General features: G+C 30.4%; 5 protein-coding genes and 1 pseudogene across 31 annotated transcripts; 3 read left to right on the forward strand and 3 right to left on the reverse strand.

Moving 5' to 3' along the window:
• The first annotated feature begins 48,973 nt into the window (after positions 1–48,973).
• On the forward strand, positions 48,974–62,661 carry LOC145314820 (uncharacterized). Its single transcript, XM_080154900.1, has 14 exons — positions 48,974–49,130; positions 49,560–49,642; positions 52,961–53,006; positions 55,974–56,033; positions 56,361–56,453; positions 56,868–56,949; positions 57,365–57,491; positions 58,199–58,305; positions 58,543–58,618; positions 59,057–59,153; positions 59,789–59,935; positions 60,206–60,342; positions 60,574–60,691; positions 62,548–62,661. The coding sequence occupies exons 1-14, from the start codon at positions 49,005–49,007 to the stop codon at positions 62,659–62,661; spliced, it is 1,413 nt and encodes a 470-aa protein (XP_080011026.1). The 5' UTR covers positions 48,974–49,004.
• A 7,623-nt stretch (positions 62,662–70,284) lies between these two features.
• On the forward strand, positions 70,285–76,843 carry LOC145314821 (uncharacterized). The gene is made up of 10 exons (XM_080154901.1): positions 70,285–70,336; positions 70,579–70,682; positions 71,154–71,236; positions 71,653–71,733; positions 72,160–72,219; positions 74,367–74,461; positions 74,734–74,839; positions 75,104–75,169; positions 75,840–75,905; positions 76,795–76,843. Exons 1-10 carry the CDS (start codon positions 70,300–70,302, stop codon positions 76,841–76,843), a joined length of 747 nt encoding a protein of 248 aa, XP_080011027.1. The 5' UTR covers positions 70,285–70,299.
• Positions 76,844–79,730: 2,887 nt separating this feature from the next.
• LOC145315183 (WD repeat-containing protein 27-like) lies at positions 79,731–109,294 on the forward strand. Its single transcript, XM_080155224.1, has 8 exons — positions 79,731–79,807; positions 83,478–83,520; positions 102,503–102,564; positions 106,446–106,524; positions 106,869–106,949; positions 107,580–107,630; positions 108,012–108,077; positions 109,053–109,294. The coding sequence occupies exons 1-8, from the start codon at positions 79,753–79,755 to the stop codon at positions 109,123–109,125; spliced, it is 510 nt and encodes a 169-aa protein (XP_080011350.1). The 5' UTR covers positions 79,731–79,752; the 3' UTR covers positions 109,126–109,294.
• On the reverse strand, positions 85,366–85,778 carry LOC145313817 (uncharacterized; annotated as a pseudogene).
• LOC145315182 (uncharacterized) lies at positions 86,714–95,110 on the reverse strand. Its single transcript, XM_080155223.1, has 12 exons — positions 95,077–95,110; positions 92,471–92,527; positions 92,312–92,389; positions 91,344–91,991; positions 90,844–90,914; positions 90,494–90,631; positions 89,205–89,270; positions 88,999–89,041; positions 88,595–88,775; positions 88,406–88,468; positions 87,393–87,468; positions 86,714–86,768 (listed from the first exon to the last, which is right to left on the reverse strand). Exons 5-12 carry the CDS (start codon positions 90,864–90,866, stop codon positions 86,762–86,764), a joined length of 597 nt encoding a protein of 198 aa, XP_080011349.1. The 5' UTR covers positions 90,867–90,914; positions 91,344–91,991; positions 92,312–92,389; positions 92,471–92,527; positions 95,077–95,110; the 3' UTR covers positions 86,714–86,761.
• Positions 109,295–110,186: 892 nt separating the features above from the next.
• Positions 110,187–118,174, reverse strand: 14-3-3epsilon (tyrosine 3-monooxygenase/tryptophan 5-monooxygenase activation protein epsilon). Of its 27 annotated transcripts, none has more exons than XM_080153453.1 (12): positions 117,799–118,174; positions 115,908–116,003; positions 115,539–115,642; positions 114,510–114,634; positions 113,841–113,960; positions 113,509–113,587; positions 113,036–113,186; positions 112,335–112,467; positions 111,888–111,979; positions 111,632–111,750; positions 111,292–111,342; positions 110,187–110,713 (listed from the first exon to the last, which is right to left on the reverse strand). In XM_080153453.1, the coding sequence occupies exons 1-8, from the start codon at positions 117,860–117,862 to the stop codon at positions 112,415–112,417; spliced, it is 792 nt and encodes a 263-aa protein (XP_080009579.1). In that variant the 5' UTR covers positions 117,863–118,174; the 3' UTR covers positions 110,187–110,713; positions 111,292–111,342; positions 111,632–111,750; positions 111,888–111,979; positions 112,335–112,414. The 27 variants fall into 27 exon arrangements, with proteins under 27 accessions (XP_080009579.1, XP_080009582.1, XP_080009581.1 ...); XM_080153456.1 differs by having other exon boundaries at positions 110,187–110,493; positions 111,233–111,342; XM_080153455.1 differs by having other exon boundaries at positions 110,187–110,514; positions 111,233–111,342.
• Positions 118,175–120,655: the final 2,481 nt, after the last annotated feature.

Consider the following 120,655-nt stretch of genomic DNA (forward strand, 5'->3'; position numbering starts at 1 on the left):
AGGTAGAATATTTGAGCATAAGAAAAATGCGCTAAAACCATTTTTTGATGTTGACACCTAAGTTTTGAATTTTAGATTTTACTGTACTTTTCAAAAAAAACTGAAATATTTTTTTGGTGTTCTATTAATTGCATTAAAAAACGAAGAAAATAAGCCTTTAATCATTAAATTCTGATAACTATAAGTGGGGTAAAATTGCTTTCAAAAAAGTTCTCATAAAAAAAATACACTGTAGTAAGAATTCAGAATGTATGGACTTAAATTATCAAAATAATCCACTGTAATACAGAAAAAAAAGAATTCAGACTTTCTTTCCTTCTGAAGTTTAAGATCTTAGTAACTGTTGAACTAAATGGGCTCCACTCCTCATGGAAATATAGCTACTAGTCTTTCAGTGATTGTAAGCTATTTTCTTTAAGGTGATACATTAAAAAAATGTTTTATTCATTCATCTTTGCGTATCCCTATTCCCTTCCTAAAATAATTTGAATAAAATGTTTTTCCTGATAGCTGTATTCAATATGAATTTCATGTTATCATGAAATCTATTCAATGTCTAGGAGTGTAGCTCCTCTCTGATAAGTACTTCATAACATCACATTTAGCAAATTTTCAGGAACTTTCTCACTGCGTAATAATTCACTGTTCTTTTATAATGCAATATTTTTTAATTGTGCTTTAGTTTGCTGGGAAACTCATTTTGCCATCCACATAACATTTTGACACCCATCTTACACCAAAATCAACTAACAAGATTGGACCAACTGTAACACTAACCAACCCCCATAATTTTGCCAACAGGGTAGATACACTGAAAGTCTCCTTGTTTTATCAAAACGGAGAGGAACTTTGATTATAATAAACTAATAATTTTGTACAGAGATTGATTTTAGTGTTACAAACTGAGTGACTTTCTTGAAAAATTTTCCAAATATAAAAAAAAATAACTTTGTTTAGTTTATTTGTCAGATTACACTTCCCTTTCTCTGGTGTTGTATAAAAATTTAAGACCTAAAATGTTTAGACATATGTTCCATTTCCAGAAAAAAAACAAGATATTGTGAAATGGGATACTAGATTTTTACTAAAAATATCTCAAATCTTTGCTAATAAATTGGGATTGTGCTTAAAAGATGCCTTTCATCCAACAGAACACCAAAATTATATGTTGTTTTATCACAAGACATGCCACAAAAAGAGTTACTAATCTAAAATATTAGTAAAAACAACATAACCATTTATGGACTGATAGACTGACAGATTTTAGACTTTACTTGCAATCATACAAGATATCTGAAAATAATGTGGATTTAAGATTGTTAATTTTATGTTAGAAATAAGGATGTTATAGTTGAAACTCCTCAACTACTCTATTCTGTAATCCGATTATTTAAAGAAGTAAGGTTTTTTAATGTCCATAAGTTATTATAAAAGTTGAACAGTTAATTAATTTGAGTTCCTAATTTTTTTCTTATTTTGTAAGGCAAGGGACCTACACCTACTTCTTAAAAATGGTTCATCAAAAGATAATAGAAGGTCATGTATGAGATATCTATGGAAGCGATTGCAGAGTTAACTGACACCACACAATTTTCATGTATGCTGGATTGAGGGCATGTTTCATGATAGGCGCAGATTGTTTATGTTGTTTATGACAGAAACATCAGTTATTATTTGATATTATTTATATGTTAAAGGAAGCACCCAAGAAATACACAGCTCTTACTGCTGATGGTTTGCCACAAGTATTTGGTCTACTTTTGGAAGAGTAGTTAAAGCAGTGTATTTTATGCATGCTTCCTTTAATATTACCTATTTAATACTATTTGTTATTTTTTAATTGTTTTGTCAACTTTGCTCAATTAATATGTTAGTATATTATTTATTTTAAAAATATGCACTTTTTAGTTATGTATTTTTTTTAGCATAATTTGCAATAAAATGTGACATTGTGACAGGCTTTAAAAATCTTATTACACCATATTAAGTGGGTGGCAAGTGCAAATTAAGTTGTTCTATGATCCCAAAGTATTAATCAGCACTGAACCATTTATGGTAATGACATTATAATGAGTCTGTCAGTAATTTGTCATTTAGTTATTTTTGTCTACGAGAGTGTTTTTACTAAACACATATTTATGATCAGAGCTGGATCTTTAAATCATTTAGTTGTGAGCCAGATCGAGGTGAGCCACAACAAAACGCCTCTTAAGGGGCATTTCGTCGTATTTTCAAAGTAGCTTTTGATATGTTATTTTAGGTTAGGTTAGGTAAATGTTAATGACTGCCCCGCAGTGTTAGAGACCTCTGCAGGGACTAGAAAACGAAACGGCTCTTAAGAGGCGATGTCACGAAAACGACAGTACTTATAATTACAACTAAAATTTGGGAAACTTGTAAGCTATAACGTAAATTTGGCTGTTTTACAAGTTAACTAATAAATTGGTTTTAACCTTAACAACTGTCTTTGCAATATATGGACATGACTTTTGTAATTGATCAATTAGAAATAAGAGATGGATTATTAAAAGTATCTTAGAAATTTTGAGTACTAGATCGTGTTGTAGGGGCGTGTTAACACCCTTTTGATGCAATTCTGCAAACCAATCCCTTGTTAAAACCAAAACAAAATCCTTTTAGGGTATTCTTACATTTTTATCAGATATGTCGTAAAATTTGCCCCCAGAGCGAGTCGACCCTACCACACTTTTACTTTGGTAGCAGTGTCCAAACATCCATCCAACAATTTAATTCTACACAAGGGATAATTTTGTTTATCATCACTGGTTAAATACATCCATGTATAGTCCATTGTCTTATCCCTAAATATCCTTAACATTCCATCATGCTACATAATAATTCATTAATCTTATGAAAGTTATAATTTCCGTTTTTGTTGTCGTAAGTAATTTCACATGGTCAATTCATGTTTTTTCAGGAATAAAGATTTTCTAAAATGTCAGCATAACATTTTTTACTTTCTTTTCTTATTTTAATTTTGAAAAAGGGCAAGTACTTTATACAGAGAGTAAGGGAGGGGACAATGGGCAATTAATTCAATTTAAGAGTTTTCAAAGAAAGACTATGAAATCCAGATTAATCCAGAAAATTTGAAGGAAATTGTAACATTCCTTTGAAAATTAGATTACCAGCACATCAGACCGACATAACCATTCTGTAATTAATTACTAGAAAAATCGTCCCTGGAACCCGTTAAACCCCATAGCCACATAACCCTAAATTTAAGGGTTCTTAGATAGTTTATTACACAAATATAACAATAAAGTTTTTATCTATGAAATGATATTTTCTGGATAAAAAAATTGTTAAAACCAGCCATCTCATAACAAATTAAGTTTATTGATACTCATCTGCTATTTAAAACTAACTCAGCGAGTTAGCAGCATTTGATGTGCTAGTACCCAAAGTGAGTTAGAACCTGCTAAATTCTTGCACTTTTTTCTTTAAGCCAGTACCCAAAGTCTGAGACTCCTAAAAATTTAATATTCGATCTATTGTCCCCTCCCTTACTCCCTGTCTTTTTAGCAAATAAGCCAAATAATTTTCTACAGATTTATTAGTGAAAAGAACATAAATAGAGCTGCTTCGTTTTTGTAATGTTTTCTGTTACTGTGGATTCTTATATCTCTGTTTGGTAATATCCTCTTAGAAATTTTTTTTTCAATTTTGAAAATATGAGTATCCCCCGCTCGGATCCCTAGCCTGTCTAGCAGCAACGTTCGGCCACCTTGCCTGCCTAGCCGAAGCGCTCTGGGGGGGGGGGGGGTACTCAAATTTTCAAAATTGAAAAAAAAATTATAAGAGGATCACGCCCTCTGTTTCTTTTTTTCATAAATTAGGAGACATTGAAGACCTAACCACGTTATCTTAATTCTTGGTTTAAATACTTTGGCTATCTTTGTTAAATTTTGTTTGATTGGTTCTGAATTTTGTATCCAAACCTATCAACCAATAATTCTAATCTACAGAAAGGGGTAATTTTTATTATCATAACTGAGATGTACATTAATTTATCGTCCATTCTCTTATCCCTGTTTATTTTTACATTATGAGAGTTTAACAATGCATCCCGCCAGCCATTAAGAGAATTGATGGATGTTAAGTTACTTGTAAAGAAAGGAATATTACATTATATTTTGTTCTTTTTTTTATAATGATGCTATGCGATGATATTTTTATTAATGTATAGAAAAAAATAATCAAATCGCTGATTTGATGCTACAATTAGTTGCTAAAAGTTAAGTACATCAACATAAATTTTCTAGAAGAAAATTAACAACAAAACTTAACGTAAAGCTTGTAAATCGGTCAGACAAACATCAACATGAGTTTCAGCACTAAAAAATCCAAATATTTTAAGGATATGTACAAAATTTATGATGAAACTTCAATCAATATGTTGCAAAATTTGAATCTCCTTCGTTTATAATATTCTATCTTATCCTAACCAGGAATCACCATTTAAAAATAAAGTTAGTAAGTTGACTTGATATAATTGTTATAGTCGTCGCATTGTCCATGAATATTAAAACTAGTGATGGGAATCCGAATCCGGAATCCGAATCCGGAATCCGCCCAATTTTCGGCCAATTTTGGAATCCGAATCCGGATCCGGAATCCGTTTTTTATAGCGGATTCCGGATTCTAAATTGGTAGGCTAAAATTACCGTCTTTTTTCTTACAACTCCCTCTGTTTGAAGGCAAAGATCCAAAAAAATTTCTACATAACAAATTTTAATAATTACTAATGTGATGTAAATGTTTTAGTTATGCTGGAAGTCAACACTTTAAACAAATCAAGGCTTCAACCAAGTAACATAGTGATAAATTAACGAAAAAAGCTATCCCTCTGTGACGGACGGCCTTTTAAAGTACTGCTAGAATCCGGAATCCGAATCCGGAATCCGCCAAAAATAAGAATCCGGAATCCGCAAGAATCCGTCACTTTTTTTGACGGATTCCTTCAGAATCCGGAATCCGAATCCGGCCCAAAAATTCGACGGATTCCCATCCCTAATTAAAACACTAGAAAAAATCTTTCGCTTGTTTATTAAAATTAAACCTATCTGTAACCACCTCTATAGAGAAAAAGATATGATCTTCTAAAGTTATTAGCATAAAAAGTGAATTATTATTGGTCAATCTTTTATTTCAACAAGAAAGAATTTGTTGCAAAAAAGTCATTCTCTTATACCATTTTCATTTTTTTGGAACAAAAGGTTTTGTTTTTAAATGATTGTTTAAAGTATAACATAAAAGTTTATATCATGTATGTATCTCATATTTAATGTATTATTTTCTTGTTTATTACTATTTAATATAGGATATGCTTAATGGATATATTATATCTTGAATCTTACACCAAATTAACATGTTCTCTTATTAAAGTGAAACTCACAGCGGGCTGGAATAACGAACTAACAATATAGATGAGTTCCAAGTTAGCAACCTAAATTGACGGCAATTCTTCCCCTGTTATAATATCCTCGTAAATTCTACATCCATTATATGCTTAAAATTGTGTACCATATTTTCTTGTACATGGTATATGATGATTTTGAATAAAATTGAGTTGTAGAGTAGCTTTGCTAATCTGAACATTATTGGCAATCAGTTAAGTACATGTATAAATCATCTTTATGATGAGTATGGGTCGCAAAAACTCTTCCCATTTTTAAAATTGAAAGTTGGGAACATTTCTCTTCTCTTAAAATGTAGCTGAAAAAAGTGTCTCAAAAATAAGCCATGTGACGTCAAAAAAATGAGGGAGATGAGAAGAGAAGTGGGAAAGAAAACCCCTAAAAAGAGATGGATAATCCCTTTTTTTTATGACGTCACAAGGCTGATTTTTTAAGGCACTTTGTCCAGCTACCTAAAAATGATGAATATATTATCACACAATCATCATTTACAAATAATAGATTGCTTGAGATGACAGAAATTTTATAATTAGTAATGTATTATACTTACCATACCTAAAAAAAACTGTAATTATTGTATTATGTCTTTCTTGAAAATATTAAGTTATCAATTGGATAAAAGAAACAATTATATACCGAAATAATGAATTTATCTTACAAATGATCCCTGGGACAGTTGATAATATGATAGGTCCTAATTATTTAGACAATGAACCCCTTGATAACACGACCTTTGTCTGAGAATTCTAACTGTTTATGGTAATGATTTGCTCTTGTTTTGTGGCAAGGCATTTTATTCTGCAATTATTATCAATGGCGAGTTGCAGTAAGTTCAATTTATGTCGTTTTTGTTTATGACGTGTTTTTGGGCCAATAATCGAACCACTCATCTGTTTTTCTGTTTTATCCATTGGTAGCGCAGCAATAATTCAACATATACAGCATGACCCTCGAAAAAGTATTTTTAAGCATCTGCAGCCCTTATTTCTCAATGAATTATTAAAAAATGCATATGTCCTTGTTCTCCATAGTATTCCACGTAAGTAGATATAAAAATATTTTTTTTACCTCCATTAACACCGGAGATTTTTAGAGCTAAAGTTTTGAAAAAGTGACTGAGAAAAAGTATTTTTTTTTTGTTTCTCTTATTTTTTGGATGGTTATATTATGTTTTTTCTGGCAACTGATAATGAGACACAAAGAAAAACAAGTTAACTAAATATTTCTTTTTTATTCCACCAAAAAATATAAATTTTTAATGGCAAAAAATACTACTGAATGAATTGATTATTTGCAAATTTTAGGTTATTTATTAACCCTTATTTATAGAAAAGGATTAATTATGACAGTTGCTCCGCCTACTTTTCTGACATCTCAATTATTTAATAGGGGGTAAATTAAGCTTTTTAGACTAAAAAATCATTATGTTTATTTTTATTTTCTTTATAACTTTTTTGTTATTAAAGTTAGGATTGTGAAACAAAAACAATTTTCCTGCTATATTCATAAAGATTTATTTGTTTTTTTAATCTTAAACAATTTTGCCTAATAAGTAAGTTTTTCAAAATATCATTAAACTAAAAAGACTCAAAAAATATGTGTAAAAAAATGCTTTTTACTCAAAAACTAAATTTTTTATTTCATTTTTGTATAAAGTTTCTGCTAGTAACAAAAATAAAAGGATTTCTAGCTTAATTTTGCTAAAAAAGTCGTTTCATGTTAAAAGTTACTTTTTCCTCAGTCACTTTTTCAAAACTTTAGCACTAAAAATCTCCGGTGTTAATGGAGGTAAAAAAAATATTTTTATATCTACTTACGTGAAATACTATAGAGATCAAGGACATATGCATTTTTTAATAATTCATTGAGAAATAAGGGCTGCAGATGCTTAAAAATACTTTTTCGAGGGTCATGCTGTATGTACATATTTTATCTTCGTGTCAGTGAATTCAGCAACTAAGAAGTAATGTAAATTATGTATTAAAATCTCTTCTACTGTCAGGGATCGTAAGGGATAAGACAATTTATGAGAAATTGATATACATATATTTACAATCCTTATGTAAAAATAAAATTATTGGTTAAAGATTGTGGATAATTCCAGTTTGAAACTAACTAACCAAAGTATGATAAAAGTAACCAAACTTTTCGAGCCAAAGAATAAGATAACGTCTTAGCAAAACTTTGGGTACCAGTATTATTTACAGACCAATGTCCCTTTCATTCCTGGCTACTGAATAATGTATTATGTATTGCCCCTGTCTTAATCACTCAATCTGTTTTTAAATAGAATACATTAAGTTTTAAGCTTACTGAAATATTCATTTATTTATACAGGGTATCTCATAACTTTTGATGGTTGAATGCTTAAAAATTCTAACTTTAATTAAGTGTTTAAAAAGCAAACACTTACAAGAAAACAATTTTATTTGAGTAGCGCTCTACGCTTCTGGGACCTCATTATATTAACACCCTGTAAATATTTATAAATCTGTTGAAATTCTAATAGACACATAACGCAATCGATATATTATTTCTTGAATGTTGCACCAGATTTTCATGTACTCTGTTAAAGTGATACTCACAGCTGGCTAAAATAACGATACACCCATCCACCCCCTTTACCCCATCCCCTCCTACTGGATGATCAAATTGACCAATAAACGATGTCCTTATAAGCACGCTAAATTGACGACGACAAATTTTCCCCTGGCAAAATATCCACGTAAATATATTATAGACACATAACGCGTGCTGGATTATTCTTGTGTGATTAGCCGATTTGCCCTCATTCAAAGATTAAGATTAAACTTGCAGTTTTGATTTTATAATGTCCCGGGATATTGAGAGGTAAGACAATGGACGATAAATTCAAAATTGATATAATATTATACACCCCTATTGAAGATAAACTTATTAAGATTAGTGGTTAAAACGTTTAGGCACTTCTAGTTTTGAATGAACCAACAAAATTCAGTAATTGTACCCAAAGTTTTAAGCCAATCAATAAGATATCGTGGTTATTCAACTATAGGTACAAGTGTAATATACGGCCCATTATCCTCTCCCTCCCTGGTAATGATCAAACTGTCTGAAAGTTGGCCAAATTATGTTTAGATTGTTGACATTGGGGAGATTCCTGTGCTAATAAAATAGCATAAATTGATACCCTTATGAGAAAGGTCCTGTAATCAAAGAGTTGTTCGAGTTTTTTTTTCACGGGATAACAAAAGTTCTGAAAATTTCTTGTTCAAGATACATGCACCTATACATGCACCTATAGTTTATAAAAATTGTCCAAGTAAAATAAAATAAAACATAATCTTTGTAGTTTTTCATATAAGAATAGTCCAAATTTGCGTTGGTAACATACAATAATCGTTATATTATTACTTGGCTGTTACTTCAACTTTTCATGTACTCTGTTAAAGTAATACTAGCGGCTTACTAAAATAACCCCTTATCCACCTCTTTACCCCTTCCCCTCCTCTCCCACTGGATAAACGATCTGACCAATAAATGAAGTCTATGTTAGCAAGCTACATTGACTACGATTTTCCCCCTGTCAATACATCCACGTATATCCTATTTCCATTAATACAAATGATCTATTTCTGAGAAACGTATTACGCCCTGACGATGAAATCATCGCCTTTTTCAGATTTAGTTGGCGCTCAAATTCTGTTTATTTGGTTCCTAGAATTATATTTTACAAATATTACAATTTGGAAGCAGGGAAGTGTAGGATTATAAAACTCAATTGTGATATTGCTGAAAACAAAGGTTTTTAAAATCGCTCGAAGATTAGACTACAACATAACATAAGAACGTGTCGTCTGGAGCTCGCTTTCAAGAGGATCCATACATTTTAACAGCTAGTCATTGATGCATGGTCACTTTGAATTTTTTTGATTTTCCAATAAATTAAATAAATATGGCTTAGATCAAAGCATCGACATCTAAATAAGTGCCTAGTTTAGCACAGAAACCATTACAATCCCATTCGTTTGAAATAGATTTAAAAAAAGGAGTGGGGGGTAGTTTTTAGTTTGTTACTTTATTACTTTAGCTCAGATCAGTTAAGGTTATATTTGGTACTGGGTAGTCCTGTATGGTTAAAGCAGGGGTTAGATATACGAAAAAACTCGCCCCTTTCCATAATTTCAAATTATTTTAAGAATAAGTAGAGGAGGAAAGGTTTCAGAGCTTGATATACACTTTGAGAGAAAGTCCCAAATATTCAATTTATAAAAGTTTTTTTCATGGTTTTAGGCTATAGGCGAAGCAAACATTATTTTATAAAAGAAGACGAAGAAAGTCCCACAAAAAAATCAGCATGTTACGTCATTCTTTCCCACTCCTCCTCTCCTTGTCCCTCATTTTTATGACGTCATTGAGGGACTTTCTTCGGCTTCTTATTTAATCAATACACAAACCAAATTTAATTTACTCTCCTGACATCAAACTAATTAATATCTTCTGCTATTTTGTATAAACACCGTTACTTCAAAGGCCGGATAAAAACGCTTGAAACGGACGCCTGTAGTCTATGGGCCCTAAATTGCTTTACTTTTAGGGAATACTCAAACGTATAAAACCACATATTTTGCGTTTATGGGGAGGTATGGCTTCAGATTTTCAGATGGGGAAATATTTATGTATGTTTATGTAAAACAAAACATTTATTTAATTTATAAGATTAAATGATTAATTTTTGGGAAATTATTATACTTGTAAACAATTGAAAAACCCATAATTTAAGTGATTTTCCTTCTTTAAACCTACAACATAAATATAATCAAAAGTTCATAATTTCGATTTTAATTCCTGCAATTTTAAAATAAGTTTTTTGACATTACAAATTTGAACAAAATTTCCCCTTTGGAATTTAGAAAACAGGCAAAATTAGCGTTATTGTAAGAACTCCGTAACCAACACTTGAAACAATTTTCTTATGGACATACGTCCGTCTGTTGATAGATAGATAAACAACTTCTGTAGATAGATAGATACCCATACTTCTGTGGATATATATGTGTTGGTCAAAATTATTGGGTAGTTTTTGGAGAGGTGTGGTGAGATTAAGTGGCTCAATAAAGGAAAAAATAAGATTAAATTTGACGAAATTCAAATTTCCCTCAAAAAAAGTTCTTTGAAGAAAATCAAACAACTCTGCTTTCATGGCTTACTAAAATTACTTCAAAAGTTAAAAATGTATTAACAATAAAAATCTTTCATTTTTTATTGGCAGATTTTAAACATTTAAATAAAAAAAACGAATTTTTATGAATCCAGATAATTCGTGATTTATTGACATACCTTAAAATTGAATCTGTCTCAGGGGTAAAATACTTTTTAGATACCCTCCTGTAAAAAGGTTAAAACCCTGCCCACAAGCAGTGGAGTGACCAGGGTTTTACCAGGGGGGGGGGGGAGGAGGGCGTGAGCGAAGCACACCCCAAAACTTATTTATCCCCATTTAAACAAAAATTTAATGGGTCGTAGGGGGTGTTAACCTTAAGTGTGAAGTCAATCCTTCTTAATTTTGCCAGGGTGGTGAAAAGGAGATTTGGAAGATCTTTACGGAGAGTCAAAATTCTAAATTCATTCAATATAAAAAACCTTGTTTGTTTGGATTTAGTGAATAACATTATTAATGACCCCTAAAATCTTATTTACAATTGGGAACTAGGTTCCGGGAGTCTAACTAGTTACTGTTGAAACAATTGTTAACCAAATAAAATGAACTGGAGTCCACTGGTAATTATCATTCTTGTACAGCAGCTACGCTATAATTAACCTTTGAATTATGTTAGTCTTGTCATAATGGAAATATAGTGATGTTTTACAATTTTAATGGATTTAATTAACTATTACATTCCACAAATATAATCATTACAGACATATCTATAATACAAAGTAGAACGATGTCTGTCTGTCTGTTTGTCTGTCTGTTTGTTTGTATGTCTGTTTGTAGCGAAGGATCTCGCTAACCGCTGAACCGATCGGGTTCTCCTTTACAGCGCAGCTTCTCATAAGTCCCGGGAAGGTTTATAACTATTTTCTAGAGGCTAGGGGCGAAGCCGCTAGTTTTCTAATATTCTGTTAAATACTAGAAACCTAATTCTACCCAGCAACGGTATTCTAATAATTAAATGTCTTACATTTATATTATATCAGTTAAGATAAAGAGGAAATGACAATTAGGAGAAAAACTTGATTTCTTTTTAAAAATCAGTGTCTTATTTGTTTAATCTTTTATTTATATTTTTTTGCTTTTCAAAAAAAAATTGCAGTCTTGCAATTCGTTTGAAATATTTCTTCCCAACAAGTAGGTTAAATCCCTTATTAGTCAAATGGAATAACCAGTAATTTTCCCCCATTCATCTTTTTATTTTGCTTTTTGATAGGTTTACCAATGTTATTGAGAATTCACCAAGGATTGAGTCCCTTAAAGGGCTAGAACCATAATTTTTAAATAAAGGAGGGAAAAGGGAAATGTAGACCCACAATTGACAAATATATCCAACTATTGCAAAAGTGCTTCAACTATTCAAACTTTTTCTTCGTGTGATGACTTTTTTATTTCACTTTTTTCCAAAGTAAACTGTAATTTTGGGACAAGTTTTTACAAAAAAAAATATTCAACATATATAGAATTATACAAGATGCCAAGAAATTTTATGGGCATTAACATGGTAAAAATTTCTAACAAAAATGTGATTAATAAATGTGGTGTAATAAGTATACTAAGTTTTTGGTTTGTTTTTTTAAAGTAATTTTGAGAGCAAAAAAGACTAAAGCCTTTGATAAAAACAGTGTATGATAAAAGATATAAGTGAAAAGTTGTTAAAATATTTAAACATGTGAAGAAAGAAACTATTTCAGTTTATGCTTACATAATGTGAAAACATATGTCATGAAATTCTTTAAAAGTTTTGATATTATTATTCGAAAATTTGAAGGAAGGTTAAAAACTGTAAATTAAAATCAAACCAATAATAGATTTATAACTCTATTTTTATTATATTAATAGTAAAAATGCATAAAATACTATTATCAATAAATATAATATTTCATTTTAAAACAACCAGATGGAGTTGCCCTATATTTGTTAAATTCCATAAAAACGCCTCTGTCAAAGGTTATCATTTTATCCGAAAACTTTTTACTGCATTTCAAACTATTGTCAATAAATAGTAAAAGGTTTTATACAAATTGTTTAATGCTTACATGGATTTTCAAATATTTTTCTGTTACATAAAATAAAAAAAGAACAATATACACATAGGTAGTGATAAAATGTCAATTTCAGCAATTAAATGTTTTCTTTAGATGGTTCGTTCAAATATAAGTTTTGATAACATTTAAATAGCTAAATAGTAAATATTTTATTTAACCTGACTTAAAACCAAAGTTCATTAAACAAAAATGTTCAAATATTAAAAATCAAAATTCCTTACCATAAAAAAACTTTGTTTTTAAAGTATTAATTGTTTAAAAATGTTAAAGTACATCATCAAACTTATTTTTGCAATAAAATATGCATTCAAGAATTTTTTTACTTTTTTTTATAAATGTTAAGAAGAGGTAACATACTATTAGGAGCACAGCTGATATATAACTAGATTATTTCCGTACAACATAATAACTATCAACTTGACCAAGACTAACTTTTATATTGGACGATTTACCTTTTATCTTTTAATAACTTTATTTTCCACCTGATTTCATATGATTACAAAGGATAGAAAGATAGAATACAGAGGAAAAGTTAATAATAACACTTAATAAGAATTACACTTTGAACAGAAGGACACACAAACAAACACTTATAAAGTGGCTTTGCTACTTGAAAAACCAATTGGTTAAATCATAATGGATAATGATATATTGCTAAAGATCTTAATATTTTCTAATAAAATGAAATACGCAGCGGGCTAAAAATTATTTCCCACTTCCATTCCCTTTATCCCACCATTTTCCCTCCCACTGAATAAACGAACTGAATAAATGAGTTCCATGTTAGCAATCTAAATTGGCGACAGTTTGTCATCCTTAGACAAAATTTATAAAATTTCTTTGATGTGTAAAATCCTTTTATGATCTTTGTACAAAAGTATATAATAAATAGACATTATTGTCTATTGAATAACTCAATTAAGCATCCCAGGCTACGCATTTATTGGTTAATAAACTTCAAATTTTACTTTGATATTTGCACAGAAAAAAATATCAATAATAGTTATTTCTTTCATCGTATCATAAACGGCTTTCCGCGGATATAGAATGTACAATTATAATATTAAAACTATTTTTTTAGCCCCGTGGTGCCGAAGGCACGGGCTAAAAATTTTTTTTTCAATTTTGATTTTTTTTATACAATCCCCCCCCTCCCTCGGTCCCATTATTTTTTTTAGTTAGGTTAGGTTATAGGCCAGGGGGCCGAGCGCTGCGGCTAGGCAGGCTAGGGAGCCGAGCGCTGCGGCCATAACCATTATTTTGTAGACAGGGGTATAAAAAAATTTCAAAATTGTCATATTATTAAAATAGCAGACACTCCTGCGTTTTACTTAAGCAATGTCCACTCCGACGTTTTTCCCACTCCTATGTTTGTCCACTCCGACGTTTGGGACTCCTGCGTTTGGGACTCTTGCGTTTGTCCACTCCGACGTTTGGGACTCCTACGTTTGGGGTAGGACCGCTTTAATCTTATGATTGTACATTTCTATATTCGTAGAAAGCTGGATATAATACGATGATAGACATAGTTTTTTCGTATGGATGAAAACCAGTTCCTATCCACCGGATTAGAATGAATACGAGAAAATAAATTAATTAATGTTTTTTATTGTCCGCAGCTTGATTGTAATATCTCTGTAGCAATGTCATCAAGAAGGAATAGGATCTTTAATGCTTTTATTTCAATATATAGCTTTTACGCCCCTAGAGGTAATTCGGAGAAGGAGTGGGGGGGGGGGCTTTAAAAGGGGGGGGGGGCGATTTATCTTGTTAATGTGAGGTACTGGACACTGGTACCCTCCAACAAGATAAATATAGGAGCTATAAGTGACACTTTAACCATATCGGTCCTACAGTTAAAGATGACAGAGAGATTACAAAAAACACAGACACCTATTACTTTTGTTATATGATTTATGTTGCATTTTATATATTTAAAAGGAACTGAAAAATGAAAAAGCCATACAACAGAAACTATAAAGCCATAATACTTTACTTTAGAACTTTCTCTACTTCTTCACTTTTATTCACAAAAAAGTATAAAAATCTACATATATAAAAAGCTTTTTGCGCTCTAGTAACAATCTGCTTTGAAATCTTGTAAGGAGATAAAAACTAGGCGTGAAAAATTTCCCATCAATGTATAAGAATATAAGACTAAATCAGGAACCTATTGTCTACTTGTAAAGTCGAATACTCAAAAGTAAACTTTTATTTTATAGAGTTGATATCAAAATATATTATATATTTGTTAGATAAGGAAAAAGCTTTCAACCCCCTCTAATCGTTAATTAGGGCATGTCTTATCGATTTCAAATTGCATGGGGATTCCTAAAACCGTTAGGTAATTTTTAAAAAGAAAAGCAACTTTAAAACCTTTACCAAAAAGTCCGTACGTTTATTTGAAATATGCTTAATTTAAATCTTTTTTGACATTATTTTTGTATGGTATGATATTATATAGGAATATAGTATATTCATCTTTTTTCGAAATAATGATTCCTAGTACAACAAGATATAATGCATATATGATTTTATTCAGCCTTAAAAATTACTATTCTGCTTATCAATTTCTGACACTCTACAAGTGTTAAGGTTCGTTTATCCTACTGTCTGATTTTAAAGCTTAGCTTTTATAGATGTTGTATTTTTGTTAAAACAGTAAATGATATTCATATAATTAACCTTCTTTCAATGTTTAATAAGAAAACAAAATATGAAACAATTTAAGTATTGGTCTTTGATTAGTTGTCTATATTTTGATTATTGACACACACGACAGAAATGTATATACAACTTAAAAGGGCATTTGTCGCTTTCTACCTTCTTTTCAAGTACATATAGAGAAAATTCTAAAATTATGGTTTAATTTTTTAATTAAGGATGTTAGATTTTTTCAAAACTACACCAAAAGATAATTACAAATTAAAAGAATTCAATTTTTAAACATTACAATTTTAGCTGGATTTTCAGTATTTTAGGGTATGAAGTATCAGGTTTCCATGAGTCTGTCTGTGTGCTTGACCGATATGGTTCTTCTTTACAATAAAGCTTCTTATAGGTCCAGGAATGTTTATAACTACTTTTGGGGAGGGTACTTCCACCCTCCTAACAGATATCCTCCTGGAAAAAATAAACCATTAAAATATTTTTTTTTTACTTTTTCTTTATAAAACCACTTGCGGCTTCGCCTCTAGCCTCTAGGGGCTGTGCCCCAAGAGGTGATAAAAAAAACTTTGCCGAAATACGTAAAAGGACCAAGGAAATCTTCTACAAAAAAAAAATTGGGGGATTTTTTATTTTTTGGGGGGTTGGGTAGATATACCACACTTTTCTGGGATCTTGCTGTGTCAAGTATCAACTGTTGGGAATATCAAAGGATGACTCCATGCAAAATTTGAGCCGGATCCGGCCAAAACCGGCCGTGAATTTTATAAAAAACCGTTTTTTTCCGGTTTTTAGAGGTTATCTGTAAATCGATTCAGCTGAAGCAAAACCGGTTCACAGTGCAAATGAAGGTGCTTTGACTTTTGTGTCAGAACCTAAATTGGGACATAGTGCATTTCATTACCCTAGGCTAGGTAACTTTATTTCACTTTTCAATAAAATCTAAAATGCAGCGGTTTTTCAGAAAATTAAATTTGAAAATTTCAAGTTCAATTTTCACCCACTAGGAGTTACCGCATAATCATGACAAGAAAAGCAAAGATTATTTATTTAAAAGAAGGTGTATCAACTTTTTTTTTATAGCTAGCCAGTTCTTTTAGTAAGTAGTAGATGTAAAATTTTTCATAGAATTCAGATATGCAATCGGTTTTTTTGTAGACCTCTTATTTTTAAAGTAATTTAAGTTTTTTAAAAAAATAATTGGATCATATGAAGGAAATGAAGTCATTCCTAAAAAGGACAGAAATTCCCTTCCTTGGGTATAGGAAGGCTATTTCCTTTCCTTTTTCTTACAAATTCTCAGTAAGGAAGGTGATTTCTGTCCACTATCTTACAAATTCTCACTAAAGGAAGGTGACCTCTGTCCACCATCTTACAAATTCTTCCTAGTTCTTAGAAATTCTTCCTTTTCCTCACTATTATAACCATGTTTAATCAATCTACCTTATTTTACCAAATTCTTCCTTATTCTCAGAAATTCTACCTTAATTACACAAATTCTCCCTTATTCTCAGATAACTTACCTTATTCTAAGAAATTCTTCCCTATTCCAAGAAAACCTACCTTATTCCCCCAAATTCTTCCTTATTCTAAGAAAATCTACCTTATTCCCTCAAATTCTTCCTTGTTCTAAGAAATTCTACCTTATTCTAAGAAAATCTACCTTATTCTAAGAAATTCTTCCTTATTCTAAGAAAATCTACCTTATTCTCCCATATTCTTCCTTATTCCAAGAAATTCTTCCTTGTTCTAAGAAAATCTATCTTCTTCTAAGAAATTCTTTCTCATTCTAAGAAAATCAACCTTATTCTCCCTAATTATTCCTTATTCCCTCAAATTCTACCTTATTCTAAGAAAATCTTACTTGTTCTAAGAAAATCTACCTTATTCTAAGAAATTCTTCCTTATTCTAAGAAAATCTACCTAAGTCTCCCAAATTCTTCCTTATTCTAAGAAAATCTACCATATCCTTCTTAATTCTTTCTTATTCCCCCAAATTCTACCTTATTCTAAGAAAATCTTACTTGTTCTAAGAAAATCTACCTTATTCTAAGAAATTCTTCCTTATTCTAAGAAAATCTACCTTATTCTAAGAAATTCTTACTTATTCTAAGAAATTCTACCTTATTCTAAGAAAATCTACCTTATTCTAAGAAATTCTTCCTTATTCTAAGAAAATCTTCCTAATTCTCCCAAATTTTTCCTTATTCTAAGAAAATTTACCTTATTCTAAGAAATTCTTCCTTATTCTAAGAAAATCTACCTTATTCTAAGAAATTCTTCCTTATTCTAAGAAATTCTACCTTATTCTAAGAAAATCTACCTTATTCTAAGAAATTCTTCCTTATTCTAAGAAAATCTACCTAATTCTCCCAAATTCTTCCTTATTCTAAGAAAATCTACCTTATTCTAAGAAATTCTTCCTTATTCTAAGAAAATCTACCTTATTGTAAGAAATTCTTCCTAATTCTAAGAAAATCTACCTTATTCTAAGAAATTCTTGTTTATTCTAAGAAAAACTACCTAATTCTCGCAAATTCTTCCTTATTCTAAGAAAATCTACCTTATTCTAAGAAATTCTTCCTTATTCTAAGAAAATCTACCTTATTCCAAGAAATTCTTCCTTATTCTAAGAAATTCTACCTTATTCTAAGAAAATCTACCTTATTCTAAGAAATTCTTCCTTATTCTAAGAAAATCTACCTTATTCCCCAAAATTCTTCCTTATTCTAAGAAATTCTTCCTTATTCTAAGAAATTCTTCCTTATTCTAAGAAATTCTTCCTTATTCTAAGAAATTCTTCCTTATTCTAACAAATTCTTCCTTATTCTAAGAAAATCTACCTAATTCTCCCAAATATATTCTCTTGCAATATATAGGGGTCCCAAAGTCAAAAACAAAGTTTCAGCGCTATCCGACCACCTGTTCTTGAGATATGGTGACCTGGTGTCCTTGGTACCTACAGTAAGATTTGGGAAATGGTTCGAATCCTTAGTAAATTTGGTTAAAGTCCAAAAATATTTTGACACTTAAAATAATTTTCAAATATTTGATCAAAATTATTTGTCCACCTGGGTATTTTTTCTTCAAAATTTTGACTAAGTGCCAAAATATTTTATTAAGGATTCGAACCATTTCCCAAATCACAACGTCAGTGTCAAGGACACCAGGTCACTGTATCTCAAGAACGGGTGGTTGGATCGCGCTGAAACTTCGTTTTTGAGTTTGGGACCCCTGTATATTGAAAGAATTTGGGAGAATTAGGTAGATTTTCTTAGAATAAGGAAGAATTTCTTAGAATAAGGTAGATTTTCTAAGAATAAGGAAGAATTTCTTAGAATAACGTAGATTTTCTTAGAATAAGGTAGAATTTTTTAGAATAAGAAAGAATTTCTTAGAATAAGGTAGATTTTCTTAGAATAAGGAAGAATTTGTTAGAATAAGAAAGAATTTCTTAGAATAAGGAAGAATTTCTTAGAATAAGGTAGATTTTCTTAGAATAAGGAAGAATTTCTTAGAATAAGGTAGATTTTCTTAGTATAAGGTAGAATTTCTTAGAATAAGGAAGAATTTCTTAGAATAAGGTAGATTTTCTTAGAATAAGGTAGATTTTCTTAGAATAAGGAAGAATTTCTTAGAATAAGGAAGAATTTCTTAGAATAAGGAAGAATTTCTTAGAATAAGGAAGAATTTCTTAGAAGAAGGTAGATTTTCTTAGAAAAAGGAAGAATTTGGGAGAATTAGGTAGATTTTCTTAGAATAAGGAAGAATTTCTCAAAATAAGGTAGATTTTCTTGAACAAGTAAGATTTTCTTAGAATAAGGTAGAATGTGGGGGAATAAGAAAGAATTAGGAAGAATAAGGTAGAATTTCTTAGAATAAGGTAGATTTTCTTAGAATAAGGAAGAATTTGTTAGAATAAGGTAGATTTTCTTAGAATAAGGAAGAATTTGTTAGAATAAGGTAGATTTTCTTAGAATAAGGTAGAATTTCTTAGAATAAGGAAGAATTTCTTAAAATAAGGTAGATTTTCTTAGAATAAGGTAGAATTTCTTAGAATAAGGAAGAATTTCTTAGAATAAGGTAGATTTTCTTAGAAAAAGGAAGAATTTTGGAGAATTAGGTAGAATTTCTTAGAATAAGGTAGATTTTCTTAGAATAAGGAAGAATTTGTTAGAATAAGGTAGATTTTCTTAGAATAAGGAAGAATTTCTTAAAATAAGGTAGATTTTCTTAGAATAAGGTAGAATTTCTTAGAATAAGGAAGAATTTCTTAGAATAAGGTAGATTTTCTTAGAAAAAGGAAGAATTTTGGAGAATTAGGTAGAATTTCTTAGAATAAGGTAGATTTTCTTAGAATAAGGAAGAATTTGTTAGAATAAGGTAGATTTTCTTAGAATAAGGAAGAATTTGGGAGAATTAGGAAGATTTTCTTAGAATAAGGAAGAATTTCTTAGAATAACATAGAATTTCCAAGAATAAGGAAGAATTTGGGGGAATAAGGTAGATTTTCTTGGAATAAGGAAGAATTTTTTAGAATAAGGTAGAATTTCCTAGAATAAGGAAGAATTTGGAAAACCAAGGAAGAATTTGGGGGAGTAAGGTAGATTTTCTTAGATTTAGGAAGAATTTCTTAGAATAAGGTAGGTTATCTGAGAATAAGTGAGAATGTGTAAGGGAAAGGTAGACTTTGTTATGAAAAGGTAGAATTTGGAAGAACTAGGTTAATTTTCTTAGGATTAGGAAGATTAAGTGAGATTTAGGAAGTTGATTTTTATTATCTTTTTCAGATATGTGAGAAAAAGGAGAGTGGTTTTTGTCTATATTTCACTTATCTGAGAAAAAGGAAGATGATTTCTGTCCTTTTTGCAATGAAATTTCTGTCCTTTTAAGGAATGACTTCATTTCCTTCATATGATCCAAATAATTAAGTCGGTTTTAAGGTACTAAAACGCAACAAAATAAAAGAAGAAAATGGCCAGTAAGAACAAAAATAGTAAGATCTTTAATTTGACACCTTACTTTTAAAATTATGTTGAGTAATTATTGAAAAAATCTATTTTTTTAACCTCGGTTTAATAAAAACTTTAGACCTAAATATTTTCTCAAACAGACATAAAAAACATGGGTTCATATATACCTTTAGAATCAGAAAAATATTACGAATCCATTGTAAGCAAAATTGAAAAAAAGTAAAAAAATAAAAAAATAATCAAATGGCCAATTATATTTTTTGTTCAGGCAACACTATCGTCTTCCCTTTTTTACCCCCTCTTTACCCCCTTCCCATTTTTATACTCAATTCAAGAATTAAGACGTTGCCTGTACAATATAATATGATATTTTCATATAATTCCTGTTATTGTAGTTTATATACTATATTGTAAACTTTTTTTTTCAATTTTGCTTACAATGGATTCGTAATATTTTTCTGATTCTAAAGGTATATATGAACCCATATTTTTTTACCTGTGAAATAATAAAATTTAAGTTCAAATTTTTTATTCTCGTGGGTTTAAAAAAATCGATTTTTTCAATAATTACCTGACAGAATTGAAAGTAAGGTGTCAAATTAAAGATCTTACTATTTTTGTTCATAATGACCATTTTCTTTCTTTTTTTTGTTGCATTTTAGTACCTTAAAATCGACTTAATTTTTTTTTTTTAAACTTAAATTACTTAAAAAATAAGAGGTCTACAAAAAAACCGATTGCATATCTGAATTCTATGAAAAATTTTACATCTACTACTTACTAAAAGAACCGGCTAGCTATAAAAAAAATTGTTGATACACCTTCTTTTGAACAACTTTGCTTTTATAAAGTTATTCATTAAACCACTCCTGAAGTGAGTTAATTAATGGCCATTTATATCAATTGCTTTGCTAAGGTCACGGAAATTCAGCCTTAAATAAATCATATATAGAGGGGTTTTATGACTAACTTTATAAAAGCAAAGTTGTTCAAAATTTTAAATAAATAATCTTTGCTTTTCTTGTCATGATTATGCGGTAACTCCTAGTGGGTGAAAATTGAACTCGAAATTTTTAAATCTAATTTTCTCAAAAACCGCTGCATTTTAGATTTTATTGAAAAGTGAAATGAAGTTACCTAACCTAGGGTAATGAAATGCACTATGTCCCAATTTAGGTTCTGACACTAAAGTCAAAGCACCTTCGAAGGCACTGTGGGTTAAAGGTACAAAAAATTTTACTTCACATGAAATTTAGCCAATGCAATTGCCTACAAAAATATACTTCATCATCAACTTGATTGGACAACTCTTTCACCTCCTAAATGTCCATTAAAACCTCGGAAACGGCTAAAATCGGCAAAAATCACGCCTTCGGCGGCGAATAACGGCTAAACGGTCACCCGGAGGCGAATGAAACATAAATAAAGAATTGTCCGCCTCAAAAAGTTGTTCAACATCAAAGAGATGCTTGAAGTCTCTGAAACGACTCCTTCCCCTCCTTAAAGGGGAAAACCTGAAAAAACGTGATTTTCAAAAGTATGCCCACTTCGTGGGTGTGGGGGGCATTGAACCCGTCACCCCAGGGTCACCAAATATAAAGTCTAGGCGGCCCACAATGCTGAATTTTTACCAAGTGAAAGTCTTGTGTCATTATCTCTTATGAGAAAAAAGTTATTAATTAATTAAAATTTCAAATTGTGATTTTTTGATGGATTTCTTTGATGAAATGACAGGCCGGTCATTTTTTAGGCCATTCTTTGCGGTTTTTGGGCCATCACGCCCAAACTGTTTGAGATAATCTCACGGGACCTTTTGCCCGACCTAAGTCTGGTTATTTGTGAGGTCTAAGAAAAAAAAATCCCGGATTGGATGAAGCACGACGTCGCTGCGCACCGTCAAAAATCGCTGGTCGGCTCATTTTGCCCCCTCAAACTCTCACCTCGTGCCATTTTTCTGTGTAAAGATTATAATTATAATCTTTTGTGTAAGTCTGATTTTTTTCCTAGACCTCACAAATGAAAACTCCAAACATGAAACCTTGTTTTATTTTGTATGATGGAGATGGTTAAAATAAATTACAAACTAGATGCACATAACAATGGAAAAAATATTTTGAAACTGTTAATGCAAAAAAAGTTTTAAAATTGGACCAAAAATGCCAAAGATATGGAGAAATATATCAACATATAAAAATAGCCAAAAACCTTATATTTTAAAAATTTATGAAAATTGGACCATAAACACCAAAGATATGGGTAAAAATGTGAAAAATATAAAAAAAGCCAAAAACCTGCAAAAACGCAGTCTGACTGTCATTGTTCTTTTCTTCAAACGACAGGAAATTTAATTTTGATATCTTTATCTGAAAAAATTTCGAAAATCGGACCATAAACACCAAAGATATGGGGAAAAATGTGAAAAACATAAAAATAGCCAAAAACCTGAAAAAAGGCAGTCTGACCGTCATTGTTGTTTTCTTCAAATGACGGGAAATTTAATTTTGATATGTTTAACTGAAAAAATTTTGAAAATCGGACCATAAACACCAAAGATATGGGGAAAATTTGGAAAATATAAAAAATAGCCTAAAACCTGCTAAAATGCAGTCCGACCGCCATTGATATTTTATAGTTAATTGTGCTCCTGAATGTTGTCAAAAAATTTCAGCTCTCTATCTTTTATAGGAGCCGAGAAAATTACGTTTCCCCCAATTCATTAATTACGGACGAACGGACGGACGGACGGACAGACGGACAGACGGACGGACGGACAGATGGACAGACGGACAGACGGACGGACATTGTGAATTATAGAGTAGCTTCGCTACTAAAAAATTTGAAACATCAAGATTAGATGAAAAATCAATTTGCCTGATTTTTAAGTGTGCATGCAATACAACTAAATCTTTTAGGTTTATATAAGAATGCTACACCATATATAGTTTCTATTCCAAGCAAATAATATGAAAGATGGAGGGTTTATTTGTCTGTTGGTAAATATTGTGCCAACTGATTTTGATACTTTAAATTGAAGCTTCATATAGGTCAACCTTTCCTATAAAACGCCATGTTTAAAGATGGGTGTTTGGAGAAGGGGGTTATGAAGATCAACCCTTAACAGAAATAAAATTAGTATTAGTTTATTAATTCTTTCTTGCATTAAACAAAATTTAAATTGATGGTTGGTTGTCCTAAAGGAGAGGCTTTGAAGAATATATGGTTTATTTCTCCTTTTTAATATAACTATCGGCTTCGCCTTTGCTTCTAGGGATCTGTATTCGAAGAGAGAAGTATAAAAAATAGCTCAAAAAATTTCTAGACTTTTAAACAACAAAATAGCCTAAAACCAATGATCTATAAACGTCTACTGTTGAAAAATTTATATAGTAAAATTTCTTATGATTAGCTTAAACATATTCACACTATCTGACTGATATTCTGATTAATAAGCAGTTCCTAAACAATATATCTAGTTTTACTACACCAGTGCAATCTTGTACAGATGATCTGCTTCAGTACTGTGATTATATTAAGACTATACTTGGTAACCGCTAGGCTAAGCTCTAATCTAAAACTTGATCATCCAAAATTAAAATCCTCAGATTACATACAGATTTTTAATGTTACTGACGTTTACATTTTTAGAAGTGAAGTTTTTCTATAAATTTTGATGTGTCTGTACGAATCTAGTAATAGTGGCTAACTTTTTATCTTTGTGACGTAACAAAAAACGAAGGATGAGAGGGGAGGTGGGAAAGGAAACCCCTAAAAAAGAGATGGATTTTTGTTACGTCACAAAGATAAAAAGTTAGACACTATTACTAGGTTCGTCTGTACAATAACACACTAACAACAACTCATTAAGATCAACACAGTCTGACCGACAAAGATATTTCATACTTAATTTCATGAATTTGAATTTTGACATGACATTTCAGCCGTCTAGTTTATAGAAGCCTAGAAAATCACGTTTCCTCTTTATCATTTCAGACGGAAATTTTGAATTATAGAGTAGCTTTGCTACTAACAAAAAAAAATGTCGTAACATCTAAATATCCTAAGAAATTTGTCAATAAGAATGTTGATATCCAGAAATATGTAGAACATATTATAAGTATGATATTTGATATTGATTTATTGAATTCCTCAATATAACAGATAGTTATTAGTAGCGAAGCCACTCTATAAGTTACTTTGTCTCTCTGTCCAGTATACCGTGAATAACATTTTTACAGCTGCTATTTAAGATACTAGCGGCTTCACCCGCGGCTTCGCCCCTAGCCTCTAGGGGCGTCGCCCTATAGGGTAAGGGGAAGTCAACCCCCCTATATAGAATTTTTTTTAAAAAATAGGCTCTGCTACAGGCTGACGCCTTGATGCCTTTGAATTTAAAAAATAGGCTCTGCTACTGGCTGACGCCTTGATGCCTAGTAAAAAAAAGGGGGTTAAAGGATTTTTTTTGTTTTTTGGGGGTTGGGGGTGTCCCACCCCCCAAGAAAATAGCTTAAAACCACCACAGGACCAATAGGTATATACCCTAAAGAGTAGAATCTGATCGGTTCAGTGGTTACCGAGATCTTAAGCTTCAGACGGACGGACGGACAGACATCAAGCTACTTTGTATTATAGATAATGCTCATGATTTGGATTATTTATTATCATTTTGTATAAATCATAATCAGTTTACAACAAACCAGGGGGTGAAAAAAATCTTAGAGTTATTGACTTTGCAGCACGCCCCTATAAATGTTTTTAAATGTCTTTTTTTATTATGTACAAGAGGCTTTTGAGTCTTTTTGTGTATTTTCTCAAATTAAACAACTTATTTTACTCGAATTTGTAAAAGCTATTGTAAAAATCTTGAATTATAACCTAGGTGGTCCTTTTAAATGCCATCTAGATTTAATATAAAATTAACAAACTATGATTTGTGCCTATATATGACTTTTAAGTCTCATGGATTCTATTGTGATTTTAAGATCTAAGAAACCATATTGGTTTTAACCAAGGAGGGAGGGATATTGACTTGTTTATTAGACTAGTCCCCAAACTTTTACAATAACGTTTTCGTATTCGAAGGCTCAACACCTTTGTGTACTTTTATTGAATTTAGATTGATTGGTTCATTAAGTTGAGTGTCTGTCCAAACGTTTTAACCCCTAATTGTAATCTTCGGAATGGGTACTTTTGTGTATCACCATTGGGGATGGGCATAAAATTATCGGCCACTGTCTTATTCCTTTAGATCCCTGGTTTGAACTGGAAGGTGTCAAGTATGTTTTGCCACACCAATACCTCACACAGCTAGGGACCATCCTGGAGATATAACTGTCTATCTAGCAATCTAGTTATCTGCAGGGATATAAGGGGATAAGACAATGGATGGTAAATTGATGTACATCCAAAATGATGAAACATAAAACTACATATTTTGTGGATTAAAACTATTAGCTGAAATGTTTGGACAACTCAATGAACCAACCAATCAAAATTTGATAAAATTATCCAGAGTTTAAAGTCAAAGAATAAGAGAACGGTGTAACAAAACTTTGGGTACTAGTGTAGAATCAATCAAATATCTTTTCTCCTTCATGAATTACCTGTTTATCTTTTAATGTAGTTAACTGTCTAAATATCAATATAAATTTATAGATTAATCTGACAATTAAGTAAAAACAGCATTAAAGACAATTCATTTTTTGTACCAAAATATAGTTAAACTATATTTGCCACTTACGGACGGCTGAAAGGACATTTATAAAGTAGCCATGCTATGCTACTAGAAATACACAAATCTAGAATAGTTATTTCTCGTATCGTATTATAAACGGCTTTCCGCGGATATAGAATGTACAATTATAAGATTAAAACTAGTTTTTTTAGCCCCGAGGTGCCGGAGGCACCGGCTAAAAAAACTGGTTTTAATCTTATGATTGTACATTTCTATATTCGTAGAAAACTGGATATAATACGATGCTAGACATAGTTTTATCGTATGGATGAGAACCGGTTCCTATCCACCGGATTCGAATGAATACGAGAAAAGTAATTATAATATCTAATCTCTTATTTTTCTTTACAAAAAGTGGAAAAACAATATTTACAAAAAAGCTGTTCATAAAAAGGTTGTAATATTAAAATGTTGACTTTGTCGGACAAAAGATTTTTATCTTTCCCTTTCTTTACATTATTAGGTTAGAAGAAGTTTTTGTAAAACATCAACTTTTAAACAAAATATATTTAAAACAAGGATAACTACATCCATACGGATTAAAGATGATTTAAAAAGCAGATGTTTAAATCAAGAATAAATATTTTGTAGCCGGACTGACAGACCAACGGACAAAGTAAATTATATATTGGATGCTCATTATTGATTTCTAAAAAAATTTGTGAGTTTATTTTGTGTAGAAGTCGAGAAAATTACATTTTCTTCATAGTGTTACGGACTGACTGACAGAGTTGTTTCACTGTTTAAAAATTATTTGAGCTACCAAAGTTTTACGTGATTGGTAAACAACAAAAACACCTTTTTTTAACATGTATTGTCAATATTCCATAACAATTTTATGTACTATTTTTTACAAAAGCAAAAAGACTCATTTTAATCAGCTAATTAGATTTCCCGCTGTATTCTATAAACACTTTTTAAACATGGTTTAAATTCCTAGGTTTAAGATTACATTTTGTGGGGCAAAAAGACAAGCCATATAGCCACCTCACTTTATTATACTCATAGTATATAGAATATAATATCCAATAAGATTATTATGACCCTCCCCCCCACCCCACCTAAAAAGACAAGCCATATAGCCACCTCACTTTATTATACTCATAGTATAAGAATATAATATCCAATAAGATTATTATGACCCTCCCCCCACCCTACCTAAAAAAAGCCATATAGCCACCTCACTTTATTGAACGCATATAAAAAGTAAAAAGAAATTTGAATGTGTATTTTTTAGGGAGGGTGAAGGTACACTCCCCAGATAGTCATAAACCTCCCATAGCTGCTTCACTGTGAAAGAGAACCAAAATGGTCCAGTGATTAGTGAGATCTTAAGCTACATCAACACACACTCATATATAATGTTCCTTTTATATATGGAAATCAACTCATTAAAGTCATCCAGTCAAATAAATATATTATAAATAATACAAGAGGTCGTTTCCAATTTAAATGGATACTTCAAAAGGGTGTCTTATAGATGTATATCTTATTTGAAAAACGGCCTAATCTTAATAGATAAAAAGTTGACTGTTTTGTGGCATTTTTTCATTTCTGATAATAGACTATTAATTATGGAATGGTTGGCAGCATGTTTTTCTTTGATTTGATTGGTTGGTTTATGATATTGAGTGTCCAATTGTTTCAACCAGTAATTGTAATTTACTGAGTGGGTAATATTATGTATCATCATTTGTAATGTTCATCAATTTATCAGCCATTGTCTTATCCCTTTTTAAGCATGGTAGAGTGATTTGAGGCGACTTTTAATATGTCAAAGAATCTCCAAAAATCTACTGTATACTGTTCAATATTCATTTGTCTATTATATGTATAGGGAATGTAAACTTGAAAAGAAACACTCACAAAAACTCAAAACATAAGAAAGAACTCAGAACATTGATTTGGGATTAGATAAAGGTTTTAAATGAGACTTTTTGTTTAATAATTAAGATATATTGTGTACTTTTTAACAACATTTCAAATTTTTGATTAAATTGTCAGAAAATTTGATATTAAATGAATCAGGTATACAGGAATAAGTCAATAAGATTAAAAACAAGATAAACATTTTTTAAGGAAGCATTTAATAATGTTAACATTTTTTGGGGCAATTTAACTTATCCTATTTTATAAAGTAGTATTCTTTTGTCATTACGATGTTGATAAACGGCTAAACCGTTTGAGTTCCCAATTTTGAGGAATCTTTATATAGGACCCGGGATGATGTTAAGCTAGTTTATTTTAGATTTAAGTCTTTGCTTGGTTTTCTGCTATTTTGTGTCATTTCCTACTTCTTCTAATACAGACAACCTAAATTGTAGATAATATTGACAAATATTAAGTTTGCAAACGGTTTATCATTTATTTCTATTTTTAGATAATTTTGTGGGCTAGCTGTTCCCTCCAAGGAGCCTTGAGTCACCACTATTCACCTGGATGGAGTAGTAAACCTTCTGGCAGCTACAAACCTGGATGGGGTAGTAAACCTGGATGGAGTAACAAACCTGGATGGGCCAGCAAACCTTCTGGAGGATTTTATCCTTCATCGGGCAGCAGGAATGTCAGCATTTTTACACAACAAAATTATATTTTCTTTAAAATAAGTGTATTACAGTTTAGTGTTCTTTTTTATCTTCGAATATCGGTACGAAAGTAGCCAGGCTTTTACGTACACTATTGTATCTTTAACTTTATGCACTATTGTAAAAAATGTTGTACCTTCAATAGCAGCGGCAGCTATAGACCATCCCAGAATTTCTTCAACTATGGTCCGCTGGGCGAGACAGGTGGCTCTCAGAGTTTCCCGCCAACCAAACCAAACATGTTGTCAGAGTACAGTTATAAGGGACACTCTACATTATTTTACACTTATTAGCATGCAAAGATTAGCTCCCTTTGCTGGGAGTGATGTTTTTCTGTCTGTCTATATATTTGTGTTTGTATATTTTTTTGTATAGTTAAATGCCTATATAAAATATAAATATGTTTGTTTGATTGTCTGTCTACTCATATATATTTTTGTCTGTCTGTTTATTTGACTGTCTGTTCATTTGTATATTTCTATCTGCTTCTAATTTTGTTTGTCTATTATCATGTTTACAAGGATGTAAATTAAATAAAATTTTTAAAATGAAGAGTGCCTTTTTTGAAGAACACTAATGGATATTCAAGCAGTTACCAGCATGTTAAGATTCAGCATAACATGAACTATAAACCACAAAAGCCTTGGCCAACATATCCACCCATGACAACACCAAAACCATGGCCAACTTATCCACCAATGACAACACCTAGTCCTACAACTACTACTACAACAACGTTAAGTACAACAATGCCAACTACCACAACAACAACTACAACCACAACTACAACCACCACTACAACTACTACCACAACAACTACAGCTACTACGACCACACCAGCTACTACCACAACACCAACCCAACCTGCCACCCCAGACTCTATTGACATTGAGTTACCTGAAACCTTCCCCTTCCCTAACCCATTAGAAGACATTGACATAGGCGTTGGTCCTGGCGCCATTTTTAGGCCAGATGTTGTACGTAAGTCTGGCAACAGTTTTCAAATTTTCCCGCAATTTTTCTTGAGGAGCCCAGCTGATGGACGATTTTCTCCTTATAATTTTATACCAAGTTATAACTATCCTTATCTGACAAATAATTTATAGGAAATTTTTGTGTTTAGTTTAGTTGTGTTGTAAACAAAGTTACCATTAAAGCCAAATGTACAAGATTAATAAAGTATTAATGGAATTTATTTAAGCATATTATGGTAGTACTGCTACTCCATAAATAGTTTTTGTCCGTCCGTTCAAATTAGACAAACTTCTCTTATGATGCATTTGTAAGAAATAAACATATTTCCTTTTAAAATATCATTTTTGATGATTTATAGACAAGATTGTTCTGGAATTAAAATCAATAAAATGCTATACGAAATGTTATTGTGTTAAAAGTTGTTATTGACAGAAAGAAAACTTTTATGGGCGAATAAGTTTTTCTTAAATTTAGAAAGCTTTACAATTATCGATGGTTTATCTGATTTTAAAGATTAGATTTAGACTAATGTAAATAAATTGCTAAACATGGATTAAGATAATGTGGTTTTTAAAAAGCAAAATACTCTACTTATAACTTTGTCCCTAGGTTAGATTCACAATTTTACAGGATGGGAGGGGACAACAGCAAAAAAGAGGCGCCAACAATTCTTCCTCCGAATTTCAGGGTTTCAGAAGTGTTTACAGAAATTTAGGGGAGAAAATCAATTTGTCGTCAATTGTTCAATTAGAATAACCCCATTTTTTGCACATTATAGTATTCTTTGTATTAAATTCATTGTTCAAAATAATTCTTTCTCTATTTCCCTGATATTTGTAGATCTATTTTGCAGATAGCTGGGCGCCCATTATGGTTATCTGTAAGTAAAACTTGTAGTAATACAGATTATCATTAGATCCTAAATATGTCCAAACCAGCAAAAAAAATTAATAGCGATAAAGAAGAAAACATATGAGAAAGAGAAAGACATTGACTGTTTTTTACACTAGTCTCCAAAGTTTAGAAAGAAAATAACTTTGTGGACTTAAATTTTGATTGGTTAGTTCAAGAAGTTGAGTGTCCAAACATTTCAATAATTAATTGTAGCCTTCTTAGGGGATGTACATCAATTTATCGGACATTGTCTCATTCCTTTAGATCTCTGAATTATAATACTAATAATTTGCCAAAAAAAAACCTAATACCATAAGAATTTATAGAAGATTTATTTGGCTGTTTTGTTTCAACATTATGAACTAATTTGAAATAGTAATTTTGAAATATTGCATGTTTGCACATTACATTTACATTTCAGGCTAGAGACAGTGATAAGGATTCCTAGATTTTATTTTGTATAATGTATAAGGTATAGTCATATGAAATGATATGGTAATTTTTAATAGCGAAGCTACTATAAAATGTGAAATCTCTGACTTTCCGTCAAAATTTCTAGGCTGAAGGATGGACGGCAGATTTTTATTTGTCAATATTCACTATACCAATTGGCATCAAGTATAAAATCCACTTGGTCCGTCGATCTGTCGGTCAAACGAAAGGATCTGAAGATTTGGTGAAGATTCCCCTGATCGTTATGCTTCTATTGAATAACTTACTTGGTTAATTTTATAGAATAAATATGTTTTCACTACTGCTATACAAGAAACTTTTCAAACTTGAAATTATTTGAATTTTTCAAAGGATTTATTTTGTTCGTAAATAGAATAAAGGTACTAAGAAAGAGAGGTAATGTCTGATTGAGCCAATAGGAGAATCGCATCGGTACATACATTTAATTTCATTGGTTCAAATTGTGTACACATTTTGTTACAAACGCATGTTTTTTTTTTCATTTCATACATAGATAAAAGTCAGCTGTAAACAGTATATTTTCTTAGTAGAAAGCTTTGTGGAATCAGAATTAATTACCCAAAAATTTCGTCTTAAATTTGAAAGCTTCAAACAGAGGTGGGTTCTTTAAAAAAGTGAGGCTGGCTAATCACTGAAGAGGCAAAATTATTTTTGTGAAAAATCCTACAAAATCGAATAAAAAAATTTTTACAAAAATTAAATAAAATCTTAAATGGGTTATTAACATATGATTTTGTTTAATTTTTGTAGATTTTTAATGTGCTTTTGGATGATTTTTCACAAAAATAATTTGCCTCACTATCGAGTAGCAAGTCTATCATTTTTTAAGAATCCACATCAGCTTGAGTCAAAAGTAAACAATACTTTTGTCTGCTAGAAATGTTCCTTCTTAGATTTGACGAAAAAAGGGTTCAGAATATGCTTCTATTCTTATATTTCTATTGTCAATAGGTACAATTTTGATAAGTGCTTTCAGAAAAAAAATCTTGAAAAACTTCTGTTTCTAGTTTTAAAACTTTGAAAACTCCAAATTTTGTGCAGACAAACCAAATTGGTGTATATGGTAAATTGTTACTTTGCTATCATATACAATGTATGTTTTTGGTAAATTGCCTAAAACTCAAATAAATAATTTTAAAAGATCAGAAATCAAACATTAGATGTTTGATTTAAATTTATATCATTGATCATTGAATTTAATTTTAAGTTTTCTATTACAAGTAAGGATTTGATAGGGATCATAGATAGCTATAAACTACAATTATGTTAATTCAAATATTTTGTTGTCCCTTTAATTCTTAACTTGTGGGCATATTAACATGTTCGTGTCTTGTTTCATGCAAGAATGTTCATTTAATCTAAAAAAATATTATCTCCAAGAAGAGGGTTGGGCTTGCATAAAACCCATTAACAATATTAAGGAAACACCCTATCGACCCCCTAACAAGGTTTTAAACACATTAAGCTACAAGATTCATTATCGTTAATATTATGTTTCTTGTCGTAAAAGAATCTAAAAATTTTCTACTTTTGATTTAAAAGAACTAAATCTATTTTCCTTTAAAACTTTTAAATGATAACTTTGACTGTTAAATATTTTTGAAATTTTTATTGTCAGTTACGATAAAGCTTTTTTAGGCGGGTAAAATTTTATGGGTTCAGGGGGTTAATCTAATTTTTTTTCAAGTTGATGAAATGAGGGATTTCAAAGTTTATGGGGGATAAACACCAATTTATCCCCTCACCCCCCATTGGACGCCTATAGTTATATTCTAAATTATTTTTTTTAGGCGAGTATTCTCTTTTATTAAGGTTAGTTCTTAAGTTTATCGTTCATGAATGGGTTATATCGTTAATAATTCCCAAAATCTATTTATTTAGTATTTTGTTGGCTTGTTATTGTTGCGCTACTTGTTGACAATTTGGGCTTCTAAATATTTTGTATGGCCACTAAAGATTAACAAGTTTGCTATAGGCAAATAATTAATTCTTATGCTTGTCTCCATTTCATATACATACACACAATTTACTAATTTTTACCTCTTCAAAAATATAATTTTTATTTCTTGTGGGGGATAGCAAATTGTGGGGAAAGGAGGACCTAAATAAAACATATCTAAAAAATTATTGAACGGTTGATCTAGAGATCTTATCGCACATGCAGTAAGAATAAACGAATAAGTAAATTTATCTGATGTCAATTTTCATTTAATTGCTTGTCTAATTTTTAAAGGTTAGAAGATAATTTATTTTGGTAGTAGCCATTACCAGGGATAAAACAAAATGTAAAAGTTCCCCCATCCCTGATTTGAAATAAATTGAAAATAATGACAGGGGTAGTTATTCACTTGTTTTTTTATTACTATAGGTCATTGGTTATATTGGGTACTGGGTACAAATAAACAGGGTTAAAATAAAATGAAAAAGTGACCAGAGCTGGATCTTTAAATCATTTCAATGGTGCGCACCCCGATTTAGCGCACCATTGAAATGATTTAAAGATCCAGCTCTGTATAAGAATCCCTTATTTAAAATAAATTGAAAATAATGAGGATGGTGGGAGTTTTTCGCTTTTTAATACTTTAAGTCATGTGTGGGACGTGGGTACTTGGTAGCTCGGGCATTCTTGATTTGTATTGTTTGTATGGATGTTTTCATTCTTGTTTTTTTATATATATAAATGAATGAATAAGAATGAAAGTGATTGATTTAAAATTGATTGACAATTTTTTACTTAAAAACAATTTAGGTTTCTGGGTTTCTTGGTCAATTGTTGACGTCAAACCTAAATTCTTAAAATAAAATGTATTTGTTATCTATTCTTAAAGTGTTAAAAGCGAAGCTTTTCTACAATAAGTGTCCGTCCGTAACGGTTAGCTTTGTTTCCTAATTTAGAATTTAGAATGATTCCTTGGACAACAAGGTCCTTCAATTGTATCCTGTATTTACGCGCAATTTTGCAACATATTTATGTACAATTTCGTTTAGACTTACAAATTGGCATAATTGTAAATAGTACCTAGGCTCATTTACGTTCAGGAGGGAGGGGGAGGGGGGGGGGGTAAAGAGGTATTAAACCTTCATTTTACCCTATTCAAAAAAAACTTGGACGTCATTTTGTCAATTTTTCAGTGTCGTGCAGAGAAAAAATTAGGCCTTCCCAATTTTAAACTTAAAAGAGGTTTTGACCACCCCCTTCGCACACCCATGGAACATTTCTTTTATTTATAGATTATTTATTCCGAATACATTAGTTTAATTGATAAAAAAACTTTACTTTTACTTTCAGGAAATATATAGGTATAAATGTTTAATTTGATTGACTTTATCATTTTTTAAAATTGCGTTTAAATTTGATGTATTTGAGGTTGAGTTTAACTTAAACTAAAAGCAGTACATACAATTTTATAGTCTTCAATTTTTTAAAATTTTCAAAGGGTCCGTCCATTAAACTAATTAATTATTAAATATCAGTTCATGAAATGGCATTATATGCGCTATGCTATGTAAAAGATGCTTATTGGTCAGGGGAATACAAATAAACAAGTTACATGTCTGGAAATATCTATTTATAAACAGTGAAGATTAATTGTAGATGTTCTCGCTCACTAGAGGAAAGTCGACTCACCTATATGAATGAATAGTATAAATCTTTCTAGGACCTATATGAAGCTACGCTGTAAAGGAGAACCATATCGGTCCAGTGGTTAGCGAGATCCTTTGGTACATCCAGAAAGACACAAAGACATCATGTTACTTTTATGTAAGGATTAATGCAGGGACGTCGATAAATGAAAATAAATGGAGCATAAAGTACGTGATACCATGTTGCAAATAAAGGTGCAGGGACAAACAAAATAAAGAAAAAAAAATAATTTTTAACTTTAGCTTTTCTAACTCCATCTGTTTGTAGCCGACCTATTTAGGGTGGCTCCGCATTGTCTTCAGCTAAAATTATATGTCCACTCTATCATCATAATGGGGTAAGGTATGTAGAGCCGCGTAAGCTCCGCATGGCTGCCAATAGCTCTTCCTAACCCTATGAGGCGATTTTGAATCTCGTATAAACGGAATGTCCAAATTGATGCAAAGTTTTTGGTACAAGGCATTTGTTATGTGTAAGGTTAGGTCAACTACAAGGAAAGATTGTCCCTGTTTTAAAAGGAGGAAGTTTTACAAATCAGGATATTATAACAATGGATCCAACATTATTCTATGAGTCCAAATGTAATAGTTTTTCCTTTATGTAATGTGAAAAATTAATTGCTCCGTTAGTCTGTAGGCCTTGCTCCAAAATCTCCAAATACACATTAATATGTTTTGTGAATTACTTATCTGTAAATTTATTTTTATGAGAACAGAACATTCACTCTAATAAACCTAATTTCTCCGTCAATTCATTATTTTTGTGCTTAGCTACTTATGGAAGATATCGCCCTTGTATATTTGCATATTTTAAGATATTAAAATACTATTGATCCACACATATTAAATCCAAACAATCTTAGTTGATACACTTTAATGACATAAATTTAAAATATTTCTAGGTCAAGTTTGGACCTATTTTGGTTGTAGCACAAATACTCAATAATATACAGGACGGGAGGTAGGGGACATTGGATTATATTGGTACTCAACGTTGTTCTCATTTAATGTATCATCTTAATAACAACTAATTAAAAATAAATTAAAGTATACCTTCTCCAACTATTATACACAAATAGCCAACTAATGAGAGATGATGTAACTTGGAGGGTTTAATGCCCCATCCCTCCCTCCCTGTGTAATGTGAATTATACGATTTGAAACCATTGAAAATTTTGCGCACTCAAACACAATTTGCATTAATTTTTCATACTTTGCGATTCAAGGAAAATCTAAGTTTAGAAAATAAAAGATGTTTGTAGTGTAGCTACTCTAGAATTTTCAATCTACGACATGAAAATATATTGTGGGAAGTATGATTTGACTTAAGAATAATAATTTGACTATTTTTGAAGATTTCTCAAATTGTTGAGTATCTATTCCTGCCTTCTAAAAACGTTCTAGACACCTGATTTTTTAAATTGATTTATATCTTTTGTTATTTTGTAACTTTTAGGTAAAAATATTAATTATGACATATATGGGTGAAGAGAAAGCTTTGTCGTTACTTCCCGTTCCCGTAAATTTAGGAAACAATGTACATATATATGCAATGGATTTATTATTACTTGGATGTTGCACCAGATTTACATGTACTTTAATAAAGTAATGCCCGCAACTGGCTAAAATAACTATACCACCCATCCTCCCCTTTTAATCCATCCCATCCCCTCCTACTGAATGATCGAACTGACTAATGCATTAGTTCCATATTAACAACCCACATTGACGACATATTTTCCACTCTCAATATATCCACGTATGCTATATCCATTTAATACATATTTATTTATTATTAAATACGGTCGTCAACCTGCTGTCTCAAAGCTATTTCTTATGGTGAAAAAATTAGTTCGTTGTAGCAAAGATACTAAAAAAGTTGTAAACGTCAATTTGTTGACCGTTTGGTATTAAACTTTGTACTGTAGTTCTAGTAGTATGTATGGCTTCGAAACCGATTAATATCCTCTGGATTAGAACCAGTTCTCAGCTATACAGAAAAAATCATGTATCGTATTGTTATTCAGACAATTTTCTACGCATGATAAAATGATAGGTATGAATAAAACTGGTATCAATCTTTTAATTTTTCTATTTACTATTGTAACTTATACTGATAACCAATGTTTTATAACACATTCTCGTATTCGTTGGCTTAAAATTTTTAGGGACTTAAAACATAAAAATCTTTATTGGTTGGTAAAAATTAATATTTTTAATTCAACTATCTGTCTCAACAACTTAGTTGTGTTTTAACCTTCCCAAGGACTCAAATCCATATTCGCTTGTTCTCATTACCCTAGTTAATAGTTATTAATGTATGTTTATTTTACTATTTCCATATGACAAAACAATCAATGACTTATCCATATATAAAAGTAACATTTCAGGTATTTGTATGATCTTAAAAATCTGCAAACGGCTGAACGTGCATGTTATGCCGGAACATAGTTATAGGCAACATAAAAAAGCCAGTAAATAATGAGGAAAAGCGAAGATCAAATGAAAGCTTGACTAAAAAATCCCCCGTAAAATAAGTCTTTGTTGCGCATTTGTATTCAAGAGCTGTTAGATAACTGATAACATCATTGAGTAATGGCTATTCCAGATTATTTAATTACTAAATATAGTACATCGGTCTAGCCTCAAATTGTCCTAACTAAGTCTAACTATTATACTCTGTACTCGAAAATCAACGTAAAACACGAAAGTATTAGCCAGTGATATCAGGATACTTTAAATACAAACAGTCAACCCAAAAAGAAATCAATTTGATTTTTAGTAATTTTGTGATTGAGGATGGGACAAGAATAGTCATTTATCGCATCGTATTATAGACAGTTTTCCGCAGATATTAAAACAAATAATTATAAAAGATAAAAATCTTTTTTGTTGGCCTGGAGAGATAAAAGGCCTAAGTAACAAGACTGGAATTAATTTAATGATTTTTTAATATTTGTGGAAAATTGTCTGTAATACGATGCTATACTTGATTTTTCATACATGAGTTATAATCCAGCGAATATTAATCGATTTCGAAGCCATACTGGATAATATTTATAACATCAATCTATTAAAAAAAACAGTGCATATATAAATATTATCAAATAATAACTTAATTTCTTATCCCTTTATGATTGATTTTATCGCTAACTTTTTAAAAAATATTTTCTTTGTCTACTGTTTTGTTTTAGTCAAATTGTGTCATTTTTAAAAGCTAAAGTTTTTATATAATTATTATTATTATTATTATTTGATTCTTTATTTGTCTTTATCATTTACATACAAAAATTACATTTAAAGTTTATCAATATTATTTTAAAAGTCATTCACAATATTAAAAAAAAATGGATAAAAATTATTTATGTACACCCTGTATATTAAAGAATATCATATCAAAATTACATTGGTTATAAGAAAAGATTTTTACATACTGTGACATTCCCTTTGTTCAGTCATAATTTACGTCTTCATAAAATAATAATGGATCACATTTAAGATGTGATTAGCAGAATGAATAAGTAAGGGAAGGGCATGGACAGTTTTATTAACACTGTTAGGTACAAGGGTCGCCAGAGGATGACTGGTCCCTTACCTTGTTATTGCCCCTTTAATTTAAGTCAGACATCCTGTGGTATTCCCTGAGCCCAGTCATCAATAAAGCCTCAAAGAAATAGTGTATCACATATAAGATGTGCTTGGCAGACTGAATTAAGATGAGTGGGGCAAGGACAGGTATTCTGATAGTAGACAGCTCTGACCCTGTTAGGTTTAAGAGTCGCCAGAGGATTAATGAAGGATCATTATCGACTGGTCCCTTACCTAGGTATTTACCCTGTATAGCATACTTGAGCTGAATTCTAACAGAGTAGGAATAAAATTTATCCAGGGTCAAATTGAATTGTTGTTAATTTTTCATATCCTAGTTTATACCTTTTGTTTTTAAGCAAAAATTTCCTTTGAAAGGAAATAAATTCAAGTAGATTTGAATTTAATGGAAGCTTTTTTTTCAGTCTTGACTGAAAGATGAAATATAACACAAGTATAATTTCAATATTTAAAACAGTTATCATATTACTTGTGAGCGTTTTTGGAACTCCTACTAACAGCCAGCTTGCGTCAAAATTGAGTTGAATATTATGTAGAAAGTCTATGAAATAGTTGGTAGTAATATCAGTTGTGACAGGACAGTCCAGATAAAAGTGCTGGGCAGTTTCTTTGGGTGCGGGTAGATTCCGGTCTAGTATACAAAGTGTACACTCTGGAGACTCTGGCCTAAAATTAGCGATATTAGCATTAAAATAGTTATAATTGTTTATAGATTTAAACGAGAATTCTCGTATATTTATTGGAATAAAGGACAAAGTCCATACTTTCTGCCATTTGCGCTCTCTCTCTATGTCAAATTCTCTTATTTTCGCCCAGTTATACCTATTAAAAAAGGACTTACACTTTTCTATCCTCTGATCATCATTTGATAAGAAGTAATGAAAATGTTTAGACTTTACTTTTGGCTTTAAAAAAAGTGAACTGATTTTAGTTTGAGGTTTTGAAAGTTTACACCTATATATAGCAATATTGTGTTGAACAAATCCTCGAAGTCTCAAAAATTCCATGTAATTAAAATTGACCTTTGATTTGATTTTAAAGTTTCTATAATCTAGACATATATCATCAATATTTAGCAGGTCTCCAAAACAAATTGACTTTATATCATTCTCATATCGTACCCATGTTGTTTCTGTAAAAATAGCCCTGCTTACAATTTGTTTTTCACTATTACAAAAAAATTATTTTTAAAAATTCTCATGTCTTTTATGTTGTCATGGTTTAGCCAAAATGAATTTGAAAATATTATATATGATTCAATAATTCTAGATAAGATAGGATTAATATTCTTATCTATTTTATATAATTAATGAATGTCCGTACGTCCCTCCAAACGTAACGGCTAGCGCTTATCGTTTGTTTTAGTATATTTGTCCAATCGATTTCTAACTTGCAAGATAATTTCTATAACAGTTAGGTAGCAACTCTATTATTGTTACCAGAAAGTCCATGGGTATTTGAAACATGCTGATTTTTTGTAATGTATATTCATTCTATTCATCTGATTTTTGGAATATGGATTTCTAGGATAACAAGGTACAATTTATAAGCAAGGTATCTTAATAATCAAATCTTAAAAATGTACGTATGTCCCTAAACAGAATTCTGAATTTACGCAATTTTGCAACAATTTATATACAATTTTGTTAATACTTTTTTAATAGATATTCTGCTTGTTAAGTTTTGATACTCTACATGTGTTCATGTTCGTTTATTCTACCGTCTGATTTCAAAGCTTTGCTCTTATGGATGTTGTCATCATATAAAATTCATGAGAACAAAAAATAATAGGTAAAATAACATAAGATTACTACAGTAATATCATATTGTATTAATGTTGTTTTTCTTTTCTCTAAAGCTTAAAATTGAAATTAAGTTATTCTTTATAGGGAAGATTCACATGGGTCCTGGGAAGATTTTAGGCTATTCTTTGCAATATTCATTACAATTCGAACACAGAGCTCCTTAATACTAGGGGCGCAGCCGCTAGTAAGTACAAATATAAGTAGATATAAATCTAGATAGAAAGATTGTTAAAAGCTGAAATAAAGGAAGCCAAGCCCTTGATAAACCTTCTGTTTACACTTGCAATATAGGTTTTAGTATCAGAGTATACAGGGTGTCTCTGTATATATAGGTTTTAGTATCAGAGTATATAAAGTATACAGGGTGTCTCTGTATATATAGGTTTTAGTATGAGAGTATATAAAGTATACTGGGTGTCTCTAGATATATAGGTTTTAATATCAGAGTACACAGGGTATCTGTATATATAGGTTTTAATATGAGAGTAAATAAAGTATACAGGGTGTCTCTGTATATATAGGTTTTAGTATGAGAGTATATAAAGTATACAGGGTGTCTCTGTATATATAGGTTTTAGTATGAGAATATAAAATATACAGGGTGTCTCTGAATATATAGGTTTTAGTATGAAAATATAAAGTATACAGGGTGTCTATGTATATATAGGTTTTAGTATGAGAATATAAAGTATACAGAGTGTCTCTGTATATATAGGTTTTAGTATGAGAATATAAAGTATACAGGGTGTCTCTGTATATATAGGTTTTAGTATGAGAGTATATAAAGTATACAGGGTGTCTCTGTATATATAGGTTTTAGTATGAGAGTATATAAAGTATACAGGGTGTCTCTGTATATATAGGTTTTAGAATGAGAGTAAATAAAGTATACAGGGTGTCTCTGAATATATAGGTTTTAGTATGAAAATATAAAGTATACAGGGTGTCTCTGTATATACAGGTTTTAAAATGAGATAATATAAAGTATACAGGGTGTCTATAAATACAGGTTTGATATGAGAATATATTAAGCAAACGAAAATTCTTTGAGGTGGGTTTTTATAGCCATTTGGCAAAGTTCTGAGCTCAAAAAAGATTAATTCAATATTTAACCTTAGACTTATCATTTTTTGTTGTTTAACCTATATGATAAGAATATATTTTGCGTTCCTTTGTGTTTAAAATGACCTTCATTACAAAAATGCATAACTTTTTAGGTTGACACCCTTTTGAGTGTGTGTATGTGTGTGTGTGTGTGTGTGTTAGTTTGGTTGTGTTTGAGCTTTATATTACAATAGTGCATAGCAAGTTACTATACCTCAGAACATTTCATTTTTAAGAGGATTAATGGATAGTATTACTACTTTACCTAATCCCCTCCTCCCTACTGGATGAATGAATAAATGATGTCCATGTAAGCAACTTAAATTGACGACAATTTTTCCCTGTCATATTCTATATCCATTAGAGAGTTTAAGATTAACAAAATTTAAGATATAAATAATATTTATCACGAACGTAGTTCAGTACCTTGATCTTGAAAACTGTAACAGCTTCTTGAACATGATTGAACAGGTAGACGACGCTGTCTTATAAAGTAGCTGCGCTCCCAAAAATATAAACCCTCCCTGTTCTGAAATCCATTGAATGATAGAGAAAGGGCGGGAATTGCATTACATTTGATTTTTTAGTTTTTACATACATTCATAATAGGTCAGTGGTAAAACAAATCGACAAAGAATTAGTTAATACATTAACAATGCAAGCATTTCTGTTTTTCCTTTAGTTTTCCTAGCTGAATCTTGGTTCAGTAAATTTACTTTTATTTCGATTGGTTAGTATTGAATTGCATTTAATAAAAGTGGTAATTTTATGGTTGACAAATCGAGTGATACATGGACAATTATGTCCATAAATAGCGCATAATTCAAAAGTTAACAATGCTATCAATGGAAACAAAGAGAAAAAGAAAGAGCGGGTAGGATAAAAATATGAAATAGAAAAAAAGAGAAAAAGAGGCAGAAATATACCACTAGATACTTAAATTCAAACATTCAGCATATGACTTTATTTTCAGTAATCTTCGAAGCCGATAAATAACTATTCTAAAACCTTTCTTTTGGTGTAATAGTCATTTATGATTAACTTAAATTTCCTCCTTTTATTCTTTCTGTTTTATTAATGAGATTACTTTTAGATTGTTTTGTTTTGAAGTAAATAAAATAATATTTTGCTTTTTATGTTTTTTTTTGCCTTTAAAAGATCTTTGAAACGAAAAATAAAAAGACGGACATAGTAAGTTATAGATTTTCTGTTTTTGAAAGATTTTAAAGTAAAAGCCACATAACAGAGATTGTTTAAGATAACAATATAAGTTTCAAAATAGTTAAAACATTGTTTCTTAATAATATTAATCCAGATTATTATCAGGGAGGGAGGGGACATTGGGCTGTTTATTACACTTGTCCCCAATATTTTATAATAAAGTTTTCTTATTCAACAATTTTAGGGACTATATTGAATTTTGATTGGTTAGTTCATCAAGCTCAACAAATAATTGTAATCTACAGAGGGGGTAATTTTGTGTATCGTCATTGGGGAGGTTCATTAATTTATCGGCCATTTTCTTATCCCTATAAATCCCTGTTATAAATAGATTATAGCATTTATACAGTGTAGACAGACAAAATTATGGTTTCTTATCAAAATAGCTAATGTCATTAATGAGATAGACAAAAAACTACCAATGAAATTCTGTAACCTAACTTTTTTGAGCAAGCTTTTTAACATACAGGGCCGGTCCAACTGTCAAAAAAAGTTCTGATCGACTCCTATGGGCGTCGGATGTAGGAAAATATCTTTAGTTGTATTGAAAAAATATAAAGATATAGATTAAATGTTTTAGTTAATGATCTTATTGATAAATTGATGTTTGACCACAAGGGCGCAGCTTGAAAAGTCAGCAAAATATTTTTACAAAAATCCAAAATTCTACATTTTTGTAGCATTTTACATAAATATATAGAAAAACAACATACCTTTAAAAATGAATATTTTACATAAATATTTATGGCAAAATTATTCGGATTAAAATTTCCATTTTGGTATATCTAATTATAAAAGTAGTAAGCTTTTTTGGTATGTAGCAAAGGATTCCGTTAACCGCTGAACTAATATGGTTTTCCTTTCCAGAGTAGCTTCTTAGATGGTTTAAGGCTATTTTATTTTTTATAAATAATTCTGGTTATGGTTCTAGGCTATTTTTATATTTTCTGCCCTTACAAATCCCTTTGAATAAAGAGCATCTAGATGGTAGGGACTGCAGCCGCTAGTTAAATCCTTATAATAAAGTAATAGGATGTGTGGCTGTTTGTCTGTCTGTACCGAAGGATCTTGCTAACCGCTGAACTGATCGGGTTCTCCTCAACAGGCATCTCATAGGTCCCGGGAAGGTTTATAACTATTTTTGGGAAGGGTACAACCACCCTCCCCAGTGAAATCGACAAAAATAAAAATAAATTTTAAAATCCGCCCCATGGACATTTTTGCAATTAGCTAAAAACATAACTAACACATCTATCGGCGATAAAAATATTTTTAGTAAATAGCTGATTTTAAAATAGATTGAAAAGAAAAATTTGTATGTGTCCCTAGAGGCCTCTAGGGGCGAAAGTATATGATGATTTAATTCAATGAAATAAATCTTCTTAGATTTTGATATTTTTGGGGAAAAAACTGAAGTATTTTGTACAAAGTAAGTTTTTTTTATTCGTAAGTCACCCCTTGAATACGTTCGTCATGAACGGTTAACATATGTTAAAAATGTTGAAAGGCCTAACAAAATTCAACAAGTGAATACGCCCCCTTATAGGAGGGGGGGGGGGTAATTTTGTATTGGGAGGGTGAAGACACCCTCTCCTAAATACTTTAAAACTTTCACTGGATCTACAAGAAGCTTACCTGTAAATGAGAACCATATTGGTTCGGCGTTTAGCAAGATCTTTCGCTACAGACAAAATAAAGCTTACTCGCTTATTGGTTGGCGTGCTAGATCGAGTCCTAGAATTTTAGGTTACGTGATTTTCCCAATTCCCATTCAAGATTTACGGCTGAAATTTTTAGGGCTTATATAAGTTTACATTCAACATAATTACATAAAGTTTCATTGAGATTTGCTTATTAGTTGGGATGCTAGATCAAGTCCTAGATCTTTTGATTTTCATCATTTTCTCAATTCCAATTCAAGATTGATGGCTGAAATTTTCAGAGATTAAATGAGTTCACATTCTACAAATTTTCACATTGTTTCATTTTGATTTATCTATTACTTGCGGTTCTAGATTGATTTCTAGCTTTTCTTGATTTTAAAGGTTTGGTGATAATCAAATTTAATGTTTTTTTTATGATACTGCTTTATAGTTAATTTTTCCCAATATCCATTAATAATTTTGAGATTCGTTACTTATGGATGTTGTCATCCTTGTTTTATAGGATATATTATATATATTTTTTATTACCAGTGCAGTGGTTGCGCTCCTAGCTTACAGGGTCTCTTGCCCCCACATTTATAGTATTTCAATAAGATAAAAGCAGTAAAGAAAAGATAATTAAACCATTAAATTTTAGAAATCGCTTTAAAATGAAACTCTTATATATTAGTTCTTATTGACGACCTCCTAAATATATTATTTTTATTTTTACCGTACAGTTGGTTATACTTTGCATATAACAAGTTTAATGATTCCTAGTAAATAAATTCATGTATTGCAAAAGTTTAGGTTATACCGTCACAAAGCTTAAAATAAAGGCTTTATTATATCTATACTTATCTTTATGACGTATTCTAAATGTTGGTAAAAATTTAATACACAACTCGTAAACTCAATGAAAATACTTTTTTTTAAATGTCTTAACACTTAACACTTTTAAACGTGTTTCCTCTATATATATGCAATATATGTACAATAAGTACAAAATTAAATATTAATGTAATTTGACTGAAAAACTAAAATTTGGTGTAAATCATATTAAATATTTATAGTAGGCCTATGAAATATAGGTCAACTTTAATATTTCCTCATTTATTTGGTCTGTTGCTATACGTATAATAAAAATTTGCACAATCACTTTTTGTTGATTCTGGTATACAGGCAGTTAATTACTTGTGCTTTTCCGGGAAGATTCCTTTCATTAGAATCATATTATTTACTAAGTATATTTGCGATAACTTTTATTTAATAGATTCTTCCAATTTTTAACATTTACAAAACAGCCTGCTTTATTGCATCAAGATCCATGACAGATCTATATAGGAAATAAATGTCTATATGTGAGCTCAAGTTTTCCAAGCAATAAATGTTTAAAACTCATAGTGCTCCAATAATCCATAATAAACTCTCATATATTAATATATTAGCAGACATTATCTTAATAACTTTTCCCCAGGGCACTTTTTTGCGTCATAATTATGTAAAGGGATACTCTTAATATTTCTATTTTCAGCGAAGCTAATCTATAATTCACTTTGTCTGTCAGTCAGTCCTCTTTGGGAGAAATGTAATTTTCATGGCTGCTATTAAAGATGAAAGGCTATACATTGTTTTGTCCGTCTGTTTATCGGTCATGCTTCAAAAGACATAAAAATTGCGGATTTGTAAAAAAAAATCCTTTACAATATAAGTAGTATAAAAAGATGTAATATTAAGTTGATTTTGATTATATAAATGAAGATTTTTAGTTTGTCATGATGGGTATAAATAAAAATCAAATACGTTCCTTTTGAATATTCCTTTCTTTTTCCATTGATATTACATAAGAATCGCACGTTTTCCCTTAGTCAAACTTAGTCAGTTATGCAATCCAGCAAAGTTATTATATAGCAAATTTTATTATTGATAATTGTGAAATAATTGTTTCAAAGGGGGAATGCTTTGAATTTTTATAAATCAATCAACACTTTTATTAAGATTCGGAATTTATATGATAGTGAAATAAGGACAAAAAAGTTAACACAATCTAGAACTTCTAAAATCTAGAAAGACAATGCATGCAATTGATGCAGTTCTAATTGTTTTTCTTATTTTATCTTATTTATGTTTATAATCTCAAGAGAAAGCTATACATAAATATTGAAAATTAGAATAAGGAAATTTTATGTTAAACTGTATAAACACCGTTCCCTTTCCTTTCTATGTTACCGTAGGTTTACTATTATTCACTGGTTTTACTCCATTAATTAAGGAAAGGGTAAAATTGATAGAAATAAAACTGTCCATGAACAGTAGACTGTTATACAGGAGAAATATAGAAATTAAGAGACATAGAGGGGAAAAAATACTAGAAATCGTCATATTATACTTAATGGTATCAATATTGCCTTCGGATTTCTTATGCATCTTTTTTATGTTAGGTTAGGATAACTGTTCAAGGTACCGAACAAGGTCCTGGGAGTAATGCTCTGCAATCTCTACAAAAGACTAGAAATGTTTTTTTTTAGTTAGAGAATGGGGGAGGGAAAATTGCTGGTCCCCCTCGTTGGTGTTATATATTACAACCGGATTGTATGAATATTAAAAATTTACAAGTGTCAATCTTTGTTAATATTTCATTTACTTATCTATATATCCATAAACTTAAAACACAATGTTAATATAGTAAATACTTAGGTTTGGTCAATAATGCCTCAGCTCCCGGTAAAAAAGAGAAAGGAAGGTGGGAGGGGGGGGGAGTTATGGTGTCCGTACCGTTTAACTAATCTAAATAATTCCCAAACCAAAGCCTGGACACTCTACCACTAGGATATGTAGGTCCATCTTTCCTCTGTAAATAATGATATGTCAAAAAAAGTCATATTCTCGACATGATAAATCATTATAATCTTACATTATTTCTTCGATCTTACACCAGATTATCATGTGCCCTAATAAAGTGAAACTTGTAACGGGCTAAAATAACGAACTCTTCTTCTTGTTTACACCATACCCTCCCCTCCTATTGGAGAAACGAACTGGCAATTAAATGACAGGGGAAACAGCAACCTAAATTGACTACAATTTTTCCACTGTAATAATATTCACGTTTATTCGCCATCCATAAAATTAAAGGTATAATAAACAATCTCTTATTGAAAATCACGTGTAAAAATTACTTTAACAATAACATTACTAGAGTTTTATTTATAAATAAGGTCTTAAAAATACAATTTTGTTTACAATTGTTTGGCTATTATGGAAAAATCAATAAGCCAACGTATGAACACCTGGGGGGTGAGAAAGGAGTAATAATATTTGCCTTTATAGTATTTAGTTTATTTTACCTACGATAACCATTAGCATTGACTTTCTTTTCTATGAACAATAAAAACATCATTATTTTATTCGTTTTTAAAATATTTAAAATTAAATTTGTTAAAATATAAGAAAATTTTTAATTAAAAGCATTAAATGAAATAGTCCCAAAAAAAAGATATTACTAATTTGAACGTGATTAAAAAAACTTTTAAATCACAATAAGTTTACTTTATCTATATGTCAAATTGTGATAAATTTAAAACTTTTCAGCTTATGCATATGCAAAATTAAACAGATAAACCTATTTAATTCCAGTATTGCTTCAAAACTGACCAATATCCGCTGATTTAGAAGGGGATCTTAGGCTTGAGCAAATCAGTAAAATCATGTATCGTATCGTAATGTATACAATTTTCTACGAATAATAAAATAAAATCATAACATAATATCAATAAAAGTTTGTTACTTTTTATTTTACTGTAAGGGGAAAGCTGTCTATAATACGATGCGATAAATAAATATTATTATTAAGGATTGCCATGAAAAATAGGCACTAACGTTTAGTAAGGAGTCAACAAACTATATTTACTGTTAAATACTTTAAAGTAATGCATTTAGATAGTAAAGAACAGACGGACAAAGTGATTTCAAATAAACGAAAGACACCAAATGTTTTAGTTTCCTACACGGAAAGAGATTACACCTCTGGGCTAAAAAAAGAGGGGTTGGGGGCTTTATACGTGCTCCACTTGCGAAAAAGGCATGGAGCGAGGGAACATTGGGCTGTTAATTACACTAGTTTTCAATTTTCAAAATAAAATTTTCTTATTCGTTGGCTCAACAATTATGGGGACTTTGATTGAAATTTTATTAGTTGGTCATTAAGTTGAGTGTCCAAACGTTTCAACCACTAATTGTATTTTAGAGATGGTATTTATGTATATCATCATTAAGGATTTACATAAGTTATCAACAATTGTCTTATCTTTTTAGATCCCTGGCAAAAGATGATTCGTACAGAGATTACTTTTCTATCTAATTTTATGAGTAAAATCCATCATTTTTATTTTCACTCTAAATCTACTATAAACAGATTGTAAATTGACCTTTTACAGACATTTTACTGTTGAATTCCATTATTTAAATTGATTTTTATTTTCAGGAATTTTATTTTTAAAATATTTTTGTTTGTCCATTAATATCTCATTAACAAATGAACCAGTTGAACTCTCCATTTTAGGGAAGCTTCATTTTGGACCTAGGGTGGTTTTAGGCTATTTCATTTTTAATTTTTGTTATATTACAGTTCATTAGACATTTTCTAAATATTATTGGCTTATTTTCTGCGTTACTAAGTGAAAAAAAAATATTAAATGAATTTTCTTTTTTTAAGCTTATCAAATCATTATCAAAACTCAAAAGTAATTAATATTTGCAATATTCATTAACACACTAGGAATTTAAAAATGTGTTTATTTGGTATAATTGTATATTTTTCATTTATTCATAATCGGGGGGGGGGGGTGATTTTTTTCTCATTTCATCCAGTCAAAACTTCTGTTGCTATAAAACTTTAAGAGTAGCTTCGCTACTAAAATGATATTAACTTGATTATGTGATAACTGAAATGATGTCTTCAAAAGTCAGTTCAGTTGGATTACTACAAAAGTGAGAATGCATTTAAAGAAAAGAAATTCCAGATATATTCAGAAAATAATGAAAGAGGTTCATGTTACTACAGTACATCCCCGCGTGGGTCAGGTTGGGTACACACCTTGCCTGGCGGTCACAACTGTACAGGTATGATAAATAGATAGATAGTAGATGTACATTCCTGTGTGGGTCAGGTTGGGTGCACACCTTGCCTGACATTCCTAACTGTACAGGTATGAAATATTATCACGTAATAAATGGACGGACTTTCTTGTAATGATTATGGAGTTACCAGAATGGTTTCATAGATACAACAGGAATCACACTGCAAAGTTTGAAATCGTTAGGACATTCTAATATGACTAAATGAACGAAAAGAGCAAACCGTTACGGACAAACAGAACCTAATTATAAGAATAATTTAAAAAGCAATTGAACCTTCTAAACCCAAGGCTACTTTATTATACTAACATCTTCGCTTTTTAAAGAAGATTTGATTGTTACAAGGATCTGTATCGAAAAAAGTTGGATATATTGTTTTTTTTTAGTTAGATAAAAAAAATTATTTAATTGAAGGGTGAACTGTATGGTCTGAGTTGTACCGCTCCGAATTTACCTGTCTTATGGACATTTCCTGCCAAAATTCCAAGACATCTCAGGTACCCAAATTTAAAAAAAAAAATATTTTTCACAAATTTTGACAAAGAATAGTTATTTCTCGCATCGTATTATAAACAGCTTTCCGCGGAAATAGAATTTACAATAATAAAATTAAAACCATTTTTTTAGCTCCGAGTTGCTGAAGGCTGATTGTACATTTTTATATTTGTAGAAAGCTGGATATTATACGATGCTAGACATATTTTCGTATGGATGAAAACCGGTTCTTATCCACCGGATTCGAATGAATACGAGAAAATCTTTTACATGCCTCTTTTACATCTTATAAAGTATATCTTTAATACTTTATTTCGTTAATTTAAGCATGTTAAAATTGTACTATCCATTTCAAATTTTGCATTATAATTTCTTTAACAGTTAGGTAAGATTTTAGAAAGACTTGCAACTCTATAACGTTATCAGAAAATCTATTTAAAACATGCTGATTTTTTTAACGTTTAAAAAATCAATATTCTGTTCATTAGGTTTAAAACTCTACAAGTGTAGTGTATATGTTCGTTTGTCATACCCTATTTTTTTACAGCTTCGCTGTCATCCTTGTTTTAATAATCCTACAGTATACTATAGTATTTGCACAAAAAAATCTTTTCTTTGCACTTTTACTTCAAGATATATACTGTAAAAAAAAAGAATTGAAAATTTGAAATTGTAAAAGTAATACAACGACCATTATCTAGAAGAGGCACTGCTTTCAAGCTTGTAAGCAAATACAGTGTATGGGAGAGAGTTGGTGGGTGAGGGAGAATAGATTTGTGTGTTCAAACACAATAATTATAGCGATGGTACTCTACTTATATTTAACTTAACTAATTTATTATTACTCTCAAGATTTCTGAAGCTCGTAAACGTTAAGCAATTTTATGATTCTGAAACTTTGTTTGAAATATCGTGTTTTCTAAAGGAAAGGAGTAGGTATTTTGACCCCTCTCGACTTTCTAAATCTATTATTTGCCGTCTTCAAAATTTTGGTTACAAAAAAGCTTTCAATATTGGTTTTCATAATAGTATTTTATTTTGATTTTTTACAGTGCGCACCGAAATTGGGCAAAAATGCATCAATTTGCGGAAAATCCTCGCGACAAATCTGCGTTGAGCCTGAGACATTGAGACATTATATTGACTCATTCAGGGTTATACAACTATACACAGGGAGGGAGGGCACATTGAATTGTAAATTATATTGGTACTCAAACTAACTTATTCAAAAACTTTGGGTACTTCTTGAATTATAATTTGTTGGTTACCCAGTAGTTTCCAAACGCTGTTACTAATTTTTTTCTACATAAGGAGTACTTTTGCAAATCATTGGTGATGTATATCAATTTATTGTCCATTGTCTTATCCCCTAAGATCCATGACAACAAACCATAGGATATACCTTAGGGTATTATTGCAGATAAGGGTCAAGGTATCAAATTCATGGATTAAAGGGATATGAGTGGACAATCAGATATTTTTGTCAATGCCTTTAAAAGATTAATACTTTTCATATACCAGCCGCTATGCCTATAGAGTTTTTAAAAGAAAAAGTAAAAAACTAAATATTTTGGCGTGGGACATTTTTTTCTATGGGCGATTTATCCTTCCCAAAAATATTTATAAATCTTGCGTGGAGAAACTACATTGTGAAGGAGAACCACATCAGTCCAGCTATTAACGAGATCCTTTGGTACAAACAAAACATCTTGATATTTTTTTATATCGATTTAGAATAGATGCTTCGAACACAGTAATAGTGTCTGACTGATTATGACGTAACAAAAAAAATAGCCAATGAGAGGCCGTTATTGACCAATGGTAAAATTTATAGTAGCCTCTCATTGGCTGATTTTTTTTGTTACGTCATAATCAGTCAGACACTATTACTGTGTTCAGATGCTTCTTATTTACAGTACAAATATGTCTAAATAAAAAAAAAGAATTTTAAAAATAAATAATTGCAACAATTACCTATTGCATTTCAAAAAAAAGAATTAATTAATCTTTTTCTAGAAATTGTTGCAATTATCAGAATTACAATTAATTATTGAAGTTCACCTGTTAAAACCTGACAGGGACCCAAACAAGGATTCAATACAGTGTATTCTACTGGGTTCATTTTACTGGACATAGTACACCAACATCTAGTTTTATTAAACCTTTAAATAAACAAGGTGTAGAGTCTGTCTGTATTTTTTTACCGCAGGGTTTCGCTTACCACTAAACTGAAATGGTTTTCCTTTACAATTTAGCTTCTCCTAGGTCCTGGGAAGTTTTATAAGTTATGTTTTACTTTTTCTCTTTAAAACTTTGACTTCCACCACCTCCCCTCATTGCCCCTAGAGACATATCAAATTTAAATAATGAATGAATAATGCATCAATATTTGACATAAACCTTGGCTGGGGGTCGTGTCGCTCTCACATTCCCGGTAAAACTTGTCATTTCATCTTTAATGCATTTCTCAAATAGCTGGTTTCTAAAGGGAAATAGATCCTTTAATATCACTGTTCAGTCAAAGCTACCCCAGCTAAACAATTTGCTGTAATTTCTTGGACTAAAATGTTTTGGAAACAGCTTAAAACCCTGTCCAACACTAAACAAGGTTGAACTTTGGAAAAACTTTGCAATTTCCTTTTTTATTGTATTGGCCACTTTTGTTTCAATTTCAAAAAAATTGCATACGGGTCTCAAGAGTTGCATGATTCAAAAATATTATAATAAGTTTATTATTTGGTAATTATGATTTAATCTTACCAATAATAGTTTTAAAACCTTCTCTGGACATTTAAGAATTTTTCCCTGCAAGGAGAACTATATTGATTCAGTTGTTCGCGAGATACTTCAATACACGCACATACAGACAATACGTCAATATATGGATAAAAAGCTTCCAGAGGGCTCCTTGCATTTAAAAGAATAATGCAAAAAAAAACTTTGTGAAGAAAAAAAATAAAAACAATTTGCGTTGCAATGTGACTCGCAAAATCCATTATTCCAAGATCTTTTGATATTTGTTCTAACCTTTACCAAGGTTTTAAACTGGTTAGTGTCAAAATTGATGAAAATGTGTTTCTTCTTCTAAAACCTTTCTTTTCTACGGTTAAAATCTCGATCCATTTTAATATGTCGTTCTTTGGATGTGTTTTGAAAACTCGACTTAAGCCTTTTAAACTTAAGAAATGATCAAATAAATAAGTAAATCTCCTCAAATTCAATTCATTTCAAAATTAGGGCTGTTTCTGTGCTCGACTAAGCACTTTGACCTGACATGAGGTAGCGTTTAGCATCATTGTTTATATTTATCTCTATTTCAGGGGTCATGCTCATACAGTGACAGCAGTTGCCTTCGCCGAACATCAGGTATTGCGAAATTTATTACCCAAGCTTCTCTTTAATTTAATCTTGTATATTTTGTACAGTGTGATTTTTTACTAAATTCAAAGTAAATTTGGCTAATTTAAGCCAGTTATCTCTATCAGAAATTATTCATCTGATGACTTTGTGATATTGTCTTAATCAATTGAAATTTTAAAATAAAATAAAAACATTTTGAGGCATATTTTGTCGAAAATCATTAATTATTTTTTCTGATATAAAACTTTTTACACCAACAAAGAAAAGGACATATAAAACAATATTTGTTGACAGGGGTAAGTGGGTTAACTTAGCAAATAATCTCAGTCTTATAAAAATCTTAAATTTTTTTTGTTACGTCATAATCAGTCAGACACTATTACTGTGTTCAGCAATGTACTGTAAATAAGCAAAAAATACGTTATTTATAAAAAAAAAATAAGTTTTAGTTGAAGGGAAATTGCTAAAATTATATGTGTATGCCAATATGCTTCTTTTACAATTGATAAAATTTATTTTACTTTTTAATTTATCAGTAAAGTGCACAGTATAAATATTTTTTTTTAGTTTCAAAGTCAAATTTAACCTAATTTCTTTTCTAAAGTTTGAAACCAATCAAATTATTGTAAATTATTAGGTCAAAACAAAAAGAGTAATTTCATTGTCTGCAAAGGAACAGGGAAACATTTTCTGATTGTTGTTGTTAATTTGAAGAAAAACCTTTTTTTAAATGCAACAATATTTTTTTTCTGAAAATATCTTGAAACCTTTTTGTTATAACATTAAAATATAGAAAACTCATCTGAAGATTAGAATAATAGGTTGAAAAGTTTGAAGAAGCAAATAAATATTTGATAAATATGACCAAATTGTTGGAGCCCGCGAATGAGAAAACTTGATTATAACTTTGGAAACCAGTATAGTTAACAGTCCAATGTCTCCTCCCTTCCTGAATGACCAATAAGATATATTATATTTGAGAAAGCAAAGTTTGTGTAAATATTATATTCTAAAACATAAATCCAGTAAATTACAATTATTTCATATTTAGTTTATGAATGAAATGATAAAAAATTAACTGACACAAAGACAAACATAAAACTGAGAATTTCTAACATTATCCGATCTATTTCAAATGAACACTAAAAATTTCAGCAGAATTAACAGAGTTAAATGCTATGGAAAGGTTAAATTGCTTTTTAAATTCCTATATTAAAGTAACAATAATATCTTTATTTGTCTTTATATGTATCGAACCGCTGAACCGTTATTTTTCTCCTGTAAAGTGAAATTTCCCAGGAAAGATTTATTACTATTTTGGGGATCGTATCTCAACCCCTCCAAAAAATATTCCCCTGGAAAAAATAGGCCCTCCTTATCAAATTAAAATTGAAGTGGAGCCTAGGGTCAATTTCAGCCCCCCCCCCCCCTCTTCAACCTTCCTACTCTAACAAAACAATAAATATATTTAGTGCAGCTACTCTATCACTAGTGTATGTCCAAATGTATCTCTACATGTATATCCGTCTGTACGTCACTCTGGCTGTTGACAAAGTACTCAGCAAAAACGAATGTAACTTCCTAGTTTATTGGTAGAAACTACAAAATTAAAAACCTAAATTTTAAAATGTATTTCATTTTCAGTGATTAATCAACAATACCTTTCAAAAATTGCATTATTGTTTATTGACAAATTATTACTGTAATAAAAAATGCTTAAATCATTTTTAAGGTGGATTTTATAATATAATCATTTTAAACGCATTGGGCAGTATCAAATATTTTGAGACATGTATGATAAAATTTTTACGAAGAGGACACAATGTCTATAAAATAAAACATTAATTTATTAAAGAATAGAGAATATACTATCAACACGTTTACAGTTTAGATATTTGTACATTCAATATTTACGTTAGAAAATGAATTTGTTTGAATTCTTGGAATTTAAGGCCTTATAGAATATTTTTCGAAAAATAATTTGCAGGTTAAATTTCATTTTTTTTATCATCGTTTTGGGGAAGTTTTTTTCTTTATCTTTTTTTCTGATACATATATGGGATATTACTAAATATTATACTATCTAAAGATGTAAGTATTCCATTTTAAATTTTAAAAATGAGTAAATTGTGTTTGTATTTATCAAAAAAAAACTCATGTTTATGAATAATTTGTATTCAGGCCAATTTTAGACAGAGATAAAGTTCTTGAAATTCAACTAAATTAGCTAAATATTCTTAAACTTAGCTATTTGAAGAATACTTAAACAGGAAGGAAGGGAACATTGGGCTATAATTTGGTTTCTCATTCTATATATTTGAGAGATAAGACCATAAACAATAAATTTATATACCTACCCAATGATGAAGAACAAAATAACCATTTAAGAGATTAGAATTATGGGTTTAAAAATTGGAACACTGCAAATCAAGGTTCAATAAAAGTACCCAAAGTTTTAAAAGAGCTATGGGGAAAAAATGATCAAATTATTGTGGAAATACAATAAGATCCCTTCTTACATTGAAAATATTTTATCTTCAAAAGTTTCAAAATAGCAACAATATGTTTTGTTGTGTATGGACGCTAAAATTGTTATTTTGAATTTTATAAATTGTAAAATGTAAATAAAGATATGGTTAATGTTTCTTTTATGTTTTATTTCAGCTAAATTGGTCTTTTAGGACTTTTGTTCACACAACTTTTGTGTTTATTAAAATTATGCTATCCATAAATTTTATCAGATTGGCGACGCTACTTTATACTTTGTCTATAATTTGAATTTTTATTGGAATAAATATAATTCTTTTTCTGTTTTACAATTTGGCAAAAGGTATATACAATATACATATGTATAATCATTCTAAACCTAATTGTGCTTCTTTGCTCTTTTGTGTTCTTGTTTAATTTGGTTTTACTACAAATAAAATGATAAATGTTTGTACATATAAATTTTACATTATAATCTTGATTTAGGCCAGTGCTGTAACTTGTAGCAAAGACAGAGTTATTCTTTGGTCTCATCATATCTTTAGGGTAAGAAGTTTTGAACTAAATTTTGCATAAAAATTAATTCCATACGTGAGAAATATGTAAGAAAACCCATAGGCTAAAGAAATTTGATATAAATTTGGTCTATATTGTATCTAACTTTGCTAAAAATATTATTTATTCAGAGTTATATAAAAAAAACATAAATCAAAAATTTGGTTTAACTTTCTAAATTGGGAATATAACTTTAAGAAGTTTCTAAGCATTTAAATGATTTAACAGTTTTGCTATCTAATGACTTATCTAATAGAATAATCTATAGAACTTATTTCTCCATGTCCACTTTTCTATCTATTGTCCATCTAATTTAAGGTAAATAAAGAACAGACTGTTAAGGATGAAGGTGGTACAACTGTAGCCAAAGATATGGGTCATATTCTTGACTGTTGTCTTACTATTGATCAGGTATGTCAATTTCATTTAATTTTGAAAACATTTTCTTAAATTTATTTTTGTCTAGCTAAATGTCTTTTGATTGCTGACCAAAAGATGTATATAACTAATCAAAAGATATCATCAATTTCTTGGAGCTAATAAACAAAAATGTTGGAAATTGGTAAATCCCTTTTCCTATTATTAAAACTATTTTCTCTATTAGTGCCCATAGAGGCCTCTAGGGCACCGAAGGTTGAGAGGAGGTGGTGGAGTCGACCCTGCTCATTTAAAATCATATTTCTCTCGAAAGGGAGGTTACAATACCCCCAAAAAAATTATAAACCTTCCCTGGGCCTATCAGAAGCTATCGGTCAAATGGCTACCGGATCCTTCGGTACACACAGATAGACAGATATCCTGTTACTTATTGCTTATTTTATTTAGAATACTGATACAGGATGGCTAGGCCTTTCAATTACTGGAGGAACATTATGCATTGTCAAACTTGTTTACTTCAGGAAACCAGGTAGGTTAATCATTTTGATTTGGTCACAGATGGTTTGCTGCCAATTCCTATACTTATATAAGACTAGTAGATTCCATCTCTATAATAACTGCAGTTAATCTTATTATATCCTTATCTTTAAAAAGTATATTTTTAAAACTCTACTCTCTCTGCGGAAATAAAAAAAATCATCACTATAACATTGTCAGGATCTAACTCAATGGAAAATTTATCCCTAACTTTAACCCTACTCGTGCGATATTTTGTTCTAAACCTTGATTTTTTAGGTTAGGAATTGAGATTTAATCTAAAGTCCCTAATTGGAAAAAAAACTCAATTGCAAACAAAAAGATCCCATGGACCTCAGTTGAAATTAGGGACATGATTTCACATAACATAGAATTCTGAAATCCATGATGTCATATTGTGTATTTAGGAAAAAAAGGAATCCTGAAGGAGGTACACAGAGCTGCCACTATTGAAACTTCTGGAGATGTTGCCAGGTTACAGGTCAATCCGGCTCTGGGACTCGTTCTGGGCTCTGGTCAAGACAGACATCTCAGGTAACGAATAAAAATAGATATATGGATTGGAAAGATATCTAAGGCTGAATAAGATACGATGTTTAGACATCCTAATACTAAAGTAACAGGATGTCTGTTTGTCTGTGTGTTTGTACCGAAGGATCTCGCTAACCGCTGAACCGATCGGGTTCTCCTTAACAGGGTAGATTCCCATAGGTCCCGGGAAGGTTTATAACTATTTTGGGGGAGGGTACCACCACCCTCCCAAGAGAAATCACAAAAAAATCAAAAAAAAATTTGTTTCTCTATTTAACAAAGTTCAACAAAACATAAACGTCAAACGCAGCATAGACATATTTAAATATAAAAAAAACATTTAAAGTGCCACTAGAGGCCTCTAGGGGCGTATTTGCTTGTGATATAAAAAGTAAATTGGCTAATTTATCATGTCAAAAATTATTCAACAAATTATGTCTATTAAACCGATTTTTTAAATATGTTTTGTGTTTTTTTAAATGCAATATGACCAATTTATAAGGTTATTGTTTCACAACATAACTTAAAATACAGATAGCTCCCAAAAGGCTATTTTTAAAAAAAAACATGAAATATATTTTTCTGATATTAAATTTCCTAACCCAATGAAGAAAATAAGTTATTGATGATAATTCAGACATGTGTAAGTGGGTTAAATTAACAATGACTTTTTATTTAATAAAAGAAACGATTAAATTTGAACTAATTAGGTTATGGTCCATGGCAAAAGAGTTGAATTGGAGCCAGCTAGACACAGTAATGGCGGGCAGACATCCTATTTCTTGTTTCTCTGTCAAACATCAGATTCTTGTAATAGGTAAACTTATTTGCTTTATTGAATTTGATTGTAATGCCCAGAGTTGTATTTTTGAAAAAAAGAGGTCGTCTGTATTTAAATCAAACAATTCAAATCTCGATAACATAGTTGAAAGATATTTTTAATTGAATGATTTAAACACAGACGATCTTTTTCTGTAAAAAAAACATCTCAGAAATGATGGAATGTTGCGGAAAAAAAACAATTAAAGCACAATCAATCAATCAAATAATTTAGGGGATTGTGGAGGACATTTGTTTGTGTACCATATCAACAAGGCCACAAAAAGATTCATCTGTAAAGTTAAAATAAGGTAATAGTTATTTGTCGCATCGTATTTTAGACAACTTTTCCCGGATATCAAAATGAAAAATTAAAAGATTAAAACCAGTTTTGTCAGACCCGAGGGTACGAAGTTCGGAGCTAACAAAACTGATATTAATGTTATAATTATATTTTAGTATTTGAGGAAAATTGTCTGTAATACGATGCTATACACGATTTTTAAGTTTGGCTGAGAACTGGTTCTAATCCAGCGGATATCAATCGGTTTCGAAGCCATACCGGAAAAATAGTTTTGCATATTGAGTTCAATAGAAGTTTTATCACCAAATCTTGTTTATTGAAAATTTAGTGATAATTCTGCCTGAATACAACCACCTCTTCATATGATTGTAACATGACTTTCACTTTATGTTACAAAACTAAACCATAGGGTAGCTACTCCTGTAAATATTATAATCAATTATAGAGACTCGAAGGACCCTGATGATACTACAGACGAGACTCAGGAGATTGGTTGTGAGATTATCGATGTTAATCTTCTACCAATTGAATACTCTAATAAGGTTAGTAATGACAATTTATATAGAATTTTTTAATTAAATTTCTACCTATTAAATGCTCAAATAAGGTAGCTTCTTTTATTTTCAAGTTATATACTACTAGTAACTTGACTTTTTGGCCTCTATTGCCTTCTATTTTAAGAAAATGCCTAAATACTTTTTTTCTCTTGACAAACAAGACAAGACTTGAGACAAATAAAGAATGAAGAATGTAAAAAAATTTAGATAACAGACCTACTCTTTAATTCTTGTGTTTTTATATAATTAATGACTCTTTACAAATTTGCTATAAAATACAACAAGATTATAAATCAATTTTTTTCCAAAGACATAAATAGCATAAAAAAATGCTTTATTTATATTTAAAAAACTTTTTATGTGTTTTATTTGTTATCAATAAATATCTAATGGATACACAAGATACGTGGATGACAGGGGAAAAACTGTCGTTAATTTATGTTGCTAACATGAAATTCACGAATTTGTCAGTTCGTTCATCCAGTAAAATGGGAGGGGATGGGGTTAAATTTGATTGATGAAGGTGGGTATCGTTATTTTAGCCTGCTACGAGTTTCACTTTATTAGAGAACATAGAATCTGGCGTTTCAAGTAATAATACATCCATTGAATATTTCCAGGAGGAGGAAGACGACCTACCAAGTCTACTGAACAACAGTGATACAGTTGACCAGATACTCAACACAAGACAGAAAGTCGTCTTTGTGTCAAATCTTGGAGTAGGAATTATGAATCTCAGATCTAGAGAGATGTTTCAGTATATTGAGGTAAGTTTTTATCCAAAATGATTTATAATAAAAAAGTTAGATTTACTCATCTGCTAATTTTCTTTTTAAAGATTTCTGTGCCAAAAAGCATCTAATATAATCAGTCCATCAGAAGTACAATAGGAAAAAGAGATTGATCCCTCTTTTGTTGAAGAGAGAGCTTTCTGAAGTTTCTTGTCGTAAAAAAAATAACTTTTATTTTTATCCTTTTTTTTACAAAATTATATGCATTTGCAACATTTGGAATTATAGAATTTTACTTTTTTTCAGTTTAAGCATCTGCTCGGCAGCTGTGGATTTACAAGTATGCTGGCACATGGCAGTCTTCATACCTGGTTCTCTCAGTCTTTCCTTTTCTTCCTCTCAGGGGTGGATAATCATATCAAGATGGCATCCATACACCACAGGTTCATTTTTTGTCTTCTTTTAAGTAGCAAAGCTACTCTAAATTCAACATGTCTGCCTGTTTTTAACCCTGTTTCCTTTCATTCTGTTTCTTCTCTTTCAACTGTTTATTTTTTTAAATTAACATTTAGATGTAAAGAACATCTTTGGTTCACTAAATATTAATGTTGACAATAAATGGGGCAAAATATATTTTCTCTGATTAAAATATTCTTTAACTTTAAAATGTTTAGGGTGTATGAAGAACCAGATAAAGAAGTAGAAACATCAGATCTTATTAGCATCAGTGATGATTTTAGTGATGATGCCACCAGGGTGGTTTCTGTTATACCTAAAGATGATATTTTACAGGTAATATTAGAATTAATGATGATATTAGTGATGATGCCACCAGGGTGGTTTCTGTTATACCTAAAGATGATATTTTACAGGTAATATTAGAATTAATGATGATTTTAGTTATGATGCCACCAGGGTGGTTTCTGTTATACCTAAAGATGATATTTTACAGGTAATATTAGAATTAATGATGATATTAGTGATGATGCCACCAGGGTGGTTTCTGTTATACCTAAAGATGATATTTTACAGGTAATATTAGAATTAATGATGATTTTATTGATGATGCCACTAGGGTGAATTCTGTTATACCTAAAGATGAAATTTTACAGGTAATATTAGTATTAATGATGATATTAGTGATGATGCCACCAGGGTGGTTTCTGTTATACCTAAAGATAATATTTTACAGGTAATATTAGAATTAATGATGATTTTAGTTATGATGCCACCAGAGTGGTTTCTGTTATACCTAAAGATGATATTTTACAGGTAATATTAGAATTAATGATGATTTTATTGATGATGCCACTAGGGTGGTTTCTGTTATACCTAAAGATGAAATTTTACAGGTAATAATAGTATTAATGATGATATTAGTGATGATGCCACCAGGGTGGTTTCTGTTATACCTAAAGATGATATTTCACAGGTAATATTAGTATTAATGATGATTTTAGTGATGATGCCACCAGGGTGGTTTCTGTTATACCTAAAGATGATATTTCACAGGTAATATTAGTATTAATGATGATATTAGTGATGATGCCACCAGGGTGGTTTCTGTTATACCTAAAGATGATATTTCACAGGTAATATTAGTATTAATGATGATTTTAGTTATGATGCCACCAGGGTGGTTTCTGTTATACCTAAAGATGATATTTTACAGGTAATATTAGAATTAATGATGATTTTAGTTATGATGCCACCAGAGTGGTTTCTGTTATACCTAAAGATGATATTTTACAGGTAATATTAGAATTAATGATGATTTTATTGATGATGCCACTAGGGTGAATTCTGTTATACCTAAAAATGAAATTTTACAGGTAATAATAGTATTAATGATGATATTAGTGATGATGCCACCAGGGTGGTTTCTGTTATACCTAAAGATGATATTTCACAGGTAATATTAGTATTAATGATGATTTTAGTTATGATGCCACCAGGGTGGTTTCTGTTATACCTAAAGATAATATTTTACAGGTAATATTAGAATTAATGATGATTTTATTGATGATGCCACTAGGGTGAATTCTGTTATACCTAAAGATGATATTTTACAGGTAATATTAGAATTAATGATGATTTTAGTTATGATGCCACCAGGGTGGTTTCTGTTATACCTAAAGATGATATTTTACAGGTAATATTAGAATTAATGATGATTTTAGTTATGATGCCACCAGGGTGGTTTCTGTTATACCTAAAGATGATATTTTACAGGTAATATTAGAATTAATGATGATTTTATTGATGATGCCACCAGGGTGAATTCTGTTATACCTAAAGATGATATTTTACAGGTAATAATAGTATTAATGATGATATTAGTGATGATGCCACTAGGGTGGTTTCTGTTATACCTAAAGATAATATTTTACAGGCGATAATATTAGTATACTGAAAAGCAGTGCCTAATTGGTCCAGCGGTAAGTAAGATCCTGATCAGACATAAAATATCTTTTCTGGTATGTCTTCAAAACTGATTAATTTCTGAAGGATTAGAACCTGTTATTAGCTATACTGAAAATTCTTATATAGCATCGTATAATTTTCCACGAATACTAAAATAAAAATCATAAATTAATACCAGTTTTGTTAACCCAGGCCTTCTATAATAATAAAAAAAACTATTCCAGGGTTCTCTGCTGGACCTTGAATCCAAGTTTTGTCGGTGGAAATCTCAAAGTCTACAAATATTGAAACAGCAAGGAAATCAACTAAACTTGATTTTTAACAAATATTTCATCTAAATTTTCCTCTTGCAAAGTACATAGGATACAATCTTTGTGTGAACAATAGCAAAATGTTTGTTTGTAAATCAAATAAGAAAATTTAAGCCACTTCCAATTGTGATCATATTTTCTTAATTGAAATAAATATGTATGACTATTATGAAAACAAATATTATAGTTCCCAAAGAGAAGGCCTTGCTTTGTCATGCCTCTATCAAAAATATTGAAATAGTTACTTTTATTTAAAAAAAAAAACTTTTTCATTATTATTATGGTTTTATTATGGTCATGTTTCTTTACTTAGACATGAACCAATCCGTAGGTCTTCTATGATAAGTCAATCGTGGCCACTTTTATTTAAAGCCATATTGTCGATATAAACCATTGAATTCAATTTATTATAGGAAAAAATCTAAAATTACAAGTTTAGTTCAAATTATCATATCACAGAAGGTAAAGGTGTTGAAAAAGAACATCTTAAAGAAACTCCAAGAGAAGAGGGAATCAAAATAAAGAGAGGATTAGAAACTAGGAATTTGTTCATATTAAGAATTAAAATATGCAAGGATGGATTTTTAGTAGCGAAGATGTTCTCTAACTTGATTCGTCCGACAGTCCAATAATCTGCATATCTTCTAAGTATACCTAAAGAGTTGTTCTATTTCTTTATCATTAATTAAAATTAATCCTTCAAATTTGATGAATTTCTTTATTTGAACATAACAATAGAATGAACGGAGGACTAAGAGCAGCAAACGGTGGAGCGGTCAGAGTTGGGGAGGGGGGTAAACTCATACAGGTCAAAGAGAGTGGCGGGGGAGGAGGGGGTGTGGTGAAGAATGTGGATAGTCCAAGAAAAGGGGGAGGTGAAACGGTGATTGTAAAACAAACCAAGAAATCAAATGCTCTTCGAAGAGATCCTATGACAAAACCTAAGGAAACTATTCACAGAATAAAAAGTACAAGCAAGTAAATATATACCTATATACCTTACGCACAGAGATAAGTACAAAGATGACAACATCCATAAATAAAAAGTACAAAATTAAAAAAAAGATTGTCAGAGGTCAAGAAGAGCCTTCTGGACAAGCAGTCATTCAGATTTTTATAACAAAATTCAAATTGCCTAAGTCGAATACTCCCCTCCCCCTACATCCAAAACAAACTAAAAATACCATAACGGTCCGTTAGCGGGATCTTAAAGTACAAAAAAAGACAGAAATCCTCTTATATATGTAAACAAAAAATGAGAGAAAAAATGAAAAGGCCAATATCAAACTTGAAGATCGAAATGAATAGAATAAATCTCCATTTGAATGCTTGTTTTTCAAATTGATTACTCTGTTTCTGTTTGATCAACACATCTTTAGTTTACTAATAACTACTTCAATACTAAATATTGCTTACTTATTTTTGATGGGTCAAAGAACTCATACCTTTTTTTAAAAATAACCTGAAGGGTCATCAAGATTAAGGGTTTCCCTAGAACACTTTTTTTGTAAATTAAAAATCATTTTCTTGTGTATTTAATTTAGTCTTTAAAATGAGGTATAAATCATATCAAACCCTCATTTTCTTTCAATATTTTTCTAAAGAATTGTTTTTATTATTTAAAAAGCTATTTTATAACAAATTTTTCATTTTTTAGCATATTCCGAAGTTTAACTAAAACCACCAGGGGTGTGCGGGGGGGGGGGGGCGTTGTGTTGGCAAACAAAGCCAGAACTTGCGGTTATATCATGTCTGTGGTGAAATTTACGTTACCACAAACCTTGCCTGACTGAACGCTGTATCGATCAAAGAAAATATTTTGTCAAACAAAATAGACTAAAGTAGAAATAAGTAAATTATATTTTGGTAAATCTAATTTTGCGTGTATGCAGTAATAAATCATTTTACAACAAATACAATATTTTCTTATCGGGATAATTTATTCCCTTACAAGATGACCTACAGATATCAAGGAGCGTAGCTACTCTATAATTATATTGTATGTACGTGCGTCTTGCTGTAAAAAAGAGTTAACTATTTAGATGTATTTTTCTAAAGAGGAGAATTGGAGAAGGTAGAAAATAGTCTAAATCCATCCCAGGAGCTATACAAAGCCTTCCTAAAATGAAAAACATTATCAGAAAAGTGATTAATAACCCTAACTTCTTTATATTTTGAGTTATTATTGCATTAGTTTTCAATAATTTTAATTATGTGAATGTTTTTGATCTGTCAGAATGTAAAGTCAAGTGGATACGCGTGCAAACCCAGGGGTAACATGTTCCAACCCATCCTCAATAAACAGAAACCTAGGAATATATCTTTTAAGAAAATTAAAAAATAAATTAGTTGTATTATTGCGATTCTCAGCTGAACAAGCCGAAAATATGCTAGAAAAAAATTTACTTTATTCTAACATTAAAATTACCTTTATGAAATTAAAATCTGATGCAAATCAACAATTTTTCACAGATGATCATTTCTAACTGGAAGTTACTTAAAAGGCAAAATAGTTTTTCTTTAGGTGAAATATCCTCACCTGTATAATATATGTTGCAGGTATATTTCCATATCCACTAGAATCGTGTCCTAAACTGCGTCTGAGGCCATGCTAGGTCTTGTATAAAAGACGAGCAATCATAGTGTCTTAAAAGTTAGTCCTGACTTTATATTTTTAACTATGCTGGAAATGGTTAATTAACACAACGTATTATAGACAGTTTCTGCGGATTTTAAAATGAAAAATTATAAGATAAATACTAGTTCTTTTAGCCCCGAGTAACCTAAGGCTTGAGCTAACAAAACTGGTTTTTATTTTTATGATTTTTATTTTATTATTCAAAGAAAATGCTATACATGATTTTTTAGTATGGCTAAAACCTGTTCTAATCCTGCGGATATTAATCGGTTTCAAAGGCATATTGGAAAAAATATTATAGATCCAAAAATCCTACAGTGTTTCATTGGAACATATTTTCTATATTACATAATCTCTACTGAATGATCTTGACAAAATTTTCATGGTCGCAAATTGTCCTAATATAGACATAACAATAGAGTAATAGAATAGACTTTCACTTTCTCCTCAGGGATCTAAAGGGATAAGACAATGACTGAAAATTTGATGTACATCCCCAATGATGATACACCAAATAGCATCTTCTGTAGATTACAATTATTGGTTGAATAGTTTGGAGATTACTATAATAACCAATCAAGACACAATATAAGTCACCAAAGTTGTTACGCCAACGTATAAGAAAGCGTTATCATAAAACTTTGAGGACTAGTGTAATAAAAAGCCTATTGTCCCCTCTCTCCCTGCTTTGTCCTATTGAACTTCAATATATATTATGTTTGCAAATCCTTTGCCATTACGACAATATGTCATATGCTCATCATATATTGCTATATAAGCTTACTAGTGGAAGCGCCCCTAGCATCTTGTAAATTTGTTTAAATAGGGGTAAAAAGAAGGCAAAAATATAGCCTAAAACCATCCTATTGCTTAAATTTATGAATAAAATATTATCCCGACCATATGTGAAGCTTTCCCAAAGTGGAGAACTCAATCAGTTTAGTAGCTTTGAAATCTTAAATCAAAATATTAAATAAACAGTAAAAAAGGTAATATTTTCAAGAAAAAGCTAGGCCTTATCAAAATGATAACTTCTTAACATTTTGGTAGTTGGTACTCAATTATAAAAATCTATCATAAATATTATAACCTCAAGTATTAAAGTCTTGAGTCTAGACGGCAAAAAATTATTTTAAATATTGTTCAATGTTCAAATTGTACAGTCAGAAGTTAATATTAAAAACAGCAAACATAACATGATTAAATAGAATGTAAAAGTCTAAGATCCAACCATTTGTTACAGATATCTATTATAACATAGTTAGTATAATAAACGACAGATTATTTATCCAATCTCCAACACAGTTTAATCACAACTGTTTTTCTCTTTAGCTAAAAACTATTCTTATGGAGACTGTTATTTTCTGCATGTAAGTGTTATTTTCAAGCAAAAGATCCGTTAAACAGCTATTAGGATAGTTTATTTTTACTGAAATATAAGAACACTAATTGAAAGATGACCTTTCTGTTATGACGCCAGGAAAATGTTATTTTTTTCTATTGCACTTCTAGAACTATAACTTGTAGGTTGCAACCTACCATTAAGTGATGCAAAAACTTTTATCAATATACAAAAATTCTTGTTTGGTCAATTGGTACACCCCCTTTGATTAGATTAAATGAAAACTTTTGTCAATATACAAAAATTCTTGTTTGGCCAATTGGTACACCCCCTTTGATTAGATTAAATGAAAACTTTATTACTACTACTATTTTAGCATTTGATCAAAGGAAATACGTTAATTAATATGCACCCTCCGAATAAAATCACTCGTTCTATAGATTTAATCATACAATATATGTTATCTCTTTATCTTGGGGTAACGCTTGAGGTAGGGGACGCTGGAATTTTAAAAAATAGCCTAAAAACTTCCTTAAAATAGACTAAAACTAACACAGGAAACTCCATCGGTTAAGTAGTTATCTTAAGCTTAAGAGAACTTTATATCTTCAAAGTCTAGAAGTAAAAGGTTTAGTGTTTTTTTGCATTATTTATTTGCTAAAGTTCTATTAATCTTAGAAATTGGAAAATAGTTATTATTAGTAGAAAATTGTTTTTTATAGGATGCCATACATGATTTTTCGGTATGGATGAGATAATAATCAGTTTCAAACCCATAATGGAAAATGTTTTATTTTGATGAAATTTGCTAATAATTTATTAAACGCTTGCCTTTAAACATCAAAATTGTAAACATTACAAAGTTTAACTACTAGAAAACTATATCTACAATATAACGATATAAATTTTTAACATAAACAAGGATAATTATGTACGAAATTATTGCATCTAAAAAAAATTTAAAAATCAACTTACGAACAGACAAAAAGATAAGCCGTTATTATGTAGTAACTATGCTATAAATTATTTTATTATTCCCCAATTTGTTTCCAAAATTGTCCGATAAAAATAATTCAATTAGTAATTACAATAAAAGTCTTCTTGAAGACATTACCTAAAATCTTATCATTACATGACAACAATTTTATAAGATGTTCAAACAATAATAAAAATGCTCTATTTAGCTAATAATGCGAATAAGATCTGCAGCAATACAAGCTAAAAACATTTGAATGATCTATAAACAGTATTATATACAATAAGAAAAATTAAAATTCGCAGTTATTGCCCATTAAACTATTAGCATGGTCAAAATAATTCACTTTCATCAGTTAAAACAGTTACGTTAATTAAAGCAATTTTTGTTTTAAATAAAAAAAGTAGAGTTATACATTTTGATATACTAGTGAATGCGCGCCTAGAATCTAGGAGCTCTGTAACTGTATATAGCCTAAATACATCCTGAGAGTCAAAATATTTAAAAATTGAATAGCCTAAAACCATCACTGGACCAATGTGAAGTTACTACTTTATATAATATGGCTTTAGAAGAGTTGTATAAAAAGGTTTGTTTGATAATTCACATTTATGTTGAAATGTATAAACACCGTATGAAAAAAAGGGTAAGAAATAAGGAATGGAAAAGGAGCAATAAAATGTTTTTGCTGAGCTAAGCTATTTGCAAATTAGATTAATAAAAAATTAATTTACTATTTTATACATTGAAAAGGTGTACAAAAATCAAGAAGTAGTCCATACTCCATTTACCTTATTCTGACTTAAATTGAATAAATAGTTTTTAAGGAGGGAGAGGAAAATTGCAGCATGTTAGAATATTAAAGGTATTATATGCTGCAGAATAATTTATCAGAATTAAACTTGATAAACTAGCGGCTACGCCCCTGGGCTCTGTATCTCCAGAAGTAGAGCTTAGCTGAAATACAGCCTAAACCATTTTATGACTTAAATCTAAGATTATCATAGCCTAAAACTATCCCAGGACACATTAAAACCTTTAAAAGAAGAAGTTAAATTTATCAGAAATTTATTGAAATCTTCAGACAAAAAAACTTACTACTTTTCAAAATAGTATGTTTTTTTTTTGATTTATTAAATTGTGTTTGTGACAATCTACAATTGTATGCCCAATATAAATAAAAAGGGGGCCCCAATTCAATTTGTCCCAAAAGTTTAGTTGTAAAAACAGATTTTGCCCATTGCTGAGTGTTTTCTGATATGACCACCCAATTTAATAAAACACGGGTTTCCTAGATAGTTAGGAAGATTAAACATTTCTGTTTGCTTGATCAAACATTCTTTAAAAGTTCCATGCAAACCTGTAACAACAATGTTGACTTAAAATTTAAAATTTTATTTTTCTCGACTGATTTGCATGTGATAATTATGTTATATTGACACATTAAATGGCAGTGTTTATCAGGAGCTTTTAAATCTGATGTTCATGTCGAAATTGTGTCCAAAATTAAAAACTTTAAACTTAAATTTTAAAACATTGATCCCCTCTAATTTTTATACTGTAAAAATTAATCATTCTTACTATTCAGACAAATTACTTTATATTTTACTACTAAATTTATAACACAGTAAAAGTGTCTGACTGATTATGACGTAACAAAAAAAAATTAGCCAATGAGAGGCCATTATTGACCAATGGTAAAATTTATAGTGGTTTCTCATTGGCTAATTTTTATTGTTACGTCATAATCAGTCAGACACTTAATTTTATTGTGTTCCTAAATTTAACTATGTTGTTATCAACAACAAAAAATCTGCAAGATAAGTTTATTTTTCCTTTGAATGAAAATTTGAGGTTTTCCACAATAATTTTAATGTTTTCCAAAGAACCCAACCTTTCTTCTTTTGGTCCGCTCATTATTTGACAAGAAATCGACTGGAAATTTTGTACCAACAAATAGAAAATCTAATAAAATATGAAAATGTCATCTTTTTATTGTTTTTATGTTTTTGGTTACACACAAAACTTATTTTTATTGGCTAAACTTTTATTCTTTGGCAAGCATATAAATACCCATGTGTAGCGCTAGGTCAACGACATCTTAAGCTTCATATTTATTTATCATACACAGCGGCGAGTACAAACCGGTTTAAGAGAGTGGTAAAAGTGCTTAATACCCTTGACTTAGGCTCTTGAAAAACCAGTTCTAAAATGTAAATCAAAGATTATAAAAATATATTTATTTGTTAAAGAAATTGAAATCATATTATAAAATAAAAACCATATCGGTTCAGCGGTTAGCGAGAACCTTCGGTACAAATAAATAGACATTGTGTTACTTTTATGTAAGAATATGGGGATAAAATAATAGAGTAGCTACGTTGTCAAAAGGCAATAAAAAGGGTTTACCTACATAATAGATAAAAACACCTATCCACTTTACAAATTAAAAGTTTGATTATCGTATTAAAGCTTTTTTAAAACTAACTTTTAGTATTTATAAAAATCAAAAACAGTGAATCTACTTTATGTACGTATATTGTAACTACGATTTGCCCCTAAGACTGTCACTTATTATTTTTTTATTTAATTTTGTTTCATTACAATAAATTAGTCAAGTTTTATTATTTACTAACACTAGCTATAAAAAACCTTACACAATTGATTTCTAAAAGATATTATTAAAACAGACCCAAGAAAGCTACCAGAATGTTTCAAAATCTACAAAATGGCGAAAACGATTCAGGTATAACATTACTTTTAACATTGTCAGCCATTGAGAATCAACCATCCAGAAAAGCAAAGCTCTGAAACGGTAGGACAAACGAAAAGTGTTAGAAAGGACCGACCCTAGTTGTAGAAACGCTTCACTTTTATTAATGAAAATGATACATAATTTCAATTTAATTGTGTCAAACCCTTTGCTAATGTCATACTGCATTTAAATAACAATTCTTAATCAATTCCTTTAAATATTAAATCTTATAGATCCTAATGAGGGTTTGGGAGACGGATTTGTTTTGCCATTGTGTAGACCTTCATCTGATAGTTCTGAGAGTTCTCTAGATAGCAGGACTCATAGCGATTTACAGGTAAATAATAGATGGATAATTACTTATAGATAGATAAATATATACAATAATAGACCTTCATATGATAGTTTAGATTTATGGGTGTTTTAATAGAAATAGCTTTGATTCATAGTTAGATTAGATAGAGAAACTTTCACCAAAGTACTGTACTTAATCAATGTTTAAATTATGACTAATCTATTTATTAGAATTTCATTAATCATTTTATAAAAGTAACATGATGTATGACTATGTGAACCAAAGAGTTTTGCTAACCGCCGAAACGATATGGTTATCTTTTACATGGGTTTAAGGAAGGTTTATAACCTCCCAAGAGAAATCGCCAAAAAAAAATTACCCCACCAAAAAAGTTTTTGGTTCCTTTCTTTCAAACTGAAAAGGACTTTGGATGGTCGACTCCTATCCCCGTAACTTCCTACAAGTTTCCATAGAGGCCTCTAGAAGCGTAGCTGATAGAAATTTATATTTTAGCCAAAGCCAGATTTCATACTTGGAAAAGACACAGAACTAAAACCCATCAGAACTAAATGGAACACTGAGAAAAATGTAAAGAGGTAATTAATTGTTTTATTAAAGTTTTTGGTTGTGACTCCATTTTAGAGGTGACTTTGTCTATTTGTCCGATCTTTTGTCAGTAATACTAGTTTGTAGTCTAATTGGTTTAAGCATTAATACTATTGTTCTTCTTGGTTAAGGGTGAACCTTTCTTTTTAGCTTAAATTCTAAACTTGCTTTCTGATTGGACACAGACACAGACACACTTCCTGACTTAAATTTAAAGCTTGTTCTTTGATTGGTAACAAACATACTTCTCTTATTGGCTGAAATTCAAACATTATCAAATTTTTGAAAGCTCTATGATTGGTAATAAAGTCTCTATAATCACTACCTATCTTTTATAAATAAATAAGACGCTGTTATTTTTTTAAAAGTTTCGTCTTATATACTTATGCATTTATAATAATTTTAGGCTTTCAGAGAGAAGATCTAAATGGAATATAAAATCAAGTTATGATTCCAGATGGTCAGCTTCTTCTCAGTTATTACAGCGGTTGGTGTTACTACATTTATAAAAGTAGCGCAGCTACTTTATAGTATATATACTTAAAAGTGTTGATGTTTTTCTTCAAGACCAATAGACCAGGGACGTCCAAGGGGGAGGGGGGGGGGTAAAGATTAAGATCCCCCCCCCCCAAATAAAAAAGCTTTAACGTCCTTGCAATAGACTCAACTCGTTTATTTTCTTTGTCTTGCCTGTAAAGTAATATATAGACTAAATGCGCTTAAGCCATAAGAATCTTCACTGAAAATGTCAGATTTTTATCTTGAATAGCAGCCGAGAAAATCACATTTCCCACATAGCGTTACTGCAGGACGGCCGGACGGACAGACAAAGTGATTCATAGAGAAGCTTTGCTAAAATAATACCTTCATCTTAAACAATCCATTTCCAATACAAACTTATTATTTTTTACAGAGCCTATCCGCCTTACTCTGTTCATTGCAATCATCCAGAGAAACAGAATACAAAAATAAGGTAAATAAATATGTGCAAGAATAAAAGTGTAAGTATAGATGTACAACCCAGACAGGTACCTGGTTCCAGGGGTGGGCATCTTTTTGTTTGTTAGCAAATTACTTTCTGATCTTTTGCAGCGAATTGGTTAGTATTTCCGACGCTATTTATTGAAAGATCCAATTGAAAGTGGGGACAGGGCCCCCTCCCCGTGGAGGACATACAGTTATTTAACCCCTACCTCCTCTATTCTATTACTTAAATTGTGCACGTAATTTATCATTAGTATTACTGAACTATATATCAAATTAAAATTAAAGTTTGAAGCATTAATTCAATTTTACTATAAAAAAAACATCTTACTTTCATTAAAAGTGCCTTTTTAATTTTGTTTCTAAGAAAAGAAAATTCTATATCTTAAGAAAAAAAACAACAAGCCTTTTAATTTGTAGTATAAAGGAGGTTTGCCAATAAGCAGCAATAAGTAAATACAACACAAATATATTTCCTAAATATTTTGGCAACAATTCTATATTGCCAGAGTTGTCATACAATGTAGAAAATTGTATCTATTAGCAAAACTAAAAGTTAAAGGATGTTCTTAAACCTAATCACTATATTCAAGAATCTTAGTTTTCAATTACCTATTTTCTTAGGTGAATAACATCTAAAAAGATTCTTATTTTCATAAGTTCACCTCTAAGTTTTCAAATAAGAAATTTAGATTTTTACCTGTCCAGAATCGACCTAGAGGCCTAGTAGGACTTAAAACTGGAGGCAGATTTTGATCTTTTTCTAAATATATAAGCGAAAAAGTAACTTATTTTCTTTAATGAATTGACCTCTAGAGTTTTAATTAATAAATATAGGTTTTACACCTGTCCAGAGTCGACCTGGAGGCCTGCAGAACCGGAACCTGGGGCTGGAGTTCAACTATTTTGACTGTAATGCTAACACACTTCATAAGTAACAGTGAACAAAGGCTTTAAACAACATAGTATAACTTAAAAGAAAAAGTGTATGGGCCAAAATTTTACCAACTGTAGTATATAAATAAATAGTTTTGAAAACCACTTTAGGTATTTACAGGGAGGGAGGGGACATTGGGCTGTTTTATACACTAGTCCCCAAAGTTTCATAATAGCGTTTTCTAATTCGTTAGCTCAACCACTTTGCGAACTTCTATTGAAATTTGATTGGTTGATTATTTGTCCAAACGTTTCAGCCACTAATTGTAACCTACAGAAAATGTAATTTTTGTATATCATCATTGGGGATGTACATTAATTTATCATCCATTGACCTATTCCTTTATATCCCTGAGTATTTATGTGTTTCTTTACACAAAACTGTAGTGCACATTATCTATATCAAATGTACTCTTTTTTTCTCCTATTCTTCTTTATGTGGGCTTTTTTACTGCAAAATATTTCCTTTTCAACTGGATATGGCAGAATGTTTTGGCATTGTAAGTTACACAAAATTAAGCATTGTTTTCAGCGGTGTGTCTTTACTTTATTAAAGACTAGCGGCTACGCCCCTAGAGGCCTCTAGTGGCCTTTAAATGTTCTTTTTATTTTAAATATCTAATTTGAGAAATAACTTGTCTATGTTATCAATTGTTAAATTCATGCATCTACGCAGCGCGACTACGTAGCGCGACTATGCTAGCGACACTATGCGGCGGAAATATTTAATATTTTTGATTTTATTGTGATTTCTCTTGGGAGGGTGGTGGTACCCTCCTCCAAAATAGTTATAAACCTTCCCGGGACATATGACAATCTACCCTGTTAAGGAGAACCCGATCGGTTCAGCGGTTAGCGAGATCCTTCGGTACAGACACACAGATACACACACAGATACACAGACACACAGACAAACAAACATCCTGTTACTTTAGTATAAGGATTATTCCGAAATAATAATGAGCATCCAGTTTGTAATTTACGTGGTCCGTCGGATTCCAAGCTATGCTACAAAAAATATTACATTTACTTAATTTAAGTTGCGTATGTTTATGGGACATGGCATTATAACTATATTTTTACCATTGGTGTCACGCGCTAGACATAACAGTAGTAGGTATAATTTTTATTGTTTCTAGTATGACGCAATGTGATCCAGACTTGAACCCAAGAGAAAGCCGTATAGTGTCAATATTTCAGGTTGAGTTCAGATCCCTATAGTTCCAAGTTGTGTGTGTCAAGTTCTGGAAGATTGGTTGGAATTTCTGGGGCTGGCAACACTGTCCAAGTTCTAGGTAAGATGGCTGGTAACACTGTCCAAGTTCAGCTGCCCAACTGGGGGGGGGGAGGGTAAAAAAATTTGCGCCATTTTACCCCTCCCCCCCCCCCCAAAAAAAAAAAAATTAACCACCCCTTAAAAAATTTTTACCCCCCCACCCAAAAAAAAAAAAAGCTTGGACGCCCCTGGTACTATATACCATAACAAAGGCTTTCAAATTTAACAATAGGTTTATTTTTTTAATTTTAAAAATGTACATATTAGAGTTTTAATTGTGAAACTATTCAGGATGTTCAACTTTGGCAATATCAGCAGAAAAAGATGAACTACAATCCTCTCTTGGTCATAGACTTGTTGGACATACTGGTATTGTGGAATCAATAGCTTTTTCAAGGTTAGAAAATCATCATCTTGTAACCTACATCACTTGCTATCTCCTAGGGAGGAATGGGACATTGGACTGTTAATTACACTAGTCCCCAAATTGTTATAATATTGTTTACTTATTTGTTAACTTAACAACTTTGGGTACTTTGATTAAATTTTGATGACTATTTCATTAACTTTGGTTCCCAAATATTCCAACCACTAATTGTAACCTACAGACGGGGTAATTTTGTGTAAAATCATGGGGATGTATGTTTACTTATAATTCTAGAACTGGTGATTGGATGCTTAGCTGTGGCCAAGATATGGTTACTAAAGTTTGGGACTGGAAATCAAGGTATGCTGATTTATGCAAGGGTTATGTAATGTAATTTATTTGAGTTAATGAAAAAGGTATAACCAACAAGCAAATTACTTCGAAAATTTATTTGGGGGAGCAATGTATCGCAATGTTTATTAAATCCTTATAAAATACCGAATGATGAAAATTTATGTAAAATTAAGATTAGTAAATAAAATAAAAATTATAACAATTATTCTGTTTTGTAGTCCCTGATGGGCCGAATTTCCGGCCTACTAAGCAAGGATTAATCCTTTAGGATCTACTGCAGTTCACGGTAAAATATTGCTGGTAAGGAATATTTCCAAAAATCTATGAATTTTAAAGGCTGCTAGCTGCCAAACGGCTGAACGTACAGATTATACTTGCACACCATTTTAAGCGGCATAAGAAGGCCTACAAATAATCTGGAATAGCTAAGATCCAATTATGCACAGGGAAAGCTTCACTGAAGAAAGAACACGTAAAATAGGTCTTTTTCGCGCATTTCTCTGCACTGCGAGATAATTATGCATTATTGATTTATGGCTTACCAGCAATATTTTACCGTGAACTGCAGTAGATCCATCCTTTAAATATGAACCGATTTTGATCCAGTTAACAATAAAAAGTTATAATTGAAAAAATCCAATTATTAATTTTTTTAAAGATTAATATTATTATCTAGAAAATCTGTGATGAACATAAATAGTAAATATGGGGGTGGTGTGGAAGAAACTTATGGAATGGTCAGGTAAGATTTAATCTGTAAAGTTATTTTCCGCGTATCGTTAAATGAAAATTATAGGGTTAATTCTAGTTTAGTTGGCTATGAGGGGAAGAAGTCCTGGGCCAACTAAACTGGTATTGAATTTATGAATTTTATTTTATTATTCGTGGAAAATTGTCTGTCATACCATACAATACATTAAAGACTTAGTGAAAACATTTTGTCTATGAGTAGCGGAGCAGCATCAAGCATCAAACAATAAACTTAGATACAATATTATTATTAAGCTTCAAAAATTGGAAAGAATTTTAATGAATATAATAGATTTGAAATCTGCATAAAATTTTAAGGATTTTTTATAAAATTCGTTTTTTACATAATTCATTATTTAAAAGCGCAAATCCAATTTAAGTTAATAAATTTTGACCAATAGGATAGGTGGATTGGAAACTACCTGCGCTCTAATTGGTTGAATGATGTAAGTCACTTAAGCTTCTCCAATCAGGGCGCAGATTGTTTTCAATCCACCAATCACTGATGTCAAAATTATTTAACTTAATTTGTATTTGCGCTTATAGATAAAGAATTATACAAAAAACGAATTTTATAAAAATTCCTTAAAATTTTATGCAGATTTTAAATCTATTATATTCATTTAAATTCTTTCCAATTTTTATAGCTTAATTATTATCCTATATTAGTTGAAACAAATTTACTCTGTGGATTCTAATACATTTGAATGTTAGGATTATATGGTCATTTTCCGTAGCTATAATTCACGATCGGTCGAACGTATAGTGTAACTTTGCTTCTAAAATATACTACTTTAAAAGAATGTTTTTAAACAGTTATTTTTAGCTAAATCTAAAATTAACAGTCTTACATACTAATTTGTAATTTATTTATTTTTTAGAAAAGTAGCAAAGGAAAAAACATCAAACTTATCATTGAATACAAAATAAGTTACTTTTACGCGACATGATAAACAGTGAATAAAGTTATACCTAGGACAATTATGTTCTATAATAATATGTTCTTCAAAAGAGTAGAATCGCTTCAAAAATTATTTTTTGTTATATATTATTAGTTTAAATATAAGGTGTAATGTTTTCTATCTTTCATTATTTGAATAATTCGTGTTGTACTAAATTAAAAATGAATATAATTGTTCTTGTAACGATGTGTCGATAGTATGTCAACCATGGCCATTTTTTATGTCAACACTTTAACTTATGGTTGGAGTATTTTTGCAATTACAAGTCATGTTTCTCAGGGATCTAAAGGGATAAGACAAAGGCCGATAAATCAATGAAGATCTTCAATGACGATACATAAAATTAATCCCTCTGTGGATTACAATAAGTGTTACAAAAGTTTGGACACTTAACTTGAAACAACCAATAAATATTCAATAAACGTCCCTAAAGTTGTAAAACAAACGAAAAAGAAAGCGTTATTATATTAGTGTAATAAACAATTCAATGTCTTCTTCCTCTCTGCATTTCTCTACAAGTGAATAATGTTTAAAAACTGTGAATGATAATAATAATAGCAAAATAAATTAATGAAAATGTTACATGAGGTGTGCCTACAAAATAATAACAAAAACGTTTAGTTCTAACACTGTAGTTACTAGTAGATTGCTATTACGTCATTATATTTTACATTTGTGCTAGTGGATTTTGTCCTAGGATTTTATATTTTAAGGGAGAGGAGGGGAAGAAAAAAATGACTTTAAAACATACATAAATTTATAATTAAACAGCCTAAAACAATCCGGTAATCTATATTAAGCTATCCTAAATAAAGAATTTGGTTGGAATAAAAATCATTTAGAGTAAATTTGATTCTTCAATCTAAACACTTGTTTTTTTTAATACCACAACACACAATAGCTTAAGTATATAAAACAAATTTAACCCTTATTTTGATTTGTGAAAACAGCTTTAATATTACATGTTGATAATAATTAACCTAGAAAAAAGTTTTTGATGTAACACTAACTTCCTAATAACAAAATTAACTCTTCCTTCCATAGAAATTTATTCATATTCTTTCATTTATATTTTTATACATTTATCAGATTAATTCAAATGCAGTTATTGACTAGTAGTTATGTCGACGATAGAGCATTGAATTAATGGTCATGGTTGATATATTAAATTTAAAATTTCAATCAATTTTAATAGTTTTTTTTTCAAAATATGCAATAAAAAAGATGTTCTTGGTGTACAGAAGGACAATCTGTTGTATACAGATCCAATAACCAGTGCAAGGTTCTTCTACCTGGATTCTTTTATGCTTTCCATCAGTGCTAATAAGGTACGAGGATTAATAGTTGGTTAAATGGATAGAATACATTTAGTAAACGGTAGAACCAACGAACAATAACACTTAATAATAAGCAAAATATTAATCTATAAGTTTTAAAAATAGTATGTATATTTTAAGTACAACTATGCAAAAACTGTGATAGGAATCAACATATAAAGATTGAAATTGATGGGACAATTCTATCATACACAAATAAACGATAAGAGCTCTCCGTTATGACTGACGGACGTACGGAGTGAACGTCACTATAGAAAGGCTTTTCTTGTATGGTGCGAGAAGACTCGAACTAGATAACATTCATCTTTATGATTCTAATATTTACCCACTAAACTCCCATAAATATAGTTAGATAAATTGATATATAATATGAGTGATATATAGATAGATAATATTATTGAACTATTTTAGCTGTATGTTCACAATATCTCGTTACCAAGTAAACCTTCAGACCAAGGAATGTTTAAACTTGCCAAAACCTACACTATGACAGGCATAACACATTATATTCATACGCATCTATTCATTTTTAAAGATAAGGCTTATATCAATTTTACCCGCGGCATTAGCGTAATGGGTAACGTGTCGGCTTGCTGTTGGGGAGGTTACTGGTTCAAGGACCACACCACGTCATACTAGAGACGTTAAAAATCTACCGGTGCTAAGTGAGGCACGTTACATCAATAGCAAGATTAGGAGGAATGTCTTGGCCTATAAACAGGCTAAGAAAGGACTTACAGACAAACGTCATGCAATCAAAGGGTCGGTTGTCTGTTGGATAACCCAATACCCTTCTTTATAGAGATTATCTTGGTGTAGTTTCTTAGATTTTTAGGGTATAGTCCCTGTCGTAACATCGCACCTTATGGGGCGAATCTTCGTATTTTTCACAGTAGCCTTTCTCCTATTTCTAGCCCATGCGGGGGGCTCTAATCCTGCGGGGCCAATTACCTAACCCTGTGGGGCAACCACCTAACCCAATATAACCTTAAATAACCTATAAAAAGCCATTTTAAAAATACGACGAATCGCCCCTTATGGAGCGATGTTACGAAAGGGACTATTCTATTATTTTTCTATTAAATGCTTTACTAAATTCAAAATTATATAACTTAAAATTTAAAATGAATTAAATACTAAAATGATAAAGTAAATTATGAAAACAAAGCCATTTAAGTTTAGATTGTTCAATAAACTAAAAAGATAATATCTTGTTATAATAAAATTGATTTGCTAATATTATTTTATCAATCTGCTGGGGGCAAATGAATCGACCCTTTATTTCCCATTTCAGTTTTTTTTTTTTAAATTAATTTTGAGGGAGTTTTTTTCCGTGGGGATTTCTCTTGGATGGGTACCTCATCCTTTTCCAAAAATAGTTATAATCCTGGACATATAAGACCAGCAGTTAGTTGGATCTTAAGCCATTGAGAGCTAGGTATCCTTTTACTTTTATATAATAACAAAGATTTTCTAATAGCGAGGAGGAATCAAGTTAGGAATATAATGTGTTATGCCAGAATGTAAGAGTATAACGAGTATGAGCTGTGTGAACCAACTATATTCATACCTGGTCCTGCTGGCTGGATCAGACAAGGAATTCATTCATTATAAAAATCGATATATAATTACTTGGATGATGTACCAGATTTCCATGTACTCTAATAAAGTTATACTTTCAGCTGGATCTGGCAATATATCCACGTATTTTATGTACTTTAAAAACTCATTTTTTAAAAATAGTTCTAGCTGCTTTTCCCCTAGGCTTTCGGGTAGGAGGGGGGGAGGGTTCAAGAAATTTAAAATCAAACTTATCACTTTTTACTAGGATTAGTTACTTTAACCCTAGCCTTTAGTTTAGGGTGGAAATACGGTCAGTAAAAAGTATTTACCTACCATAAAACCTCCCTTAAATATAACCTGTTTGGACTTACATTTTACAAGATCTTTAGCTTCACATGATCAACCTTATAACTTTATATTTTAGAATAAGTATATGAGTTAAATACGGGCATTTGATTTTAAAACATATTAATACTAAAACATCATGCTATTCATTAATTACAAGCATAAAGATTTTTTTACGGTTTTGATTGAGAAAAATGTCAATTTACCTCCCATAGAGCTAACAAAAAATGTAAAAACAAAACAATATAAAAATTCAACAATTTTTTGAAGCTATGTATTAGGGTCAAATTCTATGATTCTTATTTTTTGCAGGAAATGTGCAAAAGAAATGACTTTTGCAAACAAACTTTTTTTCAAAAAAAAACTTCAAGTTGTATAAATTTAAAAATAAATGCTTTCATTTTCCTTTTGCCTACTTCACTTTATTTTAAAATTACACTATAACTCAATTTACAAATTTATCCAGAAATAAATTTAAACAAAACAGTTTTCATGTTTTTTCAGTCCTGCATTTTGTAATTATTGAATATCTGAATTTGAAAATTAAGCAATGAAGTTTTTAAAAGACTTCAATACATATTCTTGCTTGATATTTAACTTACTGATTTAATTGTTTAATGTCGACTCTCTTGCTATTGTGTCAAAGTATGATTAAGTTCATCTTTTATTTTTTTATATCTTTGTACTGCTTACTTTTCCCATACAAAAGTAACATATCCATTAATATAAAGTAGTAAGTTTTTTGTCTGACGGTTCTTGGGGTAGTTTAGGGCTATTTTCCTCACCAATCCCATCATCCCCTAGAATCTTAGGACAAAGCAACTAGTATAACACAAAGTTACGGAAAATGCTGGTCTGAAACAGTTTTTCTATACAAATGTCTATACTACTGATAAACACAGCCCTAGAGGCTAGGGTCAAAACAATAAAAAGAGAATATTAACTCAGAAAATAAACTTGATTCTTTAGTACAATATTATCTGTCTGGATTATACATCAATTCTTTGTAGTTATTGTTATTATCATATTAGTATATTAGGTTTGTGTCGATGAATTCTATACTACATTCCATATACACCTTCTTTTTATTACAAGTGCTGCTACTCTCCAATTAATCCATCTCGTCAGTATGTTACTTAAAAATTAAAGTTATAGTTATTTATCGCATAGTATTATGAACAGCATTCCGCGGCTAATAAAATAAAAAAATCATAAGATTAAAACCAGTTATATGAGCATAAAGGGGCCGCGAAGGCTCTGGTTAACAAAACTGTTACTTTTTTTCTTTAATTTATTTTGATATTAGTGGAAAGTTGTCTGTAATACGATGCTATAGATGATTTTTTTTCGTATGGCTGAAAACCGTTTCTAATCCACAAACTACGATCTTATAAATTTTAACTTAATTTCGCCTGTATGAGTTAAATTGTCCTTGTTTATATGCATAGAATAAAAAAACACATACACTAGTACATCTATACATTTACTTATATTCATATGCGCATCGCTCATTTTATATGTATTTTCTTAAAACTTAAGAATAAGAATTTTTCAATATTTATTTCAATATAGAACATTAATAATTACAGTTTGACAATCCTACAAAAGTCAATTAGAGAACAGATCTTCAGTAACATAAAAAAAAATAGGATCAAGTAAAATATCCTGAATGTTCATTGGTACAGAGAAACTTAGCTAAATATTTCAGCTGTCTATTTTAAATAATCATAAAAAAAATTCACGTTTACCCATACCGTTTCTAAAAGACGGACATTTCAAATTATAAATAATTTGTCTTTGTTAAGAATATTGTTTTTCATATATTTAATCTATTTAGTTTAGAAGCCAAATATATTTCAAACTTATTTTTTATTCTTGCTTGAGCACAAAGTGTTATTCTGCCTGCAGTATACCTATACCTATATATACCATATGAATTGCTTTTCTATTCATATATATGTATGTATGTATGTATTATATGTGTGCATTCCAAGGTATATCAATAGGAAAAAAATATATATTAGATTGCAGACATGGGAACTTTATACCAGAAAATACACTAAAAACTGCATCTTTTTATTTTTCACTACAGTGTGGTGTAAACAAATTTCAAAACGTAAACCATTTTTGGTTGTAAGACTATTAAGTTTAGCCAGACACCCTGTATTTTTAGTTCTCTCAATATCTTGTATTGCTTATTTGAATAAATGAATTTAACTGGACACCCTGTATTTATAGTTCTCTATGTATCTTATGTATTTTGTATGACAACGGGGGTATAAAATGTGCCCTCCCCCTTAAAAAAACAAAAATTGAAATTCCTTCAAACACAGGCATGTTGCATATCAAAATGACCCAATTAAAATACTGATTACAGATCTGAAAACCGTTTTGAAAAATATTGATTCAGTCTGAAATGATTATCCAGAATAAACAATTTTGACTAAATCAGCTGTTTTTAGGTACGTAATGAGATCTTTTTCGATAATGTAAAAATCCAAAAAGATTGCAAATCGACCCACCTTACTGAACACCCTGTATATTGTTATCTATGTATCTTGTATTGTTTGTATGACTAAATTAATGTTAGCTGGACACCCTGTATTTATAGTTCTCTTTGTATCTTATATTGTTTGTATTACCAAATAAATTTAGCTGGAAACCCTGTATTTTGTTATCTATGTATCTTGTATTGTTTGTATGACTAAATTAATGTTAGCTGGGCACCCTGTATTTTGTTATTTATGTATCTTGTATTTTTGTATGACTAAATAGATTGTGGACACCCTGTATTTATAGTTCTCTATGTATCTTATATTGTTTGTATGACCAAATAAATTTTGCTACACACCGGAAAATTATCTCAACTTCTAGAGAAATAGCTTAGCTAGCAGGGACATCCAAGGTAAAGGGGTGATAACTCCAACCATCCATACTTTTTACCCCCGCTCCTACAAATAATAAACCTTTTTCGGTAGTATAATATAAATTTTTTATTTTATTCATAAATATAAAAACTTCTAGACTTCAATAAATGCTCTAAAAATTTCTGTTCCAATAATAATAAAATAACTTAATGATCAAAACATTTAAAGGACGCCCAGGCTTTTTTGATGGATTTAATGAGGGGTTTCAAAGTTTGTGGGAGTAAACATCCCTTTAAACCCCCATGGTGTATTTGGTCCTATTTAAGATTTTGATATTAAAAATAGTTTCAACGCCATAAAAAAGATTCTTATCATTAAATCTGAAATTTATCTAAAACAGAATAGCTTTCATTCTAGGATTACTTAACTATTGGGTTATAAACCCTAACATATAACTTTAACTAAACTAATAATGAATGAAAATGTTTTCAGAAATTGAGGATTTTTGACTTGAATCAGTTTCAAGTAGTCAGGTCAGTGTTGAACAAACTTTACAAAGTGGTGGCCTCGCAAACCCACCAAAAAAGAATCTTTGAAAATTAGATGTCAACCGCTCTTTGGTTGCGACGCAACGACGATCTAAAGGTGCTAAGTTTTGTCTATTCATAGTTCCAATACATTATTCCAGTTTGGATTCAATTTATTGTAGGTAATATAATTAAGAGACTGGAAAGGTTGAAAAAATATGTCTTCACACAACACCTCATTCTTATTTTCTTGTCTCCATTGTGTTTTTGATTCTCTGCTTTTAAATTTTTTTATTTCTATACATATAGTACCTTCTCCCTGCATAGTTTCAAATAGAGTGAAATTACCCCTGACATAATTTTATTTATAAAATAAGAAAGATTTTACCGATATTGAGACAGACATTTTGTTACTTTATACTATTAGTATGCTTGTGTGTCTGCTGGTTTGTAGTTACACTCATGTTTGCAAAGTTTGTGCTCGTTGTTGCTTAATACAATTTACTTTTACTTTCAACTTTCTAGTCATACCAGTGTGACTTTACTAATATGAATACTAGCTGTTGATTAATACAATTAACTTTTACTTTCAACTAACTTTTACTTTCATTTTTCTGGTCATACCAGTGTGACTCTACTGATATGTTTACTAGTTGATGCTTAATACAATTAACTTTTGCTTTCTGGTCATATCAGTGTGACTCTACTAATATGAATACTAGTTGTTGATTAATACAATTAACTTTTACTTTCAACTTTCTGGTCATACCAGTGTGACTCTACTGATATGTATACTAGTTGATGCTTAATACAATTAACTTTTGCTTTCAATTTATGACGTCACAAGAGGACAATATGGGCTTTGTCATTTGGTTTTAAGCTAATTTGTTTTAGATCTAAGTCTTATAGGACAATATGGGCTTAGTCAACCAAATCTGGACCTAAAGAAAGAAATATATCTGATACTGTTTAACCTACTATTTATGTAATACTAATCAGAACAGCCACTCTGTGAAAACCCATTTTCAGTGGCAAAACACTGGTTTAAGTTTTATAGACTACTTTTGACTTTCGTTTTACTTTCATTTTTCTACTCCTCTTTTCTTTTAACCTCAAAAAAAATAAAACTTTCTATTCTCAAATAAGTAATCTTTTACATAATTCTATATGTAAATATGAAGCTACCATAAGAGTCGTTTATTCTCTTTTTAGTAGTGAAGCTACTAGATAATTCGAAATGTAATATTGCTCATCAAGGTTGTTTAATTGCAGATAAAGAGGCAGGTAGTCTTATGGAATAATTAAATATGCAACTGTAATTATTTCAGTTGGTCCATCTGATTTATTAATATCTAATCTAAATTTCATTTAATCACAGAGAGAGGGGGAAATGGTCTATTTATTACACTAGACCCCAAAGTTTTATAATAATGTTTTATTATTCGTTGGCTGAACAACTTTGGGCACATTAGTGAATTTTGATTGGGTTATTCATTAAGGTTAGTGTTCAAATGTTTCACCCACCAATCTTAATCTACAGAAGAGGTACTTTTGTGTATCGTCATTGGGGATAAACATCAATTAATCAGCCATTGTCCTATCCCTTTAGATCCCGGTTTTAGAATTCTGTTTATTGTCCTAGACATCTTCGCTACTTATGGGCATTGTCTGAACTTCTAATTGATTGGTTCAGATGTTTAAGAGATCTAAGTGAACACGCATACAACTAACATGTTAGGATTACTTAAAAACCAACCACTTTTTGAATCAAATATGTACTAAATTTTATTTTAAAAGTTTTAAGTAAAAGATTTTCACGTGGTACAAATACTGAAGTAAGAAACAATATAATACAATTGAGAAATATTTATTGTCAACGAGTTTAAGATACTACATTATAAAGATCAAATTTACTGGGTGGGTACATTCATAAAGGAAAATATTTCTAAGATAGATGAGTCTTAAGATATTTCGCCATTCCGAATGCCTTGATCTTCTCCTTGCCAAAGACAGGGGCCATCTTGGCGTCCGGGGTGAACCACTGCTTGTTGGCGGGATCCTGCAGGTTGTTGGCCTTCAGGTAGGCCCACAGCCGCTTTATAATCTCAGATCTCAGACTTCTCGTCCTTCTTGGCGCCCACAATAGCAGCGAGCTCTGGGGACAGGGTCATGGGTTTGGTCAGACCGTTCACTTTCTTCTCGGGTTTATCAGACATTTTGTGTTTGTGTATGTGGTTATTCGTTATCTAATTGAAAGATACTGATCTTAAATAGTTAAAAACCACCATTTTATAGGCATATTTTTAACCTGTTTTAATCCGATTAGGAAAGAAGTGCTACGCAATTAAACCTAACCCCCTCCTTTTTTTAGATTACTGGATGTAACTCTATAAGCAGATTACCGCCTTTTCATTTGTTTTCGCCATAGAGAAAGGGAACTGTAAATTATACTGGTAACCAAAAATGATAATAATGATTTCTTGTTCGTAGAAAATTAACTTTTTATACTTTTATTGAACCTTGATTGGTTGGTTCAAACAAGCAATGCCCAAACTGTTCAACCAATAATTTCATTCTACAGCAGGAGTAATTTAGTTTATTGTCATTTGGGATGTTTTTTTGTTTATTGTCTTATCCCTTTAGATCCCTGGATTGCATAATTCCAGAACCTATCCTAAACTTTTTAAAAACTGTTTTTCTCCATGATTTTAAAACCAGAAGCCCCAACTGTAACGGAATGACGTACGGACCGATCCTAATTATAGAAAAGCTTCGCTTTTAAAAATATTTCCTTAGTCTATGGGCTATTCTTGTTTACATCACATTTAATAAATATTTAGGACACCTCCCCAAAAAAACTACACCAATTTTATTTAATATTTAAAAATACTCCTCCTCTTTAGACTAGGGGCTGATGTACGATTATAAGTAGTCTTCTTGTGTGTAAGGTACACTAGAGAGGGAAGGGGCAATAGCGTTTAAATTAATTTACACAATATTTACCACCCACTAAACACAGATTTATAAGAATAATCTAATTTCCAAAATCACAAACATAATATTGTCAAAATAAATAGAATGTCTTTATTATGTCAGGCACGGCCACTATGTATCAAAGCCAAAGACTGCAAAGGCTCGACAAGGGTGAATAAAAAACACATAAAGATAGTTAAGATATTTATTATGATATTTAATCTTTGCATTTTTAGAATGAAATACTATTATAAAACATAAATCTCCTCACCAACTAAAACCTGAAATAAACATGACCCTAGTCATCTTTGCTGCTTTTCTGTTAGATTGTAATTATGTCTGTTAGATTTAAATCTGACACAATCTCACTCTTTTTAATAAAAAATCATTGTATGACAAGATATGACTATAATTCAAATCTTTAGATATTTAGTAACATTATGTCCGATTATTTCTTATTTTCGGCGACACAATCAAATCTGACACATTGCCATTTCAAGAAATCAAAAATGACATTTAATGATGTAGAAAGCATATAGTCAGATTTAAGAAAATTGACGTTTAAGTACAGGTAGTCAGATTTAAGAAAAATGATTAATCTGACTCAAGATTGCCAATGTGAAAAATTACAGTTAGTGACACAGAGAAAGATATGAGAAAAGGATCAAATCTGACAACAAATTAAACAAATTATTAGAATAGTAGAATAGTTTTACTGTCGGCTACGCATCTAGAGGCTTTTGGTTTTGAGGGGAGAGGGGGGGGAAGGGAGCCGACCCCCAGCGAATTAAAATTTTTAGGTGTAATTTTTAAGTTACTGTTTGTATGGACAAAAACATCAAAGACATAAGTTTTAACCGAATTTGTGATTAATTTTATTATTTCAAACTGCAATTAAATTTTACCTGAAACTGTCTGTATCAAAGAAAATACCTCTTCTCAGATTTGAATTAGTTATAGAATTGCCAAATTCATCCAATCCTAAAATTATGAAATCAAATAGTTTCTTCCACATAGAAAGCTTTACATTAGTCCTTAGATATAATACTCAATGCAAAGAAAAAATCAATTGTCATAAACAATGTTAGATTTTCAATGTGACACATTGTGGGCCCCTCAATTTTTAATTATACAAACTAGTAATCGATTTTATCTAAATTTAATTATTACTAGTTTAATCAATGTTTTTTAGTAGCGAAGCTACTCTAAAATTCACAATGACCGTCCGTCCGTCTGTCCGTAATTATTGAATTGGGGGAAACGTGATTTTCTCGGCTCCTATTCAAGATAGACAGCTGAAATTTTTAGTGAAGATTTCCACTATATATGCCCATCTAATATATACATTGTTTTATCCGTCTGTTTGTTATTTGGGGTGCTAGATCGATTCCTAGATTTTTACGTTTTCGTGATTTTCTCAACTCCTTTTCAAGATAAAGGGCTGAAATTTTCAGGGATTAATTAATTTTATATTCTACATATTTTCACCAAGTTTTTAAATATTTTTTTTATTAATTGGGGTGCTAGATTGATTCCTAGATTTTTTAGGTTTTCATCGTTTTCTCATTTCCTATTCAGGATTGACGGTTGAAATTATCAGGGATTGAGTATGCTCATGTTCTACATATTTTCATCAAGTTTCATTAAGATTTGTCTATTGATTGCGGTGCTAGATCGATTCCTAGATTTTTAAGTTTTCATGATTACAAGGTTGCGTGATTTTAAAGGTGTGATGATTTTCCTATTTTACCAATATTAATATTCATGATATGACACTGCTTTATAGTATTTTTTCCTGATATACAATCATAATTTTTTAGCTTCGCTACTTAAGGATGTTGTCATCCTTGTTTTATAATTAAAGAGCAAGATTTTCTTTAAGAACTAAAAATATATTTTAAGCCTACAAAAAGTTTACCTAGAAATCCAGGAACAAGAAAAGTTGCCACAATTGCTATTACATTGGTGATAAAAACTACAGCTAAAATAAATAGTCATAAGACAAAGATATAAAAATGTCAATATATTCATCGACATAAACATGTTAACTTTATTTCTTGCAAAGGTCAGGAATATTTTTGACTGTTGTGGAAATGAGAAATACTACCTGCACTGAAGGACAATAAAATAATAATATTTGGAGGTGTGGTTGATACTGAAGTTGTTGTTGTTGTAGATGTGGTTGATGTAGTTATAGTTGTTGTAGATGTGGTTGATGTAGTTATGGTTGTTGTAGATGTGGTTGTTATAGTTGTAGTTGTGGTTGTTGTAGGTGTGTGTATTCCACACTAGTTGCCAAAGGTGTTTTTTTTAGATTTGGGAAAAATATCTACAGGTTTTCTTTTTTGATTATGCTAGTACCATATATTGGATGCCAGCCACTGGATTAGGGGCTGCAAATGACAAAAAAAAATAATTTTATGGTTTATTGGCAGCAGGGTTTGGCCAAGTTATGTGACTGATAAATAAGTGACACACTATTCATTATTGCCAAATCTTAAAAAAAGACACCTTTGGCTTTCTTTGTGTAGTTGTAGTTGTTGCAGTTGCATTTCTGTGAAATAGGCATAATATCAAAATTGGATAAATATTTTTTTCATTTAAAGGATTCTTTTTATCAAATAAAATGCTAAATGAACCAATCATTTGCTATTTTAACATACATTTGACAACAAATTCATCAATAAATGTTTTTTTTAAAACTTTACAAAAGATACCTATAGAAGATATCAGTATCTTCAATTGGTTGTATTGCAGGTAAAGAACCTTGTATGTTCAATGACCTAAATAAATATTATAATCTAAATAGAATATCATGGGATTAAATTCCAGAATGCATAACTTAGTGCCTAATTCCCCATTTTAAAAATTTTAGGCCAAAGACTTAATTTTTTCAACTTTTATAAAATTTGTATGATCTACAATTCTAAATTTTTTGTGAAATGAGATTCTTGGGGCATTTTTAACAACAAATTTTTTTTATAAATTAAACTTCTTTCTTTGCTGCACTGTAAGGTGAAAAAATTTAACCTGCTGCTGAATAAAAATCCAAAACTATTAGAAATGTTGGCTCAGTAATTATTGTCATAAATTCACTTGTCATAAAAACATTTGTTATAAAAACATTTGTCATAAAGGTACATTTCTCATAAATGACATTTTCATAAAGGTACGTTTGTCATAAAGGTACGTTTGTCATAAAGGTACATTTGTCATAAAGGTACGTTTGTCATAAATTACTGATACTCAAAGTTTTATACTGGTACCCAAAGTTTTATACTGGTACCTAAAGTTTTGTACTGGTACCCAAAGTTTTGAACTGGTACCCAAAGTTTTATTCTGGTGCCCAAAGATTTATACTGGTAACCAAATTTTATACTGGTACCCAAAGTTTTATACTGGTACCCAAAGTTTTATACTGGTACCCATGACAAATGTAATTTATGACAAATGTACCTTTATGACAAATGTATTTTATGACAAACGTACCTGTATGACAAATGAAATTTACGACAAATATACTTTTATGACAAACGTACCTTTATGACAAATATACCTTTATGACAAATGTACCTTTATGACAAACGTACCTTTATGACAAATGTACCTTTATGACAAATGTACCTTTATGAAAAATGTTTTTATGATAAATGTTTTTATGATAAGTGTGCCTTTTATGACAAACGTACATGTACCTTTATGACAAATGTAATTATGACAAATATATTTATGACAAGTGTATTTATGACAAGTGAATTTATGACAAAAATTACTGAGCCGAAATGTTTAGATATATTATTTTATGGAAGTGTTGTCTAATTATATCTTGTTTTTTTGAATTGATGATATAGTTTCAGAATAGTATGTGAATTATTGATGCATCTGTTAATGTCCAATGGACAACTTGAAGTTGATAATAGTTATTTCTCACATCGTATTATAACTGGTTCTAATCCACTAGATATTAATTGGTTTTGAATGAATACAAAACAAGAATAGTACTAACCTTAAATTATTTAGCTGATCTTCAGATATTGTTAAAGTGTCCTCAAATGTTATGAAGGCAATATTAGTGCAACTATCAGTATAGTAATAATAATTTCCATGAAAACTTTCCTTTGGTACCAATGTGTTCATTGTAATTCTAAGAATATATGTTATTAAAATACATCTATTATTCTTTCCTAGAAAGATTGACACAAGAATGAAGTTTAAGAATATGAATTAAATACAAAAAGAGAAGAAAAAAGCTTGACACTCTATATTAAAGTAATTTGAACTTGAATTGAACTTGAATTGAAGGCAAAAGGAATAATCAAAATTTAATGAAAAAGTATTTTCATAAATATTACTCACTGTTGAACAACATCTCCATTCATGAGATGATCTATGTAGAGTTGAACATGAGGACTATATTCAGTGCTAACCTTAAAAGCAATTTTTTCTCCTTAAAGGAACTGTAAAGTATTTTATTATGCTCTAAACTATCAAGGCTTCATGTGGGGACGTCCAAGCTATTCATTTTGAGGGGGGTATGAGTTGTTTTCAAAGGTAAGTCATCCAATGTAAATTAAGGTATAAATTTTGAGAGCGTTTCAACGAGCGATTTCTAAGCTTGAGAGGCTGTAAACATCACTTTACTCCCACCCTTGGGCAACTATGTCCTTGTGGCCTGATTTTGCAGCTGAAAGAGAGGTAAAATTATGAAAAACAGGGAATATCAGAACACCTTCGTTTATTTTACTGTTTCTAAAATATTTTACTTGTCATAAGTAGTGGAAACAAATTCATAACTGTTGAGAATTTATTCTATTACATTAAATTATGACGTTAGTTGTACATGAAATTTAAATTACCTCTAATAGAAAAACCAGAAGAACTTGATTGTATGTATTTGCATCAAGAGCAATTATTTGAAATTCTGCAGAATATTTCCTTCCATCTATGCTATGCCATGAACCATCACTGCTTTCCTCTCCCCAAACTAAACGTAGTCCAATAATGTTGTACCATAAATATAAGAATTGTGGAACCCTAGAATTTTTTCAAAAGAATTTATAAATCTAGAGTAATAAAAATGAATATAGAAGATCTAGAAAAATCCTTAAATAAAAGTAACACAATGTCTCTGTGTTTCTATCTGTCTGTGCTCAAGGATCTTGCTAACCGGTGGTTCGATATTGTTGTTCATAGGTCCTTTTGGGAGAGGTATACCACGCACTCCACCCAAGAGAAATCACCTCTAAAAAAATTACCAACCAAAATAAATTCTTTCAAAAAAATTAAAAGTAAGGTGCCATACCCTCCCCTACCTTCTTTCAAGTGCCTCAAGGGGGTTAGCCTCTAGTATTATATATTGTAGAACTTGGAAAATTTAAAAATAAGAAATACTTACACAACTGAAATTACTCCACCAGTTGAAGATATAGTATAGGGGTTGTCAAAATAAAAAGGCGCAAAATCAAAACCTCTGTCAAAGTAACCAGATGCAGGCAAATCATATCCTAGAATTTATGTACACTGGTACAGTGTATTGTAGGAAAAAAATAAATGAAGGGAAGACTTAATTACTCCTTTTATGTAAATAGAAATATTGTCCAAGGCAGTTTTATGTCAATAACCACCTGAAAAAAATTAAGAGACGTGTACATCTCCAAAAATAGAATATTTGACTAGCTTACTTCGAAGTGATGAATCATTAATTAAGGATTTAGATGACAGTGACCTATGCCAGTAATGTCTTAGCCAAACTGTCATTACAATTTAATCAATCTTTTCAAAAAAAATATCTGAAATAAATTAATATATGCAAAAAAGGGTTTACCTTCAAAAGTAAAATCATCCTGCACTGTTTCAATTCTAAGGCTTGAATTCAGGTCTATTGGATACCCTGCAGTGCACTCTAAACAGCATCATCAAATATTTAGTAGGGATCAAATTTTACATGTCAATTTATAATTATTTTATAAAATTATAAACTTACTTAGAATTTGAGGTTGAAAATCAGGAAAGTTCTGTCCAAGCGTTAGGCCAAAGAATACTTAATAAATAACTTTTTTTTTTAAAGAAGGTGTATCAACTTTTTTTTTTATAGCTAGCCGGTTCTTTTAGTAAGTAGTAGATGTAAAAATTTTCATAGAATTCAGATATGCAATCGTTTTTTTTGTAGACCTCTTATTTTTTAAGTAATTTAAGTTTTAAAAAAAAAATTAAGTCGATTTTAAGGTACTAAAATGCAACAAAAAAAAGAAAGAAAATGGCCATTATGATCAAAAATAGTAAGATCTTTAATTTGACACCTTACTTTTTCAATTCTGTCAGGTAATTATTGAAAAAATCGATTTTTTTAAACCCATGAGAATAAAAACTTTTAACTTAATTTTATTATTTCACAGGTAAAAAAATATGGGTTCATATATACCTTTAGAATCAGAAAAATATTACAAATTCATTGTAAGCAAAATTGAAAAAAAAAGTTTACAATATAGTATATAAACTACAATAAAAGGAATTATATGAAAATATCATATTATATTGTACAGGCAACGTCTTAATTCTTGAATTGAGTATAAAAATGGGAAGGGGGTAAAGAAGGGGTAAAGAGGGGGTAAAAAAGGGAAGACGATAGTGTTGCCTGAACAAAAAATACAATTGGCCATTTGTTTAATTTTTTATTTTTTTACTTTTTTTTCAATTTTGCTTACAATGGATTCGTAATATTTTTCTGATTCTAAAGGTATATATGAACCCATATTTTTTATGTCTGTTTGAGAAAATATTTAGGTCTAAAGTTTTTATTAAACCTAGGTTAAAAAAATAGATTTTTTCAATAATTACTCAACAGAATTTTAAAAGTAAGGTGTCAAATTAAAGATCTTACTATTTTTGTTCTTACTGGCCATTTTCTTCTTTTATTTTGTTGCGTTTTAGTACCTTAAAACCGACTTAATTATTATTTTAAAAAACTTAAATTACTTAAAAAATAAGAGGTCTACAAAAAAAACGATTGCATATCTGAATTCTATGAAAAATTTTACATCTACTACTTACTAAAAGAACCGGCTAGCTATAAAAAAAAGTTGATACACCTTCTTTTAACATAAAATTAATTATAAGATGGAGGGATCTTAAGGGAACACTAATGAACGCACTTATAGAATAATTAAAATTACCCCTTTTTTATTTTATATCTGTTACAGAAATAGTTAAAGAATAAAACTTTATTCTCTGTAGATATGTATATAACTTTCTTCCAGGCTAACTGAATATTCAAAAGTCAAAAGATGAGATCTCTAATTTATCACACTGTATGAGAACAAGAATGAAAAAACTGCAAATTGACAACGAATTGGCATTTGGTCCAATTCAAAGAAGACTATAGGGGTTAAGAAAGCTATACAGGCAATTTTAGTGATTAATTACAAAATACTTCATCATTATACAGTGTGTTTTTTTTATGGGAACTTTTTTGAAAGCAATTTTACCCCACTTATAGTTATCAGAATTTAATGATTAATGGCTTATTTCCTTCGTTTTTTAATGCAATTAAAAGAACACCAAAAAAATATTTCAGCTTTTATTTAAAAAGTACAGTAAAATCTAAAATTCAAAACTTAGGTTTCAACGTCTAAAAATGGTTTTAGCACATTTTTCTTATGCTCAAATATTCAACCTTTAGCAAGAATGGCTGCTAAACACTTCAAAGTTGAGATATAGAGCTTAAAATGTATACAGATACTATTAGGGACATGTACTAGAACATATCAAAGTTTGAAGGTCATATCTCAACAAGAGAGGGAGTACTGGCCTCCCAAAGTCGACTACAGAAAATCCAATTTTTTTCTTGCAAAGGGTAGAAGATTTAGGCATAAGAAAAATGCGCTGAAACCATTTTAGATGTTGGCACCTAAGTTTTGAATTTTAGATTTTACTGTACTTTTTAAATAAAAACTGAAATATTTTTTTGTTGTTCTATTAATTGCATTAAAAAACGAAGAAAATAAGCTATCAATCATTAAATTCTGATAACTATAAGTGGGGTAAAATTGCTTTCAAAAAAGTTCTCATAAAAAAACACACTGTAGTACATGAAAGACAATTTGTAAAATAAACATTATCTTTTTTAAACTCTCCCATATATAATACCCACAAAAAAAAAAAAAAAATTGCTCTTGTCAAATTTTAAATATTTTCTTGTAAAATCTGGTCTTTAGAATAAGTAAGCTAGCTCTCTAAAATCGAGCTAATTATTAATTAACATATTCCTTAAACATTTAACAAAGAACCTCAGCTATATTCAACTGGTTTTGGTTCATTCCAACTGTTGCTAGCTATACTTTATACTAGTCAATTAGTGAAGAAATAATCATGCACAGGAACCCAGGAAGCCGGATAATAATTATGAGTAGTTTAAACCAATATTAGTAAATAATAGAAAATGTTATTTTTACTACATATAAATCCAGTGTAGACAATTTAAATGTCTGCATTGTGTAATTTTCAATTTAATTTAATTGTGTAATTTTCAATCAAGAATAGCTATTTCTAACATTAAGTAGGACTTAAAAATACGATAATAAAAATTCCTACCTATTATAAGGTAGGAAGTGTTTCTCATTCTGCATCTATCAACAAACTAAACAATATTTTCAAGCAAGATTATAAATCTTTCTGCGGATATACTAAAAGGTGTTTTAAAAACGCAACCAATTCACATTTTTCAATATAAATCCCATAGTTATGGTATACAAGCTAAAAAAATCATCAAATTTATCCTTAGTAAATGCAAAATCATCTAAACATTGAATAAAGAATTTGCTTACTACCACTTGGTAGCACACCTTGAGTTCTAGCCCTAGAGAATATTTTTTTCTTTACTGTTTCTTATTTATAACTTGAGCATAAGGAAAAAGGATAAGAGGATGAATACTCACCCCCTTTTCTTGGTAAAATACTACTTCCCCATCCCTAAATTTAGAAGCAGACGAAAATCAAAAGCCGCCCAGGGCTTTTTGTAAGTCAATCGTAAATAATAATGTGAATAAAAAGAAAAGCGATATTTAGCAAACAGCCGTGGGTGGTCAGAATCAGCTGAATGTTCATTATGAAAAAAATTTCCCCCTTTTTAGAAATAGAAGGATTCATCTTTCATGAACAAATTTTTTAAAATAAAAATAAAATTCTATGTAATTTTTAATTAAAACGAAAATATCTAATCTAATATTCTTGCCCTAAATATGGAAATAGTAAAAAGTAAAAAAAAAATTTTTAATAATTTTTAATCCTCCCATTTGAAAAGTAGTGGAATAGCAATAAATTTTAGCGCGGCAACAGCGCTGAGTAGGCCTCTAGGCCCACTGCCTATTTTCGTCTTCTAGTTGCTTCGATTCCTCTCTTTTATTTTTTTCTCTATGAACTTGAGGAAGATAGAATTTGATCAATCCTTTCAATTTTTCCTAATCAACATATGTTATTACTATTAGCTGTGCTCTTAGCATCTAGGAGCTGTATATTCAAAGGAGTAAGGAAAGTGGAAAAATATCCTAAAACCATCAGAGACCCATAAGAAGCTTCTTTAAAATGAAGAACTCAATCAGTTTAGTAGTTATCAAAATCTTAAAGGAAGCCTGCAAGAAATACCACGCTTTAACTGCTGAAAGACTGCCACAAGTAGACCATATACCCCAAATTTGAAGCCTTCAGCTTCTATAACAAAAAAGTTCTAGGCATTTTAAAATGACATTTTATGTACAATGAAAATTTTGAAAGAATGGCAATGCTCATGTTGAAAACTTTGAAAATAAACTACGTGGCTCAGAAACAAAATTATAAGCTTATTTTTGTCATAAATTTAGGTTTTCAGTAACTAATTATATTTTTACAATAAAAATACCCATTTTTATAGTCAAAATCATTAAAAAAAAATTAAGTTTTACTTGCGTTGTACCGAATGTACTGTAGCCAATCAGAAGGCTGAATCAGCTTAACAACCAATCACAGCTGAGCTTGTGTTAGTTTACCCCTTTGTTTCCGCTATGATTTTCGTTTAAAAATGCAATTTAAATCGAATTTTTTTCATAGCTTTTGACTATGAAATGTGGTGTTTTTATTGTAAAAATGTAATCAGTTACAGGCAATCTAAGTTTCTGACAAAGATAAGGTTATAATTTTGTGTCTAGGCGACGTAATTTAATATTGTTTTTTCGGCTCAATACCAGCTGAGTATCCACAAATTTCCCAATAGTAGCTGAGTATCCACGCATATTTCCCAAGAGTAGTTGAATATCCACACTTTTCCCCTATGGTAGTTGAATATCCACAATAGTTTCCTATTGGTATTTTCATTATATCCTTTCATAATGCTGATTCCGATGACAAACAAAGCACATTAATGCAAGCAATTCACAGCTATCATTTGACTTTAATACAGATTTAGAAACTAAATATTAAAACATCCATAAAAGCGAAGCTCTGAAATGAAAGGATAAACTAACATTAACAGGATAATAATGTATAAGTCTATATAAAATTATTGTAATTATAGTAAATTTGTTGCAAATTTTCTTAAGTATATGCTACTGTTTAAGGACATACTGACATTTTTAGGACTTGATTATTGTACCTTATCATAATAAGAATCAGTATTCCATAAATTAGATATCCTCAAACTTATAAATAATAAATACCATTTATAAATAATAATAAATCAATCCACGTATGTTTTTGTCTTGAATTTAAGTTGTACAAAGAAGCCGAAAAATCTCCACCCACTTATTGCAAGTTTGCACTTTAAAACAAGGATGACAAAATCATTAAAAGCGTAGTTGGGCATACAATAATCAATTTGATTTGTTGGTAATTAAGTTCTTTATAATGTGCTTTACAAGAATCATAACGCCAAGTTTGAAATCGATGGACGGACAGACGCACAGACCCTTATTTTTAAAATGATCAATCTACAGGGCTAATAATCCATATTTTTTTTGGACCAAAAATCCCTAAAGCCACGATTTTAGAGTTGATATAATTTCCTAGAAATGTAGAAAAACTTTGCTTTCATTTATTACATTATATGAAGAAAAAAATGTTAAAAAGGGTAAAAAGCAACATGTTTAAAATTGACCTACGGACTTTCTAACATGAATTGCTACGCTTCCTAAATCGTACCTTTTGTATTAAATCGATAGGACAATTCTAACATGTACAAATTAACAAAAAAGCTAACCAAAATAATTGTTTAAAAACTTTTTTCCCCCAATTGTAGTTGAATATCCACACATTTTCCCAATGGTAGCTGAGTATCCAAAAATGACCCCAATAGTAGCTGAATATCCACGTGGATACTCAGCTGGAATTGAGCCGTTTTTTCTTTTATGAGCATTGGAATTCTTTCAAAAATTCCATTGTACATAAAATGCTATTTTGAAATGCCTAGAACTTTTTTGTTATTGAAGCTGAAGGCTTTAAATTTGGGGTATTGGGTCTTCTTGTGGCAGTCTTTCAGCAGTTAAAGCGTGTTATTTCTTGCAGGCTTCCTTTAAGATAAAGACCAAAAAACTTACTACTTTATAATACTAGCGGCTGCGCCTCTAGCAAATTGGGGCTCTTTATACGAAGGGATATGGACGGGCAGAAAAATAGCCTAAAACCATACCCAGACTTATTTATAAAAATAAATAGCCTAAAACAATTTCATGACCTATAAGAAGCTTTGCTGTATAGGAGAACAATATAGGTTCAACGGTTGGCGAGATCCTTCGCTACAGCCAAAAAGAAGCTTACTACTTTATATAAAAGGATTTTTGAGATATTTTTTCCAGTTGCTTCAGGTATTCAAATTAAGGTATAATCTCTAATATATAGGTTTTACATTTTTAAAAACATAGGTCTTTTTAACACCGTTTAGTATGTATGCAACTACACTAGCACACTTATTAAATTTAACCAACTAAAGAATTTTTTATCCAATCTTAACCAGACAAATGCCATCTAGCTAAAAAAGATGCGTAGATTTCATTTCTGGCAACCAGAAAATCCGCAGAAATCGAATTCACGAGATCCAAAAAAGTTTCATTAAAAAAAACCTTACACCAAAAATAACAAACAATAATTATAACGACGACTTAGTTTCTTTTTCCTGTTTAATACGAATATTGAAACTAATTTTCAGGCATGCATGTTTGTTGGTATAGTACTTTTTTTAGAAACCAAAATACAGACATATATAAAACTACGAAATTGTATATTAGTTACTACAAAGATTATATTTTTTTTCTTGCTTTAAAACAACTTTTTGTACATAAAAACCCGTAATGTCTTCATTATGGACACAAACATGCATGCTGTATAGTTTTAAAAAATTTAGTCAAATAAAATACCTGATTAGAATACAAAGCAAGAAATAAAGGTTATCAACTCCCTATGAGCTTTTTGTGTTAAATAGAATTATTAATAAGAATAAAAGAGTTTCAAAAAAAAGTAAAATAACAAAATGTTAGTTGAATTGTTAATATTAAATCAATCAAAAAACGTTTTACATTCCTATAATTAATTTCAATAAAACATATATATGCTCAAGAAAGGTTATTTATAATTATGAATTCTACCAGACTAAAATATAAAAGGGGAAATAGTTTATGAAGACGACACAAAATGATTTTAAAAATTACTTATTTTTATCTTTTTTTTTAATCTTTAACAATTTTAATGTTTTTATTATGTAAATATATAAAGTATTATTCAAACTTAAAGGATTTAATCTTTTTCTTTGTAATTTATATGTCAAAACAGTGTAAAAATGAAGTTCTTAATTACGAATTTTCAAATCATTAGATTTTAATACAATTTATTATAGAAATAAAGAATTATTTCAACAAAAAAAAATTGCTACAAAAAGGCTTACTGTAGTATTAAACTGACTTAATTGTATAATTGCATTTATTTTGTTTATTTATCTTGAAAAATGAGTGTTTAAGTGCTGCATTGGTTAAAATCAAACCTAAAAGTGCTCTTTATTCAGTGACAGAGTGAAAAAAATATATACCTTGTTTTATAGTTTTTGATCTCTTTTTTTATATATTTTTATCTGATATGTATATCAAAACTTAAAAGTATCTATTTCATTAGATATTCATACTTTGCTAAAACGTCTTGGTTACTTTTTGCACTATATTTGCTCTAAAAAGGATTCTTTATCTGACTTTTACATTTAAAATGAAAGATTTTATGTCAATTTTTGTGTTGACTGTAGAAAAAAATAATTATTTTGTTTATATGCAATTTTCTATAATTAAATGTGAGAAATGCCTTTTTTCACATGTAGGGCGAAAAAAGTAACACTGAAAATATTTTTTACGTCTTAAGCATGTCCTAAACTCAAAGATAATAAACTTTCATAAAAGATTTATTTCAGAATATGTCATTTAGGGCATAAAATTAATTTTGCAAATTAACATTGCAAATGTTTGCCAATAACTTTTAAAAATGATTTCTGCGGATTTTCTAATTTACATGGGTGTTTTCTACACATTTTCTCCTTTCTAAAAATACCTTCCTCATAAAGATTGGCTTCCGGAAAGTATATACTTTTCGAAAATGATATGTGCTAGGTCAACAACTTGCAAAATTTTTAAAATAATTTTGGAGGGCAGATTTTTTTCTAGGGTTGATTTCTCATTGGAGGGTGATTTTACCATCAAAGGATCTATAAGAAGATACCTTATAAAAGAGAACCATATCAGTTCAGCGGTTAGTGAGATCCTTTGGTACGGACAAAAAGACAGACAGATAGACAGAGATCCTGTTACTTTTATATTAGGATATATGTTTGCTGTCTAGTTTTCAAATTAGCTGTTTGACCACAAAATGATTTAATCTAAAAATAATTTTGTTTGTATGTATTATGAGTTTGCATTATGATTCATCTATTACCAATTATAGTAAGATGCCAATCTCCTACTGGCATTTGCATTAGTCAATTGTTGTATGGCTTGTGCACGATTATTGTTGGGAAATAGAGAAAATAATACACTTTCCTGCATTAAAATTTATCACCACATAAGTGGTCGTAAGCCTTAAAAATAAGAATTGTAGGTTTTTTTCTGACACTCCCCTTTTTTAAAACATATTTTAAGTTTGATGGTTTTTAGCTTTTAAACACAATATTTTACATTTTAATCCATTTAATTAGTTTTAGAAAATGTTATTTCAGGAAACAATAGTATAAGAAAGGCATCTCTATAATCAAGACCTAAAATATAAGTATGTCCTAATCACATCATGTATTTAAGTAATTTTGGTACAGATTTTTATTGAGTCTTTGGTTCACTCTCTAAATCACCCAATAAGAAAACAGTGGAGGAACAACCAGGTCATTTGATAAATAGTTGATTTTTTAGGGCAGAGCTAGATATAATATGTCTATTTTATGGATAAACAACCGCAACTGTTAACAGATATGGCGGTCAAGAACTGTTTAAATTCCACAACCTAGAAACAGCTTTTTTTACTAAATCACAGCTGACAAACTAGATATAGTACCAGGGCAGACAGACGAACCAACTATTAGATTGATAGATGCAATATAATCTTGCGGCTGGCAAACCCTGTAGATTACCATAGTTGATGTTAGATTCAGGGAGTTAGAGGAAATTAGACTGTAGATTATGAAGTTTTATAAGCCTGCTCTAACACTAATAGGCTCAAAAACTTTGGATTTATTAATTAAATCTTGATTGGTTGATTAAAAATTGCAGTATCCAAACTTTTTAACCAATAAATACAATATACAGAATATTTTTGTTTACTGTCATTGATGATGTACACCATTTAATCGTCCATTGTCTTATCCCATAAGATCCATGTGCCTGGGCTGGAAATTGAAATTTTTGTCTGGTTAGTTTTGATAAATTGCTACACATAAAAACTGCAAATGCACATCAACAACAAAAACAAAGCTGCAAATATTAGCGGAACATAAAAAATAACAATAAATTGTACGTCCGTTCGTCCGAGACGGATAGCTTTTTTCGATTAATTTAATTCTTTGCACGAAGATCCCTGAAGTAGTTATGTGCAATTTAGAAAACGTTGCAACTATATAAGCGTTGCCAAAATGTCCGTACGTCCATTCTAAACATGTTTCGATTTTATACATTTATATTCTAATTTTTCAGTTCTGACACTATATAAGTTTTAATGTTCGTTCCATTTCAGAGCTTTGTTTTCATGGATGTTGTCATCCTTGTTTAACTTACAATGCAAGTTTTATTTTGAATACATGTCTTATGTCTAATATGGTTATCTATTAATCATAGAAAAACAATGTCTATCATTCGTTTATCTGTTCGTTCGCCCCCCCCCCTGCCTCCCCGAAAAAAAGAAAGAAAGGTAGCATCACATTTTGCATTACAAGATATAAAAAAATGTATTGATAGTGGGTGTTTAACCACGAACCCTTCTGAGACGATGTCTCTAAGAGCTACTTCCCGTAGTGTTACCTTAAAGTATAAAGTGTCTGCTCAATGTTTAGAAGATTGTGGATAGTCTAGGCCAAAAACTGAAGACTTAACATAGAATTCCCTCTGCTCTTTTGTTAGACACACATAACAAATAGCAATTGGAGTAGGGGTTTCCCAATAATCAGGCGTAAATCTATACTTTGTTTTCCTCTTTCTTTTTTTAAGTACATTGAAAATTTACTTTCTCTTTGTCCGTCTGCAAATCCATGTTCTTTTGTTCTTAGCTACTTATAGATGTTGTCATCCTTTTAAAAGATATTATCCCTTTTATCTTTGCCTAAAGTCAAAATACAGTTACTTTTTCCAGTCTTGCTTCTTATTCTTGTGTTTTTTTTGAGAGTAACACTTCCCTTGAACTGCCTTTATAGCTTCCACTTAATACTTAGTGTCTTACAGACATACTAACATATTGTTTTGTAATCTTTTGATTTTAGATTTTTTTTGCAATTTTTAAACTTTTTTGTTAAGCACACAATAATTATCTTTTCTTATTTTAGAGAGTACCCGAGATCTCATGCTCGCCAGATCCACAAGATAGTCCAATGCGAGGGTAGTCCAGGTATAAATTTTTAAGTCTTTTCCAAACAAAGGCATGTAGTTTTTAATTTTTCCATCAATTCAAATTTTAAAAGAGGGCTTTTTATTATTTTATGCAGGGAAAAGGGAATGATACACTGTATTCCAGAAATCCCGAAAAATGACAAAAAATCATGGAGAGTGTATATTTGAAAATTTGTATGAAATTTTATTTAAATAGCAATAAGTATACATATATCTTTTAAAATAATGGTGAAAATACTTATAATAAGGGTTTTACACAAGGGGCGTCAAGGGGGGGGGGGGTGTAAAGCTAGTCTAATTAGCACATTTCAGAACTTCCTTTATTTCTAAGCAACATTGACGGGAATCATATCAAAAGATATTACACAACCCAACTAACAATGTTTGTTAACCCTTAATAGTGGGGGGGGGGGAGGCGACCCTCCCCCCCTTTTAGTATTTTCAATCTCATTTTCTTTGTGTGAAAGATAGAGAGCTATAACTGAGTGACTTGTTTAAAATGGGTACGACACATAACTGAAAGTTAAATATCTCCATCCTGGTGGGCACAGGATGCCAGGATACCTGGCAGGATCATACAGGTAAAGAGCAAAAATATTTTTTTTTATGACTTAAACTTAACATTTCCTCTTACCAAAATACTAAAATATCCTATATTACTACATACAGGTGTTCAAGTCAATTTCCGGTTCCAGGTATGATCCTGCAGGTCTCCAGAAATCTTTAATTAACTCCTTTTACCTCAATTTTTTACTTAGATACCTCAAATTTTAAACTTAAGCTATTCTAACAACTATACACGACCAACTAAAATTTCATTAAAATCTGCCGCTATTTTCCTGCCGACTGCCGTCGCTGAAATTTATATTTTGAGATTTCTAATAAATACAGATGAGTAAATTTCTTACTCATTTTCTGTGTGTTTATTTAAGCAGGGAGGAAGGGAACAATGGACTGTTTATTATACTAGTCCACAAAGTTTTATAATAGTTTTTTCTTATTTGTAGGCATAACAACTTTTGGGACTTTTGAATTTGATTGGTTGGTTTATTAGTTGAGTGTCCAAACATTTCAACAACTAATTGTAATTTATAGAAGGGGCAATTTTGTTTATTACTATTGGGGATGTACATTATATTACCGGCCATTGTCTTATCCCTTTAGATCCTAGATATGTAAGACTCTAATTTTTATTTTCATTTATTTTAAAGGAAACATTTTCTATCTTAATCAACATAAGTTCTAATCTTCTTTGTTAATAAGTATGAAAGAACCTTTTGTGAAAGGTTGCTCAATAAAAGGGTAAAGGGAGTAGATAATGTTAAACATATAAAATCATAATATTTTTTGTTGATTAAGGAAACCACATACAAATATTTAGACTTTTAGCTTTAATGGGATCCAAGATTGACATAAATCGAGCCCCCCCCCCCCAATAAAAGGTATGATAGTTCAGATAAGACCTTAGACATAAATGGATAATCTTTTATTTGTTTTTAAAACTTTTCTTTACTTTTAATTTTATTGAATATGTGTTTGAAATAAATAGAAAAATAAATTACCTTTTTATCTTAAAAAATTGTTTTTTTTTATAGACCAGGTATCTTTAGGGCTTAAAAAAACAAACTTCGCATAGCTTCGCATCACAGGGTAAAGTTCTCTGATATTATACATACATCTAATATCACCATGTAAGAGGATTTGCTTGGACTTTTTTGGCCTTAAAAGATCTGGAACCAAACGTAAAATTTTCATTAGAAGAAAATTGTCTATCTTACAGAAATCGGGTATGCTAAGAAAACCATCTACAATTACAACAAAAAATGGAGATTTGACTTCTTTTAAAGACTAACCGTATAAATTATTACATACTGATTCCAAAAATATATAATACTTAAAAATAGCTTTAAAAATAAAGGGTCCACGATGATTTGAAATGTAGTTTAGTTGACCTTAAAAATAGTTGTTTACAATGATGAAAAGGAACTTAATTCCATACCTCTGGTATAATTACACATAAAATTCTTATTTTTCATAGTAAAGAGCTAATTCTTTCGGCTTTATTTCCAAAAACTTGTGTATATTACTAAACAATTGTTTGAAAGTGTATTTTCCAAAATGTAAAAAACGATTTTTTGTCACCCGTGGAACATAGTGTGATATTCTGACAAACAAAATTTCCCCACAACCCCCTTCTTCTTTTCCTCCCCTTCTTACCCACCCCTCTTCAGTTACATGAAAAAAAAACAAGAAATACCCCCACCTAACTTCCAAAGGTTTCGTGATTTTTTTGTAGAATTGATTGTTAGAATAACTAGGCCTGACTGTATGTCCCTTGGGACCCTTAAAATAATGATTTATAAAAAGTTTGTCTATGTATTTGTGTATTTTATCAGGTCTGTACAGTACACCAAAGACAGTAATATTTTTTGGTTATATTCATGAAAACAGATAATGTTTTTATTAGCCTCTCATTAACCTAGCAATACAGGTATTAAGTAAGATCAATAAGCAACGAGACAAATTATATAAAGTAATAATTAATTATTTTTGGTTGTATTTTTAAAAATTTGGGTGGATGACATCATTTTAACCTTGATATAGAAAATTATTTAAGCCCAAAAAGTGCATACCTATTATTATATAATATCATTTCTAAAATATGTGTTGCAAATTATGTAAAAATTTGAGTCAAAATTATAAAATAAGAGGTCGCACACAGAGGTTTTGAATTAAAGAAATTTACATTTTGCAATGAATATTAGAGAAATAAATTCTATATGTACAGGGTGAGCCTTTCATTAAAGATTTTTTTTGCATGGCTACATATTGAAAAGTATTGTAACATTCAAATTTTGTATTCATTATCATGATATACCACTGTTAAAATCATAATAATTTAATAATAATGGCAATGATGTGATAATTTATTGTCAGCCATCGCCACTTTTATTTGATGCTATAAAACAATAATAATGTCAATACATGATTTTATTATATTATGTAATTATATTCCCCCCTCCCTCCCCCCCTCATACATATACATATACATAGAAGACTTAGGACACAGTGAAATAAATGACCACCCTGTATTTACTGCAAATACATTAATTCTAGTAAAAATCCAAACTTTAATTTTCTCCTTTTAGAATTTATGTACATGTATTTTGCGAATAAGATCCAACCCATTAGAACTTGATCTTCTAAAATACCACCTTCTATTCAAACATGAGACACATGATTAAAAAAATGTAAAAATCAATTTAAAATTTTTGGAAAGAAAAATATACTACATTAGATTAAATCACATTTTGTCTATTGTTCTCTTGATTGGACCTACCAATGATGTATAAACTTGGAATTTACTTAAATACTTTCAATTTATTGTCTTTTCTGAAATGCTGCAATATACTTTTATTGTGAATGGTGAATTGCAAAACCTTTACCCCAACTGCTGCTGAAAGGGCAATTTAATAAACGTTGCGTTATTTTGCCCCCAAATCAATTTTCGAATTAATTTGCTTGTTGATTGTACCTAATTACTGAATAAAGAATCATATTTCAAACATTTAAAAATATTGTCAATAGATTTGATCTTATTGTTTATACTAGAACAGTACAATTGATATCATAAAGGCCGCATCAATTTAATGTGAAATTATTGTAATCAAAGTATTACATAATCTTATCTTTATGCAATATCGCACAGTATATTTTTTAAAGTACTTGGTTTTTTGTTTGTTATGTTCCCTCTTATCACTAAACCAATTAAGTCCTTCCTTTTCGCTAATTCTGTAAAAGATCCCGGGGTGGTTTTAAGCAATTTATGCTAAAATTTAATTTTTGAATGGTGTCTAATAATTTACCAATCTATTCTAGGTTTATCACAGTGTGAACGAGGTTATGATTTGTTTGTAACAACTGCCGTTTCCGACTGTACAAAGTTATGGGACGCCAGGTATAACTCAGACATGTTCCTTTCACAATTCTGTGTTTGATATATATAGAATTTGAAAAGCTCTATTTCGACAAATCTTCGACGTAAATATCTGGCAATTTAGCTTATTTGTATCCTAATAAAAGATCAGTGAGTTGTGAATGATTTTTAAAAATGCCATAGATTAATGTTAATCATAATGTGCCTTAACTTTTTAACAAAAATGACATGATCCATAAGTAGCGAAACTCAAAAATTGCTGAGTGTAACATACACCACGTGCGCAGTGGTCCTAAAAAGAAAAGAAGATAATGAAAAGGTAGAAGAAAAATATATAACTAATAAATATTTTTTTTAATTTAAAGGTCAAAGAATGCAGTTCAAAGATTTGATAGCTGGGTAAATACTCGTCATCAATGTGGAGTAGATATCAGTCCATGTTTGAGGTAGGTAACATTAGATTTAGAACTTACAAACAAAGATCATGCAATTAAAAGAATATAGGGGCCCGGGTTCATAACTTTCCGATTTTGTATTTGGGTCTTTAAAAACAGCTACTAGCTTTGAAAATATAAACTAAGCCATGAAAATGACAGAAAGCTATTTGCTAATAGACGAAAAAGGTCTCTATTGCCAGGTAGTTGTCTTGATTATACACCTATACTTATACATTTATTACCTCGCCTGTTAAGGTAAAGGTAATAAAATTACTATGAAGTCAATACTTTATTTATGTCATTCAATAAAGAGGAAAATTTATTAATATATAAAACTTTCTTCCATCTTCAATCTACGAGCTACCAAAGACAATATATAACACATATGAATAGTATATTTCAGAGAAAATATCTTTATTTCTTTTTATGAGATCACCAAACACTTTGCTAAAGTCTAATTGTCATTAATAAATAAATACAAAATTCAAAGTTACATTTAAACAGGAAGGAAGGGACTGTATTTAAAGAACATTTAGTTTCATGACTTTGAATAAGTTAATTTTATTAAAGTACATAAGTTTTGACTTTTTGTATTAAAAAAGCATTACTTCATTAATTTTTATGTTTAATTGTATTCAGATATTTAAGTATTGGAGGGGAAGATGGTAATATTCATCTTTTTGATACAAGGTAATAATATTTAATTTTCAATTTAAAATTGACAAAAATAGTTGTTGGTATCCTATAATATAAAGTAGCACGATTTATTTTTTCTGTGGCGAAAGATTTCTAGATGATTCGATTTGGACTATTTTCCTTATGATCTCCTAAAAGCTAGGGGTGAAATAACTAGTTTGTTCTTAAGCTTCAAGAAAATAAAATTTTTAACAACAAACAAGTAAGTTTTTAAAGTTGTTTACTCGTTTACTAGAATAAGGTTTAATCAACTAGTAAACTAAATCAAAAATAAAACTTAGAAGGTAGATAAAACGGTCATTAGTACTACTAAAACATCAAATAAGACCATGAATTTTTCAATAAGCTGCATTAAACCCTATTTTATTTTTATAGAAAGACAACATATGAGCTAGAGAAGATAACTACGAACTGTGATGTTATTACTGATGTTGCCTTCAGGTTAGATTTTACATTTAAAGCTACCAAACTACTATTTGTTGATGCTGTGAGTATTGGTGCAAAAAATATGACGTAACAAAAAAAATTAGCCAATGAGAGGCCGTTATTGACCAATGGTAAAATTTATAGTGGCCTCTCATTGGCTAATTTTTTTTTGTTACGTCATATTTTTTGAACCAATACTTACAGCATCCTATTTGTTTCATTCTTGGTGGTTCGATTCTATAAACTGATTTGTGTTATTAAGTAGTAGAAGTTAAATGTGTACCCATTAGAGTGTATTCTTATACACAGTGTGTATGAAGGTGCTTTGACTTTCGTGTCAGAACCTAAATTGGGACATAGTGCATTTCATTACCCTAGGTTAGGTAACTTCATTTCACTTTTCAATAAAATCTAAAATGCAGCCGTTTTTGAGAGAATTAGATTTGAAAATTTCTAGTTCAATTTTCATCCACTAGGAGTTACCGCATAATCAAGACAAGAAAAGCAAAGGTTATTTATTTAAATTTTTGAACAACTTTGCTTTTATAGTCATAAAACCTCTTTATATATGATTTAAGGCTGAATTTATGTGACCTTAGCAAAGCAACTGATAAAAAAGACATAAATTAACTCACTTCAGGAGAGGTTTTATGAAGAACTTTATAAAAGCAAACTTGTTCAAAATTTTAAATAAATAATCTTTGCTTTTCTTGTCATGATTATGCAGTAACAAATAGTGGATGAAAACTGAACTTGAAATTTTCATATCTAATTTTCTCATAAACGGCTGCATTTTAGATTTTATTGGTTGATTTTCAAAGACACAATGGAGAGTCGGCACCAGGTCCTTAGGATGGGGACGCACAGTTATTTAACCCCTTCTAGTGTTTAACTCTAATATTTAGAGTATATTAGACTATTAGTGTATATGTTGGATAACAACCTTATTTTTCTCAGATGGCAAATTATTTATAAAATATTTTATTTTAGTGGAAGACAACCTCAGCTATATGCAGCTAGTTTGGACGGTCATATCCTATCATTCGATCCTAGTAATGATTAACAACAACATGAATAAGTTGGGCAAGCGCGGCAATAAATAAAGATGCTTGTTTGGAACTTAATAAAATATTAATATAATTTTAGTGATAAAATGTGATTTTTGCATTTATTATAATAATTATAATTATAATTAATATATTTTATAAGATATAATAAACCTTAACTTTACATTTCTTAGGTATAAATCTCTAATTATGTTTTAATAGGTAATCCTGATAAAAAATAGAGCTATCATAAGTCTGCATATTGCATTATCCCTAATCGTCCGCAGAATCGCCATTCCAAAATCAAAAAGGATAGATATCCTAGTTACAGTATGAGTTTCTGCACCAAAGGATCTCGCTGGACGCTCAACCGACAAGGTTCTCCTTTACAATTTAGCTTCTGTAAGGTTTATTACTAAGGGGGGGGGGGGGGGTTAATGCAACCATCTCGTAATCAATGTATAAATGGCCCTTAGAATTCGAATTTCGATCTGAAATTTTGCATGAGTTATCCTTGGTAGGTATATTTTCCCTAAATCGAACAAAAAGTTGGAAAAGTAACGGCTAACGGCTGAGCCGTTTAGCCATTTTAAAGCTATTTTGAAGGTAAATCCATCACGAAACCTATCTCAACATAATACTCTTTTCCGCTCTAAAACGATAAAGGATACCACCTGCCTTTCTAGAGAAATCGATCAGAGAAAAAGAAATACACCGACCCCCCAATTGTTTTCCCGTTTCTTTATTTTTTTTTCAAAATCAAAGGGTTTTAATTGTACTTCTGGATGGACCTTCTTATAACGCTTACAAGTTGCTTAGATTTGTAAATAGTGCGTACCGTCACATCTTTAAGTCGATTTTAACATGCCAAAATCAGACTTTTTGCAACAGACGGATAAACCTAACCTAAATTAAGAATTTAACTAGAATGTTATAACTAAATATAAATGTCATAACAACAATGTTTTAAAATGACGTAGGATATTCTTGAAACGATTATAGAGTTACCACCGAATGCTTTATCGTACTAAACTGGCCCTAGATATAAAACAGCTTTGCTAAAAATATAAAAAGATAATTGAAAGCAATTACTATTTATTATATTGAATGGTAATAAAAAAAACTGGTTAATTTCCATAAAATCAAATTACACGACTCTTTTTGAGACAAATAAAAAAACTAGACAAAGCGGAATTAACAATTTTTAAAATCCAAAATAAAAATAAATGCGAAGTTAAATAAAAATGAAATACAAGCATAACAGAAATGATAATAAATACATATAAAATCAAATTAGAGAAAACTAATAATTTTGGTACGGATTTTATTTTTGTAATATTTGTGTAAATGAATAAAATGAGTTTTTGGAAATAATTTTGTTAATACTGTTAATAAATGGAATTTTTCTAAAATTAAATACATGTAGCCGATATAAAAGCATGACATAAAATAATTTTATAATTTGTGCTTGTAATTAAAAAGGTAACTAATTTAAAATTTTCAAAAATACATAAAAATCAGATCTTTGATTGCTAGCAAAAATAGCTAGGTAACAAAGATATCTTTTTAAAATTACAGTTTTAAGGGGAAACATTTATTTTTGTGCTAACAAAAGTATTAGCCAACTAATTTCTATCAAATCCCTCCTAATTTTTAAATACATTAAATCTATAATAATGTCAAATTGCATAGTGAAAAGCTTGAGAAAAGTGAGGGCATTGTAAAGTTTGAAGCTAAATCTATTATGTTTTTTTTTTGTACTAAACAATGTTAAGAAACATTCTGAGTTTTATCAACATTTAAAAAGGCAAGTGCAGTAACTTTTTTTGCGCGTTTTTCTTATTGTAATGATTTTAAAATTTGACCTATAATTCTATACTTCGATGTTTAAAAATGTCATAAAAATCTACATTATCAAACACATTAATATCAAAAGCTTGCAGGGGTGTCTATGACAAAATGCTATATAATTTTAAGAAACATATTTTACCCTGATTTTCGAAATTTTCTTGGTTTTAACAAAATGTTAAAATGCATATTTGGAAATAAAAACTTGGCAAGATTAAAAATCTAAAAATCATTAAATAATGATTTCTATATAGGCTTCAAATAATAGAAAATTACAATATAATTTAATAATTATAATTCTATAAAAAAGTTGGTTAAAATAATAATAACTATACTCTCTGGATCACTGGAAAATTAATATAAAAATCACAAGAATTTACTATCAACTTGTCGTGCATATTTTATGATTTTTACATAATTTTTTTGTTTGAATTTGCTATAAAAAAAACACTATTTATATAGTTAAATACACGAATAGAAACTATGCATTAGGATAGATAATGAAAATCTGTTAGATTTGATAGGTTTTAAAATAGGAATCTAATCTCATCTAGCAAGATATTTTCTCGTAATAATTACCATACATGAAAAATCTTCAAATTCTTTCCAAAAACATAATGATCTATTCACACATCTAATTAAATTTAAAAGTGAAGCCAAATCTAAAACATGCACTTGATTAAAACTGGTGTGAAGAGATTGTTTTATAAAATAATTGAACTGAGTATTATTATTCTGACGAGATTTGATTGGTTGTAGTTCAAATACGATAATGATTGAGTAATTCATTCATTCTTAGGTGTGGGGTCAAGGTTTTATATACAGATAGACAAGTTAGATGCTTTGCGCATGAAAAATCTTTCAAATGACATATTCAAGGGTAAGAAACATAGATATATTAGCCATAATTTGTCTACCTAGTATAGAAAACCTTGTAGTGGGTGGATGGGTAGTTTGGGTGATGGTGTGTGTGTGTATGTATTATAAAAAGATAAATGCGTTAGTGCATCTTAATTCATAGCCCTGATAAAACATACAATCTATTATTGACAACAATTAAAAAGCTCATTCCTTATTTTATTTTTACTAATTCATCAATTATCATTTTTTCTTACATATTAACACAGCAAATTATTGACAATAACTTTTTAAAAAAGCGCAGTTAACTAGTGTTATTTTTAATGAAATGTTGAAAGCTGATTATTGCTGTTCTACTGGTGTGGACAAATTTGACCTCTTTTATTTTAAAGACAATATTGTATTCTAATATAGGATTTTAGTTATTTAATAAAAATGTTTCAAAATAAATAAGTGAATCCCAATTTTTACTTTGGTAGCTTGAACTATTGGCGACATAAAGTAATAATGGATTGTATGCCTGTTTCTACTAAATGCCACCCTCCCAAGAAAAAAGCCTGTGGAGGGGTTGGGGAGGGAGGGTGATGGAATATGATTTGATTATGAATCTGCTGGGGCAGCCTCAACATCCTCCACCTTCTCTTTCTCATCCTCTGAAATAAATATTCAATTTGGCAACTTTTGTCTTTGGGTTCTTCGTATTATTTTTTTGCCTTGATTGTTTTAAGATGCAGTATTTAGCTATTTTCAAAACTCATAGCTATTAAAGCATTTACAGAGGGATAAAGACGTTAAGGTTTTTTTCTTGGTTGGAAGGTGTTACACCCTGTATCCCCTTATTGTACATAAGTGAGATGGGCCAGATACGCTTACAATGGCCGTGTCACTGCATTACTATTAGTCATTAATACTAAGGATTTATGTATGGGATAATGGAATACAAATTAATCCCCATCACATTGTCTAAACGTTTAAATCTGTCCTCCTGCGCTCTGGAGGTTCTTGTACATTATTTGTTTTACGTATATAAACGGCTGAGCCCCTGGCCTCTAGGCTGAGCTAAAGGGCATACAAAACCTAAAACCAACTATATGAAACTTTCAAGAAAACCATGCCTCAATCAGAACAACCATCTATGATATCTCTTAATAACCTCTCAGTTTAAATTTTCTTTAGACATAAAAATATGTTAACTCTTCAGATTACTAATAAAATACTAACCTCCGTCACCCTTATCATTGACTCCATCTCCCTGCATGTCTGAGGTCCAGAGTGTCAGGTTGTCCCTCAGCAGCTGCATGATCAGCGTAGAGTCCTTGTAGCTCTCCTCAGACAGGGTGTCCAACTCAGCGATAGCGTCGTCAAATGCAGCCTGTAAAATATGCGTTTATTATCTGGATTTTGATAAAAGTTGGTAGTTCCTTTTATTTCTATCAATAGTTTTAAACGCACAATAAATCAAAAGTTTATTTCCTACAATTCTGGTATCTTAATATTGGAATTGTGTAATAATCTATAGAAGTTCATATTATTCAACCCTCGGGGCTAACAAAATTGATTTTAATCTTATAATTTTAAATTTTAAAATAAGCGGAAAACTGTCTATAATAAATATTCTAGGCTCGCAACTGTTTCCTTTAATCGGTACAAGTGTATGAATTAATTTGATATAGCTAAAAAAAACACAAAACTACCTTTGCTAGTCTGCAGGCTCTGTCTGGTGAATTTAGGATCTCGTAGTAGAAAACGCTGAAATTCAATGCTAGGCCCAACCTAAAAAGTAAAAACAGATAAGTAATAAATACCTACCTAGGAAATATTACTTTTCTTACGAATTAATAAAAGCCTATTTTGTCTGTCCATAATAGATAACTGCATGGAAATTTAGGCCTGTTCTTATCGATAGATTCTACCAACGATTAAGAATAATATTAGAAGAGTAGATGTTAATTAGATTGGGTAGGTACGTAGTTAATTTCCCAATACCCATTTTTTCGTTCGTGAAATCAAATGGGATCCAATGTACCTGATAGGATGTGTGGGTGGGAGCTCATTCATGGCAATATCCGAAGCAGCTTTATAGGCCACCATCGAGTTCTCGGAAGCCTCCTTTCTGTCGTTGCCTGCAGTAAACTCTGCCATATATCTTAAAGAAAAAAATATTCAGTTTACTTTACATATTAGGTAGTAAGTATAAAGTAGTTAGGAACATGGAAGTGTTTTTTTTTTATAAAAGCAAGTACAACGATATTATGCTTTTCAGATTTATTTTCTTGTCGTTTTTCACTATGATCTATTTAAACTTTTTGCATGAAACAATATATAAAAATCATTAGGTACTTTATTATATCAGATGAATCCGTGCATTTTATGAAAATCAAAATCCTACTTTATCAAACTCGCCTCGGATATCCACTCTTGTACATGTAAGGAAAAATTGATATTTTCTCAATGGATATTTTTGCTTAGATCTTACACAAGATTTTCATAATTTCTAATCAAAGTGAAACATGCAGCGGATTAAAATGACGATTAACCCCTTTACCCCATCCCCTCCTTCTGGATGAAAGTACTGACCAATAAATAAGTTCCATGTTCAAAAGCTAAGTACACGAATATTTCTCCTGTTATAATTTGCACGTATATTCTACATTAATTCATACACAATACATTTGCAGAATTTATAAAGTCTAACCTGTGATAATCTCCTTTCATTTTATAATAGAAAACTTTAGATTCTCCAGTTGTGCTGGAGGGGACCAGGTGCTTGTCTAGTACGTCCAGAATATCCTGGCAAATGTCACGCAGTTCCTTCTCAACCTGAAAACATTAACATGTTAGACGTACGGACAGAAACAAATGAATTGCAGATTGATATTTTGTATTTATAAAACTTGAGGATTATTTCCCACTACGATCTGTTTTCCCGGGATAAAAACCTTGCAACAATTTATGGTGGTTTCCTTCTATTTGCCTTGCCTAAGAGGCCCTGGAACCTCTCATCATTTTAAAAATAAATTTAGAAGTTTTTTTCCCAATGCCTAATTCCTAAATCTGCAGTACCATAACCCTGCAGGGCTACCCAGAACACAATATAACTTAACCTAACCTGAGGTTATAAGATAAACGAAAGACTCATATTTGGTAAAAATTAATTGTCTTTACTTCCGGGGTGTATATTCTGCACAAGATTAATTTTTTCCCTGCTGCATTTTTTTTCCCCCCTCCAAGTTTTTACCAGCAAGGAAGGGGGAAAATGGAAAAATATTTTCAGAACTCTATAATTATATTTTATTCTTATTAAACCCCCTCCCATATACCTATTCTTTTTCACCAAGGAGGGGAGAAAAATGTTTTTAGTTCTCTTAATTTCTACATTTTTTCCCCCCAACCACATTATATCCCCCCCCCCCTCAGGGTCAAATATGCTGAATATACACCCCTGCTTTACTTTTAAACATTGTGTCAATTGTAGAGTGTGTCAAACAAAATTAAGACTAATTTTGAATTTATATTCTGTTCTTTCTCTGTATTCTGTCATGTTACCTTGGGTAAAATAGAGCTCGAAAAGTATTTTTTTTAAAGCTGTTTATAAGACGTCCATATTAAGTTAAGAAAATGACAAAATATAGTATATTGTTATCATATAGGTAGGCATAGTGATTTAAAAATTGAAATAAATTAAGCTCAATTCTTTATTAATTCTGGAAAGTTATTGGCAAACCTGATCTCTGTATGTTTTGACCATAGCTGTGTTGCCGCCACCAGCCTTACTCTCCTCTTTCTGTTCTATGCTAGAAATTACTCTCCAGCTGGCCCTCCGAGCTCCTGCGAAAATTAGTTTATTAAGACAAAGGTTGTGCCATGAAAGGATGATTTTTTTAGATAGATTCGTGTGAAGGATTTTATTCAGTTCCAAATATGTCTGTTTAGAAAAGATAGAAAATTGCTTATAAACTTATTAGTGTATGTATTTATATCTGTTTAGGTACATATAAAATATACCTTTCATAGCAACTCTTGTTTCTACATTTCATTTCAAATATTTATTATCATTGAGCTGTACAATTAAACTGAAAGATGTAGAACTTACCAATGACATTTTTGTAGGCAACGCTGAGTAGATTTCTTTCCTCTACTGTTAGTTCAACATCCATGCCAGCCACCTTCTTCATAGCCTCCACCATTTCTAAATTTATATATTGTAAATTGTTTGTTCACTTTATGTATAACTTCTTGTAGTTAGGCCTTTAGCATCTAGAGGCTTCGCCTCATTAGAAGATCGTTGTAAATACAAAACTTCAAAGATTCCTTTTACTAACAAACAATTGTGCATTAGATACTAAATTAGAAGAAACTATTTGTAGATAAATATTTCTGTGAAAAGGATAATTTTACAGGGAAGAGTGTCCAAAAATCCAGGAAAAGTTACGTAAAGTTCTTGTAAAAGATTAAATTGCCGTAAATCGACAATATGGCATAAAATGTCATTTGCTAACTTTGCATAGGAATTTTACATGCTGTGCAAAAAAATAGATACAGAAATTACAGGCTATTGTCCTCATTTCATATTATACGTAATTTAGTTTGTTATTACAAAGGCACATAAAGCAATACCTAGGTACTATTAAAATTTATATAATATTCTGTTCTTAAAAGAGGAATTAATGGTGCATCCTATGTGCTCGATGTCTATGTATATAATAATAATTTCGACAGATTAATTGGCAATCCGTCTAATTTTTGGACCGGATTCGGATTCTCCGTCCAAAAATAAAACGGATTCTCCGCGGATTCCGGATTCAAGCAATAATTTCAAAGGCTTTTTAAAAAACATAAGTTAAGGGATTAAACTATACTAGGTACTGAGAAGAATCTAAAGCTGCGTTTTTTTCTTCATATTTTCTGATATCTCCATTTAGAAAGGTGTAGGTGGGAAGAGATGGGGAAGAGGTGGGGGGGGGGGGGGGGGGTGATCTTTGCCTTCAAAGAGGGGTAGTTGAAAGAAAAAAAATCAAGACGCTAATTTTAGCCTAACAATTAAGAATCCGAATCCGCTATAAAAAACGGATTTCGGATTCCAAAATTGGCCAAAAATAGGGCGGGTTTCGGATTCGGATTGCCAACCCTAAAAAGAACATTAAAATGATTTAACCTTATATCTTAAAATTCCTAGGTAATAATCTTTAGAAAAAAATAAAACCCAAAAAACCCGGATATTATTAATAAAACCCGGTTTTTTTAATAAAACCCTATGGGTTGGGTTATTTTTTATAAACCCGGGTTTTTGTACCAACCCTGGTTTGTTTGCTAAAATCTCAAACAGGAAAGTGTTATATTTGTCCTGAGCTGATTTTTAGATATTTCAAGAGTAAGAATGGGGAAATATAAGAGTCAATCAAACAACAAAAGTAAAGGGATCAAGCCACTATAGTGTCAATTTATATATAATATCAAATACAATTTTATAAAGATAAATCGTACTATCTAATTGTTCTAAATTAAAATAAAAAATTAGGTCAAAATAAAATGCGGTTCCATCATGTTTGACATAATGACACATAAATTTATTGAACTTAAAGTTTTGAGAGAAAGGATATTCAATTGTTAAGTACGTTAACGCATTTTCTTATTATTTGTTGGCTAAAATCTTTGAATACTTATAATAAAACTATGATAATTTGGGTATTCAAACGTTATCCGTAATTTTTACTTTAAAAAAGGTGAAATTTTGTCTTTCAATATCATATGATCGCAAATCTTTTATTAGTCCGTAGTTTTACCACTTGACATCTCTTAAAATAATATAATTGGTATAAATTTCTATTTGGATAAATCGACAGCTTCAAAAATCACCCCTTGATAAGTATAAATACGTATTATGATCATTTTAATTCCTCTTAAAGATTGGGTATACAATTTAATTCTGGTTATCATAAACAGATTACAAAATAAACATATGATTAGCATTATAATTTTCTTACCGTCATATCTCTCCGCCTGTTCGGCCAACTTAGCCTTGTAAACTTTATCCTCTCTTTCTGTCATTTTGGATGTTTTAATGCAGCACTTAATTCACTGTCTCAAACAATGGCTGAGTTATCAGGAGCCTATGTATCAGTCACTGGCCTGGGGGAAAGTTGAGATAACCGATCACTGACTTTCAATCAACCACAAATATTTTGGTTCAATTCTTGATAGCTGAAAATTAAGTAAGTGAATATGAGAGAGAGAGAGAAGGGAAGGGAGGAAGTGAAATTTGTATCTAGTGTACACTTTCCCAACCAATCAGAGCTTCCTATTTAATCACGTGACAAAACAACAAACCAATCAGATCAGTGCATGTGGTCTTGTGATCAAATACGATGTTTTAATTGGTTAGAACGTCAAGCAAAAAATTCTTTTCAGCATCCAATAAGAATCGTAGGATTGGTCACGTGATCATCTTTGACCCCAGCATTGGTTAATTTGCTTCGGTGAAATTTTCGCCTTTATACAAATTGGGAGTAATAACAGAGTTGAAAAAATTGGCCTTTTTATGATGAAAAATGCATTATAATTTTTTTCGTTTATAGAAAAAAGTAGAATCCTTTTTTTACAATCCTCTGAAAGTTTATGTATTGTGGGTGAAAAATCAGGGAAATTTCTTATCAACCAATAGGAGTGCGGCACAGAGATCACGTGACTTTGTTGACCTTATTTATTGGATGCTTGACACCGGAATGCGCATAAAAATTTTCTTCCAAGAAAATAGAAACACCCAAAGGCAGAATCGGAATTAGAAATGGGCCAGAAGTTTAATTTGTAACAAATGTTCAAAATTAATTGAGAGATGAGCTCCATTTTACAAATAAATTCGCAAATATTCAATAAAATATTTATTACATTCTTTACTTTTCATAAAGTCTTATGCGAAATTCACGAAACCTACCCAAAATTTCGAAAATAAAATTGATTTCTAATTTTCAGATACGACGGTAAAATATAATAGCGATTCAAAATATTCTCAGCTCGTAAACATTCTGATTTCAGTAGCGATTATATTCCACTTATTTCTGAATGCTAAAGAAGTTTTTTTTATCTGAAAAACTTCACCCCATGTTTTCGAGTCTCTATACTCAAACCCCGTCATTGCATGGCTAGACGTGAATTATTTACCCCCAGACATATGCCCGGCTAAACTTAGCTTATTATTCTCCAATTTCTACGCTACTATCGAGTGTAACATATCCTTGTTTTGGTTAAAATAGGTTGCACTAGGTAATAAAAACAATAGAAATGGCTATGAAAAATTTATATTTGTCTCTGAAAATTTCCCAATCTCCTATTTCACCCCACTCAAAGGAAAAATTAAGGATGACAACATCCATAAGTAGCGAAGCACAAAACCTATTTTGAAATGACAAACGGACAAAGTAATTTATATAGTAGCTTCGATACTAAAAATTACTTCAGATTACCTCCCTAAACCCTTTGGAATTCCTCATTGATCCCACTCTAAATTAAATGCTTGGACGTCCCTGAATCCACGTACGATTAAAAGAGAGGCTAAGCTTTGTAGAACACGAAGGTATTGATAATAAAAACATAAAAACTACAATTTAGAAGTAATATTAATTTATTTCAACTTCCCCAGTTATTATAATAATTAATGTATTTATGATATATGAACCTAAAAAAAGAATATCATATAATGGTTATAATGTATAAATGTAACAATTTATTTTCGCTTCAACAAGGATGATATATATCCATGGAAGCGGGAAGGTTGTAAATCAATAGGTAAACACATGCATAATAAAAATAAATCACAATTAGTTAAGAAACAAAAGACCTAATTTTTCTCTACCTGAATCTTAAATACATTAGTTTTGGCCCTAGGATTTTTTTCCTACCTATTAAACTAATACAAAGAATAGCTTTGTGATAGCTATTCTGCAAGACCTGAAGAAATGATGTTATTGTAAGAATTTCTCTAGCTGATTCGCATCTGTCATTATTTATTTCTTATTTTCTTTTTTCTCATTTTCTACAAAAATTTTGTTGTGTCGGCTGGTAATAAAATTTAAATTTTTTCTTGAGTAAAAAATCATTTGCTTGAATTAAGGATTTGAAGTTATATTCCTTAAACAAAACTGAAAACATTTGATTGGTAGGTGTAAACTGAGCTGAGTAGTAACCTTTTAGCCAGAACAGAAAACCTTTCTTGACAAGGTTCTCTGAGGTTACTTTTATAACTTTTGAGCATGGATGGCCGCTTGAAAACAGGAGGGTATGTAACCTTTTAGCCAGAACAGAAAACCTTACTTGAATAGGTTATTCTGAGATTACCTTTTGCCACTTCTGGAGACCAGCAACCTTTTAGCCTGAACAGAAATCTTTGCTTGCAAGATATTCTGAGGTTACTTTTATGTACTTTTGTTTGTTCACTCGCTTGGAAAAAATTTTCTGAAACAATTTCTTGAATTTGATAGGTATTCTTGTGGATGGCTGGCCCATGACACCATTAAAGTAACCTTTTAGCTGGAACAGAAATCCCTATTTGGAAAGGTATTTCTGAGGTTACATAGAACCTGTTTCCTTTTAGCTAGAACAGAACGCCTTGCTTGTAAAGACATTTCTGAGGATATAGGTTTTCAATGTCTTTTATGAGGTCCCCATATTGGTAGTTGAAAATTTTAACCTAACCTAAAAATTACTGCCATTTTATATCTTCAATAATCATTGAGGCTAGATAAATTTACAACTTCGAAGTTTGAATGTAACTAGATATTAATCTGGTTTCAGATTTGTGTGACCTTTTAGCCTGAACAAAAATCTCTGAAATTGAAAGATTTTTGA

Source organism: Acartia tonsa, chromosome 3 (assembly GCF_053477335.1).
Source record: "Acartia tonsa isolate MP-2025a chromosome 3, ASM5347733v1, whole genome shotgun sequence".
Lineage (NCBI taxonomy): Eukaryota > Metazoa > Arthropoda > Copepoda > Calanoida > Acartiidae > Acartia > Acartia tonsa.

Coding starts and splice junctions, on each gene's coding strand:
- LOC145314820 (XM_080154900.1), top strand. CDS start 49,005: ATGCATTTAAAGAAAAGAAATTCCAGATATATTCAGAAAATAATGAAA. Junction 56,950..57,364: donor TGTTTACTTCAGGAAACCAG/GTAGGTTAATCA, acceptor TTGTGTATTTAG/GAAAAAAAGGAATCCTGAAG. Junction 58,619..59,056: donor ATCTGTAAAGTTAAAATAAG/GTAATAGTTATT, acceptor AATCAATTATAG/AGACTCGAAGGACCCTGATG.
- LOC145314821 (XM_080154901.1), top strand. CDS start 70,300: ATGTTTCAAAATCTACAAAATGGCGAAAACGATTCAG. Junction 71,734..72,159: donor TCTTCTCAGTTATTACAGCG/GTTGGTGTTACT, acceptor TATTTTTTACAG/AGCCTATCCGCCTTACTCTG. Junction 75,170..75,839: donor GTTTGGGACTGGAAATCAAG/GTATGCTGATTT, acceptor ATTATTATCTAG/AAAATCTGTGATGAACATAA.
- LOC145315183 (XM_080155224.1), top strand. CDS start 79,753: ATGAGCTGTGTGAACCAACTATATTCATACCTGGTCCTGCTGGCTGGA. Junction 79,808..83,477: donor CCTGCTGGCTGGATCAGACA/AGGAATTCATTC, acceptor GAAAATGTTTTC/AGAAATTGAGGATTTTTGAC. Junction 107,631..108,011: donor ATTCATCTTTTTGATACAAG/GTAATAATATTT, acceptor TTATTTTTATAG/AAAGACAACATATGAGCTAG.
- LOC145315182 (XM_080155223.1), bottom strand. CDS start 90,866: ATGAATGGAGATGTTGTTCAACA. Junction 90,632..90,843: donor AATGGAGATGTTGTTCAACA/GTGAGTAATATT, acceptor ATATATTCTTAG/AATTACAATGAACACATTGG. Junction 89,042..89,204: donor GATACTGATATCTTCTATAG/GTATCTTTTGTA, acceptor CCTATTTCACAG/AAATGCAACTGCAACAACTA.
- 14-3-3epsilon (XM_080153451.1), bottom strand. CDS start 117,862: ATGACAGAAAGAGAGGATAAAGTTTACAAGGCTAAGTTGGCCGAACAG. Junction 113,961..114,509: donor ATGAAAGGAGATTATCACAG/GTTAGACTTTAT, acceptor TTTTTCTTTAAG/ATATATGGCAGAGTTTACTG. Junction 113,588..113,840: donor CCACCCACACATCCTATCAG/GTACATTGGATC, acceptor TTTACTTTTTAG/GTTGGGCCTAGCATTGAATT.